Source organism: Rhinolophus ferrumequinum, chromosome X, assembly GCF_004115265.2.
Source record: "Rhinolophus ferrumequinum isolate MPI-CBG mRhiFer1 chromosome X, mRhiFer1_v1.p, whole genome shotgun sequence".
NCBI lineage: Eukaryota > Metazoa > Chordata > Mammalia > Chiroptera > Rhinolophidae > Rhinolophus > Rhinolophus ferrumequinum.
This window is the reverse complement of record NC_046284.1, coordinates 53,243,400-53,373,925: the sequence shown is the minus strand read 5'-3', so window position 1 is coordinate 53,373,925 and position 130,526 is coordinate 53,243,400. Positions and strand designations below refer to the sequence as shown.

The 130,526-nt window shown below is 38.8% G+C and overlaps 2 protein-coding genes and 1 non-coding gene across 3 annotated transcripts; 2 read left to right on the top strand and 1 right to left on the bottom strand.

Moving 5' to 3' along the window:
* Window positions 1-20,907: 20,907 nt before the first annotated feature.
* TMEM35A (transmembrane protein 35A) lies at window positions 20,908-32,419 on the top strand. The gene is made up of 2 exons (XM_033108296.1): window positions 20,908-21,160; window positions 31,441-32,419. The coding sequence occupies exons 1-2, from the start codon at window positions 21,041-21,043 to the stop codon at window positions 31,843-31,845; spliced, it is 525 nt and encodes a 174-aa protein (XP_032964187.1). The 5' UTR covers window positions 20,908-21,040; the 3' UTR covers window positions 31,846-32,419.
* Window positions 32,420-34,590: 2,171 nt separating this feature from the next.
* Window positions 34,591-98,136, top strand: CENPI (centromere protein I). Its single transcript, XM_033091042.1, has 21 exons — window positions 34,591-34,677; window positions 36,443-36,678; window positions 37,287-37,424; window positions 40,737-40,855; window positions 41,137-41,244; window positions 46,736-46,784; window positions 47,043-47,089; window positions 50,973-51,062; window positions 51,419-51,547; window positions 51,757-51,924; window positions 52,074-52,194; window positions 53,352-53,443; window positions 54,959-55,076; window positions 55,165-55,229; window positions 63,230-63,324; window positions 66,355-66,490; window positions 67,973-68,097; window positions 69,760-69,808; window positions 69,937-70,155; window positions 94,313-94,354; window positions 95,040-98,136. Exons 2-21 carry the CDS (start codon window positions 36,456-36,458, stop codon window positions 95,139-95,141), a joined length of 2,235 nt encoding a protein of 744 aa, XP_032946933.1. The 5' UTR covers window positions 34,591-34,677; window positions 36,443-36,455; the 3' UTR covers window positions 95,142-98,136.
* On the bottom strand, window positions 78,186-78,290 carry LOC117030661 (U6 spliceosomal RNA). The gene has a single exon (XR_004424436.1). It is a non-coding gene; the product is annotated as a U6 spliceosomal RNA (small nuclear RNA).
* Window positions 98,137-130,526: the final 32,390 nt, after the last annotated feature.

The window sequence follows — 130,526 nt, the reverse complement described above, 5'->3', positions numbered from 1 at the left end:
CTTGTGTTCTTATGTGGGGAGCAGGAGCAGAGATCCCACAGGCTGCCTCGCATGACAAATGGCGCAGTGAGCAGGGTCTCCCGCGGGACAGGTCTCTAGTCCCGCTCCCCACATAAGAACGCAGGATATGGTGAGGCCAAAAAGGAACATCCATGGAGCCATAGGTAGGGGAGTCATACCACAATATTCTCACTAGTGGCTGGGTTGGAGACACAGGAAGCAGGAGCCACACTATCCGCAAGCTGCTGTCCACTTCTTTCTGCCAACCAATCTCGCTTGTTTGCTGCAATCCACTGTGCTAAGTACAATCCGCTCTTGCTAGTTCAGCCACCATCCGCTTGCTAGCCTCCATTTTCTGCTAGCGTAGCCACAGGAGTTATATTAGTGGCCAATGGCTCAATGGTTACAGCTGACGGCCAACTAGCCACAGCTGATGGTCATCCAATCACAGTTGATGGCCATTTACTCCCCTTAGGTAGTAAACTTTCCATGTGAGGCCGAGAGCCTGGAAACTGCACTCCTGGCTCTGTCACCCCAAACCCCTATATAATAATAGAGTATTCAACGTTTATTGAATCCTTGCTCTGTGCCTTGCACTGTGCTCAGTGCTCTATGTGCACTATCCCATGCAAGTACTTATTCTACAGATAAGAAAATTGGTAGCTGTATTTTACAGATGAGTTAACTACTTAGAGTTAGAGAGGGATCAATAACTTGCCTATGGTCAAACAGTAAGTGGTAGAATCAGAACTTTAATTTAATTGTCTGATGCCTGCATCTCCACTTTCAATCTTTTAAATTTTAACCAGCATTTTCAAATTTTTGTGTGCATCAAAATTCCCTGGAGGGTTTGTTAAAACAGATCTCTGGTCCCATCTCCAGAGTTTATGATTCAGTGGGTCTGGAGCAGGGTCTGATATTTTGCACTTCTAACAAGTTCCCAGGTGATGCTGACATTGTTGAGGAGAGGACCTGTACTCTTTGCTCCATGGCCTCTGGTCAAAGGCAAAAGAGCCTACAGCTTTAATGGAGCACAGAGGGCTTGCATTCTCCTCATCACTCAGTGGTCAGGGGTCCTGGGATGTGCAGGTTCCAGTCACTGCCTCTGCCACTACAGGAAGTCAAACGACTGGCTAGAGACTCCACCCTCGGAGAGAAAACAGATCACAAGCTGTGCTCATAGAATATAATATGTCTGTGGGGACAGAGTCCCAGAGAGTAATTTCTAGGCTCTCGACCTCACGTGGAAAGGTGCTGGCTCAGATGGTGGTTGGCCATCAGCTGTGACCAGTGAGCCAATTAGACACTGATATCACTGCCATGGCTGCATTGGTTGGTTGGTTGGTTGGTTGGTTAGTTGGCAGGCAGAGAAGCTGCTGACAGATTGAGCATCATGTGGATCCTACTTCATGTGTCTCATCCGGCCGCCAGCAAGACTGGGGTGCAGGAAGACCCCTTGTTGGGGTACTGGCTGATGTTTGCTTTTGCATCTCCAACCCAGCCACCAGAAAGAATATAGTGGTATGACTCCCCTATCTATGGCTCCATTGGTGTTCCTTTTTGGCCTCACCATATCCTGCGTTCTTCTGCGGGGAGCGGGACCAGAGTCCTTGCATGACACATGGCGCAGCGAGCAGGATATGATGCCGGGCAAAGCTCTCTGAAGGATAGTGGAGCAGTTTGTGCGTGTGAAAGCTCAGTTTTGGGAGGCCCGTGAGGAGCTGTGCCGGGAAAAGGAGGCGCTGTCTGTCTGGGAGACTCGAGTCTCTGGATGGCACACCACCCCGTTGGCCGTGACGGGCGTCGCTTTCCTTTTGGTAGTTTGCTGCTGCCGTAGGCTCTGAGGGTTGCGGACAACTTACACCGAGGCCTCCACCCAATTGGACACTTGTCACGGCAAGCAGGATTCTGGCCAGGTAGGAATGGCGTCTGACTTTGGGCAGGGGAACAGGTGGCCCCAACACAGTGTATGGTAACTGGTAGCCACTGTTTTCAGGAGTTGGACCCCCGAGGAGGGGTGGGAGGACATGGATGGCTCTCCGGCCAGTGTGAAGAGGGCCCTGCAGGTTCTAGTTGAGTGGTTGCCAGAGGAGGTGAAGGGTACAGCCAGTCGTGTGGGCTGGATGTTCTTCACTGCATTGCATCATAACATGGAGGACGCACTTAATGAAATAGCTCAGGTACCAGGCCAGTAGCCCTGGCAGGAGGTGCTGGAAGCTCGGGTCCGCCTGTTAAAGGAGGAGCCCCACAGTGGAGACTCTGAGGCAGAGGCAGACAATGCGAGTGGAGACAATGTAGCCTTCAACCCCCAAGCCCAGCCCATCACGAAGCAAAAAAAGCATGAGCAACCTTTGGGCCCCGGGGGCATTTCTGCCAGGAACCCAGCTGTAACTGAGTTCACAACCTATATCCCTTACACTCCCACTGAGTTGCAGGACCTCGGGAGGTGATGTTGACAGTGCCCTGGAGAGCCAATCTCGGCTTGGATACTGCGTTTATGGGATGAGGGGCAGACAGCATTCTCTGCTCCCCAGGCGAGATGGAAAAGCTAGCCTTCATGATGGGGCATCTGTCCCTGTGACAACGGTTACAGAATTGCCATAGGTTCGCCCAAGACCAGGGCAACCACACTCTAATGGAGTGGCTCACTGCTGCGGTGCACACAGTATGGGGACAGGCTGGCGAGCTGCCAGACACTGTGTTAAATGGCAGTCGTATACTGAATTTACTCAAATTATCCGTGAAATGGGTATGAGACATGCTATGTTCAACCCTAATATGCGGAGGCCAGATGATGAGCGTTTTCCAGCCAGCATGAGAGATCTGGTTTTGGATACTGCCCCTACAAGTGCTTTTGGATCCTTGGTTGCCATTCTTACACCTTACGTGGGACGCAGATCCATGAAGTTACCACCGCTATAGCCACCCTGGGGGATGTTGAAAGCCGTTGGCAAGGGAAGTTAAAACAGGAGATACGAGAAATTAAAACTTAGAAGCCCAAATCAAAAGTAAGGGGGCGAGGTCGCGGGCCTCAGAAAGTAACACGTACGCAGATGTGGCATGATCTCATGGCAGCAGGGGTTGATCAGGAAAAAATAGACCAACAACCCAAAGCACTCTTGTTGCAAGTTTGGAAACATTTGCATCCAAAACAGCAATTCCAGCAAAGCCCAAAGTGGAAGTCCGGGAAAGTGCGACCTGTGTCCCTCCAGGACTTCATGCGGCCGCTTGAGGTTGACTCCTTTCAGCTTGATTGGAGGATGCAAGGTACCTGGTCAGAGGGGATGAGCAGGGACCGGAGGCCCCACGTGGAACTGTCCATACATTGGTCCCCTTCTAATGTGCAGAGGGTTTTGGCCCTAGTTGACACTGGCACAGACTGCAGTCTTGTTTATGGGAACCCAGAACTGTTCCCCGGACCAGCAATCTGCATTGATGGCTACGGGGGAAAGACTGTGACAGTAAAAGCTGTTTCCTTCCCCCTGGGTATAGGAAGGCTTCCCCCCACCCCCTGTACCTACAAGGTGTATGTCTCCCCCATTCCGGAATATATTCTAGGAGTGGACGTGCTACATGGCCTCAGTTTACAGATGTAGGTTCCGTCTCCAGATTCGGGTGGTGAAAGCGGTAACACGTGGGCATGCTCACCACCCTCCTCAGGTGTTGCCACAGCCCTGGTGCATGGTAACAGTGCGACAGTACCGCCTGCCAGGAAGACAGGAGGAGATTGGTCATAGAATATTGGAATTGGAGAAGGCACATATTGTGAGGCTGACGCACAGTCCCTTCAACTCCCCAGTATGGCCTGTCAAGAAGCCAGATGGGACCTGGCGAATGACTGTGGACTATAGGGAGTTAAATAAGGTGAGGCCACCTTTGAACGCTGCAGTGCCTTCAATACACGATTTGATGGATCCTCTGACTGTCCACCTGGGAACTTATCACTATGTAGTGGACTTGGCCAATGCTTTTTTCTCCATTGACATTGCACCTGAGTGTCAAGAGCAGTTTGCTTTTACTTGGGACGGGCGGCCATGGACTTTTCAAGTCCTTCCACAAGGATACTTGCACAGCCCCACTATCTGCCATGGGCTCGTGGCCCAGGATTTGGCACAGTGGGACCACCCGTCCTCTGTGGCCTTGTTTCATGATGTTGATGATATTTTATTAACATCTGATTCTCTTTCAGATTTAGAGCAAGCAGCTCCCTCTCTTCTCCGCCACGTGAAGTCACGTGGCTGGGCGGTGAATGAGGAAAAGGTCCAAGGCCCTGGCTTATCTGTCAAGTTTTTGGATATTGTGTGGTCAGGTAAGACAAAGGTCATACCTGAGGCAATTATTGATAAAATACAAGCATATTCCCGGCTGACCAAGGTCTCTCAATTGCAGATGTATTTGGGTCTGCTGGGGTATTGGCGGGCATTTGTACCCTATTTTGGACAAATGGCAAGGTACTTATATAACATGATAAAAAAAAAAGGGGGCCTCATGGGATTGGACAGAGGCTACAGAGCAAGGCTTTGTTGCCACAAAATGGGCAGTGCAGCAGGCACAGGCTCTAGAAGTGGCAGACCCTGGTTGTCTGTTTGAACTTGATGCTCACATAACCCAAGAGGGGTACAGTTGGGGTCTCTGGAAACGGCAAGAGCGTCTCCAGTTGCCAGTGGGATTTTGGTCTCAATTGTGGAAAGGAGTGGAAGTCCGCTGCTCTCTAATAGAGAAACAGCTGGCTGCTGTGTACGCAGCCCTAGTGGCCACAGAAGCCATCACAGGAACAGCACGGGTGTTGGTTCGAACAACCTATCCTGTCCAGGGGTGGGTCTGTACATAGACCCAGAGACCCAAAATGGGGGTGGCACAGACCACCACTCTTGCCAAGTGGGGTACCTACTTGGAGCAAAGCAGCACCCTTAGTTGAAGCCCTTTGAGTACAGAGCTACTACAGGTCCTGGGGCCTGTGGAGCTTGTAGCCCAGGCTGAGCCAAGTGGTCTGCCTAGTGGGAAGACTTGGAGCCCTTGCCCTACAAAGAAAGACAGTCCCCAGTACCTGAGGATGCCTGGTATACTGATGGTTCTAGCCAGGGAGCTGCAGCCGTTTGGATTGCTATTGGTTGCAGCCCAAAACAGACACCATTTGGTTTGATACTGGGACAGGCCAGAAGAGCCAGTGGGCTGAGCTACAGGCTGAGTGGATGATAATCAGCCATGAGCCCGGGCCCCTAGTTATTTGTACTGATAGCTGGGTGGTGTTCCACGGCCTAATGCTGTGGCTCCCTACATGGAAACACCAGAATTGGTTGGTAGGACACCGTCCACTGTGGGGTCAAGCCATTTGGCAGGACCTCTGGGACCTAGGGCAGAGAAAGGAGGTGACCCTAAGGCATGTCACAGGTCACTCCCTCTTAGTGTCCCCAGGTAATGATGAAGCAGATGCCCTAGCACGGGTCCGATGGTTAGAACGGACCCCTGCCACTGAAGTGGCCCATTGGCTGCATAGGAAATTGCAGCACGCTGGAAGCCGAACCATGTGGCAGGTGAGCAGACGCTGGGGTCTGCCTTTGAAATGGCAGGAGATAGCAGATGCCTGTTATGACTGTGCCATCTGTGCCCAGGACAACCCCTAAAGTCAGAGGCTCCCCTGGGAGACACAGCAGATTACACGAGGGGGGTGCCCCTCACTCGCTGGCAAGTGGATTACATTGGACCCCTGCCTAAGGCCCGCAATGTGATGTATGCGTTCACAGCAGTGGACACTGCTATGGGGTTGATGTTTGCTTGGCCGTGTCCAGCTGTGGATCAACAGCATACAATGGTCACTCTTACACGGCTATGTGCCCTCTATGGGTGCCCCCAAGTCATTGAAAGTGACAGGGGTACTCATTTTACGGGGCAAAAAGTGCAGCGCTGGGCTGCCAGGATGGACGTGCAGTGGTTGTTTCATACCCCGTACAATCCACAAGCAGCTGGCATGATTGGACGCTACCACCGCCTTTTGAAGCAAGGCCTCTGGGTGTCAAAACACCCTCTCAAGATGCACAAGTGGGCCTCACGTCTGTGGGACGTCTTGAGAATCCTGAATGAGAGACCACCTAAGGGAGGGCCTGCACCAGTAGAAATTCTACTACATCGAACGGCCGCTCCCATTCAGTTGCAGGTTACCGCAAATGAGACTCTGCTAAAGCCAGGCTATGGCAGGAATTGAAACATTTTGCTTCCAGGACCCACATGCTTGAAAGCAGGGGAACGGCAGCAATGGACTTGGCCCTGGCTGGTCAAAAGCCCCCACTGTTGGTGGTTGGGCCTGATAGCCCCATGGAGGGCTGGTTTGACCCATGATTTGCAAGTGACTCCAGGGGTGGTGGCTGAGTGGCCACCGCAAGTGACTGTAGTATACGGAGGTTCCAATACCGGGATGATTTTGCGGGGAACCTATGTGCTCTCGCTATGGCCTATTATGGGGTCTCCTGTTCTGTTACTTGTTGAAACTATGCAAGGGACTCCAAGCACTACCATAAAGGTCTGGTACCACAAACCGGGAAAGGTGCCAGTGGCAGCGACCCTCCTTTCCCAGGACAAAAAGCTAGCATGTGTCCTCTCAAATGGAAGGGATTTGCCATTGTTGGTTCCTATGACTACTACTTCTTTCTTTCTGTAGGTGCCTATGGGCTAATACAGCACAGGGCCCCTCACAGAAGACATTTGTTGTGTAGATTGTGAGGCGAGACCCTGTAGGGGTGGAGTGTGGAGACAGAGTCCCAGAGAGCATTTTTCCAGGCTCTCGACCTCACATGGAAAGGTGCTGTCTCGGGTGGTGGTTGGCCATCAGCTCTAACCAGGTAGCCAAGTAGCCACTGATACAACTGCCGTAGCTGTGCTAGTTTGTTGGTTGGTTGGTTGGTTGGCAGGGAGAGAAGCGGACAGCGGATTGCGCATCGTGTGGAACCTATTTCATGTGTCTTGCCCGGCTGCTAGCGAGACTCGGGTGCAGGAAGACCCCTTGTTGGGGTACTGGCCAATGTTTGCTTTTGTATCTCTAACCCAGCTTCCAGCGAAAATATAGTGGTATGACTTCCCTATCTATGGCTCCGTTGGTGTTCCTTTTTGGCCTCACCATATCCTGCGTTCTTATGCGGGGAGCAGGACCAGAGTACCTGCATGACAATGTCTCAAAAGAGCTGGACATATCTGGGTTAGGCTTAGTGTCTTCCTCCTGACAGCTACAAAAAGTTGATGCATGTACAATACGACTTTGGTTTTCTTTTGGAAGCAACTGAAAAAGTTTAAGGTGAAGCACAGTACTTGCTCTTAGGTAGGTAGATAAGAGTGTAACTACCTAATCAGTTGGGATTATGATATAACTGACACATGCAGTCCATGTTGGATCTCGATTAGCACTACTTGTGAAGCTGAGAAAGCCACTACTGTGCAAACTCTCCTCAGAGCTTATTTCTCACACCTACCTTATAAAGAACATATGTTGCCTACAGTAGACAGAGACGTTAAGCTGAACATAACGCTCACCCTACCATAATCTTGTTTCTCTTTTCACCTTTCACTCATTTCCCACCATGTGTCTTGTATTTCCCTGAGATCAGCGGTGGTAGCTGCGTTTTAATGCAACAAAGCAGAGTGCAGTGTTCATTAGTGTGGTTGAACATTAGAATCACTTGGAAAGCTTTTGAAAAATACCCATTCTGGGGATCCCACCCCAGGCCTATTAAATCAGAATATCTACAGATGGGCCCTGCTTATATGCATGAAAACAAATTTCCAAGTGATTCTAATGCCAGCCAATGTAAAAAACAAATAATGATCCAAAATGATCGGCTCTGCTATTGTAGAGACTCCATTTCTAGCTCTGCCACTTATGAGAAGATGGTCTACCCACTCTGAGCCTCAATTTCCCCATGTGTAAAAATTGTCATATTAATACCGTGTTTCCCTGAAAATAAGACCTAGCCGAATTATCAGCTCTACTGCATCTTTTGGAGCAAAAATTAATATAAAACCCGGTCTTATTTTACTATTATATAAGACCAGGTCTTATTTAACATAATATAAGACCAGGTCTTATGTTACTTTTGCTCCAAAATACGCATTAGAGCTGACGGTCTGGCTAGGTCTTATTTTCAGGGAAACACAGTAGAATCCATTGGACTTATTTCACAAGGCTGTCTTGAGGATTGAATGGGCTGGCGTATATAATGCACTGTAATTATATAATGCCTAGCACAGAGTGCTCACTCATTAGATGGTAGCTAGTGATAAAATTAAGACACCCCACTTCAGCATACTGAGCAAGTCATAAGGCTGTGACCCTATGGGAGGTGTGGATGCTGTAACCACTCTGCTGTGGATGTCATGGTCACTATGACAGGGTAAATGACTCTGTAGAACATCTACCTTGCAAACCTCTTCCATAACAAATGGGGAAAATGGTGCTTCTTTGGATAAGACACCAAGTAAAATCAAACCAGAAACAAAGTAACACTAATACTCTAAGATAGCAGCCCACAAAGTACCCTGAGGAAACAATGGACCACTTGGGGTTCTCAGAGAACCCCAAGAACCACCAAAAGAACCACTTTGAGAACCACCAAAAGAATGCACGATGGTCTGCACTGTAACTGGTGGCCTCATTAGCAGTAACCCCAGAATTTCTAGAGAATTCAGGGGTCACAATACAAAAAACTTAATATCTGTTACCTAATGTCTTACCAGATTTGCACATTGATAATAACTCCTCACTCTCTGAAGGCATGTGAGTTTGTGACCCCTGGTACCGTTACCACCCAGAGATTTCTACGGTTGAAGCAAAACCCTACAAATATCCAAGTGGTAGGACATATGTGACAAAAGATATCAAGAACAGAATTTCTCATGTCCTAAGAGACAACAAATAGGGCCACCTCTTTGTAGGGACAGGGTATTAGATCTCAGTTCAGTTTCAAGTTCAAGTTAAAAAAAAATCCAGCATTCTATTTCACCTCCAGAGCCAAATAAAGACCAAGAATATCCACCTCAAACCAATAGCCAACATTATGATAAATAAAAGTTAGTAAAATGTAGTAGTTCATAAAATGGGCTTTTGGTTTCAGACCTAACTGAGTTTCAAATCCCAGCTCAGGAACAAATAGACATGTGATTTTGAGCAAGTTACTTAATCAATGCCTAATAATGACAGTTCCTACATTTTTGGGTTGCTGTAAGGAATGAATGAGATGATGTATGGAAAGCATTTATAATGACACATGGTAAGCCCTCAGTAAATTATAGCTCTTTACTAACTAAAATCATTTTCACCAGCTTCAAGACAAAGCTAGGCTGCTGCCATTTAAAAGTGCTTAATAGTGTTCTGAGTAACCAGTATCTTTCTTACACTTGGGCAAGAGGGGCTTCTGCTCTGGGACCCATGATTTAGGCGATCCCTCGAATTACAAATACCAAAAATAAATTTATTAAAGAAAACGTGCACTTATGTTGCTTAGGATCCAATGTCCAACACTTAACCCTAAACCTCTGCTCTGGTGATTAACATCATTCAAACATAAGGGGAATATTTCATACTTCTTTCCCTATGTAATTGAAACAAAAAGCAAATGCATCCAAATGCCATGAAGGTTTGTGAGTTATGCTGCTGCTGATGTCAGACACTGTTTTGGTGTGCAGGGAGAATCTGAGCAGCGGAAGTGCTTAGTAAGAGAAAAGACAAATTAATTTGTCAAGTCCTTCCTCTCTCAATAACCATAGATTCTTCCATAACAACGATTGTTTTCCAGTAGTAACAAGCGTTGGCTTTCTTGCTTCTCTTCATGTTCCAATTCATGATTCTTTGACATGTAGTAAGAGGGCATCCATTTGTACTCTTGCCCCAGGCCAGGCAAATGTTAGAAGCTCGCCCATAGCTAACACAGTAAGATGTGAAAAAGAAATGTGGTATGACTATTGGAAGGGAGACAAAATTGTCATTATTTGCAGCTGATTCACTTGTCTATCTAGAGAACACCCAAGGGAATCAATTGAAACACTCATAGATTTAACAAGAGAGTTCAGAATAGAATTCAGCAAAGTGGCTGAATACCAACCAATAATTTTCCTGTAAGCCAGTAACAACCAGTTAGAAGATATAATGGGAAGAAAATCCATTCATGATGGAAAGAAAAAAATGAAATCCCTAGGAATAACTTTTTAAAAAATGAATAGGCTATACACAAAGAAAACAAGGATATTTATATACTCTCAACAACCAGGATTTGAATAAATGGAAATGTATGCCTTGTTTTTGGATGTGAAAGCTATATTTTGTAACATATCAACTTTTAAAAGTTAATTATATGTTTCATTCAATCCAATCAAAATCCAAAGTTATTTTACCTTGATAAAGTGATTCCAAAGTTCATCTAAAAGAATAAATAAGGTAGAATGGGAAAAGTATTTTTTGGATAAAGAATAATAATGATGGGAGACTTGGCTTTTAAGATACTAAAATGTATACATAAATTATGTTTAAAAGATCACACCATTGTCACAAGAACTAACAAACAAATCCATGGGACAGAATAGAAAGCCTTGAGACTGACTTAGTAAAAAGATAAGAATCTGGACTGACGTCATAAAAATGGTGGTGTGAGGTGTGCCTCTCGAAATCTCCCCTGGAATTTACAACAAATTGAACAACTATAACTCCACAAAGGACTCCCTACACAGCAGACATGCAAGACTAAGAGGCACACTACTGAAATCATCTAAAGATGGGCAATTTGTACAAGAAGGGGAGGAGGGAAGGAAGAAGTGTGGCCAAGTTTCCGTGCGGACACAGGACTCAGACCTAGCTCAGTGCTCCAAGCTTGCTGTATTCCAGAACTACTGCAGCTGAGGGAGAGGGAAGAACTCAGACTGCTAGGGCTCCACTTATGGCCCACAGGGCTGAGGGGACAGAATATAACACAGCTGAAACCAATGCTCATGGCAGAGACCTCGGAGCCAAGACTGAGGGAAGAAGTCTGAACACTGTGGTTTAAGCCCTCACTGCCAAGCACAGAACGGAAGCCTTAGGCACTGAGACTAGCTGCCCCCTCCCTACCCTCCCAGAGCTCGCCTCGCCCCCAAATACCCAGGGCTAGAAGCAGAATAGTAGCAGTGTCAGATCAAAAGAACATAATATTTGCTGTTCTGAGAACTGTGGTCTGCAGACACAGATTTGCAGCCCAACTAATTCTGGCAAAGGGTAGGGAGCTGTGGAAACAGGACCCGCTGTGGTGATGGTCGCCGCCATTGCTATAGGCCACCTCTCAAAACCCACCCCGCCCATGTCCCCACCTATCTGGGTGGATCCCTGCAGGTGGAAACAGAACTGCTGAAACAAACGACTCTGAATCTGGGGCAGGAAGAGCTTTGGAATTTCAAAAGCTCTCCACATCACCACACGGACATGGAGCCCTACGACTAAGGTGAACTGTTCATAGAGGAGAAGCCCGCCTTCCAGGGAATCCCCCTATTGTGTGAGAAGCTGGAATAGTGCAGAGAAAACATAACACTACAGTGTGAGAGTGAAAAAAAGCCTGCAGTCAGAGAGAAAATAAAACATTCTACCAACACCTACTGGAAGACAAAAGAAAGACCTTTTCCTATCAACCTGTTGCAGAAACCACTCTGTAGGTGTCTAAGAAGAGAAATAATAAATCATTAAGTGCCATGAATAACCAAGGCAATAAGACAGCTGAGAAAGAAACTGAAAAGTCTCCAGAAAAGGAACTTAAAGATATGAAAATATATGACTTAAATAACAGAATTCAAGATTGCAGTTCTGAAAATACTCAATGAGATTCAAGAAAACACTGACAAGTAGTTTAATAAACTCAGAAACACAATCAAAAAACATGGACATTTTACCAAAGAGATTGAAATTTTGAAAAAGAATCAAATAGAATTTCTGGAGATTAAGAACTCAATAGAAGAAATGAAGAATGAAATAGCCAGCTTAGGTAGTAGAGTTGAGCATATGGAGTAAAGAATCAGCGACATTGAAGATAGAAACCTGGAAATGACACGGATGGAAGAAGAAAGAGACTTGAGACTTAAAAGAAATGAAAGAACTCTACAAGAACTTTCTGACTCCATCAGAAAGAGCAATATAAGAATAATGGTGTGGGGACAGAGCCCCAAAAAGCAGTTTCCAGGCTCTCGGTCTCACATGGAAAGGTGCTGGCTCAGGTACTAAATGGCCATCAACTGTGATCAAATGGCCATCAGTTGTGGCTAGTTGGCCGTCAGCTGTAACCAGTGAGCCATTGGCCACTAATATAACTCCTGTGGCTATGCTAGCAGAAAATGGGGGCTAGCAAGAAGATGGTGGCTGAGCCTGCAAGCGGCGCAGTGAGGGTTGAGAATTGTGTGGCTCCTGTTTCCTGTTTCTCCAACCCAGCCGCCAGTGAGAGTATAGTGGTGTGACTCCCCTACCTATGGCTCCGTGGGTGTTCCTTTTTGGCCTCACCATATCCTGCGTTCTTGTGCGGGGAGCAGGAGCTGAGACACCCCAGGCCGCCCCGCATGACACATGGTGAAGTCGGCAGGATCCCCTGCACTACAAATGGGCACACTAGAAGGACAAGAAAGAGAGAAGGGAACAGAGAGTATATTCAAACAAATAGTTGGTGAGAACTTCCCCAACTTGTGGAAAGAACTGGATCCTCGAATCCAAGAAGCAAATAGAACACTTAATTACCTCAACCCCAAAAGGCTTTCTCCAAGGCACACTGTATTGAAGTTGTCAAAAATCAACGACAAAGAAAGAATCCTCAAGGCAGCCAGGGAAAAGAAGACGGTAACCAGCAAAGGAAAGCCCATTAGATTATCATCGGATTTTTCAGCAGAAACTGTACAAGCCAGGAGGGAGTGGAACCAAGTATTCCAACTATTGAAAGAGAGAAACTATGAGCCAAGAATAATATATCCAACAAAGATATACTTCATATGTGAAGGAGGAGCAAAGACCTTTCAGACATACAGAAACTGGAGGAATTTTCTAATACACGACCTGCACTACAAGAAATAGTAAAGGAGGCTATTCGACCACCATCAACAGGGACAATTTGTGGCAACCAAAACATAAAAAGGGGGAGAGTAAAGGCCTGCACTGGAATATGGGAATGGAGAAAGTAAGCATGCTGAAGAAAATGGAATACTATAAATGTCAAACTTTCTTTTACAAAAGCTTAATGGTAACCACTCAAAAAAAAAAAAATCCAGAACTGAAACATATACTGTAATAAAAGAAGAAACAGAGGGAAAAATCATGGAATACCACCACACAGCAATAATAGACAACAAAAACGCAAAGAAAAAATGGAGACACAGTCTTACCAGAAAACCAAAGATAGAATTACAGAAAATCATCACATATCAATAATCACCCTAAATGCAAATGGACTGAACTCACCAATAAAAAGGCACAGAGTAGCAGAATGGATCAAAAAACTAAACCCAACATATACTGTCTCCAACAGACTCATCTCAGCTACAAGGACAAACATACACTCAAAGTGAAAGGGTTGAAATTGACACTCCAAGCAAATGGTATCCAGAGAACATCAGGTGTAGCCATAATGATGTCAGATGAAACAGACTTCAGGGTGAAAAAGGTAATAAGAGACAAAGATGGACTTTTCATAATGGTAAAGGGGACTATACAACAAGAAGACATAAAAGTCAAAAATATTTATGCCCCCATCAGGGAGCACCGAAATACACCAAGCAACTACTAAGAGAACTAAAGGAAGAAATTGACCAAAACACAGTTATACTAGGGGAGCTAAATACATCATTGAGAGCTTTGGATAGATCATCCAAACAGAAAATAAATAATGAAATAGCAGCCCTAAATGCTACATTAGATGAAATGGACATAATTGACATTTATAGAGCACTTCGTCCTAAAACATCAGACTATACATTCTTTTCTAGTGTACATGGAACATTCTCAAGGATAGACCATATATTGGGACATAAAAGTAGCCTCAGCGAATTTAAGAAGATTGAAATCATACCAAGCATATTCTCTGATCACAAGGCTTTGAAATTGGATATCAACTGTAAAAAGAAAGAAGGAAAAACCACAAATACACGGAGATTAAAAAACATACTTTTAAAGAAAGACCAGGTCAAAGAATAAATAAGAGGAGAGAAGAAAAGATGCATAGAAACAAATGAGAATGAAAATAGATCCTACCAAAATTTTGGGGATGCAGCGAAAGCAGTTTTAAGAGGGAAATTTATATCATTACAGGCCTATCTCAAGAAACAAGAAAAATCCCAAATAAATAACCTCACGTTACAACTTAAAGAACTAGAAAAACAAGACCAAATGAAACCCAGCAGGAGAAAGGAAATACTGAAAATCAGAGCTGAACTAAATGAAATAGAGAACAAAAAGACAATAGAAAAAATTAACGTGACAAAGAGTTGGTTCTTTGAAAAGATTAACAAAATTGACAAACCTTTGCCTAGACTCACTAAGATAAAAACAGAAAAGCCACTAATAAACAAAATCAGAAATGAAAGAGGGGAATTTATCACGGATGCCACAGAACCACAAAGGATCATCCAAGAATACTATGAAGGACTATATGACACCAAATTCAATAACCTAGAAGAAATGGACAAGTTCTTAGAAACATATAGGCTTCCTAGGCTGAACCATGAAGAACTGGAAAATCTAAACCGACCGATCACCAGTAACAAAATTGAGTCAGTCATCCAAAACCTTCCCACAAGCAAAAGTCGGGGACCAGATGGCTTCACTAGTGAATCCTACCAAACCTTCAAAGAGGATCTAATACCAGTCCTGCTCAATCTCTTCTGAAAAATTGGAGAAGAGGCAGTACTCCCTAACTCATTTTATGAGGCCAACATTACCCTGATACCAAAATCTGGTGATGATAACACAAAAAAAGAAAACTACAGACCAATATCTCTGATGAATACAGATGCAAAAATCCTAAACAAAATTCTAGCAAATCGAATGCAGCAATGCATAAATAGATTATTCATCACGACCAAGTGGATTTTATCCCAGGGGCACAAGAGTGGTTCAACATACGCAAATCCATCAATTTGATACATCACATAAACAAAATAAAGAAGAAAAATCATATGATTATATCAATTGATGCAGAAAAAGCATTTGACAAGATACAACATCCATGTATGATTAAAACACTTAATAAAATAGGTATAGAAGGAAAATACTTAATATAATAAAGCCCATATATGACAAAGCATTAGCTAGTCTCATAATTAATGGTGCAAACATGAAGCCCTTTGCTCTACATTCAGGAACATGACAGGGCTATCCCCTATCACCTCTGATTTTCAACATAGTGTTGGAAGTCCTCACTTGAGCAATCAGACAAGAGAAAGAAATAAAAGGCATCTAAATTGGGAATTAAGTAGTTAAATTGTCACTCTTTGCAGATGACATGATGCTATACATAGAAAACCCTAAAGACTACACCAGAAAGCTATTAGAAACAATAAATGAATACAGCTAAGTTGCTGACTACAAAATCAACGTATAAAAGTCCATTGCATTCCTATATACTAACAATGAAATCTCAGAAAAAGAAATTAAAAAAAACTTCATTTTGCAATTGCAACAAAAAGAATAAAATACCTAGGAATAAACTTAATCAAGGATGGGAAAGACCTATATGCTGAAAACTATAAGCCATTTTTAGAAGAAATGGAAGAAGACACACGGAAATGGAAAGACATTCCGTGCTCATGGATTGGAAGAATCAACATAGTTAAACTGGCCATATTACGCAAAGCAATATACAGATTTAATGCAATCCCCATCAAAATCCCAGTGGCATTTTTGAAAGAAATAGAACAAAAAAATCATCAGATGTGTTTGGAACCACAAAAGACCCCGAATAGCCAAAGCAATCTTAAGAAAAAAGAACAATGCTGGAGGTATGACACTCCCTGACTTTAGCTTGTACTACAGGGCAACAATAATAAAAAAGCATGGTATTGGCAGGAAAACAGGCACATAGACCAGTAGAATAGAATTGAGAACCCAGAAATAAAACCACATAAATATGGACAGATAATTTTTGACACAGAAGCATAAAACATACAATGGAGGAAAGACAGCCTCTTCAATAAATGCTACTGGGAGAATTGGAAAGCCACGTGCAAAAGAATGAAACTGGACTCCTATCTGTCACCATGTACCAAAATTAATTCAAAATGGATCAAAGACTTAAGCATAAGAGCTGAAACAATAAACCGCATAGAAGTAAACATAGGTACTAAACTTATGGATCTTGGGTTTCAAAGAGCATTTTATGAATTTTACTCCAAAGGCAATGGAAATAAAAGCTAAAATAAATGAATGAGACTATATCAAACTTAAAAGCTTCTGTACAGCAAAAGAAACCATCGACAAAATAAAGAGTCAACCAACGGAATGGGAGAAGATTTTTTCCAAATAGTGCCTCCGATGAGGGGCTAATATCCAAAATATACAAGGAACTCATACAATTCAATAACATAAAAACAAACAACCCGATTGAAAAATGGACAGATGACCTGAAGAGACATTTCTTCAAAGAGGACATACAAATGGCAAATAGATATATGAAAAAATGTTCAATATCACTAGTCATCAGAGAAATGCAAATAAAAACCACTATGAGTTATCACTTCAACCCAGTCAGAATGGCTATCATCAACAAGACAAATAGTAACAAGTGTTGGAGAGGCTGTGGAGAAAAAGGAACCCTTATACACTGTTGGTGGGAATGCAGACTGGTGCAGCCGCTGTGGAAGGCAGTGTGGAGGTTCCTCAAAAAATTACGAATAGAATTACCATATGACCCAGCAATCCCTCTCCTGAGTATCTACCCAAAAAATCTGAAAACATTTATCCACAAAGACAAGTGTGCTCCAGTGTTCATTGCAGGTTTATTTTCGATGGCCAAGACATGAAAACAACCAAAATGTCCTTCGATAGATGATTGGATGAAGATGTTGTGGTGTATATACACAATGTAATAGTATTCGGCAGTGAGAAAAGATGAAATAGGTCCATTTGTGACAACATGGATGGATCTTGAGAATATAATGCTAAGCGAAATAAGTCAGACAGAAAAAGCAGAGAACCATATGATTTCACTGATATGTGGTACATAAACCAAAAACAACAAAAGAACAAGAGAAACAAATGAGAAACAAAAACTCATAGACACAGACAATAGTTTAGTGGTTACCAGAGGGTAAGGGGTTGGGGGGTGGGAGATGAGGGTAAGGGGGATCAAATATATGGTGATGGAAGGAGAACTGACTCTGGGTGGTGAACACACAATGGGATTTATAGATGATGTAATACAGAATTGTACACCTGAAATCTATGTAACTTTACTAACAATTGTCACCCCAATAAACTTTAATTTAAAAAAAGGTAAGAACCTGATATACAATAAAGGAAGCATCACAAACCAATGAGGACTCTGAATTAGCCGTCAGTATAAAATGTAAAAAACAAAACAAAACATAAAACAGTTTTAAGAAAATATAGGCAAATGTTTCATCCTGAGGTTGGGAAGAAATACCTAAGCATAAAAGCAATGGAAAATATTATAAAAGTATGGCTAGATTTGACTCCAATTTTATTAGCAAACCCAAACTGGAAAAAATACTGAAAATATGATTGATATCTGTATGATATAAAGATATCTTATGAATCAATCAAAAAACACCAATACTCAAAATAAAGGAAAAGAACATAAGCAGAAGATATACATATAACCTATAAATAGATGAAAAATGTTCTAACACATCAATATTTCATGAAATAAATTTTTTTTAATGAATGAAATTGGTGAAGATGAAAAACACACTGAAATTCTCGATGCAGATTTGATGTGGTGATGCGCACACACTGCCATAGTGCTGATGGGAGGGTACATTCCTTCTGGAAAGCACCTTAGTAGTATGTATCAAAAGTCTTTTAAAATGTTTTAAATTAATGAAAGTAGCAGCAGAAGCATACTGAGTCACAACACAGGTTTAGGTTGACTACCCCCAAAGGTGGCAGGCCTGCTCTGGACTCAGGGAACTGATTCACTCCTTGCTCTGTTTCCTCATCCATAAAATGAAGACAATCAATAGTACTAATCTCACAGTACATGCAAGTCACTGAACACAGTGTCTGGCATCCTTTAAATGATAAGTAAATGTTAGATATATGAAAAGTTCATAATTCAACTTCTGGGAATTTATCCTAAGGAAAAATTTAGGAATTCAAACAAAGTTTTATGTACAAGAAAGTGCAACACATCTTTATTTGTGGAAGTGAAAATCATGGAAACATCAGTATCTAGCAATAGGAGAATAGTTAAATGAAGTTTAGTACATTTAAATGGTGCTGAAGTATTATGCAATCATTATTATTTTTTTAAATTTGAACTGCAATCTAAATTTTTGTTAAACTCACTAGGTGTTTTTTTAATTTTATTAAATTTACTGGGGGTGACATCGGTTAATAAAATGATATAGATTTCAAGTGTACAATTCCATAATACATCATCTGTATATTGCATCGTGTGTTCACCACCCAAAGTCAGGTCTCCTTCCGTCACCATATTTTAGACCCCCCTTTATTCTTTTCTAATGCAATCATTTTTAAAAGATTGTATTTTTGAAGACAGTCCAATGATACAGAAAAATGCTAACCAGAGAAAAAACAACAGGGTATAAAACTGACTATAGTAGGATCAAATTTTGAAAAATGAATTCATATCTATTTTGCACATAGAGAGGTATTTAAGAAAAAGGTCAATTAAAATATTGATCAAAATATTAACAATGTTTATCTCTGCATGTTGGGATCATGAGTTATTTTTTTTCCTATATTACTTGTTATTCAGAATTTTATACATTTTATAATGAATACTATTATTTCCATTATCATGCAATTTGAAGGGAAAAGTAGTATGTATGTACATATATTTTTTTATCAGTTGCTTAACTATGTGAATGGGCTTCCCTAAGTACTCATTTGACTGCCATACTCAATGTAGGACATTTAGAAAACAAATTATAAAGACAAACATTTCATTTTGGTTTATTCTTTCTAGTATTTCTTTCATGTATAAAGAAATTCTCTCCTCTCTAACAAACCCTATTCTCTACTCTACAGCAAGCCCATTGGGAGCAGGGTCTTTGACTCATGTATCTGTATAGTTCCACGGTGCCTAATTCCTTTGTATTCACTTTGTAGGCGCTCAGTAATTATAATCAGAAAAGAGTCTGAAATTTTTCTACCATAAGATGTAAATGACTGCTAAATCTTAAAGTGTTACCATTCCTGGGGATATTTGCATTTAAATTCATCAATTTTTTTCAACGAAGATTTATTAGGATCTGGTGCACAAAAGGCACTATTCTAAATACTATGGGGGGGATATATAGAAGTTGTTCCTACCTTTTACATGCTTATAATCTAAACTAACTGAAGTGGAAGGCAGAAGAAGCAAGAAGAGAAGTGTATTCATTGAGGTATCATTACATGTTAGACACTTGCTAGGCAGTTTGCTTATGTGGAATTCTTACAACAACCCTTTGAGGCAGAATTTTGATCTACATTTTATAAGTGTGGAAATGGAGGCTCAGGTAAGTTAAGTGACTTATCCAAGTTCACAGAGGTAGTGGTAGAGCTGGGATTTAAACCCTGGATCTTCTGGATCTAACTTCGAACTATCCTCTCTCCCTTACTGATATGAACACTGCCTCTCAAAAAGGTGTGTGTTTGTGTGTGTGTGTGTGTGTGTGTGTGATTACAGTATCAGGTAAGTGCCCTACTAATGATGCAAAATATCATACAGAGAGGCAGTAGAACAAAGGTTAAGAACCTGGGCTCTGGAAATGACTGCCTAGGTTTGAATTCTGGCTCTCCATTTACAAGTGCATACTCTTGGGCAAGTTGCTTACTTACCTTCCCTGTCCCTCAGTGTTCCATCCATAAAATGGGAGCTCATATCTAGCTTACGGTGTTGCTGTAAAGATTAAATGAGTTAATACAAATAAAGGGCAGTGTCTAGCACTTTGTAAACAGTCAATAAATATTGGTTATTATTACAGGAAATCAGAGGAGGAAGAAATCAAATCCAGCTGGGGATGGATCAGAGAAGGCTTTGTGGAGGAGGTGACATTGAAGAGAAAGTTGAATGTTAGTGAAGAGTGATGGGGTAGGGAAAAAGAATGTAGGGGAGGTGGGAAAGCTCAGGTTGTATGGGGCCATGAGTAGATTGGAGATGAGGGGTGGCACGTGGCAGTGGGAGCTATTGGAATATACGCCTCCATAGAGGGGCAGAGATCAAAATGTGGATGGTCTTGAATGCCAAGTTTAAAACTTTGGAGTTAACAACTGGGCAATGGGAGCCATGAACGGTTTTAGAGGAAGAGAAAGCCTTCATTGGCAGCAATCAAACCTGACAACTTTGCAGTCTTATCCTTGAGTGTCATCAACTGCAGACAACAGCAACTCTGAGGACTAACGATTTGATCGAGGGAAAGGAAAGGGGAGAAAAAGAAAGAGGTTGACAAAAGGCAGTGATAACTAGAGGACTACAGAGATGAAAAGTGTTCCCGGTGTAAAGTGGTAGAAAGGCGGACTTCCCTGATCCTCATTCGAGAGACAGTTCAGGGACTGAGCTCGAAGCATACCCTACCTTTCCCCCATTTAAGACTACTTGAGGTTTCCACCTCAGTTTAGGGCTTCATTGAACCTCAAGACTGTGCTTTCGGCCAGTGAGGAGCAAACGAAGGGCATTAGGACCCAGCGATTGTTGTAGTGAGAGAGGTTGAATCTGGATCTCTCAATTTTTCTCTCGAGCTCCCTCCTCTCCCTTTGTCATTCTAGCTGCCTGCCGCCTCCGCAGCGTCCCTCTCGAACTCTCTGTGCTAACTGCCTGCGCTTTAGACTGACAGGGTGCGCAAAGCAATAGGATTAGTTGGGACCTGCCTTGGTGACCCCATGGCATCCCCCAGAACCATAACTGTCGTGGCCCTCTCAGTGGCCCTGGGACTCTTCTTTGTTTTCATGGGGACTATCAAGTTGACCCCCAGGCTCAGCAAGGATGCCTACAATGAGATGGTAAGTGAAGCGAACGGGTGATGAGGAGCGCACCCGCAGGGGATCGCGAATACCTTTCCCCTTCTTTCCTTCCCAATCCGCGGTCCCATCCCCATAACCCCCACCCCCACCACGGACCCTCCTGTCTCCCCAACAACTTTGCAGCTTGGAAGGAGCAGCTGGACAAGAGCAATTTCATTTGTGGGCTATACCGGGAGCAACTGTTCTGGATCTAGCCACTGAATGCTAGTTGGGGGAGGGGTTGCCCAGCGAGTACCCCCTCACACACCCCCAAGTAATCCAGGAGGTTGAGACCTGAGTAACACCTGTCACTGGCAAGAACCTTTCCCTTCTAGCACACCCAAAGTCCGAGCAACCAGTCTGCAAGTCTGATTCCTTCCCTTGAAGCTAAGAGTTAGGCAAGCTGGAGTGAGTTTATTTTCAGGAAGAACAAAGGGGAAGGAGGGAAAGGGCTGAGGGAGAATGTGCCAGTAAAAGAAGCAATTTTTAGGGGCGGGAAAGGTATTCCTCATCCCAGGCGGAGAGCTGATGGTATTCCCCTAGCAGCCTGGGCGCGTGTCTGTATCCTTGAGACAAAGCAGTCTTGGCCCAAATAAAGGTCGCCGAAAGCTTGCTTCTTCCCCTTTTCTCAAGGGAAAGCTGGATGTTTGGGTTTATTTTGTTTTGTTTGTGGGCTAATCTGCACAATCTGCCAAGTCTGCTTTATCTCTCCTGCAAAATAGTCTATAATCCCCACCTTTCCTCCTGTGGATGCTCAGGGCCAGGCCCTCTGCAGGTTTTCCCCTCTGCAGAGTTAGAATCACGGAAGGTGACTGGCCAAAACATCTCCTCTGCAACCTGGGGGCTGGGCTGCTCTCCCCAGTTGGGCGTGAAGAGGACTCGTTCCTCTGCCGTGGAGTATCAGGAGACGGCAGGGGACGTTTCCTTTTGGTCTCTTGCCTCTCGCCTTCACTTTGCCTCTTCATTTCCCCACCCCAGCTGAAGGGAACCTGCTTCTCACTGTCCTTGCCAGACTTCCAGTAATAAGAGGGAGCCCATTACTGGGCTGTCAAGGTCAAGAAGGAAAGGAGCTTAGGGGAGGAACAGGAAGGGAGAGAGAAAAGAGGCAAGAGGGATGCCCCATTAAGGCTGAGGCAAAGAGGAATGGCCCCACAGATTAACAGGAATACATAGCAATCCTGGAGCCCACTGAGAGCCTTCCAGGGCCCCTCAACTTGAGCTGCAAATGGATGGAGAATGGAAAATTGTAGATGCTCAGAAAATGTTTCCAGGCAGCTTTGGCTTCTGCCTCAGGGTTTGATCTGGTGCTTTCTATGTCTCCCTCACCACAGAATCACCCTAGGGTGGGGGAGGGTGGCTGGAACTCAAGGGCCAAGTCTAGCCCCAGTAGCAAATCCTAATGTGTTTCGCCTTCTCCATTCCCCTCCTCCCAGCATGTTTGACCAAATGGAATTGAAATCAGGTCAAAATGAGTATCCAAGGCAGCCTGCCTTGGGGAGGGGTGGGGAGAGGAGGGGAGGTGGGGTAGCAGGAGCCACCAAAGGCAGAGGGACTGGGTGGAGGGGAAATGCCAGTATATTTTTGTCTTGGCAGTAGTAGTTTAGTGTTAGATTATAAACAAATGAATATGATTTTGCTTTATTTTTCATATACACATATACTTATATGTTTGTATGTGTGCACCTTAGGTATCTTTAAGGTTCCCTTTCCTTGGGAACATCTTCTTCAGTATACTCCCTGTCCCCCAGACCCTGTTCAGCTGCTTTAGAGCCCACCCCCACGCCCCGCAGCTGCACCCTAAGTACAGTGTTAGGCTCTGCAGGCAGTCCAACTAAGATGGAGTCACCAGGAAGCTTTCTACCAGCTTGTCAGGAGCTCACGAGGAGGACCAGCCACAAATGGGTTCACAGTAGGTTTCTTCCTAGGGAGTGGAGCTATTTCAGTCTAATGAAAGGCAGAAGAAACAACTATGAAGATTTCATATCGTACAAAGGAACATATTTAAATAATATCATACAAACATATTTAAATAATATCATACAAAGGAACCTATTTAAATGAGTATAATCTAATACATTAGTACAGAACCATTGTGTGTGTGTGTGTGTGTGTGTGTGTGTGTGTGTTTGTGTGTGTGTGTGTGTGTCTGTGCACATAATTCTTTAATTCTATGCTTCTGTGCTCAGGGAAATCTGGAGGGGATAAAAGAACTATATCTAGCCAGGAGGGAGATTTCACAGTAGTATGAAGCTTAAAGAGGATTTTCAGATTCCCCTTTTCCAGAGTCCCCTCCTGCATTGTGCACTGGGCTCCAGGCTGCAGATGGCTGTCTGGGGTAGGACCCACTGCATAGTGCCTACGCTGGTCCAGCTTTATCCTTGAACCCACAGGAAATGGAGAAAATTCACTTCTAGTGCAAAGGAAGTGCTCAATTTATATTTTCTGAATGGATGGGTGAATGAATGAGTCATTGTAGCACTGTCTTGGCTGGTCACCACCTTTCAAATTTCTCTGATTGGCTCTTAATTATGCAGTTCAGGAGCTGTTTCTTGCTTCTTAGAAGGGAGTACAGCCCCTCAGGACCTCAACACTAGATCAGCTGAGATGAGTATCTGGGATTTTCTGTTTTCCTTAGGAATGATTCCTCTGCATTGATGGAGTTAGTCATGTATTGACTGCAGTGGCTTTTCTCATAAGATCTCAAGGTGATGGTGTTACATACTATTGTTTTAAGATTATTCTTTAAAATATTTCTTGAGGTACATTCATTTTATTATTTATTCTTATTTTACTGATGGATAAACTGATCCAAGGTCATAGAATAAGCTGTTGTTGGAGCAGAGATTAGAAACCAAGTCGGTGACTCAGTACTCTCAGTACAGGAGTCTTTAATGGTTACAACTTTTTTGGATATCAGAACTTACAACTGATTCTTGAAAATATATAGCACATTCTCTCTTCTTTTTTTGTGTCAGTTCAACTGCCCCAGTCCATATCTTGGGTGTTCATTTTACTCTGAAACCGATTTTTCAAACTTAGATTTTTTTTCTTTTCTGCCAACTATTTTTTTCTTGTTCTAAAACCATTAGTGCTATGCCTAGGTGTTATCCTCGCCATGAAGAATCATTGCTACGAACCAAACAGACAAATGACTATGAACTTCTTTCCTGTCTCTACTGGTAAAGCCAGGAAAAGTTAGTGGAAAGAGTACAGGCTTTGAGTCATATAGGTTTGGGTTCAAATCCTGACAATCTTAGTTCTCAGTTTTTTCATCTGTAAAATGAGGATAATAATACGTACCTCAGAAGGTTGTTGTAAATATTAACTGAGATTACATGTGGAAGCATCTGGTACAGTGTTTGCATATAATAGGTGTTCAAAAAAATGTGCTGGATGAGGTGATAATGATAATTGATTCTATTTTATGCAGTGGATTCCTGGCTAATTTGAATGGCTATTTTAAGGGATTGAAATCAGGCATTTAGAAGAGCAAGATGTCAGTTTCATGTGCCCTGGTGAACAAACTTTATGCAATCAGCTAATATTGAAAACTCCACACTTGCTGCTGGGTAATGCACAAGTGGATCCCATGCAGAATTTCCAGGTGCCTCTCTCGAATAGCCCATTTGGTGTGTGTTGCCCCATACCTCCTCTAGATTTGGCAAGTGTCGTTGTAGAGTACTCTAAATCCCACGTGAATTCAACATGACTGACCACTCTCTTGACTAAATAAATGCCTTTATTAATTCACTTGAAATTGGGAGACAGCACTTATAAATGGTACTAAGGGAAATATGAATGGTATTCAGCTCTTTATAGCAGTGGTTCCATCCTGTAAGCACAAGGGGCCACATATGGAATGGTAATAAAACACCAAAAATCTTATCACAATGAAGCCAAGTGATTTGGGCCTTCAGGAAGACAAGGCAAGTCTCTGCTTCCTTACATCCCCTCATAGGAAAGTTTTGTTGATTCGATTGATTTGCTTATCTATAGTTAAATACTCTCCTGTTTGTGTAACCCTGGGGAAACATTCCAGATATGGTTGAGCAGTTTATTTAATGTCCACAGGTAATCTTTTATGCTTCCAATCACTGCCATTAATTGCTTTCCAACTAGGTAATAAGATAGTAATTCACTGATGCTTAGACTGCTCTCTGAGGTAGTACAGTATGTTTATTCCCTCAGAGTGGAAGCTGAATCTGAGATGTGAAGTGGCTTTGCCTAATTCACACAGCTAGCCATCCCAAGCTAAACTACATTGGAGCTTATGCCAGGGAACTTGCAGCCTCTCAGTGGCCAAAAACTGCTTGTTTCAGAGTGACCTTTGACTGGCAATAGAAGTCAGTTCTTCTGCCCTGAAATGAAATCAGGGAGGAATCCACTTTTGTTAGTAGGACCAGGTTTCCCAGCTTCTGCTTTAGGTGAGCATTGTATGACAGTGGGAAGTAGAATTGCTTAAAAGGTGTTTATCATTCATATGCATATTTGACAATTAATTATACATGTGATGGCTTTTTATTACATTTAAGAAATGATCTGTGATTCACATATGGCATTTTCTCCTACAGAGATTCAGGGGAATCTTATTTGAGTCAGTAAATTTTGCAGCACTTATGGCTTTATGGTATAAGACAGCAACCAGGCTGAGATTTTTGTCAGTGCCCTCCTCTGCTTTCATATAGGTTTTTTTTTCCCTGCAAATTTTATCTAAGTATTACATATACCAAAATGTGCACATAAGTGCAAGGAGTTTTCAGCATACTCCTGTGTAACCAGCACCCATATCAACAAACAGTACATAACCAGTACCTCAGAAACACCCGCTCATGGCCCCTTCCAGTCACTACCTCCTACAGGGTAATTAGTATCTTGACTTCCAACAATGTAAGTAAGTTTTACCTGCTTTTGTACATTATATAAATGGAATCATGCAGTATATCAGCCAAATTACTTTTTTCTTTTACCTAATTTGCATAGGTGAACTAAGGTGGAACAAACCACTTGCCCTCTGTTCCCATTTTGTCCTGATAGCTGCCTTGGATCTGTTATTAATTATAATCAAAGATGAATATTATTCGACAGTTTTGAGCTGTTCAAGTTTAATGTCATTAATATGAGATCATGGACCCTGGGGTGTTGTGAGGAATAAATGACAAAAAAAAAAAGGTATGACTAAAAGAGGCTCCATATGCTTTTGACTCATGTCTGAATCATATCTCCTCATACCACAAGAATGGACCTGCTTGATTCATCCCTATTATCATTAAAATAATCACTGTGGCTTGCAAACGTATGGATTTCTAATTGTGTATTTCATTAATGATAAAATGTGTGTGTGTGTTGATGCTATGGTGCTCTGACTAAATGCTATGATTCTTTGACTAAATCTCCAAAATGCTCATTTAATTTACAAAAGGGGAAACCGAGGTAATAAAACACTTAGTAATTCTCTCTAAGCAATTTAGGGACAAAACTAAAATTGGAGTTTAGCTTATCTAAAGAATCCCAGACCAAGGATATTGCTGGATGATTGCCTTTGATTAAAGGGATTTGAAACATTCTCTTTCCTGCTTCCCTCCCCTAAATGGAAGCTATGGTTATGGGTCTGGGTCATTAAAATGGAAAGGAAACAGGCCTAAAAAAGTGAATTGCAAGAGCCTTTTGGGAGAGTGATTCAGTCAACTCTCTTTATTCTTACTATCAGAACAATTAGTCTTTAGAGATCTCCTTACTATACACTCAAGATATGTGGCACGCTTATCGTTAAAACTGAGGTGGCCGGGACCAAACATTGATGAGACTGGCAATAGTAGGATTCTTTTGATGTCTCCATCCTATTCCACAGGAGAAGGAATAAAGCACCTCCTGTGATGTCAAGACCCCATCTAAGCCCAGTCCTCTCTCTAACAAAGTAAACATTCCTTATCTGGAGTCCTGGAGAACAGATGCTATCTGTACCTACTCAGCTTTGAACTAAAGATTTGATGACATGGCTTATCCACATTCAGTTTCTCTTGAAAAAAGGAGGAAAGAAAGAGGCAACAGCTGCATTAAAAATATCCACAGCTGCAGTTTAAGGGGTTAGATAAACAACTGAAAAAGTAATATGGAGTTACACCAAATGGAGAGAGAAAAGATCACTGAATTCATAGGAACTTGATTTAAAGACCTGGAATTTGGCCCTAGGCTACATATTCCACTATAGTATACCAGATCATACTCTATTCTTGAATGATGGGTGGTTAGCCCTAGTCAAAAAAGGAGCACTTTCCAGAAGCCACTCAGCCAGCATCTGGAAGACTTGGTTCTAAAATGACTATAAGATAACTCTTCTTCCATCCTGTGTTCATCATGTCAGAAGCTTACACTTAGGATTTAGGAATTGCCTCTTGGGAAGCTTTGTGTTACTAATTGGAAATAGACCTTACTTAAAAGTGTTAAGTAAGCCTCTTGGGTCTTAACGCCCCCCTGCTACCATAACCAGAATGCAGAGTGGGAGAGAGTGGGCAAGTGGCATCTAGGTTAATAGTGAGAGGAAATGGGCAGGCTTCTCCCCACTACCAGGTGACCTAACCCTCAGCTCTGCTCTGCTACATGTGGGTCTGGCTGAATTCAGCTCCGGGTTTTACTCTGCCCACTGGTCAACTTCTCTCCAAATTCCTCTCTGAAAATCCCTGATTTAACCCAAGATGGGAAGAGGGAGGAAGAACAACTAACATTTTGTATTTCTTTAAGTGCTCAGGAACAGGGTAAGGACTAGAGTGAGGTAAAATTTTAAATAAAGACAGTATCTGACAGGGATGAGATTAGGAAGAGGTGAGTGAGGCAGGGTTGTGAAAGTGCAGAGTCAGATCCTGCCTTTATTTAAAATTTTGACATTTTGTTCATCATGGATTTCATTTACCTTGATCAATGAGTATATTTTCCCTCTTAAATTTTGTACTCAAGGTAAATAGCCTCACTCACGTCACCTTAGTCTCATCCCTGCTCAGGAAAATGAAGTTAAGGGAGGTCAAATAATTTGCCCATGGACACTCAACTAGAAGGTGGCAGAGATGGGATTTGAACCCAAGTCTGTTTGAATCCAAACCCATGCATTTTTCAGTAAACCATCAGTCTTCTAACAGTCCTTACAGAGGATTATCTGTGCCACGCATGGTAATTAATCCATGAAATAAGGGTGCATTCAGTTGTCCAGAAGTGAACATTTGTTTCAAACCTAGAGAGTGTGAACACTACTCTAAGCGCCAGATGCTTCTGAGAGGTCAAGTTGGCTTTCTGCCCAATTCTTGTGATACTTGTCTTGCATCTTGTGCTTTTGACTGTTTTCTTCCTTTTTTTTCTTTTTTAATTAAAAAAATATTAAAGTATAGTTGGCATACAATATTATATTAGTTTCATGTGTACAACATCGTGATTCTACATTTATATACCTTACAATGTGATCACCACGGTAAGTCTAGTAACCGCCTGTCACTCTACAGTCATTAATGATATTATTGACTATATTCCCTGTTCTATGAGCTATATCCCTGTGGCTTATTTATTTTATAACTGGAAGTTTGTACCTCTTATTCCCCTTCACCTTTTTCATCCATACCCCATCCCCCGCCCCTCTGGCAACCATCAATTTGTTCTCTGTATCTATGAGTCTATTTCTGTGCCATGTATAAGTCAGATCACATGGTATTTGTCTTTCTCTGTCTGACTTATTTCACTTAGCATAATACTCTCTAGGTCCATCCATGTTGTTGCAAATGACAAGATTTCATTCTGTGTTTGTTTGTTTTTTTTTGCTGAGTAATATTCGTGTGTGTGTGTGTGTGTGTGTGTGTGAATCACATCTTCATCTATTCATCTATCGATGGAAACATAAGTTGCTTCCATATCTTGGCTATTGTAAATGAACATAGGGATGTGTATATCTTTTCAAATTAGTGTTTTTTGTTTCATTGGTGAGGATGTGGGGAAAAGGGAAAGGGAACCCTTGTTTACTGTTGGTGGGAATGTAAATTTGTTCAGCCACTATGGAAAACAGTATGGAGGTTCCTCAAAAAATTAAAAATAGAACTACCTTATGACCCAGCAATTCCACTTCTGGGTATTCTTTTCTTAAAACTCCTCTTGGCCCCTATGACCCTGTCTCTCTTAGTTTTCCTCCTACTTTTCTGACCACACTTTCTTCTCTCTCCTTTGTGGACTCGCTTCCTCTCCCCATTTCTTAAATGTCTGTTACACAATTTTTTCCACTGTATACATTCTACCTGGGCATACTGATGACTATCCATTCTGTATCTTTACCCCAGACCTCTCTTACTGTTTACCTACCAGACATCTCCACTTAGATATCTTAGAGACACTTCATCTCAGAAAACCCCAAATTGAGTTCCTCACTCCTTCCTGCCCTCTGCCATCCCAACCTGTTCCTCTATGTGCATTCCCAAACTTTTATCCAGGCATCCAAGCCAGACATCAAAGAATCTTTCTTGACTTCTTTTCCTCAGTGTCCACACCCAGTAAAACATCAAATTCTGTTGATTTTGCATTCAAAGTATCTTCTACTCTGTCCCCTTCCCTCTATCCTTACTGTCATTACTCTAGTCTAGGTCTCTTGCCTGGTCTCCTTGCTTCTAGGCATACCTCTCCCAATCCATCCTCCATATTATTTCCAGAAGGAGCTTCCTTAAAAGCAAATTATGTTGCTGCCCCTGGATAAAGTCCAGGATAAAGTCCAGCTCCACAACACAACATATATAATTTTCCATGATCTGATTCATATCTATCTCCCCAATCTCATGTGTTCCCTCCCTCTCCTCTTTCCCCCAACCTATGCTGAACTGGGGCAGTGTTCACAACACACGTCTATTTTGTTTTTCAGGGCATTTGCTCATCCAGCTTCCTCTGTCTGCAATGCCCTTCCCTTATTGATCTTGCGAACACCTGCTCTTCTTTTAAGAGTCTGCTCTAGCTTTTCTCAGTCTCCATCTAGGGAGACTTGACCACTCCCTCTGGTGTGCCTCCACTCTACCCACTACATAATTTTGGTCAGCATTCATAATACTTTATTGCACTTATGTATTTGCATAACTTTTCTTCCTCTTAGAAACTCAAGGTTCAGGAAGGCAGGGCCTTTGAATAATTGATATCTGTATCCAGAGTACCTAGTATAGTGCCTAGCATAAGGAGACACTTAATAAATATTGAATGAATTAATGGATACTTAATGAAAACAAAGTAGTGGGCCAACCCAATACGACGCTTGATAAAATCTCATCAATTTACTCCAAAATGAGGATCAGGCCACTCTGAATAGTGATAAACATGATTCTCTAATACTCTAAGGTCAACATAATTCTATTACTTTGTAATATATCCAGTGACTCCCTCCTCTGTCCTATGATGTCTTCCTTTGGGCTACAATTGGACATTGTACAGACCTCTATTATATACCACTAACCATGCTGCTTTATAATGCTGTTTATGTATCTGTTTCCCCCCACTAGACCAAGAGCTTCTTGACCCTGTCTTATTCATCTGTATATCTCCATCGAATAATCCATAGTAGGTGTTCAATAAATATTTGTTGAATTAAAATTAATGAACTCGAACCAGGCTAATCAAAGTAGTGTCTTGTAATGGCTTTGGGATTTATCTCAATGACCATGAGAATGATTTTTGTCTTACTATATTTTAAAGATATATAAGGGGCTAACACTTGCATACATTTTTAATTTTCTATTTACTTAGCACACACTTTAAAAAAAAGAGATTCCATAAATATAAACTCCAGCTCAGCTGAAGTTTCTGAAGAATCATGAATTCCAAATTAGGGAGGTCCAAATTAGTGAGGCTTTACCATACTGTGCCTTGCCTCGTTTCATTTTTGTTGGCATTCATATGCATCTGGGTTTGGACAAGGCAGGCACTAGAAAATGAGGATGTGGGTAATCTGTACCAGTTCTTATGGGCCCGGTGAATTTTCTTTTAAATTTTTAATGTTGTTTGTGATTCGTAATCAGAAAAAAATTAAACTATAAAGCCAAATTCTCCTACCTTTGGTGCTGAGTAATAAGGTTTAAATCACAGGGCTCTTAGCAGATTGCTTGCTTTTTTTCTTAATTACAAGGCTTTTATTTAGGGGGCACAGTAAAAAATGGGACACCCTTGGCTGTTGTGGAAAGGGAATCGTGGGGAAGGAGGACTTTGCTTGTGTATTATTCATTCTAATGTTAAAATCATAGTTAACGCAGTGATTTCCTTATCGTATTCCACTCTAGAAACGTGCTTACAAGACGTATGTCCGAGCCCTTCCTCTGCTGAAGAAAATGGGGATCAATTCCATTCTCCTTCGCAAAAGCATTGGGACTCTTGAGGTGGCCTGTGGCATTGTCATGACCCTTGTGCCTGGACGTCCCAAAGATGTGGCCAACTTCTTCCTGCTCTTGCTGGTGTTGGTTGTGCTCTTCTTCCACCAGCTAGTCGGTGATCCTCTCAAACGCTATGCCCATGCCCTGGTGTTTGGAATCCTGCTCACCTGCCGCCTGCTGATTGCGCGCAAGCCCGAAGACCGATCTTCTGAGAAGAAGCCCTCTCCCCCAGGAAAGGTGGGAAATGCAGGGAAAGGCGAGGAGCAGCCCTCCTTGTATGAGAAAGCCCCTCAGGGCAAAATGAAGTTGTCATAGGAAAACAGAAGTGCAAAAAGTGGACCTTCCTGGCAGTTGCCTCCATGACACCCAAAAAGATGTCAGTGTGTGTTTTTCATTTGATTTATTTACCTTGGGGGAGAGGGAAAAATATAATCTGCAAGTTAATGGCCCTATTGGCTTGTGTACACCTATACTCTAAAATGACCTCCCCACATAGACATATGTGCGCCACCTTTAATCACTTCGGGGCAACTCTCACATCTTGCTGCATGTACATGTATATGGCTAACTATTGAAGTGTTTTTTTGAGATGGACTCCAGCAAGCATGTGACTGTGAAATTATATGTGTGGGAAAATGTATTTACTGTGTGTGTGTGCACGCACATGCCAAGGAGAAGGCTCTGATCTTGAACTAATCCTTCATAGGTATCCTTCCCTTTATAGACCAATTTTAATGAAGACAGAATAAAATAAACCTCCTATAAAGATAATCCTACTTTTGGTATAAAACAAGTGATGTATTCCCATAGGATGGGGGAATCCCTCAATAAATTAAGCTGAAAACTTAAACCTACCACTTTAGGAAAAAGTTCTTTCAATTTGAGACAGCGAGTTACGCTCCTTTACCGACAGTTTGAAACTGAAGCAGTAAACTTGTTGCCCAGACATCTTTTTCGGATTTTCTTAAACCAAAACTGCCTCACTTCCACTATTCTCAGCAGCTAACCAGGATTTGGCAGCTTCTCCACTGCTGTGGTTGAGGGAGCAGGGATTAGTCCTGTTAGAAGTCTGTGAATCTCAAACTCTAGCTGTTCTCTTAAATCATTTGAAATTTGACAGAGGAGCTATACCCAGTGTTTCCCTGCAAACTAGATTCACTATTCCAATTGAATCATCACTGAACTTCGCTAGTGCAAGCAGAGATCCAGGTTACCCCCAAAAGTTGTCTCCTCTACACTTCTTTATCATTCTAGGGTGTGGAGTTTAGCTGTGGGAAGGACATTTGATGAATTAGTTGGATTGAGCAGTATGAAAATTTGCTTTCTTCATTACATATTGCTGTTTCTCCTTGCTAGATGTGCTTTGATGGTTTTAATATTATTGTGCCAGGGATCGGGAAAGGGGTGGGGGGTGTTGTGTATGGGGGAGTACAAATTATTGTATTTTCTTCAATGTCATTGTTCTTGTTAATTGATACCTCTCTGTTTTATTTCTCTCGTTCTTTCAAAATAAAAAAAAATTTTTTTGAAATTTGGAGGAAACTGGACAAATAATGAAAATCTGGAAAGCAAGGGTCATATCAAGGGATTCAGGCTTTCTTTTTTTCTTTTTTAGTCTTGATGAGGGAGGAGAAGAAAGAGAAGGAGGAGTATAATCACTTAATATTAGTATATGAGGTTATCAACTTTCCAATATCATTTAAGTTCCCCCAGAGTTCTGTGATGTCAGCACATAAGATGGAAAGCCATAGAATTAGGATCCCAATACAATTTCCAGGTTTGGGGAATTCTGCTTCATTAGGTGATGCCAAGGGAAGATGGAAGAATTATTTCAGAGAAAATTGCAGGTGTATTAAATAAAGGTGAACTACTGTCTCTCAGTATATGTGTCCACAAGGTAGTTCCAGTGCCACAAACTTCTCACATTAGGCAAGTTATTTCACCACTCAAGGCCCCAGTTTCATCATCTACAAAAAAAGAAAGGGATTGGAGGCTTAAAATTCCTTCCAATTTACATTTGAATCTATGAGATGACTAAAAGTATAAAAAGGACTTTTGAGAAATGTTCAGTTTTACTAGATAAGGAAGAGCAGCTATCATAGAAAATACTGAACACTCAATTCTCATGCATGATTAAATAAGAGTTCCTGAAAGTGCTCTGAACCCATAGAAATATATAATGTGGTGAATAGTCATTTCTGCTGTAGTCTTTCCCAAATACATCAACTTAATCTTTGATTCTTCTTCTCTCCTTAAGACAGCAAAATTTCTAACTACAGTTTTGCCTACATCTTGCAGGTATGTCTTGGCCTCAAAAAAAAAAAATCAGCTAGAGCGGTTAAATTTATACATCTTTCCTCTCGGATTTCTCTATTAGATTAAACTAGGAACTAAGCTCAGATATCACACTAAGCCTTTGTAGCTGTTTTAGCCAATTTCTTTAAGGTCCATCCATTCCTCAAAGTTAGGAATCTTTATGTATCGACTGGCTCGTTTCTTGCAAGGTGCCACATCTGGCTCAGGACACACGTTTCTAGCAAACTCTGGAAGATATCGGTGCCCATCCTTGGTAATAAGAGGGCAGATCCAGCCTTTCCTCCCACCTCCTAGTTTCACATGGGGAAAATGACAGCTTTAGAGGTCACAGACCCTTTAACCTAAGTCTCATGCCCAGCATGGAAGACACAGTCTGTATTGTGAAGTTTGCAGTTTTATATTTTCCTCCAAAGTTCCGACATTTGGGGTCAATCTGGGCAAAATGATCACTATAATTAACCTTGCTAAATTCAGGAATCCAGACACTGCTCTGTTCTACGCAAAATGACCAACGTGAACATTATTAGGGCAAGTGGGAACGCCAGCCAATCACCTGGCTCCGGCAGCAACGGCCCACTTGCCGCGCGTCCCCGGGTCCTGGCGGGTGGGGCCAACGGCAAATTGGAACTGGGTTTGCGTCAGCTTCGGGGCGCGCGCCGCCTCGCGCCGTTGAGCTGTAACCCAACCAATCAGGTTACAGCAGAGCGCGCCGCTCCGCCTGGCCGCTGCCTGAGTCTCCGCGGAAGCGCATGCGCAGGGCGGGGCACGCTCGTTTGAATCCTGGAGGAGATGCCTGGGCTCCGGAGACTTGGAGACAGAGAAGGGTATTAGGTGAGGTACTTTTAAATACCGCGCGAAATAGGGGCCCCGAGAGTGAAGGGCATCTCCTGACTTCTGAGCAGGACTATCCTGCAAGATGTGGCTGGGGTCGGGTTTTCCCCTAGCCCAGGAATCTGCCCAGGGGGTCAGTTGTCGTGGCCAAGGTCGTTCCTTGCTGGGGCAGGCTGTAAAAGGTGGGGGGAGGTTCTTGGGAAGGTATGGGACCGGTCAATCGGATGGGGTCAGAAGCTGCTCGCCCGTCCTTCTTTCGTAGGAGCCTAGGAAACAATTCGTGACCTGGAACCTCCCATTGGGTTAGACATACATACTGATTTCTTGCCCTGGCCCCATCTATTCTAGGCAGGTGGGATTGAGTGTCATTCCGACCATTCCTTTAGTTTTTCCCATTTGAAGCCAAAAATTTAGAAGTCCTTCTGTGTTCCTCTTTTAACTTTTCTCTACATCCAATATTTGACATGCTCTTGCCCAGTCTATCTCCAAAACTTATCATGAATACAATCATTTTCTACCTCTTCCACCGCTGTACCTTAGGCCTAGTTCAGACTGCAGTTATATCTTTTTGGACTTCTGCAGAACCCTTTTAGTCTGTTTCCACTCCTTGACCCCTAACATTCTATTCTCCACACTGCAGCTAAAATGGTGTTAAAACAAATCAAATGGTATCACTTCTCTCTCCAACACCACTCTCTTCCCCCATAGTTGCCATGATACTTGAAATTCAAACTCTTTACTGTAGCCTTCAGTTCCCAATGTGCTCCTCTCTGGCTGCCTTTCTGACTTGATCTCCCATTACCCTCTACCTTTTTCATGTCACTAACTCTCCCTCTCCCCACTGGTGTTGCTGCTGTTTCTCTAATACACAAAGCTCTTGCTTTAAGGCCTTGGCAAGTCTTGCTCTTCCCCCTTCATGAAATACTCTTCCACCAGATATTCACAAAGCTGGTTCTTTCTTGGCATGTAAATGTCAGTTTAAAGGTCAATCAGAGAAGCTTTCTCTGAACACTTATTCCAAAGTAGCTCCTCATGCCTACCCTGTTTCTATGACATCACTGTGTGTTATGTTCACTATTATGTACTTATTTATTGACTCTCACCCTCCTCCCTACCCCCATAAGTTTCATGAGAGCCAAGACTTTGACTGTTTATTATCTTATCCCTGGTAACTAGAACTCTACTTGGCATATAGATGATGTTCAGTAATTATTTATTGAATAAGTGAATTAATAGGGAATGTTTCCATTCTGAGAATCCTTAGTTTGCCCACCAGTTTGACTTTTGAACACTGCAGTTTTAACTTAGCACTGACAAAGGAGGGAGCATAAAAGATGAAAGCAAAATCAAGGAGGGGTGGAGAAAAATAGGGGTGATTTGAGAAAGTAAGATTGAGTTCATGAGATGGCTTAGTTTTGGACTCGTTTATGTGATATAGTCATCTTAAGAGAACTGTACTCTTATTGTTTTTATTTTTTGTTTTTGTTTTTCTCTACTAGAAGGCCAATTCAGTTCGTGACTGTTACCTTGGAGAGTTGTTTTTCTCTATTCCTATTTAGGTCCAGGGCTTTCTGAGAATGTTAACCTGTAGGTTTCGTTGCCTATATTGTTGACAGTTTTTCGTTTTGTTTTTTATTGAGTACTTGTTTTATGCTAGGTACTGTATCCTAATTGTTGGGAATACAGGCAGATATGGTCGCTGTCTTTGTGGAACAAAAAGGCAGTTTGGGTGATTAATGGTAACTTGACACTTGTTTCTGTATAGAACATGTGCAGTAATGTCGCCTCAAAAGAGAGTTAAGAACTCTCAGACACCAAAGAGAACTTCACAAGGTAGTAATAGTTATCAGACTAATCTCTTGGCCTGGAAACTAAAAGAGGACCTAAGCAACTCAAAGAGCATCTCAAAACATGAACAAAACAATTCAGTGGAAGATTACGAACATGCCGATGATGAAGCAGAAGATGCTCTGCAAGTAGCATTGAGATTCTTTGAGAAAGGTAAGATTGTTTTCCTTACGAAAATCCTATTTCTGTCAAAATATTTTAGACTTTTTTCTTAAGGAATTTTAAAGGAAAGCATATTTTTGCTCACTCATGCTTTTGTTTATTTAATAGACTAATTCTAGGTACTGGGGCTACAACAGCAAAGCACGTTCCTGGCAGAGCAGTTTCCAAACTGCTGCACGTTGGGATTAACTGAGGATCTTTAGGAAACATTGATGCCTGACATCCACTCTTAGACAATCTGATTTTATTGGTATGGGATGCAACCTGGGCATCGGGATTTTTTTTAAAGGCTGCCAAGGTGATCCCCATGTGCAGCAAAGTTTGGGAACCGCTTCCCTAGTCATAATGCAGCTTATTGTCTTAAAGTTCAGTACTTTAGTTAGTTTAGAGAGCAGAGATGCCAGGGCAGGGTTCAGTTTTCCTCACTGAAGGTGCTATTGCTATTAAATATTTTAGAGTTTTAAAAGCTTTGAAGAGTTTTTAGGAAGACATTTTATACATGAAGCTATTTGTTTAAAGTATCTCGAGTTGTAATTATTGAGGCTGAGGACTGAACAAATTTTAGAGGTCCCACTGTTTAATATGGTTCCTTTTTCCAGGTCCCTTTAAAACTTCACGAAGTAAAGATAAAACCTTGGAAAAACACTTGAAAACTGTGGAAAATGTGGCTTGGAAGAACGGGTTAGCTCCAGAAGAAATTGACGTTTTATTAAATGTGGCACTCAGTGGCAAATTTGGTATGTCAAGGGGATACATTTGTCATCAGTATGCTGTTGGTTTTGACTTCCAGACTTTGAATTAGATTGTTTGTTAGACTCAGTTGCAGTAATTTATTTTTACTTCTCTATTTACAAAGAGAATTTAATATCTCTTTGTAAAACCAAAACGGGCCTTTCTTACATTCAAACTACCTTATGAGCCAAGTTTCTGTGTGTATATTCTGAAAATGGCTAGTTATCACATATATAGAGGGTGCCAAAAAAGGTATACACATTTTAAGAAAGGAAAACTATTAAAATTGTAGTACTCAATATATACTGATAACAAAAGATGAATACCAGTCACGTTTGACTTCTATAATTACAAGAGGTGCTCAAAGTGGTTACCATCAACATCCAGACACTTCTGTTTATGGTGAAATACTGCTTGAGCAACGTTGAACCAAAGTGTCCACTTGTATACTTTTTTTGGCACCCCTGTATTTATGAATAAAATGTGTAGACTCTTGTCGCAAAATACACTGGAGCTATTTCTGTGAAAAAGCATAGATAATAATTTAAACCATGTTGCTGGAAGGCACCTTAAGACATCACTTGGTGTACTTCATTGCCTTTAGGTTCACTTATCTCTGACAAGCCCCTGTTGATGCTGTCTCCATTCCAGCATCTGTGACTTGAACAGTCAAGATGCTTTTTCTTTTGTACAAATGGTTCCTTTCCTGTTCCAAGTTCATTTGGAATGGGAGTGGAGGTGGGGTTCTTAGAAAGAAATAACATCTGGTCAGTATTCTTTTTATTTGAGAAGAATGTTTTAACCTATTCTCATCCAAATTCAGACTTGGCAGTTATTTTAGACCCTGTACATCTTCATTTTAAAGGTGAGGAAACTGAGGTCCAGAGTAGTTAAAGAGACTTGCCTAAATGTCAGAGCTAGAACTGGGGAACTCGATCTCGTAACTCTTCTTTTAGTGTTTATACTGCACCATACTGCTACTGGGTGTTCTACTTTTTTTCTTTTTTAAGACAACTACCCAAACTGAATGCTTTATATACTATTTCCTGGCCCTTGCATATTGGGTTCCTTGTGTATACCCTAGTCATGTTTTCAAGGGTGTGTATGTGTGTGTTTTAAATCAACAACACATTACTAGCTGAACTCAATATATGGTTCCCAGGTATATTCTCGCTTTTACCTGATTAGTTCTCTTTGTTTTCCTAGAAAATTAAATTCGACCTAATGAAATTGGCTCTTCTTATAAGTGTTTTCAGATTGATTGTTCAGTTCTAATATCTTTCCAGGAATCCATGTTTAACTGATCAGTGTCTATCGAGAACAATTCTCTCTCTCTCCCTTCTACCCTTAAAACATGTATAGAATGTACAGGTGTTTTCTATTCTGGAATTTCTCTTTTTTGCTATCTCAGAAATTAATAGTTAGAAGGTTTTCATGATATTTTTCAGGTCTCGTGGCAAATGAATGCCTCTTTTAAAATGCATGCCTCAGACTTGGAAACATGTATATAACAATTTAAAAGGAAACAATCTCTGGCTCTTTAGTCTAACTTTTCATTTTTCTGTTAAGCTGGAATTTGGTGATTTCAAATGTGGCCTCCTTAATTGCTTTTTTCCCCCTTTAGTTATTTCTATGATATCCTCCCTCACTACTAGGTCTTTGCACGTGTCTCTTTTGCTGAGTTGAAATGCATATTCAGGGGCAGGTGTGCCAGGAATGTCATCATAATCAGATGCAAAGGGACTTGAGACTCTTTAGAATTTAATTAAAAAGTCACTGGGAGGTAAGAATACAGTTTGTATTGAATTCCCCCTTTGAATTTGGAACATGTGTAAAGTGTTAGTGGTCAGACTATTTTAAACTTTAGAAGGGTTAGGGGATGGGAGTGTGGGAGAAAAGAGAAAGAAAAACAAGAAACCACAAGAGTGGAAAGCCAGTTTTTATTCTTGTGATTCATTATCTGCCATCACTGCTTCCTTTCTTCTCCACAGAATGATGGGTAGAAATTGATGAGACGTATTGTTGCAGTTATGTTGGATAACTAAATCTAGAGATCTAGTGGAGAGCATGATAACTGTAGTTAATAGTACTGTATTGAATACTGGAAATTTGCTGAGAATAGATTTGACGTAGATTTGAGTAGATCACCACACACACACAAATGGTAGCTGTGTGAGGAGATATGTTAATTAGCCCGACTGTAGTAGTCATTTTACTATGTATATGTATATAATATCATCATGTTGTACATCTTAAATATATACAATTTTTATTTAAAAAAATAAAGAGAGGTCTTCATCCTCAGGGAAATAAAAAAGACACATTTATAAGACGTTTCTGAGAATGCTACTTGTGGGAGAAATTGAGAACAGTGTTATGATAGTGAATGGATGTGCTTGCGTTACTGTAATGCATGTCAAACAGTGGCTAAAGACACATATATCCAAGATGTTTCTGAGAATTCTGCTTGCATGAGAAATTGAGAACAGTGTGTTTTTTTCAGTGAATGCTTGTGATCATCACACTATAGTGCAAATAAAGCAATATCTAAATAAAAAAAGAAAATAATGAGGTACATATTTAATTTTTGAAACTTAATAAGCAGTAGTTGATATAGGGTGTATACAAAGCTATTTGCAACATCACTTCTCTTAACAGGTGGGAGTAAACCATGGAAGCCAAAGAATATGATGTAAAAATTGGACCAGTATAGAATATTACTGCCAGCTAATTCCAAGAATAGTTGTTCCATTCTGCTGTTCTCCCCACTTTTGGGGGGAATGGAGAATACAAATATGTTTATTTATTCTCAAGTGTAGCTGCTCGTGCAAATGTCTATCAGTAGCTTTAAGTACATCAGAATCTACTGTGCTATTAAAAATAATAAGGTAATCCTTGAACATTTTCTGTGAGTAAGACTTTTTTTTTGAGGTGTAATTCACATGCCATAAAATTAACCCTTTTGAAGTATACAATTCAGATTAAAAAAAGAAAAAATAACATTTGCAGAGTTGTGCAACCATCACCACTATCTAGTTCCCAAGCATTTCATCAACCCCAAAAGAGACCCTGTACTCATCGTCCCTTTTTAAATACAAATATTATAGCCAAAGACATTGCTTTATAATTTATATTAGAAGTTAAAGGTACATAATTTGTTTTGAACTGTGTTTTGTAATGATAAGAGATGTCAAGCATTACTCTTTTTTTATTGTCTTCAATATAAACTGAGAGTTTTAGGACCAAGAGTAAATAATAGTAAGGAAACTATCAAGATACTAAAATGTAGTTTAATTTAGAGTTTGTCTGCTTTCCAGGAAGTGCTGTAAACTCACGGATATTGAAGTGCATGATTCCAGCAACTCTAATATCAGAAGATTCTGTGGTTAAGGCAGTCTCCTGGCTTTGTGTTGGCAAGTGTTACAGTAACACCAAGGTAATCTTTTTAAACGCTTTGATAAGTCCTTCAGAACCACTTAAGTGTTGACAAGGAAGAGCCACTTATGGAATAGTGGCGCTGGCCTTTTGTGCAAAGCCTGTAGTTTTGGAACAATGTAGCCTGATGCAGAGACTCTGTTCAAACAGAAATTTGTATTGAGAAATAAAATCTGTTATCCTGCTTTGTGTTAAAGGCTTCTAAAACAGCCCTGAGGGGGGAATTAAGTTCTTCTGTGCCAGGTATATTTCCCTAAAGATCAGCATTTTATCTCTCAATAGGTACTTTTTTATCGTTGGCTGGTTGCAATGTTTGACTTCATTGATCACAAGGAGAAAATTAACTTGCTGTATGGCTTCTTTTTTGCTTCATTGCAAGATGATGGACTGGTAGGTAAAAATGGGATGGCATCATGCGTGGATCAAATGGTGTGTGCTTGGATATCGACGCACCATGTGCTTCAAAGTGCCACACAATGTGTTTTTCCTTCCTTACTATAAAAGATATCAAACATATAGAAAAGTATAAAGAATAACTTGAACACCCTTGCACCTGTCTCTCAGATTAACAAATACAAAGTTTTTACTACATTTGCTTTATATCTTCTTTCGAGGAGATAAAATGTTTCAGGTAGTATTAACTCCACCTTGGAGTTTCTTTCCTGATCTAGAGCAGTGATTGCCATCTCTTCCCTTTTAAACCACTTCCACAGGGTCCTTTGGGTCACTTATTCTACATTTTCTTGATTAACACCGCAAAATCCTCATCAGAATTAATGAGAAGAAGAGCATTGCTTTTCATGAGATCCCAATGGGACTGCTTTTGATTCAATAGCATAGTTATTCCCATTGAAAACATTAATAACTAAGAAACCAATAACTGTTCACCTGGAAGACTTTAAAGGACCATCAGTACTTCGCAGACCATGTGAACCATTCATCTAATGGAATTCCTCTTGCCTTTTGGGAAAGGGAATTCATCCATTGATTTCATTTTTTAAAATTGACATTTCCACTGTGTTTGTTGCATTGTACTAGGCACTGTAGAAGATTCGAAGTTTAGCAGAGAGTTTCCATGTTCTAGGCATTTGTAATCCAGTTGGGGGGTTAGGGAAAACAGTTAAAATTGTTAAAGAGAGTATATGATAATGTAAGATAATAATTGCTGTGATATTTCCAGGAAGGAAGAGAAAACTAGAGTGATTAGAAGAAGTATCATAAAGTATGTGGGCATTGAGCTGGCCTTGAAGGTTGATTAGGATTTGATGAAAGGAAATGATGTTTGACATGACACGACTATTTCAAGCAAAGTTGTGCGATGTGTAAATTATGTTTCAGGAGACCTTAACTAGACTGACTTATAGTGGTGTCAGGTGGTGGTGGGTGGTAAGGGGGAGAAGGTAAAGCCGGAAGAATACAGCTGAGGAGCACACGTAGATGAGGTTCAGGATGCCGGGTGACATTCTAGAAGGATAGGAATTTGTAGCATTGGAGTTGAAGATTTCAGGAGGGATGTTTCACTTTACTGAACTAGAGTGAAGGAATGAAGGTTATTGGAATTGAAATTTCCTGTATCCTTATGGACTGTTTGTTGCTGCCCATCGATCAATTACTGAGTGAGATATATTGAAAATCTTCAACTATGAGGGCAAAATTGTCAGTTTTTCCTTAAAGTTCTGTCAATTTTCGCTATGTATATTTTGAGTCTATTATTAGGTATATGCACAATGACAGTTTTCATATTGTCCTGGTGAATCAAACCTTTTATCATGGAGTAACCGTTTGTTGTTAGAAATGCTTTTTGTTTTAGTATATTTTGCCTGATATTTGACGTTGCTTCTCTGCTTTATTTTGGCTAGCAGTTGCTTGGTATATTTTCATCTTCTGGTTTTTAAAAAAATTTTTTTTGCCGTCCTTCCTGTCTTATATTGCCTCTTTTAAATAGCGTATAACTAGATTTTGTTTTTACATCCTGTTTGATGATTTTATTTTTTTTTTGCTTTACTGGAGGATTAGTTTATTTACCTTTGTAGTGATTATTATTATAACAGAAATAAATTCAAATAACTTATTTCGAGCTTTTGAAATGATCTCTTTTTGATTTTTTTCCCTCTCTGATTTTTCCCCTCTGCTTGTTTGGAAGTTAACATATTCTGTGCGTGTGTTCTTTCAGGTGCTGTTTTACCTATTTTAACATGCGTATATAATGTAAAATGTAAAACAATCTCACTCTACTATTTTTCTTTTTTGGAAAATACAGTAATTTTTCATAAAATATGTTATTTATGTTAGCATCTGATAGGTTTATTTTTAATGAATTAATAAACATCCAAAATTTTATCAATTTTCCTTTCTAATGTGGTTTTTCTTAAAGTCAAAAGGTAACCAGTATCTGTACCTTCATCTTAAATGATATCAGGACCTTAGAATGTTTTAACTCTGGTCACATCACTCCCAGTTATATGCTATTGTTTGGTTTTAGTTCTAGCTCCTTCTTCTCCCTCCTCTTCCACATACACGTGAAAGAGACATTATTATTGTTTTCACAGTTGATGTTTGTTTAGATTTGCCCACATATTTACTGATATCTTTGCTCGTCATTTGTTTTTGCATCTCAGACCTCCAATCTGAGATCATTTTCCTTTGTCTAAAAGGATATCCTTTAGCATATTCTTTCAATGAGAATCTTTTGATGCTAAACTCTCTGTCTTTGTCTGGAAATGTCTTTACTATGCTCTTGTTCTTGAAAATTGGTTGTGCTATGTGTAGAACTCTAGGGTGACAGTTAATTCTCTCAGGACATTGATGATATTATTCCACGGACTCCTTTCCATTGTCATTGAATCAGTCTAACTGTAATCTGTCATTTCTTTTTTCTCTGTTTTAAAAAACAGCTTTATTGAGATGTAATTCACATACAATACAATCCACCCTCTTAAAGTACACAATTCACTGTTTTTTACTATGTTCACAGATACGTGCAACCATGAACATAGACAATTTTGGAACGTTTTCATCATCTCAAAAGCCCTGTGTGCTTTAGCTCTCACCCCCCCCCCCCCATCTTCTTCTTTAGAGGTTCCTAAATAGCTCCTAATCTATTTTTTGTCTTTACCTCTTTTGGACATTTCATATGAATGGAATCATATACGATGTGATCTTTTATGACCAGCTTCTTTCACTTAGCATATTTTCAAGTTTCATCCATGTAGCATGTATCAGTACTTCATTTTTTAACCTGTTTTGTCTATAACATAAAATTTACCATTTTAAATATTCTTAAGTGTACAATTCATTGGCATTAATTATATTCACAATGCTGTATAATCATCACTACTATCTATTTCCCACACTTTTTTATTACCCTGAACAGAAACTCTACCTATTAAGCAATAACCCCTCATTCATCCTCCCCCCAGCCTCTGGTAACTTCTAATCTACTTCCTGTCTATGAATTTGCCTATTCTAAGAACCTCTTATTAGTGGAATCATAGAATATTTGTCCTTTTGTGTCTGATTTCTTTCACTTAGTATAATGTCTTTAAGTTTCATCTGTGTTTTAGCATGTATCAGAACTTCATTTTTATGGCTGAATAATACTGTATGTATATACCACATTTTGTTTATCCATTCATCTGTTGATGGATTCTTGGGTTGTTTCCACCTTTTGGCTAACATGAATAATGCTGCAATGAACATTGGTGTACAAGTATATGTTCAAGTTCCTGCTTTCAGTTCTTTTTGATATATATCTAGGAGTGGAATTGCTGTATCATATGGTCATTCTATGTTTAGCATTTTGATGAACCACCAAACTGTTTTCCACAGTGACTGTACCATTTTAGCTTCCCACCAGTAGTGTATGAGGGTTCCAATTTCATCACATCCTCACTGACACTTGTTATTTATCTGACTTTTTTATTATAGCCATCCTCGTGGGTATAAAGTGGTGTTTCATTGGAGTTTTGATTTATATTTCTCTAATGATTAGTGATGTTGAACACTTTTTCTTGTGCTTATTGGCTATTTGTATGTCTTCTTTGGAGAAGTGTCTATTCAGATCCTTTGCCCATTTTTCAATTGGGTTATTTGTCTTTTTATTATCGGGTCATAAGTGTTCTTTCTGTATTCTAGGTTCAAGTCCTTTATCGGATATATGAGTTGTCTGGGAGGTACAACTAAGCTGGAACCACTTTAAATTCTTCACTTGAGGTTTTCTTGGTCATAGCACTAGTGTAAATTCAAACTGCAGACCTATATAGTGCCAGCTTGTGGTTATAAATTCTTGGGAGAGGCTTGTCCTGTGGTATACAAGAGGGGATGAATGATGATTGGTGTGTGATTGACTCTCCCTTATCTTTGACATCTCTTTTAACCTGATATTCGTTTTGTTCATCAATTGAGCAAATTGCAATAAAATGAATTCTGTGTTTATGCGTACTTTGTAAAGCATGGGAAATAATAAAGCATTCTTTCCCTTTTCTTGTAATAAGTCATTAGACTCAGTTCTTCCAGGCAGGGACTGAGCCTTTTATGACCGAAGTATTTAGTAACACTATTCATGGCACACAAACTGCATAAGAGCAGGCCTTTTTGTCTGTTTTATTCACCACTCAATAAATATTTTTTTTGTGAGTGAATAAATTAATAGGAACTACTCAAAAATGTTTGTCAAATCAGTTGCAATATACTTGAGTAGTTTTCATAATGCTGACTAGAGAGTTAATTGCTCAGCTTGACAGGAGGAAAGGGGCCTACTATTTTTCTTTTACTTTTTTTCTGTCTTTTAAAAAATATTTATTGATGTATAATATACATACAGAAAATTTCCTATATCATAAGTGATCAGCTCAATTAATTTTTATAAGCCTAAAAATTTGTGCAGATATCACCCAGATCAATAAAAAGCCTAACTTTTAAACGCATACTTCAGAAAAGTCATTTCCATATAATTTGGTGGGAGCCTCACTCTGTAGTGACTCAGATACATACAGTGGTTAACTGTTTGCTAGAAGGACAATTGACTACCAAAATACAAATTTGTTTAACGAGAGTCTGCTTTTGTTACCTTCTCTTGTTGCATTACATAATTTATTTTTCAATTTCCTAACACCTAGAGCAGGTGTCGACAATTTTTTCCTTAAAGGGCTAGGTAGTAAATTTTTAGGTTTGAGGGTCATACTGTCTCTGTCACAACTACTCATTGTGCTGGTGTAGTGAAAGCAGCTATTGACAATACATAGATGAATGAATGTGGCTGTGTGCCAGTGAAACTTGATTTACAACGACAGGTGAACCGGAGTTTGCTGACCCCTGATCTAGAATAAATCCTCAACAAGTGGAGACTCAAAATGAAATGGTATACGGGAACCAATCATTCAGTAATTTAAGTAACATTTTGAGTGTGTGCTGTTTACCAAACTGAGGTCTAAATGGTTAATTAAATTATGGTATGTCCACTCACTGGAATATTAAGATCATTGAAAACGATCATTTTGAAAATGATCATTTTGAGAAAATGCTTTTAAGTGGGAATTCAGGATAAAAGTTTTAAGTTTGTATCTTAATAAATAATGGACTATACTAGAAGGGATACATTAATTTTTGTTAGATAGGATGTTTTTCTGTTTTTCAAACTGCAGTGTTTTTATATTCTAAAAATAATTTTTAAAACAGCATAATGGGACTCCAGTTAAAACTATTTTTTATCACTACTGTGTAGTATGAAAAAGAGAAGCTTTGTACAACTATTTTGTCCAATGATATCCTGAAGCCTTTTTACTTAATCGTTATAAGATTGACATTTGAGGAAAATGTGTTGCTGCTCTGTTCAAGATATATTGTCATTTTTCTCTTTTTTTTAATCTTTTTATTTTAACAGTGCCCTTATGTCTGCCATTTCTTATATTTGCTTACCAAAAAAGAGAATGGTGAGTATTTTCATTCCAGTTACATTACATTCACTCTGTGGAATTAGCATGCATATTTGTCTTTATAAAGTTAACTATTAGCATTATTAGTTCTATGACAGGATTTTACGAGAATTGCTTTTTAGTATTTTTATCTAAAAGCATCAGCTTAACGTGTTAACTGAACAGGGTGTTTGTATTCTTGATGTGTTACAAGAAGCTATATGGGGCACATACATAGTACTTCTTTTTTTGTTTTGTTTTTTTTACCTTTGCTAGTTAAACCATTTCGTGTGAGAAAGCTCCTTGATCTTCAGGCCAAAATGGTGAGTACCAAAAAGACTCAAAACTGGTCATTGTACTCTCTGATAGGTCCTAAGCTAGGCTTTGGGGATGTAAAATTGAATGAGTCATTATCTTCAAGGAACTTTTTGAAGTTCTGGGGAGCTCAGTCAACAAAATAAAAAATCAAAATCAGACTGGGGTCAGGGGGAGTGGTTACACTTGAGAGAAATTTAAGGGATGAATAGGATTTAACGAGGCCAAGCAAGAAGAGCAGGGCACTCTTGACAGAGGGAACAGAGTGAGCAAAGGCAGGTAGATGTCAAACAGCAGAAACTTTCAGGAACTGGGTTGGTATGGCTGGAAAATAAGTGTCAGGGAGTAGTCAAAAATGACTACTTTATTTTCTTAAAGTGAGCAGTTTATTTTTTTGTTGTTGATGTGATCTAGGAAAGCATTCGTTTTGGATACTTAAACTTCAGTATAGTCCCTGACAATCAGCTCTTGTCCTTACAGCTCTCTTGTATTGTTATTTCCACCATACCTGCCAGGTAACAGAAGTCTATGAAGCTTCGGGTATAAAACAATAGGAAGTTGTCGTGCGACCTACCCAAAGGCACTCAAATTTAATGAAAGACACATATGCACATTCATGCTTCTCCAGTATGAGGCTTCCTGTTAGTACAGTTCAATGATTGTTCTTGTTTTGGTTTCTATGGGTACAATATCTTCTCTTAGCTCTCCGAGGATATTAATGATAATGTTTTTGTCCAAATTGAATTTCATTTCACATTAATAGAAATTGTGAAGAAGATAAACATTTTTCCATGTTAACAGCAAAACATTTCAACAGAATAAGAAAATTCTTACCATAAATAAGCTCTTGACTCATTTGTATTAACTGAAACAACAGGGTATTGTTCACGTTTAAGAAAATGATTTAGTACATGATTGTCTAAAAATTTTAAACCCAGATGTTAAATGTATGGCTTCATTATTAGCATTCTATATAGTACATTACTAAATTCAGTTATCAATGCCCATTTATAAAGATGTATTCATAAAATTGTTTTGATTAGCTGGATTTTGGTGAGTTTGGACAAGTCCAACACTATCAAACCAAGAAGACATAGCAATGCTCACATGTAAGTGAACATATACAATGGTAACAGCACACGTGAACACATATATTGGATATGTGAATTTCTGGTACCTGCAAAGGCATATGTCCCCTCCATACCCATCCATGCCTCATAACTCCCGATCCATGGAGGAAACAAAACACAGAAGTTGTCTTTCTCATGGCAAGCATGAATGGTGGGAAGTGGAGCAGGCACATTATTTTATAATCACCAGGCCCTGTTGAGAGCAACATTTGCAACAGGAAGGGGCAGTTAGGTCTCACCTTAAGGGTTGATGAGGATGGTTTCTGGGTTTCTCCCCTTGCCAGCATGAGCCTGTGTGCTTCAGGCTGTGGTTTGGTTTTTCTGTTCCCAGTTTTGTCTCTGTTTCCTCACAGTGCATTTCTTTAGTTTGGTCTTTCATGGTAGAGGCTTTTCTCTAAAGCTTTGTGGTAAACGTTGTTCGTCTATATTTAGTAGTGAAGCATTAAAATGGTGATTGGAAACTTGTGTACATGAGCAGGACTTGTTTATTGTAGGAACTTCATGTTTTCATTGGGGAGCCCCCCAGATGAGTGTGTCACTTTTCCCGAAGAGAGGAATTCTGTCTCCTGCCTCGGGGTTGTATTAGTCAGGCTTCTCCAGAGAAACAGAACCAATAGCGTGTGTGTATACAGAGGGTGCCAAAAAATGTATACACATTTTCAGAAAGGAAAACTGTATTAAAATTGTAATAATATATACTGATAACAAAAGATGAATACAAGTCACGTTTGACTTCTGCAATTACAAGAGGTGCTCAAAGTGTTTACCATCAGCGTCCAGACACTTCTGATTACGGCAAACGACTGCTTGAGCAATGGTGGCCAGACTGTCCACTTGTATACATTTTTTGGCACCCCCGTATATAGGAAGAGATTTATTGTAAGGAATGGGCTCACATGATTATGGAGGCCAGCAAGTCTAAAATCTGCAGGGTGGGCCAGCAGGCTGGAGACCTAGGAGATCTGATTTTCCAGTTTGAGTGCGAAGGAATTCTGCTGTAGAACCAGGAAGGGCCGGTGTTGCAGATGAAGTCTGAGGGCAGTCTGCTGAAGAATTTTCTCTTCATTGGGGGAGGCTGGTCTTTTTGTCTGTATAGACCTTCAACTTGAATGAGTACAGTCCCACCCACATTATGGAAGGCAATCTGCTTTACTCAAAGCCCACTTATTTAAATGTAAATCATTCAAAACACCTTCACAGAAAAACCCAAAGTACTATTTATTACTCTGAATATTTGGGCACCCCGTGGCTCAGCCAAGTTGACACATACAGTAAACCATCATAGGGGTAGGAACCTGGCTATTAGCACTCTGGAAGCTTAGTAGAAAGGGGTGCAGAGAGGTCCTGGTATCCTCACTCAGCTGTGCCTGCTGTCTGAGTCCAGCTTCATCTGCAGAGTCAAACGCTGATATTTGCCTATAAGTGTAGTGAAGGAATTTGGGGTTCTAACTGCTTCTTACATAGGTTTCTCAAGCAATCCTGTTTTCTGCCCCTCTTGCACTTCCATTTTTCAGAGGTATCCAGTCCTACAAATTCTTGAACTTTTCTGGGAGTTCTCAAGCATGAATCTGCTCCTTTTGAGGCTTTTTCTGTTGCTGCCTTAGGTTTCGTTTTCTCTGTTCTGCTAAGTTGGTTACTATTTGTTCATCTTCATTCTAGGTTCCAAAATCTTGTGGAGAGTTCTTATTTGCTGTTGTCTCCTCTCTTGTTCTTTTTGAACTCGTGCTTTATGCCTTTTTCATTTCTTTACTTTATAGTGAGACTTTGGGAAGACCCAGAGTTAAACACATACATTCAGTATGCCATGTTTAACTAAAAGTGTCCTTTTTAAAAGAGTGTTAACTTTTTTTAACAACAAAGATAGGTTAGTTATGCAGACAATAAGTTCTAAAGATCTCTCCACTCCCAAATACCTGCCCTATCAAAAAACATCTCAACTCAAAGCAAGCACTCTGATAGTAATTGATATAAGTACAGAGATCAGAAGATATTTTGGCATAGAAAAACTGGGTCCTTTTGTTTTTGTTATAATACATTTAATTTCAAGAAGCTGCTATAAAATAGGGATTCTCTATTACTAAGCCCCATTTTCTGCCTTCCTTATTTTGTACAGTATTTGATTCAACAAAATTGTAATATAATGAAATAATTTGGTTACTTCCTTGGGATAGTGGTATGTTTTCTCTGCATAACCAGATGTATCAAACACGGTATACAGCACTAATGACTTCTGTCATTGTAAAATTAATGTTTTTCTTAAGACTTGTTTCAGTTATAGCAAGCAGTTTGATTAGCGCTTACCTATTGTTAGATTTTCTAGTTGATTTTTCAGGGATTATAATAATATATCAGTGTTTTCCTTGCTCTGTTTTCTTAGCTTCCCTTTTTGTTTTCCCACCTTTTTGTCTAAATCAAGAGTGAGTAAACTTTGAGTCCTGAGGATGCTACCAGTGAGAGTAAGCCATGCTAGCACATATGACTGGTGAGCCTAAGGCATGGGCGGCGAAGAGAGGAAATATAAGGAAGAGGTGAAATAGGGGAAAAGGTCATGAAGGAGAAGACAACAAGTTGGCAAGGGTTGTTTTATAATAGTTGATTTAAATGTCTGGTTACTCATTCCTTGACTTTCTATAGCATCTTTCTATAACTGTATCACGTTGTAAAATTGGGGTCTGAATATATGTTTAATCTGTTTATTTTATTGTTCCTTTATTTTATTATTGACCATAGAATTGAACATTGAAAACTCATTTTATTTCAGGGAAGGCAGCCTCATCTCCAGGCTTTGTTGTCGCTGTATAAGTTCTTTGTTCCTACTTTGATTTCTGTATCTTTGCCTGTAAAGAAGAAGGTAAGGGATTAAGGACCAGAGTCATACTGAGATTGAAATACATTACTTTTGATTAAGTTAATTTACAGAGTCAGACTAAATGTTTATAGCATACCGTTTTAAGACCTAGTATTCTGGCATTGTTTCTAGGAATTTTTTTTTGGGGGGGGGATTGGCACTTTGTTTTGATTCTGCTTGATGTGTTTAATAGATCTGTTTGATGTGTTTAATAGATCAGTAAAAAAAAAATCTTTAAATTGATTTGCATGCCAGCAAAACAGTTCATAATATACTCTCAATTAATAAAGAATTTTAGATTTTATGTTGCTTCAACTTATGAGTACCTACTCTCATGTACTTTACATTCAAATTTGTAGATCTATTTTAAGAATTCAGAGAATCTGTGGAAGACAGCTCTAATTGCTGTGCGGCAAAGGAATCAGGGACCTTTTCCAGAAACTCTGAAGCTCATGTTAGGTCCAGCTAATGTCCGTCCTGGAAAAAGAGTAAGTATCTTTAAGTGACTTGGGAGGCCTTCTTTTATTAAACCCAAACAATAACTATTCAGATACTTAAATACATTTTTATCACCCAGGATTCTATACAAACTACATTGAGAGGCCATTCATTGAACCACTTGAACAACTAACTGCTTTTTATGACTTGTAGTCTGTTTAGTCTATTGATAGATTGTTTTATTGTCTTTCTTCTTTAGAAATGGAATGCTCACTCACTTATACCAGTGCTAAATTCCAGTAGCCACCGTAAAGAATATGGAGAAAAAGGAATGAGTCTTTCTGATTATCTCGGTAGCAATAGATCATTTCCAGTAGAACAGCTTAGAAGCTTCCCTCAACTCTTACAGAATATTCATTGCTTAGAGGTATGTGACTGGACCATGTGCTGATTTGCACTTTCCATTTGTTCTTCATGGCCTTTCTTTTTGTTATATATTTCTTATCTGATGAGTTACTTGTTGCTCTGACCTACTTTTTATATATTTACAGTTGACCAATTGTTCTGTCTTTGCAGCTGCCTTCTCAGATGGGCGCAGTGCTGAACAATTCTCTGCTGCTTCATTATATTAACTGTGTCAAAGATGAATCAATCTTACTGAGGCTCTATCATTGGTTGAGTCAGATATTACAAGAAGGTAAAAATGGATACTTAAAAGTTGGATGAGTGAGGAAGGAAGAATATAGTTTACAGATGGGTTTCTTTCATAAGGGTGCCAAACTAGACAGGAGGAGCCTTCATATGCTGTAATTATTTCTCAGATAATCATATATTCAGAACCTGAATGCTTCCATTGTTGTGATTTTAAGGGCAGTAAGAAAGGAGGGGTGTTGTTAAGGAGATACTGCCAGATGGCACCAAAATCCACTTTGATGACCATCACAATCCAAGGCCTCTTCATCTTTGTATGTCCAGAAACTTGGCGTTAAGCCCCGGAATCTATAGATTGATGCTAACCAAACTCAGAGGAGACTATCGTATAAGCCAGAATGTCACCTTACTATTTTACAATAGAAGTAATTCTGGTAACCAAAATGTTTGTGTCTGCCAACTCGAATATCTCCTCTCGTAGACCATTCAGTATATATGGGAGTCAAATTAATCATTAGAAGATTTCCTGATTATAGAATTGAAGGAAAGGGCAGCGAGGGAGTTTTCAATCTAGGGCGTAGTAAATTCTGATCATTTCATTCCTCCAAGGAAGTCGATTTCTCTAGAGATAGTATTTTGTTCACCACATTGTTTCTTTCCTAAATAAGCAACTCCTGACTCTTCAAGTGCTTAAATGTTGGTTTTAGTCGGTTCCAGGTTAACCCTCCTTTTTCTACTCGGAGTCTTTCTTTGGGTAGGATATGATCCAGTTTATTCTATTTCCACTTATTAAAGTCCTGTCACTCTTAGATTACCTCCAGCTCACCCTAATTGAAGTTCGGGGCATTTGCAAACTTTAAATTCATACATTCATTGTCTCCTAGATTACTACATGACGTAAAGCTAATCACATTCATTGTAGATTACTACATGACGTAAAGCTAATCACATTCATTGTACGTGAATTTTAGCAGTTATTTTTTCACTATAAACTTTCCCCCTGCATTACCAAGTTCTTGAGGAACTTCTCACTATCACCTCCATGTACCTGTTTCAATCTACAGTGCCAGTTGGCTAGGGTGTATGAGACTGATGGCTTGTTTACATTTGTCATTTATTTGTCACTATAGTTACGGTAATCATGTTTTATCTCGTTTTTATTGTTGTGCAACTGGATAATTATGTTTAATGTTTCTGCTCCAGAATGTATTTGGTACAAGGTCAATAATTATCAACAAGGAAAAGAATTTACCAACTTCCTGGACACTATCATCAGGGCACAGTGCTTCTTACAAGTAAGGTTCCACTTACTCAAATTTATTTCAACATCCACTGAAAACCTTTTCTTTAGTGCTCCACAGCTTTGATAAACAATATTTGCTCAATTCAAAACTCATTATAAATGGGGCTGAGTTGATGTTTGTCTTTGTATTGTTGGATTTGAAGAAAGAATTTTTTAAATTATGCAAATAAGAGAGAATGGCCTATAAATTTAGAGAACAAACTGAAGATGTAATTGAATGTATTCAATTAATTGAATTACCCACTGAGACAAATCTCATAGAGTCACTACTTGTGTTCTTAAAGTCAACAGACATTTTTTTGAATGTTGAATATGTTCTGGCCAATTAATTATTTGGCATGGATAACCCTGAGTTGTACTTTAAGCTACATCTCAGGTATCAGCACCATCAAGAAACCTTTACTCAACAGCCCAGTATGGGTTAGATGTTTGTTCTCTGTGCTCCCTTAGCTCTCTGTGGTTACCTGTATCATGGAACTTTCAGCATGTTCTTTACACATTATGAGCTCCCGGTGAGTGGGAACCGTGTCTAAATTTTGTTTGTGTACGTATGTTCAGCTTGGCACCTGGTACAAAAGAGATGCTCAAAAATGTTTGTTGAGTAAATAAATGTTAAGGATTTGGTGTGAAACCGTTGAATTGGAAGTTGGGTGTGGATGATACTGGTGAGGGTAAAGAGATGAATTTAGGTTGACTTTTTAGGTTTCCTGCTTGGGAGGATGATAATGGCATTCAGTGAGAAAGGGACTGACTATAGGAGGGGCAGACTTTGAAGGAAAGATAAATTTGATTTAAAAGATGCCTGTTGGGCTCCTAAGAGGTCATATTCAATAGACAGATAAGGAGTCTGGAGTTCAGTAATGAGAACTGGGCTAGTGATACAGATTTAGAACTGCTCATGATATAGGTGGTGGTTTTAGCTATGCGATGGATGAGATTGCACAGAAAATTCATGTTATGAAAAGGTCTGGAGTAGAGTCCTTGTGTGCACCACTATTTAAGGCCCGCGGTGACACAGGAAAAAAGGAAAGCGCTGGATCCTTACTTTGGTGGAAACGTAAATAGCCTAGACACTCAGGCCTCTCCACATGGAGCTGTCCAGAGTTTGGATTTGGTTTGTGACCTCTAATGAAATTCCAGCCTTATTATGCACAACATTGTATACATTTATTGACTGTTCAAGTGACTGCATGTACCCCAAAATCATACAATTTTATTTATATTTAAAAATATTCAGTAACTTGACTTTCTACCTTCTTTCCGGTCGATGATGTTTGAAAACATAGTGTTTGAAAACTATGTTGATAAAGATGGTAATATATCCAAATATTAATCATCTGATCCTTTTTATGAGGAAGTCTGGCACCTAACCCAAGACTTTTTATTATATTAATGACAAAATTAGTCTAAGAGTAAAACAACTATAGCACCGAATAAACTGGTTGTTTAGAGAGCAGTTAAGACTGAAGAGCTCCAGATAAGGTTTTACTATTGACTTGTGTTACAGGAGGGATTTTGTTCCTGTGAAACATTCCTGTATAAGAGCCTTCCTCTCTGGGATGGCTTCTGTTGTCGGTCACAGTTCCTTCAACTTGTGAGCTGGGTTCCTTTTAGTAGCTTCTCTGGTATGTATCATGAAAATTTGGTGTGATATGTAATTCAATGTACTATTAATTAAAAGGATTTTGAATACTCTTTTTTTTTAATTCCTAGAGATGAAACCAGTTATTTTTGACCATCTAGCACAGCTCTTCTTCACATCAACCATTTATTTCAAGGTAAAAAAAAAAAACTATCTTGCTTTGATTCAGTAGGAAATATTATTCTATGGCCAGTGGTACATAATTCCAAACCCACATTACAGCAGTGGTTTTCTAACAGGATTCTCTTGGACCTGGACTTGAGGTGCTGCATCACTGAAATCAAAGTTAATGCATAGGGTTTTCTGTTTCTAAGGTTTTTGTTGCATACAGTTTTCCTAAATTGTTTCCACTTGTAGCAAATGATAAAGTGAATGAATAGGTAACACATGAATATTGTTAGGTTGGTGCAAAACTAATTGCGGTTTTTGCAATTATTTTTAACCTTTTAAACTGCAGTTACTTTTGCACCAACCTAATAATAAAAGCAAACTGAGAAATTCTTAAGCATACTTGGTTTGACTGCTATGGGTGATATTTTTGTAGATACACTTGTTCATCTCACCAGTATTTATTGAGCACCCACTGTGTGCTAGACGCCCTTTTGACACTGGGGATACATACAGTAATGACCAAAGCAAACAAAACTGCCTGTGACACTCATACTATATATTTGTAATACAGTCATTTTCTGCTAATATAATTGTTCCAACCTTATAAATTATGTTTCTATTTTGGGGCATTCTCCAAAAAGACCACTGTGGCTTCTAGGAGTTTCACCTGACTGAGTTTGAGAGCCACTTTCTTTTTTTTTTTCTTAAATTTATTGGGGTGACAATTATTAGTAAAATGACATAGATTTCAGGTGTACAATTCTGTATTACATCATCTATAAATCCCATTGTGTATTCACCACCCAGAGTCAGTTCTCCTTCCATCACCATCTTGAGAGTATAATGCTAAGCGAAATAAGTCAGACAGAAAAAGCAGAGAACCATATGATTTCACTGATATGTGGTATATAAACCAAAAACAACAAAAGAACAAGACAAACAAATGAGAAACAAAAACTCATAGACACAGACAATAGTCTAGTGGTTACCAGAGGGTAAGGGGGGTGGGAGGTGGGAGATGAGGGTAAGGGGGATCAAATATATGGAGAGCCACTTTCTTATAGAATGGTTATTCCTATTCCAAAAGAGTGACAATATAAATGATGTTTCTTTTATAATATTTTTCACCTTAAATCATCTACTGTTGGCCACATTTACAGGAAAAATGTTTTTCTGGTGTTTGTCATAATCAAAGGGCATTTTATTAATTACCTATCACATTAACTTGGATTTGAGGTTTATTTATATTATTGGTCTAGTAACTTATTTCTAGACCAATATGATTCGTATCATTCATATGACAACACACACCACTTCTTTCAGCTAATACATTTTCAGTAACTTCATTTTACAGTTTTTTGTGATTCTCTTCTGATCTTCTAATTCAGGTATTCTTTATTTCTTTTCTTTTTCCACCAATCTACAGAGCTATTTATCTGCAAATATTAGATTGAACCATATAAAATTGCTATTTTTGTAGATCAGGGATGTTTGACAACTGGCAGTTTCATATGGCCCAGCCTAATAAGTAAATATATATTTATATACACATTCATATATTCATATTTGAGAGTGGGGGTTGTGAGGAGAGGAAAAGATGGAGGAAGAGAAACAGACAGTGAACCAAGGACAGAACTCAGGGGAATGAATACTCACTATTTAGTTTTCAAATGAAAAGGAGAGTCTATAAAAGAACCTTTTCAAGAAGTATGAAAATGTAGTGTTATTAACCAATGTTACCCCAATACATTTAATTTTTTCAAAGTGTGAAAAGAACCAGGAGAACAATAGTGCCAAGGAAACAGAGAATGCAGGATATCAAGGAGTGAGGGAATAATATCACCATATATCGCAGGAAGGTCCAGAATGATAAGGACCAAAACAGTTTTTGGAATTGATAATACAGAGGTTTTAGTTTTAGCTACCTTTGTGAACAGTTTCAGTGGAGTGTGGGGGTAGAAGCCAGATTGTGGAAGTTGAGTCAATGGGAAATGAAGACAAGACAGTGAGTATGGACTATGTTTCGAAAAGTTTGGCTAAAAAAGAAGAGATAGAGAGATAGCTACAGTGGGACTTTGAATCAAGGGAAAGTTCTGGGGTTTTTTTGGTTTGGGGTTTTTTTCATGTCCAGAATGAGAGAAACCTGAGTATGTTTATAGATAGAATAGAAGGAGCCAGCTGAGAAGAGGGAGAGGTTGAAAATGGAAGAAGGATGGGGGATAATTGATGGTGGAGAAGGAAACATGAAGGCACTGGTTTAAGACTAGGTAGATGGATTTGCTTGAATGGATGTTGAGGGATTGGGCAGGTGCCACTTATTCTCTAAGACTGGGGACAGGAACATATAGATAGGTGGCTATGTATATTTATACAGTTGGAAGAAAGAGCAAGTAATTGAAATACTCTGTGCCTAAAAATGTTATATTCCTAAAAATAGGAAGTGTTTTGTAGAGGATAGAATTGCATAGGGGATTTGGGGAGTATTACGTATCTAGGGCAGCCACTGAGAAAAACAGGAGACAGAGAGCTGATTAAAGATAAGTAAAAGGATTGTTGGCTTCATTAATGGCCCATATGAAGTTGGAGATCATAAATTTGGAATGGTGCCTATCTGTTTAGTTTTGTTTTTCTTTAGCTCAGATGTAGGAGCCGAGAGAGTTACGAGATTGAATCATACAGGGTTTTGCAGGTTGAATGGAGTGCGAAGGAGTTGTGAATGATTAACAGTGTGGTCTAGTCTAGATAGGGAGGTGAGGCCAGGAGAAGGCTGAAAAGACTGCAAATTGGCATTAAAAATGAAGGAATCAAGGGATTGAATATCTCTAAAGTTGGAAGAACAAGAATAACTAGTTGGAGTTGGGTGTCTGAGAAAGCTGGAAGAATAGGAAGTCATAACAAAGAAGAAAGAAAAATAGATTTTGATGGTGGTTCAGTTCAGGTTATGACAAAGTTTAGTGTGGCTGTGGGAGTGCATAACTAAGGTAGAGTGAAGGTGAAGGTTATTTGATTTGGGGTCAAGGAACTGTGAGGCTGAAATATTGGGTAGATCATCTTCATGGACACTGGCATAACTCAGGTGCTGATGGCAGGACATGAGGCACAGAGTGCTAAGGTTCTTGGTGAATGTACATGAGTGTCAAGGAAGTAGACAGCAGAGATGGAAAAGTAAGTAAAAAGTAGTGTAATTGAATAGTGTCAACATCAAAGGAGAAAGGGTTTTTACATAAGGAAGGAGGAGGAATAGTTTGGGAATAGTGTTGAAGATAGATAGCTTTTGTGTTATGTTCAAAAAACCAAAAGATTGTCAAATTCATGAATAAAACTGAGTGCAATCTGAAACGGGAGTCTTTGATCTTAGCCTAGCAAATTCAGCTGATATTACTCCTAATGAGCTTCTGTAGCTCACAAAATATTTGTAAATATTCTTTTAAAAAAGGCAGTGTTTCTGTGGCACTTGATTAAATAGAAAGTTCATTGATTTCTTTATAATACCTTTTTAAAGCCGACTCCCTTCCTAAAGGGAGATTCATCTCTGATTTTATATTTTCTGTCTCAAAGAAGTGGCTTATATTCTGTTCCCATCTGAGCAGTGGGGAGCCAGGACAGTGTCCAGGTATTGAAGTGGGATGTGGAAATGTATTCACAGGAAATAGTGCCCTAGCTGAGTGGCAAGGCAGACGCCTGATATGTTGAGAGTGAGAAGACAGAAAAAGCAGACTTTGAAGAATATGAAGGTGTTGCTTTAGATTACCATGGAATAGAGGTTCTGGAAACTGCAGTTGAAAGATTTGGGAAGGATGGGATCAATGAAAGGGGGAAAGAAGCACAGAGAAGCATAGGGTACAAGAAAATACTTGACTAAAGCAGCTTTCTTTTTTACACCTGAATGTGAGGTGTCAATTTCTTGTCTAGATAAGAAACATAAATGCCCAAACCTGTAGAGAACTTTCATAAGAGTTTGAGCCAAACTGATGACCTGCTGGGAAGTAAGATGTCAAATGCTCTGGAGAATGACAGTTTTGCAGTTTATTTTATACATGTGGGATTAAGGAAAGTTACATGAATGTGGGAGAAAGCGAGGTCCAGCATAGTTAAGATTATATGATCCCTTGAGGGGTCTGGAAAAGAGGATTACTCTGGCATTTCAAAGGTGTGTTAACCCTGATGCATGAGAACAATGGTCAGGGCCGGCTTAAAAATCTTTACTTAGGATTGCTTTGGCTATTCAGGGTCTTTTGTGGTTCCATACAAATCTGATGATTTTTTGTTCTATTTCTTTAAAAACTGCCATTGGGATTTTGATGGGGATTGCATTAAATCTGTATATTGCTTTGGGTAATATGGCCATTGTAACTATGTTGCTTCTTCTAACCCATGAGCATGGAATGTCTTTCCATTTCTTTGTTTATTCAATTTCTTTTGAAAATTTCTTACAGTTTTCAGTATCCTTGGTTAAGTTTATTCCTAGGTACTTTATTCTTTTGGTTGAAAACTAAGAAAAAAAAAAACGATGCTGGAGGTATCACACTCCCTGACTTCAGCTTGTACTAGGCCAGCAATAATCAAAACACTATGGTGTTGGCAGAAAAACAGACACATAGACCAATGGAATAGAATTGAGAACCCAGAAATAAAATGACATAAATATGGACAGATAATTTTTAGCAAAAAACCCAAAAAACATACAATGGAGAAAAGACAGCCTCTTCAATAAATGGTGTTGGGAGAATTGGAAAGCCACCTGCAAAAGAATGAAACTGGACTGCTGTCTGTCACCATGTACCAAAATTAATTCAAAATGGATAAAAGACCTAAACATAAGACCTGAAACAATAAACTTCATAGAAGAAAACATAAGTACTAAACTTATGGACTTTGGGTTCAAAGAGCATTTCATGAATTTGACTCCAAAGACAAGGGAAGTAAAAGCTAAAATAAATCAATGGGACTATATCAAACTAAAAAGGTTCTGCTCAGCAAAAGAAACCATCGACAAAATAAAGAGGCAGCCAACCGAATGGGAGATTTTCGCCAACAATGCCTCCGATAAGGGGCTAATATCTAAAATATAGAAGGAGCTCATACAACTCAACACCAAAAAAACAAACAATCCAATTAAAACATGGGCAGAGGACTTATTTCACTTAGCATAATGTCTCTAGGTCCATCCATATTGTTGGAAATGGTAAGATTTCATTCTTCTTTATGGCTGCTTAATACTCCATTGTATAAATGTACCACAATTTCTTAATCCAGTCATCTACCTATGGGCATTTCGGTTGTTTCCATGTCTTGGCTATTGTGTATAGTGCTGCAGTAAACATCGGGGTGCATAAATTCTTTTGAATTAAGAGTTTTGGATTTCTCCGGATAGATACCTAGGAGTGGAATTGCTGGGTTGTAAGGTAGTTCCATTTTCAGTTTTTTGAGATACCTCCATACTGTTTTCCATATTGGCTGCACCAATCTGCAATCCCACCAACGGTGCACGAGGGTTCCCTTTCCTCTACATCCTCTCCAGCACTTGTTTGTTGATTTATTGATGATAGCCATTTTGACTGGGGTTAGGTGGTATCTCATTGTAGTTTTTATTTGCATTTCTCTAATGATTAGTGACAGAGAAAGACAAATACCATATGATCTCATTTATATGTGGAATCTAAAGAAAAGAGTAAATGAATGAACTAATCAGAAACAGTCTCAGAGACATAGAGGAAAAACTGAGGGTTGCTAGATGGGAGTGGGGGTGGGGATAAGGGGGAAGGTGAGGGGATTAGAAAGCACAGTTGGTAACCACAAGATTGCCACGGGGATACAAAAGTCTTTTTGGGGAATGTAGTCAATAATGTTGTAAAGATTTTGTAGGGTACCCGATGGACACTTGTCTCATTAGGGAGACCACTTCAGGGATGATGTAGATGCCTGATCACTGCACTGTACACCTGAAGCTGAACAATAATGAATGTCAACTACAATTTTATATATATATGTATGTACATATATTATTATATATATATTATATATAATATATATTATGTATATATAATTTTATATATATATATATAACTATATATATAGTTACAAGAAGTGGAGTACAGCATTAGGAATAGAGACAGTGGAAATGTAATGGCTGTATGTGGTGTCAGAGGGATAGTGGATGGGGGGAGGGGAGTTATCACTGTGTGAGGGATATAAATGATAAATGTCTATTACATTGTTTTGTACACCTGAAATTAATTTAAAATAAATAAATAAATAAATAAATAATGGGCAGAGGACCTGAAGAGACATTTCTCCAAAAAGAACAAAAATGACCAATAGACCTGAAAAAATGCTCAACATCACTAATCATCAGAGAAATGCAAATAAAAATCACAATGAGATATCACTTCACCCCAGTCAGAATGGCTATCATCAACAAGACAAACAGTAACAAGTGTTGGAGAGGCTGTGGAGAAAAAGGAACCCTTATACACTGTTGGTGGAAATGTAGATTGGTGCAGCCATTATGGAAGGCAGTGTGGAGGTTCCTCAAAAAATTAAGAATAGAATTATCATATGACCCAGCAATCCCTCTCCTGGGTATCTACTCAAAAATCTAAACGCATTTATCCATAAAGACACATGTGCTCCAATGTTCATTGCAGCTTTGTTTACAGTGGCCAAGACATGGAAACAACCAAAATGTCCTTCGATAGATGAATGGATAAAGAAGTTGTGGTATATATACACAATGGAATACTAATCAGCAGTAAGAAAAGATGAAATAGGACCATTTGTGACAACATGGATGGATCTTGAGAATATAATGCTAAGCGAAATAAGTCAGACAGAAAAAGCAGAGAACCATATGATTTCACTGATATGTGGTATATAAAACAAAAACAACAAAAGAACAAGACAAACAAATGAGAAACAAAAACTCATAGACACAGACAATAGTTTAGTGGTTACCAGAGGACAAGGGGGGAGGGAGTAATAGATGAGGGTAAAGGGGATCTAATATATGGTGATGGAAGAACTGACTCTGGGTGGTGAACACACAATGAGATTTCTAGATGATGTATTACAGAATTGCACACCTGAAATCTATTAACTTTACTAACAATTGTCATGCCAATAAACTTTAATTAAACAATAACATCAACAGCATCAAAAAACCTTTTACTAAAGAAGTTAGTTATATGCCTGGGGCTTGACTACCCACCATGACCTGCCTAGTTAGGGATTTATAATCAGAACACCCTGTGAGGTGATTTTTGTTTACTGAACTTGTATATACCCTCCTTTTCATCCACATTCTAAAAAATATTAATTGAACTGTTTCTATGAAATAGCAGCGAGCACCCTATCACTGAAGATGTTCAGATAGCATCTGGGCCATTATTTATTAAGGATGTTTAAGAAAGCTTTCCTGTAGTAGGTTTTGGGATGGCATGAATTGTTTTCAAATTTATAGATGTTATGATTTATCCTCATAAATGCCCCAGGCGCCCTTCTGTCAAGACTATTTTTGCATGTGAGTGAGTCCCTGGAAAATCAAGGCAAGGCCTGAGAAAGGAAAGACTAGAATTGTTTGTTACCCAGTCACAGAAGACAAGATAAATTTTATGACCATCAACAAGAGAGTAAATTGTAGGCATAGACCTAACAAGGTGAAAAGGGTGTGAAACTCTTATCTGTAGCAACTTCAAAGGAGCTCTGAGAAGAGACAATAGGGGGTGGGTGATGTTATATTTGATGATGTAATATGTTATAAATGAATATAATTTAGAGAAACAGAAGTCTGTTCCTGGGCTGGTAAGCTGGGGTCAGTCCTGTAGAGAAAATGGCCAAATAAACTTGTACTTGCATTCATCTGTCTCCTGGAGACTGATCAGGTTGGAGCAGCAGCTATTGGATTCTGAACTGGATGAGCTCATCTCCTCGGTCCCTTCCACTTGTAAGCCTCTGGTTTAGTTTGTTAGTTCTCAATGCGGTGATATGTCTGAATGATTTTATGAATTTTTTGTTTTGCCCCCTCAGTGTAGTGTTCTTGAGAGCCTGAAAGAGCTACTGCAAAATTGGCTGTTGTGGCTTTCTATGGACGTCCACAAGAAAACTGTGCCGGACAGTCCTCTGTGAGTTATCTTACCGCCCTCCACAAGATGTGATCTGTATAAAATATGTTTGCATATGGTATTTAATAGTGTGGCATGAGACCTAGTTGTTTTATGTAAATGCTTAGTCATATTTTTCTGATTTTTTTTGGTACCTTTCACTCTCCTTCCCCAAAATCATGTGGAGAAGGTTAATTCTTGAAGTGCTAGTATGTTAGGTTGGTGCAAAAGTAATTGCGATTTAAAAGGTTAAAAACAATTGCAAAAAACGCAATTACTTTTGCACCAACCTAATATCAGAAAGCATTGCCTAAGCATCTAGAACGTGACTTGAAAAGGTTAATATAGCAATATAGCAAAACATTGGAGAGTTGACATTAGAACTTTGACTTCCATTCAGTTAGCTCACTTTATAAAATGTATTCTTATATGTAAAGTCAATTTTGATGATGGCTAGGAAAGTCTAATTTTGCTGTACAGTTTTGTTTTTCTGTTTCTCTGCAGTATTTTGGAGATAGATAGATATAGATAGGTACTTTATATACACACACACGCACACGTACGTATATATGTGTGTGTGTGTGTGTGTGTGTATACATATATATATAAATTTATTTTCACTTTGTAATTAAAAAAAGAGCCCTGAGTTTCCATTATGTTGATTATTGTTAAATGTGTGCTTTACCCTCAAAGTGAAAGTAAAAGGCTGAATTTCAAGGAACTGCCTAATTAGGTTGTTTTCAATCTACATAAAATCTTTGGCTTCTCCTGTAATTTATTATCAGCCACATGATTTTTTTTAACATTAATTTTTTAAAACACTGTATTGTAGAAAATTGCAAACGTAATCAAAAGTGGAAAAAATAGTATGATGTTACCCCGGTGTACGCATCATCCTGCTTCAACAATTATCAACTCATGGTTAGCTTTTTTTTCATCTATGACACCTCTCACTTTCTTCTTCCCCTATATTAGGTTTTTTTAAAGCAAAACTTAGGCATCATTTCAGCTGTTCAAAAATGATGCCAGTATAACACCTAAAATAATAGTTCTTAATATCTTCAAATACCTAATCAATGTTCAAATTCCCTATATCAGTCACATTCTTTATAAGATAAGGGTCCATTAGCCTCAGTTGCAGATAGCTGGTGATTAGCTTGGTTAAAAGATTGGCCGAGACTTACTTTCTACATGTACTTTTCCTTATGATCTCCTACTTGGATAAGAGAATGGAGAATAGAAGCTTCTTGGGAGTAGCTTGAAAAACTGTTTTTAATTCTTCATATTCATTGCTGTAATCCTTCCATATATCATGTATATATGATCACTTTTAGTAGGAATAGAGCATTTGTGGGTAGTGAAAGCATCTTGTAATGCTGTGCTTTTCAATGTGTGGTCCCTGGACCAGCAGCATCGCCATCACTTGGGAACTTGTTAGAGCTGCAAATTCTCGGGCTCTACCCTAGACCTACTGAAGTAAACTCCTGAGGTAGGGCCCTGTAATCTGTAATTTTGGTGCAAGCTAAAGTTTGAGAACCACTGTCATAAAGAAATTCCATTTAAATGCTTAACTTCTTCGAACACCTCAATTCTATTAAGAATAGTATGTTTGCATGTATAATCTTCAGCCAGCTTCCAAGGTAAGTCTTAGGTATCCCGATACAGGTGCTTTACAATTTCCATATTTTCTTTCTAAAACTCCTGGGATTCCCCCCCCTTTTTTTAATTAGTGTCATATGTTTTAGGAGGGCATTTAAAAAGGAGATCTTTTTAAAATTCTTGAAACAAATAAAGGAACATAAAATGTAGATAACTTTGTTTATCATAATACTACTTGTCATTATACACTATAGCTCTTATAAGTTCTCAGCAATTCCTTCTATTCTGGGGATATAGGTGTAATGTCATGTCTCCATCACATGACCACTTGCCATATGACTGTCAAAGAAAGAGTAAATTATAGTCATAAATCACAGGGAGCAAAAGGTGGGAAACCATTTTCAGCAGTGGTTCTCCAGGGGGCATTTTTGGTTGGCATGGTAACTGGGAAGAGGGTGCTGCCATCATTAGTAGGTAGGAGCCAGGGATGTTAAATATGCTGCAATGGGTGGGGCGCAGGAGGCAGTCCTGAGTAGCAAATTGTTTCATCCAAAATGCCAGCAGCTCTTCAAAGGATGCTGTTCTGAGCAATCTCCATTGTTCAAATTATCTCAGACACATTTACAAAGTGCTGCCAAAAATCATAGAATACAATTTTGCAAATGGCCGGCTGACTATGTGGATGTCCACCTGTTTGAATGGCCTCCTAATGTTTTCCGGCGTGCTCTGGCACTGAACTATCATGGTGGAGGGGAATGACAGAATCATTATCATCTATTCCCTTTTCCATAACCATTGTTGGCTACATAGATCACAGGGTAAAACTGTGACATCACATTTCTAGGTTTTTTCCTAATCTGCTCAACAGTGGATTGAAGGACAGGGGTAAGTAGATGGATGAATTGAACCAATTATATCCATGATTTAAAGAGATACAGTTCATTGATTTGGGAAGAATATAAAATACACAAGAATGTTTTTTACTAAAAGAATGAAAGATGCCAAAAATTTTACTAATTTAGGATTGAACTGGATTCCAGTTAAATGAAAGAAAATATTTTTAACAGCATTTTAGCTCAGGAATGTAGGCAAAACCAGAGTTTGATTTGTGTACTTAGAAGCTAATTTGCTGACTGCGGTGGTCCCTGGACATTGGGTATTATCTAATATTATCTAAAGTCTGTCTGGAGCTTAATCCTTTATTTCTCTTGTATTTATGAGTAGAGTATTACAGAAGATGTTCTATGAATTGATCTTAATGGTTCCCTAGAGGGCTGTATAGTCTTATGATTGATTAATCACTGGTTTTAAAAAAAAGTGAATTGTACATTGGAGCACTGATCATTTACTGAAACCCCTAACAACTTTTTGCTGTATATTATCCAGCTTTACCTTGGAAATTGGGATGACTTTTGCTAATGTGAATCTGATTGTGCTGGTTTCTTATTGCAGAGAGACGACATTCAGTGGATCCATGAACTCTCTGTCTAAACTTATTCACTATGTAGGGTGGCTGTCCACTAATGCAATGCGCTTGGAAAGCAACAGTACTTTCCTGCTACACTTTGTTTTGGATTTCTATGAGAAGGTAGTACACGTCTCATTTACCCTATTTAGATTGTTGTGATGGCTTTCTGCTGTACTTGTCTGTTATTTAAATTTTACTTGCAATCATTAAGTTGGGCTATGACCTTATTAGCATAGTTAGAATGACCTACATATTTTGAAGGTAATGATTCTATTTTCACCTGAATAACTGACTTTCATAAAACAAATTGGAAAAACAAATGCTTTTTTGGGAAAAGTCCAGGTACCACTTTAATAGACATTCTCGTGTATGATGCTGGCCCTGGGCAGAAGTCTGTCTCTAGCATCACTTTTTGCTCATCCTTAAACCCTGGCAAAAACTGAAAGTACCTTCAGCTCTCCGCTCCACCTTTCAATTGCCTTGTTTCTCCCAGTACCTATGATTCTGGTCCTGTTCTATTGTTTTATAGTATTTTACCTGGACAGAACTAGGAAGTAGCCACTAATCTCAGTTTTTCTGGCCTCCTCCCTTCCCTAATACCTAGATGTCTTGTGTTGCATTTGCTTAGAAGCATGCTCCTTTGTTTTCCAGGTTGACAGCTAGTTAATATGATAAATCATTATTTATGGGACTTAAGGAGAAGGAGATGTCCCCTTCCCCTTTCTCTCCAACTCTAAAATCTCTCCCCCTAAAAAAAGAAAGATTTGAATAATCTTCTAAAAATAATCCTCTGTGATAAGTTTGATGTTTGGTGAGATACGAGGTTAGACAATTAAGTTCTGAAACTCATCCTAGAAAAAGTACTACATACCTCATTGCTGAATATCACTATGGTCACCTTCTAAGTACTCCCCTTGGGAAGCTATGCACCAATGCCAGTACCTAGTCACCCTTCCTAGTCACCCTGCCTAGTCACCCTAGTCACCCTGACCAATTCTGGAACTCTTTTTCTGGAATGGCCATCAGAGCTGTCATCGTATTACCCTTGATGTCCTGAATGTCATCAAAATGTCTTCCTTTCAATATTTCCTTTATCTTCCGGTAAAGAAAGAAGTCATTGGGGGCCAGATCAGGTGAGTAGGGAGGGTGTTCCAATACAGTTATTTGTTTACGGGCTAAAAACTCCCTCACAGACAATGTCGTGTGAGCTGGTGCAGTGTTGTGATGCAAGAGTTATGAATTGTTGGCAAAAAGTTCAGGTCGTCTAACTTTTCCATGCAGCCTTTTCAGCACTTCCAAATAGTAAACTTGGTTAACTGTTTGTCCAGCTGGTACAAATTCATAATGAATAATCCCTCTGATATCAAAAAGGTTAGCAACATTGTTACAATAAGTTCATGAACTTAATTGTCAGACCTCGTACTTTTGTTTTGGTGAGGTACATTTTTAAGCAGGCTTGTGGCTACCTATTCAATGTATGAGTCGGGCACTCTCCAACCTGGTGTTATATCGCTTGTTCTCTACTGATGATTCCTTGAGTGAACTTGGTTGAAGGGTTCTGGGGAATAATCTATATACTGATGTTATCATTCTTCCCAAAAGGTGTGTGACATATATATAAACTATAACCTTCCATTAGTGGTGTTGTTTCCTCCTGGAATCTTCTATCTCGCCCTCCTCAGTCTGGATTCCAGTATCCTGAACCAGCTCTGTTACATTATGCACAGGTACAAAGCCTTTTTACTGGTTTATGAATTAGTACATCATAATTTTATCTTCATTTTTCAAGTGTGAATTTATAAACACACTATAATACATTTGTTGTATATGATACAGTAAAATATTAAACAATAAAATGACTGGCTATTTTCTGCCAGGGCCTATGGAAATAGGAAACATTCCATTCTTTTGGAAATGACCTTCCAATATGAGGCTATTTTAACTGTGGTTTGTTTTTGTTTGTTTGTTTGTTTGTTTGTTGTTTTTTTTAACATGACTATGGGGGATAGAGATTTTAAAAATTCATAGTTAAGAATCTTTTGTGCAGTGGTACTGCTGCAGTCAGCATTGTTAATTCTCATTGCTGTGTCTTAAAAACAATTAGTCATTTACTGACAACTGGTTTAGGTCTCTGTAGCGTCTCTAGCGAAAATAACATTTTCTGGGGGGTGAGGGCGTGTTGCCAGTTACATGAAACTGTATTATTTCTGGTTCCTTCTACTTCTTTCACTTATGGACTGAAATGACTCTTTAGTTCATAGGTATAGACTCCTTTAGCATAGCTTGCAGGATTATGCCAAGGTTAAATTAATCTGGGGAACGTAATTTAGTGGTTACCAGAGGGTAAGGGGGGTGAGGGGTGGGAGATGAGGGTCAGGGGGATCAAATATATGGTGATGGAAGGAGAAGTGACTCTGGGTGGTGAACAAACAATGTAATTTATAGATGATGTGATACAGAATTGTACACCTGAAATCTATGTAATTTTACTAACAATTGTCACCCCAATAAATTAAAAAATTAAAAAAAAAAGTTTAAAAAAAATGAATTTGGGGAGTAAAATTAAAAAAAAAAAAGAACTAGCCTTCTAATCTTGACCTTCAGATCACATTGACAGACTCCAAGCTAATCTCTGTAAAAATGTCCCCTTTTAAATCTTCAAATAAATCAATATGAAATGAAAGGTATCTTTTAATAAAAAAAAATTAATTACATAATAGTTCTCAGGCAAGAAAAAGAGATTGCATTTTTAAATTTCCTCTTTATCCTTTCTACTGCACCTTTTTTCCACATTAAGAAAGCATGGTCCGTATTAGTGACTGCTTTTTTATTTTAATTTTATTGGGGAGCAGTGTGTTTCTCCAGGGCTCCAAGTCGTTGGAGGGCGCAGCTCAGCTCCAAGTCCAGTGGAGCCCACCATCCCATGCGGGAATTGAACTGGCAACCTTGTTGTTGGGAGCTTGTGCTCTAACCAACTGAGCCATCTGGCCGCCCCGGATTGTCTTCAATCTAGTTGTGGAGGGCACAGCTCACTGGCCCATATGGGAATCGAACTGGCAACCCCGTGACTGACTGCTTTTGAGCCTCTATTAATTCCTTGACAGTGAAACATTAAAAGCATTTCTTTTATTGTTTTCTCTTTTGTATTAAAGTATAACTTAAATACAGTTACATGCATATCTTAAATGTACAACTCAATATTTGAGCCACTAATGATTTTTATTCCTTGAGGAGAATGTATCAAAACAGGTTAAAAACCTTAATAGGATGGATATTTATGCATGTGCATATCTCCATGTATTTACATTTAAAATACACACTTTTATTTACGTTGTACATTTCAAAGGCATTTAATGTTAAACGCTCATTGTGTTTGTTCTCCCTTTTAGATACCGTAAAAATTTAACAGCTGCAAAGAAAAATGAGTTGGTATTAAAGGTATGAATGATAAACCTCTGTGTTAAGTCACCATTGTTTAAAAATTGAGTATAGATATTTATGATCTGTTGGGAATATGAAGGAAAAGAAGAATAGGTAATAATGACATTTTTTTTCTTTCCCAATAGTCAAAATCAGAGTTCATATTCAGCAGCAAGACCTATGAAGAATATAATCACTATTTGACAGCCATGGTTGGTTGCCTGTGGACATCCAAACCCTTCCAGAAAGGATCATATATTGACCCCGAAGTCTTTAAAAAAATTGGAATAGAGAAATATAAAAACAGTTTAAATTTGGTTCAACACCCTGCTCTATTGAGTTATGCTGTTTCCTTTTTGCTACAGGTAAGGATATTTAGATTTTATATGGGAATACTATGATGGCAGAAATAGGAAGTACCATAAATTTAGTGTGTCTAAATTCCAAAACGTGTTTAGTCATTCCCTTTTGAATACCAGCTAAATTTTGGGCATCGTGGCAGGCTATGGGGAATCAAAGTTAGCTTAAGTAAGTCTCCAAGAGCTTGAATTTGTGGCAGAGACAGACTGGTAAACATTACTGCATTATGGTGTGACAAAGTGACAAAAGATATAGTTGTGAGAAAGATGGGGGAGTGATGATAAGTTCATTTCTGCTTGAGTAGAGGTGGTGCCAGGTAAGAAAAGTCTGCAGAGAAGTGGAAACTCTCATAAAATCCTTCTAGACAGATGGAAAATGTAGGCTAGATAATATTACAATTAAAGTTGGAGTCTTAGTCAAAGACTGTTGATTATTTACCAGATTGATGTCAAAATACAGGAGGGGTTGGGTGGCGGTCTTCTTAGGACTGTATTATCACCTTGTCATTTCCAGCATTATTAATGACTTGAGGAAGAACTCAGTGTGCGTATCAAATGTGTGGATGACACAACAGGGATTACAAACACACTAATAGCACGGATTTAGAATTCCCTTTAACAGACTGGAACTTCGAGAAATCTAACAAAATGGAGGAGATATTCATTGAATAAATGTTTAATATATGCATGCAGTGAACCAGACACTGTGGTAAACAAGACACATCTGGTTGTTGCCCTCATAGAGCTTACAGTTTTATCGAGGAGGTAGTCATTAAACAGGCATCGTAAAGATCGATGAATAATATATGGAAAGTACAGAGGGTGGTAAAAAATATACAAGGGTGCTAACCCAGTTCAGGCTTTACAGAAGAAGTGATGCTAATTGGAGTTTTGAAGGATGAGCATGAGCTTGCCAAGACAGGAGCAGTATTTGAGGGAAAGTGCAGATAGTGGAGAGAACAGCAAACTTTTTCTGTAGAGGGCCAGATTGTAGATATTTTGGGCTTGCAGGCCATGTGGTCTCTGTTGAGACTACTCAGCCTTTTTCATTGTAGCATGAAAGTGGCCATAGACAATTGGTAAGCAAATGGGCATAGTCGTGTTCCAATAAAAGTTTCTTTACAAAAACAGGCACTGGGCTGTGGGCTATGGTGTGCTGACCCCTATTTAGAGCCTGCCATGTTGGAGGAACTTAAGTAGGGCTTGAGCAGGGATTCTACCCTGACTGAGCAGCAGCAGTTCCCAGAGTGTCTTTCCAAAGTATGCATCCCTGATTACAACCAATTTGTAACAACCAATTTGTACTTCTTAATCCCTTCAGATTTTCATACTGCCCCGCATCCTCCCTTCCATCTGGCAACCATCAAAATGTTCTCTGTATCTATGACTATGCCGCATATGTAAGGGTCTTGGTTTCTCATCCATTCTGACACCCTGTCTTTTGATTGGAGCATTTAATGCATTTACATTGAAAGTAATTGTTGATAGATATGTAGTTATTGCCATTTTATTATTCGTATCTCCCACCGAGATTCTCTTTTAATAACTCTAGGGTGACATCCAGGATCTGTTTTTTAGTATAATTATTCTGATCAACAAGGGTTGAGAGCTGCCAGGCTAGACTATATAGCATGTTAGGAAATAAGGATTTGAAATGTAGTTAAGGACCAGATGGTGAAAAAAGTAATATGTGTCCTGCAAAACCCTATTGATCGTTTTCAATATTTGAATGAAAATTATATTTTTAAGTACATAGAGGAATTTCGGAGGTCATATAGTTCAGTGATTTTCTGATATTCCTTCCTTGCCTTCATAACTTGCCTGATTTATCATATAATATATAAAAACTTGTTTGAAATTAATGGTATTAGTATTACTATTAATAATGAGATGACTGCATAAAATTTGAAATAATTTTGTTCTTTTTGCCCCTGGACTGAATCCTACTACAAGTCTACAGTGCACATACTATATTTTACGTACAGCTGAGTACATTTGTTTCAGTTTTCATGTTTTAGATATTGCATTTTTTCCTTTTGATTCAGTTCAATGCCTAGAATATGTAAAACATTTACATGGTTACAAATTCTAAACTATGGAAATCTCACTTCTGTCCTTGTCTTTTTTTGTATGCATAATGCAATTGTATGTTTTAATCACAGCCATCTTCAGAATTGAAAGACAAAAGAAGAATACGAAAGAAAGCAAATTTAACATCTCTAATGCTTCAATACACCTAGAGGAGACATGAGTATTTGGTATAACATAAGGACCATATCTAAAGCTCTCTTAGAAACAGGAGATTTTTTAAACCAAAGATAATATGAAAACTAGTATTTAAAAAAAAAGATTTTTATTAAAGTATAGCTAACATTCAATATTATATTGGTTTCAGGTGTACATCATAGTTATTCAACATTTATTATATATACGTAAAGAAATGATCACTATGATAACTCCAGCAACCATCTGACACCGTACCACGCTATCACAATATTATTGACTATATTTCCTATGCTGTATATTGCATCCCCATGACTTATTTGTTTTATACCTGGAAATATGAACCTCTTATTTCCCTTTACCTTTTCCCCCCCTTTTTAAATTTTTCAATTACAGTTGACATTCAGTATTATTTTGTATTAATTTCAGATGTACAGCATAGTGGTTAGACATTTGTATAATTTAAGAAGTGATTCCCCCTGACTAGTTTAGCACCCACCTGGCACTATACATAGTTATTACCATATTATTGACTATATTCCCTATGCTTTACTTTACATCCCCATGACTATTTTGTAACTATCAATTTATACTTCTTAGTCTCTTCATCTTTTTCACCCTGTCCCCAAATCCCCTCCAATCTGTCACCCCAATAAATTTAATACCCATCTGACACCATACTTAGTAATTACAATATTATTGACTGTATTCCTTATACTATACCCTACATGCCCATGACTACTTTGTAACAACCAATTTGTACTTCTTAATCCCTTCAGATTTTCATACTGCCCCGCATCCTCCCTTCCATCTGGCAACCATCAAAATGTTCTCTGTATCTATGACTATGCCGCATATGTAAGGGTCTTGGTTTCTCATCCATTCTGACACCCTGTCTTTTGATTGGAGCATTTAATGCATTTACATTGAAAGTAATTGTTGATAGATATGTAGTTATTGCCATTTTATTATTCGTATTATTTATCTTTTTCTTCCCCCCATCTTGAAGAAGTTCCTCCAAGATTCTTTGTAATACTGGTTTGGTAGTAAGGAACTCCTTTAGCTTCTTGTTTGGGAAGTTCTTTATCTGTCCTTCAATTCTAAACGATGGCTTTGCTGGGTAGGGTAATCTTGGTAGTATGTCCTTGCTTTTCATCACTTTAAATATTTTGTGCCAATCCCTTCTGGCCTGCAAAGTTTCTGTAGATAAATCAGGTGACAGTCTTATGGGAGTTCCCTTGTATTATAAGTAACTAAGTGCTTTTCTCTTGCTGCTTTTAAGATTCTCTCTTTGTCTTTAACCTTTGGCTTTTAATTATGATGTGTACTAGTGTGGGCATCTTTGGGTTCATCTTGTTTGGGACTCTGCATTTCCTGGGCTTGTATGTCTATTTCCTTTGCCAGGTGAAGTAAGGTTTTTCGTCATTATTACTTCAAATAGGTTTTCAATTCCTTGCTGTCTTCTCCTTCTGGTAGCCCTCTAATGTGAATGTAGATACGCTTGATGTTGTCCCAGAGGCCCCTTAAACTATCCTCATTTTTTTTTTATTATTTTGCTGTTCCGATTGGGTGTTTTCTGCTACATTCTAAATCACTGATACAATCCTCTGTTTCATCTAATCTGTTGATTTCCTCTAATGTATTCTTCGTTTCCCTTATTGTATTCTTTATTTCTGACTGGTTCTTTTTTATGTTTTCTGTCTTCATTTTTATGTTTCCTGTCTCTTTGTTGAAGTTCTCACTGAGATCATTGAGTATCCTTAAACCCATGTTTTGAACTCTGCGTCTGGTAGATTGCGCTTGCCTTCATTTTGTTCTTTTTCTGTTTCTTTGTTCTGTTCTTTCATTTGGGACATGTTTTTTGTTAGTTTGCTTGTTTTGTTTTGGGGTTTTTTGTCTCTCCACTTTAGCTGTCTCCCTGTGTTTGTTTCTATGTATTAGGTAGAGCTGCTGTGCCTCCCAGTCTTAGTAGAGGGGCCTTATGTAGTAGGTGCCTGTTGCAGTTCAGTGGCACAGTGTCCCTGGTCACCAGAGCCAAATGCTCCGGGTTTGTCACTTGTGTGGGTTGTGTGTGCCCTCCTGTTGTAGTTGAGCCTTAGTTGCTGTTTGCACATTAGTGGGAGGAATTGAACCTTGGACTCGTTGGTTGTGAGCACTGGCCGTGACTACAGTGGAGGAGCTGTGGTGCACAGGCTGACCCTGCAGAGCAGGATTTGCTTCAGCAGGGCTCTGGTGCCTGCCCAGTCTGCCCTTTGGGTGTGTCATCCTTGGACATGGCCGGGTGATGCTCCGTCTTGATCTGAAGCTGACCACTGGACTTGCCAGCCCTGGGGCCTCCTGATTGGGGCCAGGCTGCAAGCCATTATCAGCTGCAGCCTGGCCCTACCCAGGACCACCTGGCATGAGCCACAAAACAATCCAATGATGGCCATCATCTGCACTGGCTTTGGAGGTGCCGTGAGAGGCCAAGCTGTAAACCATGGTTGACTGCTGCTAATGCCAGGCTTGGGGCTGCTCAGCCAGAGGTACAGAACACACCGAAGCCAGATGCTGCTTGTTTGGGTTTTGTGAACATTTAGAGATTTTAGGAAAGTCCACAGCAAGAGACAAGACAGGCTGTTTATATGGAAAAGCCACTGGAAATGGCTTGAGTGGGCCCAAAAGTTGGGTGGGGCAGGGTCTCAGGAAATCACTGGAGCTTGGCGAAGGAGCAGTGTTACTAGGTTGATAGAGACTCAGATATAGCGACGGCCTACATCTGCACTTCAAGAGGTGGTAGGGCTCAACAAAGAAACAATGGATTCTGCCAGCACTTCTGTCTGAGAGAAAGCTGCCCCTCCAGCCCTTGCTCTGAAGCCAGATAACTCAGTTCCTTGCCGTATGTCCCTGGTGCTTTTCTTGGTGCTGCCCCAGTGCTGGAGCTCAGAGTGAGTGAGTCCCTCAGCAAGTAAGTCCATGTGTGGGCCCTTTAAGAGGAACACCTGGGACTTGAGCAGCACTCCATCTCAGCCACAATCTCTGCTGGTTTTCACAGCCAGAAGTTATGGGGACCTCTCCCCCAGCACTAGAACACTGGACTGGGGAACCTGATGTGGGTCTGGGACCACTTGCTTCTCAGGGGGGGATGTCCGCAGCTGAGATATCCCTCCCGATTTTTAATGGTCACACGCGGGCATGGGATCAGCTTGTTCCATATTTCTGCCCCTCCCACCAGTCTCGAGGTGGCTTCTTCTGTATATCCTTAGTTGTAATGTTTCGGTTCAGCAACACTTAGGTGATTCTCAGTGATGGGTGTTCTGTAGTTTAGTTGTAATTTTGATGTGGTTTGACAGGAGGTAAGCACAGCATTTATCTCCTCCACCATCTTGACTGGTAATTGTCCTTGTCTGTTCTTTAGGTAGCCATTTTTATTGCTTCTTGGTTTTTTTTTTTCCATCCAGTGTTAACTTCTTTAAACTAAGTAAACATTTTTTATAATCTGGGTCTGATAATTCCAATATTGAAAGTTTCTGTGTGTCTGTCTGTGTTGCCTCATTTTCCTCTTGTTTCATAATGTTGCTTAATTTCTTTGTATGTCTGGTTATCTTTGACCATGTGTTGGGCCTTGGCGTATTTTTTTTTTTAAGAAAGAATTAGAGATTAGAATATCTTTCTGCAGAGAAAACTTCCATTTGTTTCTGACAGGTACCTAAGGGTGCTCTTTTTCTGGGACTACCCTAATCCAAGTTCTGTGCCCAAGATTCCCTGCAGACGGACAGACTGCAAGTGAACTCTTACCTTGAAGTTGTAGCACTTTGCGTTTCTACTAGTTTAAAGTGAGGGAAGTGTTCCCACTTTTGGCAAACCTGTGCTTTGACTTTAGTCACCTAAGCCCTTCAAAACTGTAGAAGTACAGTTCAGTTTTGCAGCTGATTCCTCTGGATTGGCAAATTTCCTTAGGCCAAGAGTGATTTTGAGTATTAAGTTTGCCCCTCTGGGTTCCATCTTCTACATTTTGGCTTACCTTACCCCAGATTTTGGCATTCCTTACTAGCGTTAGCTCTCTGTTACTCTTTTGCAAAACTTCTTTTTTATTATTTTGTAAATTTCACACATAGAAAAGTGGAGAGAATAGTATAATAAACTCCCACATACCCATCACCTAGTTTGGTCTCTGCTGCCACCCAGTTTTATAACCTCCAACACTCAATTCTGACGCAAATACCAAATATTATACAATTTTACTGTAAATGTTTCATATACTTATAAAAGACAGGGGCACTTTAAAATTTTTTCTGTCATCTTCATTTTTAACAGTTTTAAGATATAATTCAAATACCACGCAATTGACTCATTTAAAGTATACAGTTCAATGACTTTTAATACATTCACAGAGCTGTGCATCCATCATCACAATTTATTTTAGAATATTTGCATTATCCCAAAAAGAAACCCCACATCCCTTAGCCATCACTACCTAGTGTTTTCATCCCCTCACTCCTAGACAAACACTAATCTACTTCATAGCTATGTAGATTTGCTTATTCTGGAAATTCATAAAAGTGGACTCATGCAGTATATGTTTTTTTTGTGACTGGCTTCTTTCACTTAGTATAATGTTTTCAAGGTTCATCTTTGTCATAGTATGTATCAGTACTTCACTTGTTTTTACTGCCAAATATACTTTTGTGTGGATATGCTACATTTTGCTTATCCATTCATCAGTTAATGGACATTTGGGTTATTTCCACTTTCTGGCTATCATGAATGATAATTCCATAAAGACTTGTGTGCACCATTTTTTTGTAGACCTGTTTTGATTTCTCTTGGGTATATATTTAGGAGTGGGAATGCTGGATCATATGGATCTCTATGTTTAACTATTGGAGGAACTTCCAGAGTGTTTTCCAAAGTAGCTGCACCATTTTACATTCTTACCAGCAATGTTGGAGGGTTCCATTTTCTCCATATCTTCCCCCAAACTTGTTATCTGTTTTTTTTTTTTTTATTCTAACCATCCTAGTGGGTGTGAGGTGGTATCTCACTGTGGTTTTGATTTGTATTTTCCTGACGTTCAGCATTTTTTCAACCGCTTATTGACCATTTGTGCATTTTCTTAGGTGAAATGTCTATTCAGACCCTTTATTTTTAATTAGGTTATTTGTGTTATTCATACTGGCTTATAGGAATCATTTCTATATACTAGATTCAAGTCACTTATCAGATAATGTGATTTGCAAAAGTTTTCTCATGTTCTGTGGATTGTCTTTTCCATTTTTTGTTGGTATCTTTTGAAGGACAAAAGTTCATAATTTTGATTAACTCTAATCTACAGATTTTTTTCTTTTATCACTTGTGCTTTTTGTTAATGGTTTTTAATGCCTCCCCATTTCCTCCTCCTCCCAGCCCCTAACAACCACCATTCTCTTCTCTGCTTCTATGAACTTATTTTACTTTCATCATATAAGTCATGTCATGTAGTATCTGTCCTTTTGTGTCTGGCTTATTTCACCTAACATAATTTCCTTTAGGTTCATTCATATTGTTGTAAATGACAAAATTTCCTTCTTTTTTAAGGCTGCATAATATTCCATATATACCACATTTTCTTTGTTCATTCATCTGTTGATGGACATTTAGGTTGTTTACGGGTCTTGGCTGTTGTGAATAATGCTGCAGTGAACATGGGTGTACAGATAGCTCTTCAAGATTCTGATTTCAATTCCTTTGGATTTGAATCTGGTTGTTCTATTTGTTTTTAAATAATTGTATTTTTAATGATTATATTTTAAAACTGTAACATGGGTATTTTTAGAACTTTTTTTTCTTTTTAAAAATATATGGAACATTTCACAAATTTGTGTGTCATCCTTACACAGAGGCCATGCTAATTTTCTCTGTATCATTCCAATTTTAGTATATGTGCTGCCGATGAGCATGACCATGAGAACTTTTGCTACTTTGTTTTTTCTTCTTTTTTAAAATAATTTTTATTTTTCAATTGCCATTGACATATAATGTTAGTTTCAAGTGTATAATGTAGTAATTAGATATTTATATAACTTATGAAGTGATCACCCCAATAAATGTAGTACCCATCTGACAACATGCATAGTTATTACAATATTATTGACTATATTAATTGGACTATACTTTACATCCCATGATTATTTCGTAACTACCAATTTGAATTTCTTAATCCCTTCCCCTTTTTTACCCAGTCCCCCAAACCCCCTCCCATCTGGCAACCATCAAAATGTTCTCTATGAGTTTGTTTGTTTGTTTATTTTGTTCTTTAGATTCCACATATAAGTGAAATTATATGGCATTTGTCTTTCTCTGTCCAACTTACTCCAGTCAGCACAATACTCTCTAGGTCCATCCATGATGCTGATGGCAAGATTTTGCTCTTTTTTATGGCTGAGCAATATTCTATTGTATATATGTACCACCTACTCTTTATCCATTCATCCACTGATAGACACCCAGGCTGCCTCTACATCTCAGCCATTATAAACAATGCTGCAATGAACACATGGATGTACATGTCCCTTCGAAATAGCATTTTGGGTTTCTTCAGATGAGGAACTACTATGCTGTTTTCATAGCAATTATACCAATTTACCTTTCCGTTAACAGTGTACAAAGGTTGCCTTTTCACCACATCCTCATTAACACTTGTTATCTTTTGTTGTTGTTTTTTTCTTTTTATAAAAGTCATCTTAACAGGCGTAATAAGGTGGTAGCACATTGTGGTATTTATTTGCATGTCCCTGATGATTAGTGATGTTTAATAACTTTTCATATTACCGTTGGCCATTTTTATGTCTTCTTTGGAGAAATGTCTCTTTAGTTCCCTGGCCCATTTTTTTTTAAATTTATTGGGGTGACAATTGTTAGTAAAATTACATAGATTTCAGGTGTACAATTCTGTAACACATCATCTATATATCACGTTGTGTGTTCACCACCCAGAGTCAGTTCTCCTTCCATCACCATATATTCGATCCCCCTTATCCTCATCTCCAACCCCCCACCCCTCTTACCACTAAACTATTGTCTGTGTCTATGAGGTTTTGTTTCTCATTTGTTTGCCTTGCTCTTTTGTTGTTTTTGGTTTATATACCACATATCAGTGAAATCATACGGTTCTCGGCTTTTTCTGTCTGACTTATTTCGCTTACCTCATACTCTCAAGATCCATCCATGTTGTCACAAATGTTCCCGTATCATCTTTTCTTACCACCGAATAGTATTCCATTGTGTATATATACCACAACTTCTTTATCCATTCATCTATCGAAGGACATTTTGGTTGTTTCCATGTCTTGGCCACTGTAAACAGAGCTGCAATGAACATTGGAGCACATGTGTCTTTATGTATAAATGTTTTCAGATTTTTTGGGTAGATACCCAGGAGAGGGATAGCTGGGTCATATGGTAATTCTATTGGTAATTTTTTGAGGAACCTCCACACTGCCTTCCATAACGGCTGCACCAGTCAGCATTCCCACCAACAGTGGATGAGGGTTCCTTTCTCTCCACAGCCTCTCCAACACTTGTTACTATTTGTCTTGTTGATGACAGCCATTCTGACTGGGGTGAGGTGATATCTCATTGTGGTTTTTATTTGCATTTCTCTGATGATTAGTGATGTTGAGCATTTTTTCATGTCTATTTGCCATTTGTATGTCCTCTTTGGAGAAATGTCTCTTCCTGTCCTCTGCCCATTTTTCAATTGGGTTGTTTGTTTGTTTTTTGTTGAGTTTCATGAGTTCCTTGTATCTTTTGGATATTAGCCCCTTATCAGAGGCACTGTTTGCAAAAATCTTCTCCCACTCACTTGGTTGCCTCTTTATTTTGTCGATGATTTCTTTTGCTGTACAGAAGCTTTTAAGTTTCATATAGTCCCATTTGTTTATTTTAGCTTTTACTTCCATTGCCTTTGGAGTCAAGTTCATAAAGTGTTCTTTGAACCCGAGGTCCATAAGTTTAGTACCTATGTTTTCTTCTATGCAGTTTATTGTGTCAGGTCTTATGCTTAAGTCTTTGATCCATTTTGAATTAATTTTGGTACATGGTGACAGATAGCAGTCCAGTTTCATTCTTTTGCACGTGGCTGTCCAGTTCTCCCAGCACCATTTATTAAAGAGGCTGTCTTTCCTCCATTGTATGTTTTTAGCTTCTTTGTCAAAAATTATCTGTCCATATTTATGTGGTTTTATTTCTGGGTTCTCAGTTCTATTCCATTGGTCTGTGTGTCTGTTTTTCTGCCAATACCATGCTGTTTTGATTACTGTAGCCCTGTAGTACAAGCTAAAGTCAGGGAGTGTCATACCTCCAGTATTGTTCTTTTTTCTTAAGATTGCCTTGGCTATTTGGGGTCTTTTGTGGTTCCAAACAAATCTGATGATTTTTCGTTCTATTTCTTTAAAAAGCGCCATTGGGATTTTGATGGGGATTGCATTAAATCTATATATTTCTTTGGATAATATGGCCATTTTAACTATGTTGATTCTTCCAATCCATGAGCACGGAATGTCTTTCCATTTCTTTGTGTCTTCTTCAATTTCTTTCAAAAATGTCTTATAGTTTTCAGCATATAGGTCCTTCACATCCTTGGTTAAGTTTATTCCTAGGTATTTTATTCTTTTTGTTGCAATTGCAAAAGGAATTGATTTTTGTATTTTTCTGAGATTTCATTGTTAGTATATAGGAATGCAGTGGACTTTTGTACGTTGATTTTGTAGCCGGCAACTTTACTGTATTCGTTGATTGTTTCTAATAGCTTTTTGGTGGAGTCTTTATATACAGCATCATGTCATCTGCAAAGAGGAACAATTGAACTTCTTCATTCCCAATTTGGATGCCTTTTATTTCTTTGTCTTGCCTTATTGCTCTGGCAAGGACTTCCAACACTACATTAAAAAGCAGAGGTGATAGGGGACAGCCCTGTCGTGTTCCTGAACGTAGAGCAAAGGGCTTCAGTTTTTCACCGTCAGTTATGAGATTAGCTGAGGCTCTGTCATATATGGCCTTTATTATGTTATGGTATTTTCCTCCTATACCTATTTTATTAAGTGTTTTAATCATAAATAGATGTTGTATCTTGTCAAATGTTTTTTCTGCATCAATTGATATAATCATATGATTTTTGTCCTTTATTTTGTTTATGTGATGTATCACATTGACGGATTTGTGTATGTTGAACTACCCTTGTGCCCCGGGGATGAATCCCACTTGGTTGTAATGAATAATCTTTTTAATGCATTGTTGCATTCGATTTGCTAGAATTTTGTTTAGGATTTTTACATCTGTATTCATCATAGTTATTGGTCTTTAGTTTTCTGTTTTTGTGTTGTCCTTACCAGGTTTTGGTATCAGGGTGGTTTTGGCCTCATAAAATGAGTTAGGGAGTACTATCTCTTCTTCAATTTTTTGAAAGAGTTTGAGCAGGATTGGTATTAGATCCTCTTTGAAGGTTTGGTAGAATTCACTAGTGAAGCCATCTGGTCCCGGACTTTTGCTTTGGGGAAGGTTTTGGATGATTGATTCAATTTCCTTACTGGTGATAGGTCTGTTTAGATTTTCCAGTTCTTCATGGTTCAGCCTAGGAAGGCTATATGTTTCTAAGAGCATGTCAATTTCATCTGGGTTATTGAATTTGGTGGCATGTAGTCCTTCACAGTATTCTCGGATGATCCTTTGTATTTTTGTGGCATCCTTTATAACTTCCCCGTTTTCATTTCTGATTTTATTGGTGTCTTCTCTCTTTTTATCTTAGTGAGCCCTGCCAAGGGTTTGTCAATTTTGTTAATCTTTTCAAAGAACCAGCTCTTTCTCACATTAATTTTTTCTATTGTCTTTTTGTTCTCTATTTCATTTAATTCTGCTCTGATTTTTATTATTTCCTTTCTTCTGCTGACCTTAGGTTTCACTTGTTCTTCTAGTTCTTTAAGGTATAATGTGAGGTTATTTATTGGGATTTTTCTTGTTTCTTGAGATAGGCCTGTAATGATATAAATTTCCCTCTTAAAACTGCTTTCGCTGCATCCCAGAAATTTTGATAGGATGTATTTTCATTGTCATTTGTTTCTATGTATCTTTTTTTTTTTTTAAAGATTTTATCGGGGAAGGGGAACAGGACTTTATTGGGGAACAGTGTGTACTTCCAGGACTTTTTTCCAAGTCCAGTTGTTGTCCTTTCAATCTTACTTGTGGAGGGCGCAGCTCAGCTCCAGGTCCAGTTGCCGTTGTAAGTTGCAGGGGGCACAGCCCACCACCCCTTGCAGGAGTCAAACTGGCAATCTTGTGGTTGAGAGGACACGCTCCAACCAACTAAGCCATCCGGGAGCTCAGTTACAGCTCAGCTCAAGGTGCCGTGTTCAATCTTTATTTGCAGGGGGCGGAGCCCACCATCCCTTGCGGGACTGGAGTTGTTGAACTGGCAGCCTTGTGGTTGAGAGCCCACTGGCCCATGTGGGAATCAAACCGGCAGCCTTCGGAGTTAGGAGCATGGAGCTCCAACCGCCTGAGCCACCAGGCCGGCCCTGTTTCTATGTATCTTTTGATCTCTCCTCTAATTTTTTCTTTGACCTATTCTTTCTTTAAAAGTTTGTTATTTAATCTCCATGTATTTGTGGTTTTTCCTGCTTTTCTTTTTGCAGTTGATATCCAATTTCAAAGCCTTGTGATCAGAGAATATGCTTGGTATGATTTCAGTCTTCTTAAATTTGCTGAGGCTGATTTTATGTCCCAATATATGGTCTATCCTTGAGAGTGTTCCATGTACCCTAGAAAAGAATGTATAGTCTGATGTTTTAGGATGAAGTGCTCTATATATGTCAATTATGTCCATTTCATCTAATGTGTCATTTAGGGCTGCTATTTCATTATTTATTTTCTGTTTGGATGATCTATCCTTAGCTGTCAGTGATGTACTTAGGCCCCCTACTATAATTGTGTTTTGGTCAATTTCTCCCTTTAGTTTTGTTAGTAGTTGCTTGGTATATTTCGGTGCTCCCTGATTGAGGGCATAAATATTGATGACTGTTATGTCTTCTTGTTGTACAGTCCCCTTTACCATTATGAAATGTCCATCTTTGTCTCTTGTTACCTTTTTCACTCTGAAGTCTGTTTCATCTGGTGTCATTATGGCTACACCTGATTTTCTCTGGGTACCATTTGCTTGGAGTATCAATTTGCACCCTTTCTCTTTGAGTCTATGCTTGTACTTGTAGCTGAGATGTGTCTCTTCGAGACAGGATGTGGTTGGGTTTAGTTTTTTGATCCAATCTGCTACTGTGTGCCTTTTTATTGGTGAGTTCAGTCCATTTACATTTAAGGTGATTATTGATATGTGAGGATTTCCTGTCATTCTATCTTTAGTTTTCTGGTAAGGCTGTGTCTCCATTGTTTCTTTACCTTTTTTTGTTGTCTATTATTTTTGTATGGTGGTATTCTATGATGTTTCCCTCTGTTTCTTCTTTTATTACAGTGTATATTTCTGTTCTGGATTTTTTTTTGAGTGGTTACACTTAAGTTTATTTAAAAGAAAATGTGCTATTTAGAGTATTCCATTTTCTTCTGCACGTTTACTTTCTCTATTCCCATATTCCGGTTCAGGCCTTTACTCTCCCCCTTTTTATGTTTCGGTTGCCATAAATTCTCCCTGTTGATGGTAGTCAAATAGCCTCCTTTAGCATTTCTTGTAGTGCAGGTCGTGTATTAGAAAATTCCCTCAGCTTTTGTATTTCTGGAAAGGTGTTTATTCCTCCTTCATATCTAAAGGATATCTTTGCTGGATATATTATTCTTGGCTCATAATTTCTCTCTTTCAATAGTTTGAATATTTGGTTCCACTCCCTCCTGGCTTGTAGAGTTTCTGCTGAAAAATCTGATGATAATCTAATGGGCTTTCCTTTGTGGCTTACCATCGTCTTTTCCCTGGCTGCCTTGAGGATTCTTTCTTTGTCGTTGATTTTAGACAGCTTCAATACAATGTGCCTTGGAGAAGGCCTGTTGGGATTGAGGTAATTAGATGTTATATTTGCTGCTTGGATTCGAGGATCCAGTTCTGTTCACAGTTTGGGAAGTTCTCATCAACGATTTGTTTGAATATATTCTCTGTTCCCTTGTCTCTTTCTTCTTCTTCTGGTATGCCCATTATTCTTATATGGCTCTTTCTGATGGAGTCAGAAAGTTCTTGTAGAGTTCTTTCATTTCTTTTAAGTCTCAAGTCTCTTTCTTCTTCCATCTTCATTTCCAGGTTTCTATCTTCCATGTCACTGATTCTTTCCTCCATCTGGTCAACTCTACTACCTAAGCTGGTTATTTCATTCTTAATTTCTTCTCTTGAGTTCTTAATCTCCAGAAATTCTATTTGGTTCCTTTTTAAAATTTCAATCTCTTTCTTAAAATGCTCATGTTTTTCTTTGATTGTGTTTCTGAGTTCATTAAACTGCCTTTCTGTGTTTTCTTGCATCTCGTTGAGTTTTTTCAGAACTACAATCTTGAATTCTCTGTTATTTAAGTCACATATTTCCATATCTTTAAGTTCCTTTTCCAGAGACTTTTCACTTTCTTTCTGAGCTGTCTTGTTGCCTTGGTTATTCATGGCAATTACTGATTTATTATTTGTCTTCCTAGACATCTACAGGAGTGGCTTCAGCAACAGGTTGATAGGAAGAGGTCTTTCTTTCGTTTTCCAGTACTTGTTGGTAGAATGTTTTATTTTCTGTCCAACTGCAGTCTTTTTTTTCTCTCTCACACGGTAGTGCTATGTTTTCTCTGCACTATTCCAGCTTCTCACACAATGGGGGGATTCCCTGGGAGATGGGCTTCTCCTCTGTTGATAGTTCACCTGGGTCACAGGGCACAGTGTCCCTGTGGGTATGCGGAGAGCTTTTGAAGTTCCAAAGCTCTTTCTGCACAAGATTCAGAGCCCGTATGTTTCAGCAGTTCTGTTTATTCCAGCAAGGATCAGCCCAGATAGGTGGGGCCAGGGGCCGGGTGAGTTGTGAGAGGTGGCCCAGAGCAATGGCGGCGACCACCACCACAGCTCCCTCCCCTCTGCCGGAACTAGTTGGGCTGCCAATCTGTGTCTGTGGTCCACAGTTCTCAGAACAGCAAATATTCTGTTCTTTTGATCTGACACTGCTACTGTTCTGCTTCTAGCCCCGGGCAGGTGGCGGCTGCGTGAGCTCTGGGAGGGTAAGGAGGGGGCGGATAGTCTCAGTGCCTAAGGCTTCCGTTCTCTGCTTGGCAGTGAGGGCTTAAACCACTGTTTTCAGCCTTCTTCCCATAGTCTTTGTTCTGAGGTCTCTGCCGTGAGCATTGGGTTCAGCCGGTTATATGCTGCCCCCTGTGGGCCATAAGCGGAGCCCTAGCAGTCCAAGTTCTTCCCTCTCCTGCAGCTGTGGTAGTTCCGGGATGCGGTGAGCTCGGAGCACTGAGCTAGGTCTGCGTCCTGTGTCCGTGCGGTTCAGTCGCTGCACTTCTCCCATCCCTCCTTTCCCACTTGCGCGATTCGCCCACCTTTTGGTGGGTGAATTCAGTAGTGGACCTCTTCGTCTTGCCTGTCTGCTGTGCAGGGAGTCCTTTGTGGAGTTATTGTTGTTCGGTTAGTTGTAAATTCCAGGGGAGCTTTACAGAGGCTCACCTCACGCCACCATTTTGATGATGTTTCCCCCTTGCCCATTTTTAAATTAGGTTATTTGGGTTTTTTTTCTGTTGAGTTGTAGGATTTCCTTATTTATTCTGGATATTAACCATTTATCAGATATATGGTTTGCAAATATGTTGTCCCATTCAGTGTGGCTGTCTTTTCATTTTGTTGATTTTTTTCCTTTGCTGTACAGAAGCTTTGTAGTTTGATGTTATCCCTCTTGTCTATTTTTGCTTTTGTTATCTGTGCTTTTGGTGTCATGTCCAGGAAATGATTGTCAAGGCCAATGTCCAGAAGTCTTTCCCTGTGTATTCTTCTCAGAGTTTTATGGGTTTTAGTTGTTTTTTTTTCTGTTTTTTTTAAGTCTTTATTCCATTCAGCTTAATTTTTGTGAGTGGTTTAATGTCGGGGTTCAGTTTCATTGTTTTGCTTGTGGATAACCACTTTTGCTAGCACCATTTATTGAAGAGACTGTCCTTTTACTATTGTGTATTCTTGGCACCCAACTGTCAAAATCAGTTGACTGTATATGCAGGCATATATTTCTGAGCTCTCGATTCTGTTCCATGGTGTTTTGTATCTGTCTTTATATCAGTACCATACTGTTTTGATTACTGTGGCTTTGTTACATATTTTCAAATCAGGAAGTATGATTCCTCCAGTTTTGTCCTTCTTGCTCAGAATTGCTTTGACTATTTACAAGGTGTTTTGTAGTTACACAGGACTTCTATGATTTTTTTTTCTATTTCTGTTAAGGATGCCATTGGGATTTTGATAAAGATTGCATTGAATCTGTACATCGCTTTGGCTAGTTTGGATATTTTAACAAAATTCTTCCAGTCTATGAACACGGGATATCTTTCCATTTATTTGTGTGTACTTCAGTTTCTTTCATTAGTGTTTTATAATTTTCATTGTAAATGTCTTTCACCTCCTTGGTTAAGTTTATTCCTACATATTTCATCCTTTTTTAAAACTATTGTAAATGGTATTGTTTTCTTAATTTCTTTTTGGATAATTGGTTGTTTATGTCTGACTTCTGCTTTTGATGTCATAGCTAAGAAATCATTTCCTAACCCAAGATCATGAAGATTTACTTGTATGTTTTGTGTAAAAGTTTTAGCTCTTACAGGTTTTTGATCCATTTTTGCATTAATTTTTATGTAAGATGTGATATAGGTATTCTACTTCATTTTTTTTGCATGTGACTATTCAGTTGTCTCAACACCATTTGTTGAAAATACTCTTTTTCCCCCATTAAAATGTCTTGGCATACTTGTTGAAATCTATTGACTGTAGATGTGTGGATTATTCGGAACTCTTAATTTTGTTCCACTGATCTATGTCTATCCTTATGCCAGTACAACCCTGTCTTGATTGGTATAGCTTTGTAATAAGCTTCGAAATTGGAAAGTGTGAGACTTCCAGCTTTGTTCTTCTTTTTCAAGGTCGTTTTGGTTATTCTTGGTCCCTTGAAATTCCATATGAATTTTAGAATCAGCTTCTCAGTTTTTACATAGAACCAACTGAGATTTGGATTGGTAATGTCTTGGATCTGTAGATAATTTGGATAGCATTGCTGTCTTAACAATGTTATGTCTTCTAATCTATGAACATAGGATGTCTTTGATTTATTTAGGTCCTCTTTAGTTTTCTTCAACAATGTTTTGTAGTTTTCATAGTATGAATTTTATACTTCTTTTATTAAATTTACTTCTAAGTATTTTACTTTTGACGTTATTATAAATGGGGTTATTTTATTAATTTAATTTTCATTTGCTTTATTGCTTCTGTATAGAAATGCAGTTGATTTGTGTTAATTGATCTTATATCCTGAAACCTTGTTGAACTCATTTATTAGTTTTTATAGCTTTTCAGTGGATTCCTTGGGGTTTTCTGTATACAAACTTATGTCTTCTGCCAACAGATAATTTTATTTCCTCCTTTCAAGTCTGGATGCCTTTTATTCTTTTTTTCTTGCCTAATTGCATTCCCTAGAGCCTCAGGTGCAATGAATGTTGAAGAAAAGTGGCAAGAATGAACAAGTTTATTCTTTTCTTCATCATGGAGGAAGCAATTCAGTTTTCCGTCAGTATGATGTTAGGAGTTTCCATGGATGCCCTTTATCAGGTTGAGAAACTTCCCTTCTATTTTTGGTTTGTTGAATGTTTTTATCATGAAAGGGTATTGGATTTTGTGAAATGCCTTTTCTGCTTCTAGAAACATGATCACATGGTGTTCTTTTTTTGCCTTTTATTCTATTGATATAGTATATTACATTAATTGATGTTCAGATGTTTAACCAACCCTATATTCCTGGGATAAATCCCCCTGGGTTGTGGAGAGCAATCCCTTTACATGTTGCCAGATTTGATTTCCAAGTAGTTTGTGGAGAATCAGGGATATTGATTTTTCCTTGTGGTGTCTTTGTCTGGTTTTTGTTTCAGGTTAATTTTAGCCTCATAGAATAAGTTAGGAAGTATTCTCTCTCCTACTCTTTGGAAAAGTTCGTGAAGGATTAATTCTTTAAATATTTGGTAGATTTTACCAGTGTAGCCCTCTGGTCATGGGCGTTTTTTTTTTTTTTAGTGGAAATGTTTTAAATTACTATTCAATCTCTTTTCTTGTTACAGGTATATTCAGATATTTTATTTCTTCCTGAGTCACTCTCAACATTTAGTTGCTTTTTTCTAGAATTTGTCCATTTCATATAATTTAGCTAATTTATTGGTATACTTTACAATACATTTTTTTTTCTGTCGTCATTAGTAATTTCCCTCTTTTCATTTCTGATTTTAGTAATTTAGTAATTTTTTTCTCACTTATTTAGTCTAGCTAAAGGTTTGTCAATGTTGATCTTTTTCAAAGCACCAACTTTTGGTTTCATTGCTTTTTCTCTACTTAATTTTTTTTTAAGATTATAATTGTGGTTAAATACACATAACATAAAATGTACCATCTTAACCATTTTTAAGTGTATAGTTCTATGGCATTAAGTATGTTTACACTGTTTTGCTACCATTACTACCATCTGTCCACTGAACTCTTTTCATCTTATAAAACTGAAACTGTATCTACTAAATAATATCTCCTTATTTCTTCCTCCCCATAGCCCTTTGCAGACTTCATTCTACTTTCAGTCTCTATGAGTTTGAGTACTCTAGGTACCTCATATAAGTGGAATCATCAGTATCTGTCCTTTTGTAAATAGCTTATGTCACTTAGCATAAAGTCTTCAGGGCTCATCCATGTTGTAGCATGTGTCAGGGTATCCTTCTTTTTGAAGGCTGAAAAATATTCCATTGCATGTATATACCACATTTTGTTTATCTGTTCATCCTTTGATGGACACTTGGGTTACTTCCAACTTTTGGCTATTGTAAATAATGCTGCTATGAACATGGTTATAAAAGTATCTGTTCAGGTCTTTGCTTTCAGTTCTGTTGGGTTTATACCCAGAAGTGGAATTGCTGGGTCATACGGTAATTCTATTTTTACTTTTTTAAGGAAACACCGTACTATTTTCCATAGGAATTTCCATATGAATTTTGCATTTATACAAGCAGTGCACAAGGGTTCCAATGTCTCCATGTCCTCACCAACACTTATTATTTTCTGGGTGTTTTTCTTGGGGGGATGGGTAATAGCCATTCTAATGTGTATGAGGTGGTGTCTCATTGTGGTTTTGATTCTCCTTTCCCTAATTAATGATGTAGAGAATCTTTTCATGTGCTCATTGGCTGTCTATATCTTCCTTGGAGAAATGTCTATTCAAGTCTTTTGCCTATTTTTAAAATCAGGTTATTTGGTTTTTTTGTTATTTTTTTGGTTGAGTTGTAGGAGTTCTTTATATAAAAAGTTTGGATATTAACCCCTTATCAGATACATGATTTACAAATATTTTCCCCCATGCCGTAGGTTGCCTTTTCATTCTCTTGATTGTTTCCTTTGATACATAGAAGTTTCAAGTTTGATGTAGTCCCATTAGCTATTTTTTGTCTATTTTTGCTTTTGTTGTGTTTTTAGTGTTATATCCAAGAAATCATTGCAAAGTCTAGTGTCAAAGCTTTCCCCCTGTTTTCTTCTAGAAATTTTATATTTTAAGTCTTACATTTAGGTCTTTAATCCATTTTGAGTTAATTTTTGTATATGGTGTAAAGTAAGGGTCTAACTTTATTCTTTTGCATGTAGATATTCAGTTTTCCTAGCACTTTTTGTTGAAGAGTCTGTTCTTTCCCCCTTTGAGTTGTTTTGACACCTTTGCCAAAGATCATTTGACCATATACATGAAGGTTTATGTCTGAGCGCTCTATTCTATTCCATTGATCTGTATGTTTTCATTCCAGTACCACACTGTTTTAATTACTATAACTTTTTAGTAAGTTTTGAAATCAGAAAGTGTGAGACTCTCTGTTTTTATTCCTTATTTCATTTATTTTTGCTCTAATCTTTATTATTTACTTCCTTCTTGCTTTAGTTTTAATTTGTTCTCCTGTTTCTAGTTTCTTAAGGCAGTGGGTTAGATTATTGAATTGAGATCTTCCTTTATTTTTAATGTAGGTGTTTATAGCCCTGACCCCTCAACCACACTCATTAGGAAAGAGCCGGTCATGGCTCACATGCCCCAGACACTCACTCTTCTTATGGAATTTTAGTAGATTTTCTTCAATAAATATTTTTATATTTGCCATATGCTCTTAGGACAATTTCCAGAGACATTAAATACTAGATTTTTAAAAATTATTTTTGCCAGTTTTGCCCATTTTGCTAGGGAATGGGTCTACAGAACTCCTCATGGCCTCATCCTGGAAGTGGAAGTCCACGTGGGCACTTTTTATGATAAAATAACCACTCTCAGTTTCTTATATCCTTCTAGAGGCATATTGTGTACATCTTTGTAAATGATCTTTTTCAACACTATACGCTATACATACTTTTCTGCTTCTTGATTTTTTGACTTCATATCTTGGCTTTGTTTCATATTTTTACATAAAGGGCTGCCTCATTCTTGTTGAAGTCTGTAGTATTTCATTGTATGGATCTAACATAAGTTAAATATATAATTTATAATTGAGCATTTAATTTGTTTCTAATCTTGTTATTAAATTATACTCTAATGAATGTTCTTGAACTATATGCATCATTTTAAACACATGCAAGTGTGTCTATTGGATAAAATTGTTCCAAGTGGAATTGCTTTCAAAAGGGTATATCTTTTTAATTTTGTTATGTATTGTCAAATTGCTTTGAGTAGAGGTTATACCAGTTTACATTACCGCTAACAATGAATGGGTGCCCATTTCTCCATACCCTGTCAACACAGTTTCATTCAATTCTCATTTGGAAAAGCATGTAATGAATCATAGATAGAGTGGAATTGATTTTCATAAGTCAGTTTTTTTCCCTAGACTGTGTGTGTGTGTGTGTGTGTGTGTGTGTGTGTGTGTGTGTGTGTGTCTTAATTAGAAGACTCAGTCTCTAAAGTTGTAAATAGTATCAACTTGGATATAGGTAAGCGAACTTGTTTTGGAGGATCAGGAATTGATATATTCTTTTAAATAGAAAGTAGTTTTTAAAATGTTTAAGGAAGGTTGGTTCTGGATGGTTAAATTCTAGTGGCATAGAACACATTTGGCAGAAGATGAAACTGCCATTTTTATAATTGATGATGTTTCTATGTGGTTCTGAAAGTAGGCTTTAATGCCAATCTTTTTTTTTAAAAGAGTGCCTTGTGAGCCCTAATTATCACCAACTAACGATTCATTATCTAAGTATCTTACTTTTGAGATGGTAAAAATAACCTCTGATACCTACCATGTTAGTATGATTTAGTTTTGACAGTTTTATTTTACTGAATTATCACACTGTAAATATTTCAAATTAACCAGATTTTTAGAGATAGTTCAGTAAATTTAATTTAGCCAATTGGTTCTCAGTGTCAAGGAGCTCAGCTCATTTAATGAGTTGAAATATTTCGAACATTTGTAGAGCTTACATTTCAGGAAATTCTGAAGCTCTAGGTTTTCTTATCATAAATTACCTTTGAATTAATGACTAGTTGTTTCTTTGTTTACTCATTCAACAAATATTTATTTAGTGTCCACTATGCTTCTGGCATTGGGAATACAGTATTTAAGAAGATAGATACCATCTCTGCCCAAATGGAGTTTAAACACCTGATGAAAATAAACACTATGCAAGTAATGAAATAAGTAAACATAATTTTAAATTTTGAGAAAGGCTACGAAGTACATAAACAGGGTGGGATGAGAACAGCGAGTGACTGGAGAGTTGTCAGGGACGGGTGTTCATGAAGGCGTTTTTGTGGAGCGACATTTGATCTGAGGTTTCTTCTAAAAGATGAGAATAAGCTGGCCTAGGAATATCTGGAAGAAGAGAGTTCCAGGCAGTGGGAGCAGTACAAGGGCTCAAGGGATTCGAGGGAAAAAGGAAGTACAGTTTGACTTAATGGTTAAGGAGCAAGAGGTAGAATGGAATGCCGTGAGGTTGGAGAGATGCAGGGCCATCTACCTTACAAATCTGGTAGTAGTGCCATGGGGAAACAAAAGATTTTTAAGCAGGGTTGTAGTATGTTCTGAGTTGATGTTTCGTAGAGATCACTTTGGCTTTTGCATGGAGGATAGTTATAAGGGAGGCCTGAGTGGAAGCAGGGGCACCAATTAGGAGGCTGTTGGTGGAGTCTAGATAAGAGATACTGATAGTGATTTGTATTGAAGTGGTGGTAGTAGAGATGCATAGAAGTGGACTGATGTGAGATATACTCGTATTACAGAGATAGAACAGACAAGACTTGAAGATAGCTTAATTAGAAGTGGGAATGAGAAAACAAAAGGACTTTTGAGTTTTTTGAGTTGAGCAATTGGGTTGATGGGTGGTTTCGTTTATTAATAAGAGGAATACTGATGAAAGAACAGGAGAGGTTATTTTGGTTGTTTGGGAAGGCAAGTTGAGAATCAAGTTCTGTTTTGACCTACTTCAGTGTGAGATGCCTGTTAAGACATTCAAGAAATATAAGTAGGCTGTTGGAAATGCGGGCTTGGAGCTCAGGAGAGAGGTTGGAACTAGAGAAATAAATACGGAATTCATCAGCATGGACAATATTTCAACAGTTCCAAAAACACACTTTTTTTACTTTTTAACTTCTCAGAGATCAGGATGCGTCTCATCTTCTGATTGATGTCAGCCAGGCAGCAATCATGATGTAGTTGTCATTTGCAGTTTTTGAGAGTGCACAGGCAGATTACCAGAATTAGACCTTGCACAATGGATGTCAGCAGCTTGGGGAAAATTTTTGGAGACAGTATTGGAGCACTGTTTTAAGTCCCAGAAACCAGATGACTTAGAGGAAGAGGGGAGGGAAGGATATATGTTGTGGACTTTTTTTGAAACAGGGACCAAAAGCTGATTAGCTTTATGTAGCTGGCACCCCAGCACCAGTAACTTTTAGTTCTTTTAAGAAATGCTGCATGGTCCACACTCTGGCACAGATGATGCTATTTTGTGAACACGCATAGATATCCAAACTCAAGTAGTAGAAAAGTAATTCAGAAGAGTTGGATTCTAAATGTGAAGTTTTAGAATTACTTTCACCACTAATTTTGTATATATTTACCATTTCATGTTTATAAAAATGATATATGATCATAATCTGCCTACATCTTGCAGTCATTATAAAATTTTTAAAAAATTCTAAGTGTTGAAAAGGCATTGTGTTATATATAATTTAATAGGCAGGTTTTTCTTAGCGATGAATAAAAAATGTTTGTAAGAATTGACAGCTTTTCAATAAAATACAATAGGTGATGATAGTTAAGGCCAGGGAATAAATGGGGTCACTTAGGCCTGAGTTCTCATAAAGAATTACAGTTTTATAGCTACTGTTTACACAGACTGCCTCACCAGACTTCCTCCTTTTCCTTCAAGACTCAATTCTTATTCCTCTGAAAAAGCCTTCTCTCTGATACCTTCCATTGCCACCCCAGTGGCTGAACACAGAATTTTAAAAAGTAAGGCCATAGATTAGCAAAATGGTGCTCACTTTGTCCACTGTGGTTTTACTTTTCTTCTGTTTGTGCTTCTAGGAAGAAATGTGGAAGGTTATGGTGTGTGTTTATTCAAAAGGAATCCAAGACTGATGGTAGGAATAGAATGTAGCAAATGAATCAGACAGTAAAGAGCCATCTTAGTGTTCTGGTAATTTTTGCTAACTGAATATTTCTATCCCCATATGGACACCCTTCCTGATTTTGTGTTTTTTTTTTTTTTTTTTCAAAGGAATGGCCAGAAGAAAGGACAGTAGACGTGAGCTCTATTCAGGTAAACAAACTTATTTTGATCATGTTCAGGGAATTCATACAGCTTCATATCATTAAAAGAATTTATACCTTCACTTTTTCCCAGATCTTAAGTCTGCTGCCTCCACAAAGTCAAAATGAAATGTTTGCCTTCTGAATTTATTCCAGTGACTTTTAGGTGAATTTATTGACACATACCCTCTACAGTCTCCTCTAAAGATAAAACTATGCATGGTTTTGGCTCTTGTTGTGACCATGAGTCTCATTTTAGAATACAGTTGCATGTGTTCATAGTGTGACTATAAAAAGGCCAATTTAACAAAAGCATACACAGTTGTCTCATTATTATAGAAACCCTGATGTGTACATATTTAACATAGGCAGTAATATAATAATGTCTGCTCCTGTGTTATCTGTTTCACAGCGGGTGGGAGTAATGACCCATTTCCATTTCACAATACTTAATCAGTTGAACAGCTAAATTTTTTTGCCAATATACTAAAAAGAATGTTTAGCCCTTAAACTTTGGGTACTTTCTGGTCTGAATGTTACGTAGTGATCAAGTTGCAATTATGAACCTGTCTCCTCTGAGCTAACTCAGTATGTGCATCCAGGATGCGGGGAACCTTTCCTCGGCAAAGAAGAGAAAGTAGAGAATAAACATAGTAAATATTTGATAAGTAATTATCCTCTTTTTTTGCCTACAGGGAAAGAAATGGAACTGGTATTTGGACTATTTATTTTCAGAGGGGTTACAAGGCTTGAAACTTTTCATAAGAAGTAGTATCCATCGTTCTTCTGTCCACTGATCGGAGAGCATAAACCCCATGATCGACATGAAACACATGCAGATAGGAATAAACGGAGCATACTGGACTAAATTCCTTCCATGTAGCTAGAGAGGCCAAGTGGCTCAACTTGAGTTTCCATATTCTTTTCACCAACAGACATCCTCAGGGAGTGCTTGGACTAGCCTTCTGTCCTTGGCTCAGGAGAGCTTTGATGTGGCTAACTTTGTTTTTCAGGATCTAGAGCCTTTAGCCCCCTATTGAAAAATGATTTCATCATCAAGCTCTGCCTTTCACCAAATTATATATCAAGAGATACATCGTTATGTGCTGGGGTTTTTTACATTCTTGTGGAGTATAAACTGCGCTGATGGAAGAGAGCAGATAATACAGTGGCAGTTAAGCCACAGACATATTCATGCAAAATACTCTGCTGCCTCCGTAAAACCTCTGTGGGTGTTGCCGTTTTTCTTACTGTGAACAACTGCACCAACACCCAGTTAACAGGATACATTTCTAACTCTAAAAGCTAGCTTTAGGTAGTTGGTCGAGTCCTTGGCCTTCACTGGTGGCAATTTGATGAGAGAAGGAAGGGGAGAGAGAATTGTGGGATAATCAAGACATTACTGTTTCACGAAACTGCTCTCTTTTGTGTGCGTACCAGTATATGTATATATCCCACTTTTTAAGTCTTCAGGCACAAATAAACTAATTGCAACTTTATTTTCAGGGATAATTCTGAAGCTTTAAAAAAAGTTATAATAGTTAAAATATCTTGCTGAAAACTTACTATAAAATTTTGCATCAGTGCTACTGAGTAACTCTCCCCCTTTTAATAAAATTCATATCATTTGAGAGAAATCAAGCTGAATTTTTGTTTTTAAGGGCACATTCTTGTGGTTCTTTTCTAGGTTTTTGTTTTTTGTTTGTTTGTTTGTTTTGTGTTTTTTTTTTGCTTCAAAGCAAAATAAAACCCTAAACTATATTACTGGATAATTCTCAGAATAGAATCCCATTTATTCATTCATTTTTGGATTCAATACATATTTATTGAGCTTACTATGTGCCAAGTATTCTTCTGTGTGCTGGTTATACAGCTGTGGCCAATACAAAGTACATGCTTTTGTGGAATTTACTATATCCTATTGGAGAAGACAGACAATAAAAATATAAATAAACATGTAATATCAGGTGCTATAAAGAAAAAGCAAGGAATAGAGATAGAATGTTGAGAGAATCGCTATTTTAGATAAGGTGGTTAAAGAAGGCTTGTTTGAGCTGGTGACATTTGCAGAGGCCCTATTGAAATGAGTGGATGAACCATGTGACTATTTGGGGAAAGAGCATTCTGGAAAGACGTCAAGGCAAGTAAAAAAGCTTAAAAATGTTAACTTCCTTGGCCTGTTTGAAGAATAGCAGAGAGGCCAGTAAGGCTACAACATAGTGATTAAGGAAGAAGAACGTTAAGAATTGAAATGGGAGAAAGCCAGAGAATAGTTCATGAAAGTCCTTACAGTTAGGTATGGATATGTCATGGGAAACCATTCAAAGGATTGAATGCAGAGGAGTGACATAATTTGACTTAGCTACATGGAGCTTCAGGGTGAAGGTTAGACTGAAGAGGATTTAGGGTTAAAGAAGAGAGACCGGTTAGGTTATTAGTGTTCCAAGCGAGAGTCTTAGACTAGTGTGATTGAAGAGGGTGGAAGAGATGGTTAGATGCTAGATTCAGGCTCTATTTTAAAGGTAGAGAAGGTAGCATCTGCTGATAACTTGGACATAAGGAGAGGGGAAGAGAGCGGTAAAGGATGACTCCTAGGTTTTTGAGCAACTGGGTGAATTCTGGAATGCAAAGGTGAGGCATCTTGGAGGAGGAACAGATGTGGAATCAGGAGTTCTGTTGTGGCTGTGTTAGGTTGGAGATGCTGAGTAGGCAGTTGGATATCCAAGTTGGATATCCGAGGTACAAGTGGGAACTGGCAAATTAATTTGGGAGTCATTAGGGAATAGTCATGACATTGGATGAGCTCACTTAGTGCAACTAGGAAGGAGAAGGTGACAAAAGACTGAGCCCTGGGGTATGCCAACCTTAAAAAGTAGAGGAGGAACCAGCAAAATACTGAGAAGGACCCTCCAGTGAGCTACAAGAAAAGCCAGGCTTCACTTTGCTGGAAGCCAAGTGAAGGAGGCGTTTCAAAAAGTATTTAATGGTATGGTATGTTGATGGCAAACTTTAGTTGCTTCGAAATAAATGTGATAGCTTCTACAATGGGTAATCTCATATAGAGTTCTCTTTGGTTTTTAAGTTTGTACTCCAAATAACTTTCCATTTTGTTTTTCAGAACGTGATATTTTGATCTTTAAGATCACGTAGAACTTTAACTTGTGAGAAGGGATCTGGTTATTTAATGCCTAACAATCTTCAGATTATTGAAGAAACTTTTCTAAACTTAAGTTTACGTTTCAGAAGAAAAAAAATGTTCCCTTAGGTTTGTCATTTGTTCAGTAATTATTCCCTGGGCACCTTTTTGCCCCAGTTTTCCTTGATCAATGTTTTAACTCACTTAAGATTGTACATATGGCTATAGAAATAGGCCAAACCTCTAGTTATTTGAAAACTCTTTTTGGAAGACTTCGTGGCAAAGTAAAACAAGGTTTATATAAGAATAGCTATTTTGCTTCGGTGGAAAAGATGTCTGGAAAAAAGAATAGAAAACTTGATTTATTATCCCAATTGTACACAAATAATACTTTGTTTACCTAGTATTTGTGCAAAATTGTTGACATTATAAATGTTCACTTAATGTTCAATGCTAAAGTTGTTATTAGATTTCTAACATTTTGTTTTCCATTTTATCGTAATTTCTTCCTTGGCATTGGGGATGATCTGGAAAGAAAAGTAGTTCAGTCTGTGGTACTTCACATAACTTTTATTAACATAGTAGAAATTTTCTGTTTACCTTTTATTTACAAAATGGTTTACTAGAAAGAAAAATCTCTAAAATTGGTATTAATACCGGGGGTGCCAAAAAAATGTATACACATGATTTGTATTCATCTTTTGTTATTGGTATATATTATTACAATTTTAATAGTTTTTTTTTCCTTTCTTAAAATGTGTATACAATTTTTGGCACCCTCTGTATTTTTAAGATTTCAGTTGATATTTTCACTTTATTAAACTTTTAGGTTTTTAAATAGAATCATTTAAAAATTCTATTTCTAATAAATATGGATACTGTGGGCTGAATGTTTGTGTCTCCCCAAATTCATATGTTAAAGCCCTAACCCCCAATGTAATGGTATGTGGAAGTGGAGACTTTGGGAGGTAATTAGATCGTGAAGGTGGAGCCCTTATGAATGGGATTGATGTCTTTATAAAAGAGACAAGAAAAATACGACCTTTCTCTCCACCATGTGAAGAAATAGCAAGAAAGCAGTTGTCTACAAGCTAAGAAGAGGGCTTTCACCGGAACCCACCATGTTGGACTTCCAGCCTCCAGAATTGTGAGAAATAAATTTCTGGTTTTTTTTAAGCCACCCAGTCTATGGCAGTTTTGTTATAGCAACCTGATCTGACTAAGACAATGGGCAATAGTGTTTAACAGAACATACTGTTGACCTGAATTACCAATGTTTTATTTTTGTAATATTCAGAAAAGGATATCTTCCCAAGGAGCATAAAAGTACATGTGAATTAAAGTCTACTTTTAAGTATATACCAGTAAAACCAATTTTTTTCAGCTTTCCAGGAAGAATATTAGTTTATCTAACTAGATTTGGTGCACAGAGCTGAAGGCTGGATGTCAAGGAGTCCTTCCATTGCTTTTAGTTCTAGGCTTGTCGTTAATGAATTGTATGACTTTGGAAGTCACTTAAGCATGTTTCCTCTTCATTCCCTCTGTGGTAAAATTTAGATTTTAATGTCTGTTTTTCAAAGGTTTGGCATATAATATAATAGAAAATCTGAAATTTCATTGAAAAGCCAAAAAGGGTAATATGATATAAAAATGTTTCCTACCTTTGGAGTATATCCAATCAAAGTACAGCTTACAGAAATACAATTGAAGACTGTCTATCCCAGAAGGCAGGAGCTTACCGAGGTAGCATACTTTTTCTAAACTTTATCCTCTGGTGAACAGAGGTTACTGAGCCTTTCTGAAAAAAGTGCTGAAAGCATAAATGTATAAGGACCTATGTAATAGTTCGACATCCTGGGCATTTATGAGTATTCCACCTGAATACAATAGCACAGTTAAATCATGTATGAAATTGAACAATACTGAATTTTTTATATGCTGTGCTTTCCTCTTGTATCTATTTGTAGGCAACTTTTTGTTAGCTGGGGTAGTAACGAGGAAGAATAAAGTATATAATTTTTTTAAGTTAGACATTAATTTTAACTTAAAAATTCGAAATTTATTTTTCTGTTTATAATCAGCTTTGTGGACTAAGTTAAATACATACAGTTGATCACCCGTGTCTGCATAGTCAGTTGAAAACTGATGCAGAGGACTTCTGGATGATAATGTGCAGATCTCAGTGGAACCTCTCCCCAGAGAAACATCTGTCTACTTTATCAGAATTCGCAAAGACAATCATTCAGAGTCTCTGGAGAATGATAAAGTGATTTACAATGAATTGAAAACCATTTATTCAAAATCTGTAGAACTAGTAATTGTAGTAGGATGCAACAACTTCTGAGCTAGAGGCTATACCCCAAACACCCACCCAACTCTGGGTTACAGAAGAGGTGTTCCAGTGGGCTCAGCAGCCAAGTGGCAGCTCCCATCTCTCCTAGACACTGTTGCATAAAACAGAGATTCTGCCTAGGAGGGGGTCAGAGAAAACCTCAAAGACTGGCAATACGCTGGCCCTGCCTGAGGGGCCTAACTTTATTGTGGAGCAATTTATGCCTCCAAGGAATCGTCCAAAATAAAAATCAGCAGAGTCCAAAAGCATGGTATGACACTAATAGAGGCAGAGTAGCCAGAAGTTTAGCAGGGAGATCAGAGAAAGCGCAAAGGAGGCCTGGTGATATGGAAGAATGTGTACATGCCTAATGCCACATGCAGGAGCAACTGGAGAGGAAACTGCTTTGCTATTAGCCCTTGACTAAATGTGCGACAAACCTGTAAAGTCCCTGAAGTGTAAAAGCAGTGTCCAGGCCGCACAGATTAAAACAGCAAAAAATGAAAACCTTATTGATTCAAGGGTTTAAGCACAACTCGGATCAATCAGTGTCTGACTACTAAATTACTGACCCAGGGGTGACCCTCAAAAAGCCAGGTTTAAAGATAATAACAAATCCTAACAGGAACATTAGAGGCGGCACACTGGCTGGGGGAATAGGCTTGACAGATTGTGTCCAGCCAAGTTACTAAACAGCAGCAAATCTTGGAGCAGGAACAATCAGTGTCCAGAGCTGATACAATATATTACCTAAACTGTTCAGATTAATAAAAAGTTATAAGACATGCAAAGAAACAGGAGCATGTGACCCATACATAGGGGGGAAAAGACAGTGGAAATTGACTTTAAGGGGGATCAGATGTTGAACTTGGTGGATAAGGACTTCAAAGCAGCTATTATAAATATGTTCAAAGAGCATTAAAAAGCCATGTTTAATTAAAGGACTATATCATGACAATGTCTCATCAAAAAGAGAGTATCAGTAATAGAGTTCATACATATATACATGCCAGATGGAAATTCTGGACTTGAAAAGTGAAGAAATACGAACGGAGCCTTCGAGAAATGTGTGTTTACACTATTAAGCACACAAACACACTCATGGGTATACCAGAGGAAGAGACAAAGGGACAGAAAAATCTTTGAAGACATAAGGTCTGATAATGCCCCAAATCTGATTTAAAAAAAAAAAAGTCTACACATTTAACATGCTTGAGAAAATACTAGCAGATCAAATTCAGCAATATATAAAAAAATTATACTCCATGACCAACTTGGGTTTATCCCAGTAATGCAAGGTTTTATTAACATCAATGTAATACACCGTATCAAAACATTGTTTAAAGAAAGTAAAACTGCATCTAATAAATGCATTTTTTTACTCATAGATATTTGATACTCATAGATGCGAAGACTGACTATTGTTAAGGTAGCAGTACTCCCCAAATTGATATACAGTTTCAGTGCATCCCTATCAAACCCCAGCTGGCATTTGTAGAAATAATCAAGCTGATCCTAAAACTCAAGTGGAAATGCAAGGGGCCACAAATAACCAAAATAATACTGCAAAAGAACAAAGTTGGAGACCTCACTTCCCTGTTTCAAAGCTTAGTACAAAGCTGCACTGATCAAGACACTGTTTAATGGTGTAAGGATACACATAGATCAATGGAACAGAACCAAGAGTCCAGAAATAAACCCATTCATCTAGGGTCAACTTGTTTTTTAACAAGAACACCAAGACAGTTCAATGGGGGAAAGAACAGTCTTTTCAGAAAGTGGGGCTGGGACATCTGGATATCTCCATGCAAAACAATCTCATTGGGCCCCTATATCACATCATATGTAGATATTAACTCAAAATGGATCACGAACCTAAATGGAATATCTAAAACTTGAAAACTCCTAGACAAAATAGTAAACCTTCGTGACCTTGAGTTAGTGATTTTGTAGCTATGATGCACAAAAGCACAAATGAATGAAAAATTCATGAATTTAACTTAATCAAAATTAAAAACTTTTCTTCAAACGAGACCAAGAAAATGAACAGAAAATGCACAGAATGGGAGAAAATATTTGCAAATCACATATCTGATAAATGTCTTGTATCCAGAGTTTAACAACTCAATCATAAAGTCAAGCCAATTAAATCACAGGCAAAGGATCTAAATAGATATCTTTCCCCAGAAAAGTATGTGAATGGATAATAACATGAAAAGACACTCAACATCGTTAGTCATTAGGTAAATTCAAATCAAAATCACAATGAGATACCACTTTCCACCATTGGGGTGGCTGTGATAAAGACAAGTAAGGATGTGGAGAAATTGAAATATTCATTGCCAACTGTACTATAAATGGTATAGCCAACTGCAATACAATTTGGCAGTTCCTCAAAAATCTAAATTAGAAATACCATATGACTGAGCAGTTGCACTCCTGGATATACACCTAAGAAATGAAAACGTCCTCACAAAAACTTGTACACAAATGTTCATAGCAGCATTATTCATAATAGCCAAAAGTGGAATCAACTGATGAATGAATAAATAAAATGTTATTTCCATATAATGGAACACTAACAAAAAAAATAAAGAAGTGATACATATTGTAATATGGACAAACCTCATAAACAATATGCAAAATGAAATAATGCAGTCATGAAAGAGCACATATTGTATGGTTCCATTTATATGAAAATATCCACAATACGCAATCTATAAATAGACAGAAAGTAGTTAAGTGGTTGTCTAGGGCTCTTGGGGATAGGCTGACAGATAATGGGGAGCACTATAGACTGAAAGTTTGCCCCCCCATTCATATGTTGAAACCTAATCTCCAGTGTGATGACATTTGAAGGTAGGGTCTTTGGGAGGTGATTAGATCATAAGGGTGGAGCCCTACTAAATGGGATGAGAGCCCTTAAAAAAGAGACCCCAGAGAGCTCCCTTGCCCCTTTCACAGGTAAGTTTATAGCAAGAAGATGGCTGTCTGTGGACCAGGAAGCCAGCCCTCAACAGAATGAAGCTGCCAGCACCTTGATCTTGGACTTCCCAGCCTCCAGAACTGTGAGAAATTTCTGTTGTTCATATGTTGCCCAGTCTGTGGTACTCTGTTATAGCAGCCGCAATGGACTAAGACAGCGAGTGACTGCTAATGGGTATGAGGTTTCTTTTTAAGATGATGAAAATGTTCTAAGCTCTAAACATAATAAAAACCACTGAATTTTATTTAATTTTAAATGGATGAGTTTTATGTTATGAAATTGTATCACTAAAGCTGTTAAAAAATCTTTTAAGGACTGCTTCAAGTCCCATTTTGGAAAACGATGAAATATCTTAAAGATCTTGTGTTTGCGTAATGATTATCTTTTGTATAATAACAAATTTAGAAAATTTATAGTCATCAAATCATGATTTGCTTCTTATCTGTTTCATACCGTGTCTTCTTCCAGTCTAGGAAATTATGAATATGTAAGAAGAAGAATTGTATGGGGTAGTTGTGCACCTATCAAGTACTTCTAGGAATTTGGGTGGTAGCATGGCTGAGCAGTCTGAGGCGCTGGATTAAGAATTCTTAAAGGTAAATATCAGGTTTACATATTTATTTGATATATTTTAGGGTCATCGAGGAAAACAAATACATTGGAATAATTTTCTAAAATACAGATAAATAAGTAGAAGAAGTAGGTTTTGAAATTGTATGTGGGTAAAAATCATCATTATTTCTTTTAAAAAAGTTTTTGAGCAGTTTTAGATGGATTTGCATATTTTTCTACTGAGAATGAAATATATAATATAGCTATTATGGCTGTATTCAAGCAAATAAAGCACAACTAGATTTCTGACAAAACATTTAGTTAATTTCCCATATTCTGAATTGAGGGTATAGTATATAACTAGAATGAATATATTAAATAGGATTTGGAAACTTTCACATTTTTAAATGGATAACTGTAAAAAAAGTATTAATCTATTTAATTTCAGATGAGAATTGTAAAAATTAGGCTTATTTCAAAAACTTAACTCAGTTTCTAAGATGTTCTACGTAAAAAAACTTAAGTCATGTTTAGAATTACATGTTATTGCTGAATCTAGAATAACGTATTATCACCGCCTGCTGGACATTTACCCCACTACAAGGAAGTAAGTATTCGATCTCTGCAACAGCCTTTACAAGCGCAGAGAAGGCTACAATAACTAGTGTGATGAGCTGAATGGGAAGCTAGAGTACAATTCTGATTTTTCTGCCCTTCCCGACTTCAAAGAGCCATGTGCCTTGTGTTTGGAAATGACCTGAGATGAAAGAAAGCACTTGAGGATTCTTGGCTCATGACTTAGGTTCTAGGAGTCGGACAATAATTGAGTCTTGCTGGGATCTACACTTCGTGAAAAATCCTGCCTCTGTCTGCCATTGACCTAACAGTAGATATATTGGCTAATAACCAACTACGTTAGCTCCTTTTAGCCTAACTCTCAGATTTTTCCTTGATATTAATGAGCATTAATTTTTTTTCTTAGGATTTTTTCTTATTCGATCACCAATAGTTTTAACTTTGACTTCTTAAATATTTCATATTTTGTATTTTTGTATTATTAGGTTTCTTTAAGCACTTATTTTATTATTAGTTTCAGGTGTCCAAAACAATGTAATAGTTAGACATTTACACCCCTCACAAAGTGATAACCCTCCCCCCAATCTACTGTCCCTCTGACATCACATATAGCTGTTACAGTTCCATTGACTCTATTCCCTATGCTGTACTCCACATTTCTGTCACCGTATACATATAAAATTATAGTTGACATTCAGTATTACCTAGCTTCAGATTCAGGTGTACAGCACAGTGGTCAGGCACCTACGCCGTCCATTAGGTGGTCTCCCTGATAAGATAAGTGTCCATCAGAAACCCTGCAAAATCTTTACAACGTTATTGATTATATTCCCCAAACTGTCTTTCGTACCCCCGTGTCAATCTTGTAGTTACCAATTTGTGCTTTCTAATCCCCTCACCTTCTCCCTCATCCCCACCTCCCTGCCATCTGGCAACCCTCAGTTTTTTTCTCTATATCTCTGAGACTGTTTCTGATTAGTTTCCTCATTTATTTTATTTTTAAGCATTTTTTAAGGCTAGTTTTGGTAAGATTACTGTTTTACATTTTACTACTTATTCTGATAAATTACACATAGCATAATATTTACCATTTTAACCATTTTTAAGTGTACAACTCAGTGACATTAAGTACACTTATAATGTTGTACAATCATCACCAATATCTAGTTCGAGAACTTTTTCACCACGCCAAATGGGAACCCCAGGTCCATTAAGCAGTCACTCCCTGTTCCCCTCTCTCCCCTAATCTCTTTTGTGTCTGCAAATTTGCCTGTTCTGAATATTTCATATTAATGGAATCATACAATATATGGCCTTTTGTGGCTGTCTTCCTTCACTTACCATAATGATTTCAACATTATGCAACATGTATCAGTACTTCGTTCCTTTTTATGGCTGAGTAATACTCCATCGTATGGGTAGACCACATTTTTTTATTTATTCATCAGGTGATGGACATTTGGATTATTTCCACCTTTGGCTATTGTCAGTAATGCTGCTATGAACATTCATATATACAAATGTTCGTTTGAACACCTGAGTTTCAGTTATTTTGGGTATATACCTAGGAATAAAATTGCAGGGTTCTATGCTAATTTTATGTTTAACCTATTGAGGAACTTCCAAACTGTTTTCCAAAGTGTCTGCATCATTTTACATTCCCATCAGCAATATATGAGGGTTCTGTTTTTTTCACATCCTTGCTAACACTTGTTATTTTTCATTTTTTAAAATTATAGCCATGCTAGTGGGTCTGAAGGTGTGTCTCATTGTGGCTTTGATTTTCATTTACCTAATGAATCTGATGTTGAGCGTTTTTTCATGTCTTCTTGGCCATTGTATATCTTTTTTAGAGAAACGCCTATTTGAGTACTTTGCCCATTTTTAAAATTGGATTGTTTGTCTTTTTTTTTTTTTTAAAGATTTTATTGGGGAAGGGGAACAGGACTTTATTGGGGAACAGTGTGTACTTCCAGGCCTGTTTTCCAATTCAAGTTGTTGTCCTTTCAGTCTTAGTTGTGGACGGTGCAGCTCAGCTCCAGGTCCAGTTGCCGTTGCTAGTTGCAGGGGGCACAGCCCACCATCCCTTGCGGGAGTTGAACCGGCAACCTTGTGGTTGAGAGGATGCACTCCAACCAACTGAGCCATCCGGGAGCTCAGCGGCAGCTCAGCTCAAGGTGCTGTGTTCAACCTTAGTTGCAGGGGGCGGAGCCCACCATCCCTTGAGGGAGTCGAGGAATCGAACTGGCAACCTTGTGGTTGAGAGCCCGTGCTCCAACCAACTGAGCCATCCGGGAGGCAGCTCAGCTCAAGGTGCCGTGTTCAATCTTAGTTGCAGGGGGTGGAGCCCACCATCCCTTGTGGGACTTGAGGAATTGAACTGGCAACCTTGTGGTTGAGAGCCCACTGGCCCATGTGGGAATTGAACCGGCAGCCTTCGGAGTTAGGAGCACGGAGCTCTAACCGCCTGAGCCACCGGGCCGTCCCTGGATTGTTTGTCTTTTTGTTGTTGAGTTGTAAGACATCTTTATATATTTTGAATACAACATGCTTACCAAATATATGATTTGCAAGTAGTGGGTTGCCCTTATACTTTCTTGATAGTGCCCATTAACGTACAAAACTTTAAATTTTGATGAAGTTCAAACTGTTTTTTTCATTATTTAGTTGCTTTTTCTTGGTTAGGTGTCATGTTTAAGAAGCTGTTGACTGGAGTGATGTCATAGGAATGGCAGCAGCGGGGCACACTTTTTGAGTTCTCCTCCGGATCTTATCACAAACGGGACATCTATAACCCATCAAAGGACTCTCCGCTCATCACGCAGAACAGCTAAGAGACTCGTGCAAGGATTACTTGAAGGTGGGCAAATTGGGAGAGCAGGGGAAGAGGGAAGGGAGCGGAGTGGAGACGTGCCCCGCATCTGCGGCGGTGGAAACGTGGCCCGCACCTGTGGCTGTGGAAACACGCCCATGTCTGCGGCGGTGGAAACGCGGCTGGCATCCACAGCTGCAGAGACGCAGGGGATCCCAGGACGGAACAGAGGACACAAAAGCCAGGAGGTGGGCTCTTCCCCTGCGTCCCACAGCTGATCTCTCCCGCCGAGGGGGCAGCATATCCAGCATTTGAGGCAATAACCTCAGAGAGACCTCCAGTTGGGCCCTACGCCAGACAAAGGACACAAACTCCATACCTGGGCCCCTCCCCCACGCTCTTCCAATCCTACCCCCACCCTTCCAGAGACTTAAACTGGCCCCTGAACTGAGGAGTAGTGTCAGATTACAGAGGAACCTTAGTGCTCAGGCTCTGAGAAGACCAGCGTTCAGCTCTGACCCAGGGAAGAGGCTGAGAAGCGTGTGATTTTTGCTGGGCTAGGAGAGAAGAGACTCCTCCACCCCCAGCCACCACCTTTTCTGGCCTGCGGGAAGAGTGTGACATGGCTGGGCTGGGAGAGAGAAGACCCCTCCATCCCCAGCCCCCACCCTTTCTGGCCTGCCTAGGGCGGGGAAATTACAACTGTGGAGGCACTCCCAGGGATCAGCAGTAGGCGGCAGACGCAGCTCTGGGGCTTTCAGCAGCTCAGAAATCTCCCGCCCGTCACACACACACACACACACACACACACACACACACACACGGAAAAAGTGCCCTAAGACTCAAAACAGCTGGACACAGGGCTGGTGGTGCTACCCTCAGTGTGCATATGTGCAGGCAAGAGCAGAAACTGCACTGACTTTGTAGAAACTACCATCCAGACCCCTCAGCCCCACTCATCTAAATCTGCAGTTCCAACGTCACTCTGGGCACCAGGTGACCAGCTCTGCCTGCACAATACACAGAGGACTCTTTGGTACAGCAGAGGACAACCTGGAGAGTACTTGATGGGCTTAAGCCAAGACTGGCGCTGCTTTTTGTGTTGTTTTGTCTTTATATCTTTGATATCTTTGCCTGTGTTGAGTGGGGGTTGTCGGGTGTTTTTACCTGTGTAGGTATTTGATTTTTTCCTTTGTTCTTGTTGTTGTGCTTGGTGATTTGCTTTGTTCTGAAATTGCCCTACCAGGGCCCAGCTTAAGAGGCACAAGATTCAACACACCCAGAGGCCAACTCCAGACCAAACCAGAGTACTACCGGGTTTGACCTACAAGTGACACACCCAGAGGGAATTCTCCACAGGCACAAGAGCCCATAGGACAAACCACATTTAAGTGGTCAACTCTCACGCAGCAGAATGCCCTGCGGTGGGCAGAGCCAAGTCTCACAACTAATCAGCCTAGGAGTTAACCCCACCTACTCACAAGCGAAAATCAATTAAAGATCTTCTTGAACAGGACAATATACACAACACAAGAGTCAGCTTTGGAGCACAGGCAGAGGAGAAGTACGAAGTAGTGCAAGTCAAATATAAAGGACACATACTACATAAGATAACCTAGCAAGAACTAAGAACTCTAGGGGATCTACCTAATACATTGAAGCAAACACAGAGAGTCAGCCAGAATGGGGAAACAAAGAAACACGTCCCAAATAAAAGAACAGAAGAAACCTCCAGAAATGGAACCAAATGAAACAGAAGTAACCAACCTATTAGAGATAGAGTTCAGAACACTGATGATAGGAATGTTTAAGGAGCTTAGAGACGACATAAAGAAGAATGTAGAAATCATAATGAACAACCAGTTAGAACTAAAGAACACAATTACTGAAATAAAGAACTCACTTGAAGGAATTAACAGCAGGTTAGATGAAGCAGAGGATCGAATCAGCAACTTAGAAGACGAGTTAGCAGAGATCACCCAAACAGAACAACAGAAAGAAAAAAGAATAAAAAACAATGAGAATGGTTTAAGAGACCTCTGGGATAACATCAAGCACAACAACATGCACATCATAGGAATACCAGAAGGTGAAGAGAGGAAGCAAGGGATTGAGAACATATTTGAAGTAATAAGGTCCGAAAACCTCCCTAACCTGATGAAGGAAACCTACATAAAAGCCCAGGAAGTGCAGAGAGTTCCAACCAGGATAAACCCGAACAGGCCCACACCAAGATACATTATAGTTAAAATGGCAAAGGTTAAAGACAAAGAGAGAATCCTAAAAGCAGCAAGAGAAAGACAAAGGGTTACATACAAGGGAACTCCCGTAAGACTATCAAATGACTTTTCTACAGAAACATTGAAGGCCAGGAGGGAATGGCAGGAGATACTCAAAGTGATGGAAAACAAAGGCCTACAACCTAGATTGCTTTATCCAGCAAGGCTATCATTTAAAGTTGATGGAGAGATAAAGAGCTTCCCAGAAAAGAATAAGCTAAAGCAATTTATTACCACCAAGCCAGCATTGCAAGAAATACTAAAAGGACTTCTGTAAATAGAAGAAAGATGAAAACAATCTAACTACAAATTTAAAAATGGCAATAACTATGTACCTATCAATAACCATTTCAAATGTAAATGGATTAAATGCTCCAATCAAAAGACTAGGGAGGCTGAGTGGATAAGAAAGCTAGACCCATGTATATGCTGTATACAAGAGACTCACTTCAGATCAAAAGACACACACAGGCTGAAAGTGAAGGGTTGGAGTAAGATATTTCATGCAAATGGATATGAGAAAAAAGCTGGACTTGCAATACTTAGATCTGACAAAATGGACTTTAAAATGAAGACCATATTAAAAGACAAAGATTGGCACTATATAATAATAAAGGGATCGATCCGATAAGAGGACATAACCCTAGTAAACATCTAGGCACCCAACATAGGAGCACCTAAATATATGAAACAGATATTGACTGACATAAAGACAGAGATCAACAGTAACACTATCATAGTAGGGGACTTCAACACACCTCTGACAACAAGGGACAGGTCTTCCAGACAGAAAATCAATATGGAAACAACAGTCTTAAATGACACATTGGACCACTTGGATTTAATTGATATTTTCAGAGCGTTTCACCCCAAAGCTGCAGAATACACGTTCTTCTCAAGCACACATGGAACATTTTCCAAGATAGACCAAATGTTAGGCCACAAAACAAGTCTTGATAAATTTAAGAAAATTGAAATCATACCAATTGTCTTCTCTGACCACAGTGCTATGAAATTAGAAATGAACTACAGGAAAAAAACTGGAAGACACACCAATTCATGGAGGCTGAATAACATGTTACTAAATAATGAATGGGTCAACCAGGAGATCAAGGAAGAAATCAAAAGATATCTCAAAACAAACGAAAATGAAAACACGACGACCCGAAATCTATGGGATGCCGCGAAAGCAGTCCTAAGAGGGAAATCCATAGCATTGCAGGCCTACCTAAAGAACCAAGAAACATCACTAATCAACAATTTATCTTCACACTTAAGGGATCTGGAAAAAGAACAGCAAAATAAGCCCAAAGGGAGTACAAGGAAGGAGATAATAAAGATCAGAGCGGAAATAAATGAAATAGAAACCAGAAAAACAATACCAAAGATCAGTGAATCCAAGAGTTGGTTCTTAGAGAAGATAAACAAAATCGACAAACCTTTAGCCAGACTCATTTAAAAAAAGAGAGAGAGGACCCAAATTAATAAAATCAGAAATGAAAGAGGAGAAGTGGCAACAGATACTGCAGAAATACAAAAAAAATTTAAGAAATTACTATGAGCAACTATATGCCAACAAATTTGACAATCTGGAAGAAATGGACAATTTTCTAGAGGCGTACAACCTTCCAAGGCTAACTCAAGAAGAATCAGAAAACCTGAATTGACTGATTACCACCAGGGAAATTGAATCAGTAATCAACAATCTCCCAACAAACAAAAGCCCTGGACCAGATGGCTTTACAGGTGAATTCTACAAAACATTCAAAAAAGAATTATCACCTATTCTCCTCAAGCTCTTCCAAAAAATCCAGAAGGAAGGAAGACTCCCAAACACTTTTTACGAAGCCACTATCACCCTGATCCCAAAATCAGACAAAGACTCCACAAAAAAAAAAAAAAAAAAAGAAAACTACAGGCCTATATCTCTAATGAACATAGATGCAAAAATCCTCAACAAAATATTAGCCAACAGAATTCAGCAATACATTAAAAAGATCATACACCATGATCAAGTGGGATTCATCCCTGGTATGCAAGGGTGGTTCAACATCCGCAAATCAATTAATGTTATACACCACATTAACAAAATGAAAAATAAAAATCACATGATCATATCAATAGATGCAGAACAAGCATTTGATAAAATCCAGCAGCCATTTATGATAAAAACCCTTCAGAAAGTGGGAATCGAGGGATCATATCTCAACATAATAAAGGCCATATATGATAAACCCACAGCTAACATCATACTCAATGGGGAAAAGCTAAAACCATTCCCCTTAAGATCAGGAACAAGGCAAGGTTGTCCACTTTCTCCCCTTCTATTCAACATAATGCTGGAAGTTCTAGCCACAGCAGTCAGACAAAAAGAAACAAAAGGCATCCAAATCGGGAAGGAGGAAGTAAAATTGTCATTATATGCAGATGCCATAATACTATATATAGAGAACCCTAAAGACTCCACCAAGAAACTATTAGAACTGATAGATGAATTTAGTAAAGTAGCAGGATACAAAATTAATATTCAGAAATCAGTTGCATTTCTATATACCAATAGTAAAACATCAGAAGGAGAAATTAAAAAAACAATCCCATTTACAGTTGCTCCAAAGACTATAAAATACCTGGGAATAAATTTAACCAAAGAAGTAAAAGATCTGTAATCCATGCCTATATGGCCATTTAATCTACGACAATGGAAGCAAGAATGTATGATGGGGTAAAGACAGTCTATTCAATAAATGGTGCTGGGAAACCTGGACAGACATATGCAAAAAAATGAAGCTGGACCACCTCCTTACACCATATACAAAAATAAATTCAAAATGGCTTAAAGACTTAAATGTAAGATCTGAAACCATAAAATTTCTAGAAGAAAATATAGAAAGAAACTTCACAGACATTACCTGGAGTAAGATTTTTACTGATATATCCCCTTGCGCGAGGTAAGCAAGAGAAAAACATGTTGGATTACATCAAACTAAAAAGTTTTTTCACAGCAAAGGAAACCATCAATAACACAAAAAAGGGATCCTACTGAATGGGAAAAGATGTTTGCCAGTGATATATCTGATAAGGGGTCAATATCCCAAATTTATAAAAAACTCACTCAACTCCAAAAAAACAAACAACCCAATTAAAAATGGGCAGAGGACATGAAGAGACATTTTTCTAAAAAGGACATACAGATGGCAAACAGACATATAAAGAAATACTCAACCTCACTAACCATCAGAGAAATGCAAATAAAAACCACAATGAGATACCACCTCACCCCAGTCAAAATGGCTATCATCAATAAATCAATAAACAGTAAGTGCTGGCGCGGATGTGGAGGAAAGGGAACGCTTGTGCATTGTTGGTGGGATTGCAGATTGGTGCAGCCACTATGGAAAACAGTATGGAGGTATCTCAAAAATCTGAAAATGGAGCTACGTTATGATCTAGCAATTCCACTCCTAGGTATCTATCCGGAGAAATCCAAAACTCTAATTCAAAAACTTTATGCACTCCTATGTTTATTGCAGCACTATAAACAATAGCCAAGACATGGGAACAACCGAAATGCCCATCAGTATATGACTGGATTAAGAAACTGTGGTACATTTATACAATGGAGTGTTATGCAGCCATAAAGAAGAAAGAAATCTTACCATTTGCAACAACATGGATGGACCCAGAGAACATTATGTTAAGTGAAATAAGTCACACAGAGAAAGACAAATACCTTATGATCTCACTTATATGTGGAATCTAAAGAAAAGAATAAGTGAATGAAATAATCAGAAAGAGTTTTGGACACATAGAGGAAAAACTGAGGGTTGCTAGATGGGAGGGGTGGTGGGGATAAGGGGGAAGGTGAGGGGATTAGAAAACAGTCAGTAACCACAAGATTGCCACGGGATTTTGAAAATTAATTTGGGGAATGTAATCAATAATGTTGTAAAGATTTTGTAGGGTATCCGATAGACACTTGTCGCATTAGGGAGACCACCTCAGGGATGATGTAGATGCCTGATCACTGCACTGTACACCTGAAGCTGAACAATAATGAATGCCAACTATAATTTTATATATATGTATATGTATGTGTGTGTGTATATATATATATATACACACACACATACATATATATATATGTATGTATATACTTACAAGAAGTGGAGTATAGCATTAGGAATAGAGACAGTGGAAATGTAATGGCTGTGTGCGATGTCAGAGGGATAGTGGATGGGGGGAGGGGGGTTCACACAGTGTGAGGGATATAAATGATAAACGTCTAAGTATTACTTTGTTTTGTGCACCTGAAACTAATAATAAAAAAGAATCTGTTGACTAATCGAAGGTCATGAAGATTTACATTAACATTTTCTTCTAAGAGTTTTATAATCTTAGCTGTTTTATTTAGATCTTTTATCTACTTTGAGATAATTATTTTATACAATGTGAGTTTGAAGTTCAAATTCCTTCCTTTACATGGAGATATATACATTTGTCACAACACCATTTATTAAAAAGGCTATTATTTCCCCCAATGAATAAAACTCTTACTTCCCCCATTGGTATCCTTGTTAGAAATCAACTGACTATAGAAGTATGGGTTTGTTTGTAGACCTTCAGTTCTGTCCTGATGATCTATCTATATATCTGTTCTTATGTCAGTACTACGCTGTCTTGATTAGTGTAGCTTTGTAGTAAGCTTTCAAACTGAGAAGTGTGAATACTCCAACGTTGTCCGTTTTCAATATTGTTTTTACTATTCTGGGTCCCTGCATTTCCATATGAAGCCTAGGATTAGCTTCTCGATTTCTACACAGAAAGGCAATTGGAATTTTGATGGGGAACACATTGAAACTGTAGATTAGTTTGGGGCGTAGTGCCACCTCAACGATTTTTCAGTCTTCCAGTCCAGGACCACCAGATGTCTTTCCATCTATTTAGGTCTGCTTTACTTAATTTCAACAATGTTTTATGGTTTTTAGTGTACAAATCTTCAACTTATTTTGTTAAATTAATTTCTAAATATTCTATTCTTTTTATAAATGCTATTGTAAATGGCATTGTTTTCTTTATTTTTACATTCTTCATTACTAGTGTATAAAATATAATTGTTTTTATTTTTATTTTATTTTTTTACTGAAACTTTGTACCCTTTGACTACTACCTCCCCATCCCTCCTCCCTCCAGCCCCTGACATTACCATTCTACTCATCCTTTTATGAATTTGACTTTTAATTCATAAAATTCATAAATTTCTCATATAAGTGGTATCATGTAGTACTTGTCCTTCTGTGTCTGGATTATTTCATTTAAAACAATGTCCTCCAGGTTCACCCATGTTGTCGCGAATGGCAGAATTTCCTTCTTTTTTAGGTTGAATAATATTCCATTGTATGTACCTGTATATACCACATTTTCTGTGTTCATTCTTCCATCCATGGACATTCAGGTTGCTTCCCTGTGTTGGCTGTTTTGAATAATGCTGCATTGAGCATGTGAGTGCAGATAGCTCTCCAAGATCCTGTTTGCAATTTCTTTGGATATGTACCCAGAAGTGGGATTGCTAGATCATACAGTAATTACATTTTTAAGTTTTTGAAGACCCTGCATACTGTTGTCTGTAGTGTTTATACCAATTTACATTCCTGCCAATAGTTCACAAGCGTTCTCTTTTCTCCACATCCTTGACAACACTTGTTATCATTTCAGATTTTTCAGAAAAATAATAGCCATCCTAATAGGCGTGAGGTGATATCTCCTTGTGGTTTTGATTTGCATTTCCCTGATGATTAGCACCTTTTCATATACCTGTTGGCCATTTGTATGTCTTCTTTGGAGAAATGTCTGTTCAGTTTCTTTGCCCTATTTTTAAAAATTAGGTTATTTGTTTTTTTTGCTATGGAGCTATAACAATTTCAAAATACAACTGACTTTAGTATTTTGATCTTGTATCTTGCATCCTTTCCATAGTCGTTTAATACCTCAAATAGTTTATTAGATGATTTATTTGGTTATCTACATACAAGATCATGTCATCTGCAAATAGAGATATTTTTACTTCTTTTCCAGTCTGGATACCTTTTATTTTACTTTCTTTTCATGGCTAGTAGAATCTCCAATACAATGGTGAATGGAAGTGGGGTGAGAGGATATTCTTTTCTTGTTTCTAAATTCAGGGGTGGAGGTTTTAGCCTTTTAGAATTAAGTATGATGTTAGCTGTGGTCATGTGTTAGATGTTCTTTATGAAGTTTAGGAAATTCTCTTCTATTCATTTGCTGAGCTCTTTTATTATAAAAGGGTGTTGAATTTTGTCAGATAGATTTTCTGCATCTATTGAAATGATCATATGGTTTGGTATTTGTTCTTTATTCTACTAATACTGTGAATTACATTGGTTGATATTTCTATGTTGACTCAACATGAGACAAATCCCATTTGGTCCTGGTATGCAATACTTTTTATCTGTGGCTGGATTTGATTTGCTAGTATTTTGTTGAGGATTTACTATGTCTATATTCGTAAGTGATCTTGGTCTGTAGTTTTCTCGTGATTCCTTTGTCTTTTTTAAAATTTTATTTTATTGGGGAATATTGGGGAACAGTGTGTTTCTCCAGGGCCCATCAGCTACAAGTCATTGTCCTTCAATCTAGTTGTGGAGGGCACAGCTCAGCTCTAAGTCCAGTCACTGTTTTCAATCTTTAGTTGCAGGGGGTGCAGCCCACCATCCCATGCAGAAATCGAACCAACAACCTTGTTGTTAAGAGCTCGCACTCTAACCAACTGATCCATCCGGCCGCCCTTCCGGCAGCTCTGTGGCAGCTCATTGTCTTCAATCTAGTTGGGGAGGGCGCAGCTCACTGGCCAATGTGGGAATTGAACCGGCAACCCTGTTGTTCAGAGCTCACGCTCTAACCAACTGAGCCATCCGGACACCCCTCTTTGTCTTGTTTTGATATTGGATGATACTGGCCTCATAGAATGAGTTAAAATGTGTTCCTGCCCTCTTTTATATTTTGGAAGAGTTTGTGAATGATTGGCATTAATTTTCTAAATATTTGGTAGAATTCACCAGTGAAGCCATCTGGTCCTGGGCTTTTCTGTTTTGTGAGGCTTTTGATAACTGATTAAATCTTCTTACTCATTATTTGTCTGTTCAAACTTTTCTATTTCTTCATGATTCAGTCTTAGTAGGTTGTATGTTTCTAGGAATTTACCCATTTTTTCTAAGCTATCCAATTTGTTGGCATATAATTGTTCATAGTAGTCTCTATGATCCTGTGTGCTTCTGTGGTATCAGTTGTAATGTCTCTTCTTTCATTTCTGATTTTATTTATTTGAGTCTTCTCTCTTTTTTCTTAGTGTAGCTAAAGGTTTGTCAATTTTATCTTTTCAAAACACCAGCTCTTGGTTCCGTTGATCTCTTCTATGATTTTTCTGGTTTCTATTTCATTTGTTTCCACTGATCTTTATTTCCTTTCTTGTGCTAACTTTGGGCCTACTTCTTCCTTTTCTAATTCCTGGGGGTGTAAGGTTAAGTTGTTTATTTGATATTTTTTTCCTTAATGTAGACATTTATCACTTTCCTCTAAGAACTGCTTTTGCTACATCCTATAAGTTTTGGTATGTTGTGTTTCCATTTTTATTTGTTTCAAGATAACCTTTTTTTCTTTTTTTTTTAATTTTCAGGTGCACAAGGCAAAGTAATACTTAGACGTTTATCATTTATATCCCTCACACTGTGGACCCCCTTCCCCCCATCCACTATCTCTCCAACATCGCACCGAGCCATCCCATTTCCACTGTCTCCACTCCCAATTCTGTACTCCGCCTCTTGTAAGCGTATACATACACATATATACATATATATATATATATGTGTATGTATACACTTAGATAATCTTTTGATTTTTCATTTCTTCTTTGACCCATTGATTGTTCAGAGTATGTTGTTTAATTTCCACATATTTGTGAATTTTCCAGTTTTCCTTCTGTAATTGGTTTCTAGTTTCATACCACTGTTGTTGGAAAAGATACTTGGTATGACTTCAGTCTTCTTAAATTTGTCCAGACTTGTTTTGTGACCTATCATGTGATCTATCCTGGAGAATGTTCTTTTTGCACTTGAGAAGAATGTATATGCTGCTGTTGCTGTTGTTGAATAGAGTATTCTATATATGTCTTTTAAGTCCACTGGTCTTTAGTATAGTTCAAATGCAAAGTTTTCCCTTAGTGTATGGTGCTGGTGACAGTATTCAAAACTAAATGGGGTTGTAGCCCAGTCTTCAGGGGTACTGAGCTGTTTCTGGGTCTATAGCTGGGGCCACAGTAGGCAAGTCAGCAGCCTGGGTACAGGTCTGTCTTCTTAAAACGACTGTCTGCATTCTTAGACTGTGCCAGGATTTTAAAATCTCTTACTGTGAACCCACAGCTCCCACAAAGGCACTTTGGTGTATAGATGGATGCCAAATTGATGTTGAGAAAGGAATATGAGCAAAGGATGTCTAATGTGGCCATCTTGCTGATGACACTCTTCCCATTGGTCTATTTGACTATCATTGCATAGATACCATGCTGTCCTAATTACTGTAGCATTATAATACAAGTCTTCATATCTGATAGTTTAAGCCCTCCAGCTTTATTTTTGTTTAAGATTACTTCTACAACCTTTGCATTTCCATATAAATTTTAGAATCTTGTTGATTTCCGCAACAAAACTTGTTGGCATTTCTATTGAGATTGTGTTGAAGCTATTTATCAATTTGGGTAAAATGAGCATAATAAAAATGATGAGGTTTCTAATTCATGAACATAGTATAACAGTCTATTTAGTTTTTCTTTAATTTCAGCAATATTTTGTAGCTTTCTGTTTTCAAATTTTAAATAACATTCTTTTCTTTTCTATCTTTTTATTTTTTCTAACCTCAAAAAAATATACATACCCAACCTCATCTATTTTGTTTTTCTGTTAGATGTGAATTTTTTTTAAAAAAAAGTACTGTGTTCTTTCTCTATCTTGATTTCCCCCTACACATAAGTACAATGAGGCACCGTACTATGGCTAATAGTCAATTGAGAGAGGTATGATTGAAATCTTTGTACTCATATTATTGTAAATGACTGAAGTTCTCCACCAAAATCTTAAGATAGAATTTGAAGGCTCGGAGAGAAGTTTCTCATCCTACCATTTACTATTAACATCAGATCCTACACCTCTTTCTTCAGTATGCTTAGATTAGGGAATGAATTTTTGCAGAACCCATTTTGTTTATCAGTTATCTTTGAAATTACCACTTAAGCAACAACCCCTTTAGTGTTTTGGCCAGCCTATAAAAGGAAAACCTCTGGTAGTGTATTTAAGGAACTGGTAGACTAGAAGAAGGCTTTTCTTAGCAGAATTTGACCTGATGGTCTAAAGTCTGATGGTATACTCTTTATGTTTATTTATTCACAAAATTAACTCCCTCTCAGCGGTTAATTCTTATGTCTTTAATTCTATTCAAGAATCCCATCAGGAAATTTTTAGGAGCCTCATTTCTGAAACAAAATTATTCAGACTAAACCCTGGTTTGGTACTTCAGGCAGCTTCCTCTGAGAGTTCTATGAAACCTTGTTTTTTTAAAAGCTCATTTTCTTAGTTTAATGCACATTGCAGTTTATGAAGTGCTTATATTTACCTTAGCTTGTTTGAACTTTATAACTCTGTAAGGCAGATAGCATTTGTACACAAAGAGGTCCCAAGAAATTTCTGCCATCTTTTTCCTCTAACTTTATATATTTGAGGTCACTTTTTTGTTAGAAAAATTTCCAACATTACCTAGTACAGGAATTGATTTTTAAGATTAGTGTAGGGGCGGCCAGTTAGCTCAGTTGGTTAGAGCGTGGTGCTGATAACAGCAAGGTTGCCGGTTTGATTCCCGCATGGGCCACTGTGAGCTGTGCCCTCAAGAAAAAAAATAGATTAGTGTAAAACTCAAATGGCATCCTAATTTTCCAGTTCAGAGGCCTTCCTTCACATTATGTAGTGCCCATGATTCGGATGGTCAGTATCTACTATAGTGCCTATCCTATCTTTTTTATTGATTTGCCTCTGCTTGCTCCAGCTGAAAACTCTCTCAACAGAAAGCTTGCAGGGAATGCTAAGATGAGGATTATCTCTATAACTATTTTATTGCATTTGAAAACCCTGGGCTCAGGCAACTAGCCATGTAGATCATTTAGTTTACCCATATTTAGATAGGTATGCCTATGGCTTGCCTATCTGACCAGATTAGCTCCGAGAAGTTTATGCGGTAATAAGGACAAGAATATAATGACAAGATGGCTGAAATACACTTATTTATACCATCTACCTATTGGTTCTAATTCTGCCCTCCCTCTGAAAGTACAGAGAATAATAAGTTCAATTCCTCTTGTACCTGGTAGCTCTCTAAACATTTTAAGACAGCTGTGGCTCCTTTTCTTCTATGCCCAAGCTTTCCCTTTTTCCAGAATAGCATAAACAACTAGACCTTTACTGTCTTAGTCATCCTTCACAGTGTGCCCTCTAGTTCATTGATATTTTACCTAATGTCACCTACTTTATTAATATAGCCTCAGATCAGACCTTGTTTGGTAGCCATGTTTGTTCATACAGTAGAATATTATATAGCAATAAAATGTATGAATTACAGTTCCTTGCATCAGAATGGATGAATTTTATGAATATAATGTTGAGTGAAAGAAACCAGACACAGAAGAATACATATTGTTTGATTACATGTGTATAACAATTCAAAAAATAGAAAAACTAAATGATTCATGCTCAGGGATACATGTTTACGTCATAAAGCTATAAAGCAAGATGAGGACATGATTCTCATAGAAGTCAAGTTAGTGGTTACCTTTGTGGAAGAGTGAGGACTTAGTGATTGACAAGAGGATTCTGGGATACTGGTAACATTCTGTTTCATGATCTGGGTACTGGTTACGTCACTGACTCTTGGTAAATCATTGAGCCATATGTTGCTGTGTGCTATTTTTTCTGTGTGTGTTATTCTTTACAATACAAAAGGGTTTTTTTTTAAGTACAATGTTTTGCTGCTGTAAGTCCTCTGATGCTGTTTCTGTATTTATCACTTTTTTGAAATCATCGGCAGGGATCAGATTGTCTCATCTGTAAGTTCTTTGTGGTCTTAGGGTCCAGCCAGGTAAATAGAATTTAAATTACTCTTGATGTTTCAAACAGGGAATTTAATAAAAAAAGAATTAGTTACAAAGGTTTTGAAAAGAATGGTAGAGCAAAAGGGAAAGGGCGGAGTGTGAGGCGGGGACAAGAGAAAAAGAAACAATACCCAGAGAGGAGTGAAGCTCTCAAGCTTGTACCTACTATTGTACTGCTAGAGACATTACGATCAATCCTAGATCTGACAAGGTGGTATCACCTTAACCAGAGCTAGAAACTTTACTATTGCTGCTACTACAGCTTCTGCCAACAACTGCCACTCATCAGAGCCAAAAGCAGGATGCATCTCTTTTCCTCCTGCCTTCTGATCTGCCAGCGCCTCCTATTGGCAAACCCTAAGAGCAAGCTAAGCTGGCAAGAGAGCCTGGGAAATGTACAGAGCAAAGTATAGAATGGTGGGAGTGGGGATGAGGGGCAATGGGTAAATTACTGGCACAGGTTCCTAGAATTTATTTGTTACAGATTGTTGAGATGTTGTCTGAAGAAATGGGAATGAGATGTCAGTGGTCTGCTGCTGTTAAATAACTTTCTAATGTAAGTAGAAGAGGGATTGGCTCCTGGAGACCATGTTTAGGGATGAAGATGTCTATGGATTCTATAGCTACCAGTAGAAGAGTTCTAGGGTAAATTTTCAGAGTTGAAAGAAAAAGTACCTGGCCATTACTTAGGATGAATTTCTAAATACTTCATCACAAGCCTGCAATTACTGAAATCCTATAATCAGTACTATTCCTAATTTTTTTTTAAAAAATTAAATGAATACATTCAGTCTTTTAAAGAGAAACTCAGAACTGTAGAAGATGTAGATTAAGGCTGAATCATCTGGATTAGTTTCTCTGAATGTCCCAGGAGCAAAAACGTGTTAGACTCGATGATGCTATGACTAGGAAAGAAAGTTCAGTCCTACAACATGAGCAGGTTGTACCTATGAGAATTCTTTTTTAGATACAGGGTGGAATGAGGAAAGTGTTCTGATGATCTCTTGTTGTGTAACAAACCACCCTAAGGTTAAAACTATTTTTGTTTCTCACACTTGCATGCTGACTAGTCTCAGTTGGGCAATTCTTGGAGTCATCGAAAGGCTTGATTGGGCTGGATGTTCAGGATGGCTTATTCACATCACTGGTAGCAGATGCTGGCTGTGGGCTAGAAACTCAGCTGGGGCTGTCAACTGGAGCAACTACACGTGCCCTCTCCACATGCCTTGGATTTATCACAGCATAATGGCTGGGTTCTTAGAGGGAGTGGTCCACATGGCCCAGATAGAAGCTATAAGGCTTCTCCTGCCCTTTCCTCAGCATTCATATAGTCACTTCTGTTGGTCAAAAGTTAAGTCACAAGACCAGTCAAGATTTCAAGGGAAAGGGAGAGACATGGAATGGATCACATAGGCGTGAATGTAGGGAGGCATGGGCTCATTGGGGGACCACCACAGGAAGAAAAGATTATAATGTGTACATTTTGGCTTGTGCAGAAGAGTCAAAGCAACAAAGAAAGAAGATGAAATAGTGCCATTGAGGAATTACTGGGGAATATAATATCCAGCATGGGAAAGAGAGTAAAGGGAATTAAATATCATGTGCCTACTATGAGTAGGCATTGTGATTACAAAGATGAATAAAATATGGTCTGCCCCTCCAGGAGTTAAGATCTTTTGGGGGAATATTTTGAAAATATCTCTTGCCTATTGGTTTGTCTTATGTGTGTGCATGGTTGTGGGGGCGGGGTAGTTGCATGTTGTGTGTGTGGGGGGGGTAGTTGTATGTTAACACAAAAACAGTGGTTTTATTTTATCTTTTGTTCAAGAGGGAGAATTATGGGCAGGATTTTTGTCATAAATTGCCTTTTGCGCTAAGCTAAGGAATTCAGACTCATCTTAATGGTATGAGGAACCACAGTAGGTATTAAATAGTGGAGTAACATGATCAGGTTTGGGTTTTCAGAAAGCGTGCACTTCAGCATGAGTATATTGGAAAGGACTGTACCGGAAGCAAGGCCAACTAAGAGGCTATTGCTACTATTGAGGGAAGACAAAAGCCTGAATCAAGGCAGTAGCAATAAGAATAGAGAGACAAATTAGAAAGATTGAAGTTGAGTCAATATCAGACTTTTTGACTGATGATATAAGAGTATGTTATCAGCCTAGCATTCTCAGGTTTCTAATCTAAGCTACTAGGTAAATAAACATGGTACAATTCACTAAGTTTGGTTTAATCAGAGTCCTTTAGTGGCAAACAGAAAAATAATAGATATATGAGCCATAGATAGATAGATAGATAGATAGATAGATAGATAGATAGATAGATAGATAGATAGACAGATAGACAGACAGACAGACAGACACACATAGACAGATACACTCTAACTGACTTAAACAACAAGAACAAAAAAAACAACCTAAAATTCATTGGAAGGATATAGGAGAGTTCACAACTGAAGGAAGAGCTGAGCTACCAGATTTTGGAAAGGATCACAGCAACTCCTATGGGTTTCTGTACAGCAGGAAATTGTGGATGTCTCTTTAGGGTACTGCCACTACGTATCCGAGCCCTAGCCAACTTCCATCTCCATATGCACTTGAGATTCAGATTCCTAAGACAGAGAGTCCGACCTTGCTTGGATCACGTGCCCCTGCTGTTGCAGGGAGGTGGAGATACTGTGATTCATAATTCCACAAGAACCAATTAAATGGGATAGGGCCAATTTCTCCAAAGAATAATGTGTGCTTTTTCCAGAAACAGGGACAATAGGATGTTAGGCAGACAGATATGTCTACTCAGGGGAGCCGGATGTGGTGGGGAAGGGGGGTTGTGTGGTTGTATGGAAAGGAGATCTGGGGAAGAGGTACTCAATTTTAAGCATGTTGAGTTTGAGATGCCTTTGAAACACCCCAAAAGTTAGCAGTTATATTTAAAATGTAGATAAAAATAGTTGCTGTCTTGTGTTGTTGTGGAAGTTAAATGAGTTAATGCATGTAAAATATTTCAAATGGATGCTGACCCATAGAAAGCTCAAATGTTATTAATAGTTTCTATTATTATTACATGGTTACCTTTCCAAAAAACATTTATCGAATATTTATTATGTGCTATCTACTGCACTGGATGTATATATAGGGTTCCCAAGAGAGTAAAATAAGAAAATGCACACAGAGCATGTAGCATAGTACCCCCATGTGGAAGTAAGCAGAAACCAAGAGGTAGAGAAAAGATCTCTTGAGCAGAGGATGCACCCTGCTGGTTGGTAGGGGTAAGGAAGGGGAGAAGATAATTTTTTTAAAAGTCAGACACGAGTTTAAATGTGTGATTCCACTTATAAGATGACCTTAAGCAAATTACTTAGCCTCTGCCAACCTCAATTTTCTCATTGGCAAAAATGGGATAATATGAACTACCTCCCAGACTTGTGGTAAAAGGTAAATACTATTATGGGCATATTGTATAGCACCTTAGGTACTCAATACATATTTGTTAAATTAATGCATACTTTTGTAATTCTCTCATTGCATTCCTAATGTCCTAAGTAAATCAATAATTGAGAAAGCAGAATATGATGATCGTCAGGAAAAGATATTTCTGAGGCTTGGTTAGTGATAGATACCGTTGTAAACCCTGGCAAGAAACCCCTCACTAATCCCACAAAGTGTCCATCAGAGAAAAGTCTACCACCAAAGATCTATCATGTGGAGCCTCTTTTTACTCCTATTTCTTCCTGATTTCCAAATAGATCTTATCTCTGAAAAATAGTAATTCCAATATAAATGTTAGGATCAGTCTTCGTTCATTTATCAACTATTTAATGATCCTGTACTATGTGTATTAGTTTGCTCGGGCTACCATAACAAAATACTATAGATTGGGTGGCTTCAACAACAGACACTTATTTTCTCACAGTGCCAGAGGCTGAAAAGTCCAAAACTAAAATGCTGTCCAATTCAACTTCTGGTGAGAGTTCTCTTCCTGGTTTGCATACAGCCACCTTCTCACCGTGTCCTGAGGTAGCCTTTCCTGGGTGCGTGCACATGGGGTGGAGAAAGAGAGAGAGAGAGAGAGAGAGAGAGAGAGAGAGAGAGAGAGAGAGAGAGAGAATGAGAGAATGCGCTTTGGTGTCTCTTCATTTTCTTGCAAGGACACCGACCCCATTGGATCAGGGCCCCACCCTTATGACTTTATCTAACCCTAACCACCTCCGCAAAGGACCTTGCTCAGAATACAGTCACATTGGGGGTTAGGGCTTCAGCATATGAATTTGAGGTAGACACAAACCTTCAGTCCATAACACTATGTATGAGCATTGCGTTAGACTAGAGTTAGAAAGATAAAAAGAAAAGATCCCTGCCATGGTTTGTCTCCACAGCACACATATGGTACAGCAGATACATCATTGGAATCCCACAGGCTTGAGTTTGAGTCCCAGCTGTGTGCCCTTGTGCAAGTTACTTAGGCAGTTTATATCTCATTTCTCTTATCTGTAAAATGAAAACGACAATACCTAATCCGTTCATTCATTTAATAGATGTGTGTTGAGCAACTGCTATATGCCAGGTATTCTGTTAGACCCAAAGGGTTGTTGTGAAGCTAAAAGAACATAAAAATACATAATGTGCTTAGCACACTGTAAGTATTCCATTAATGTGAGTTATTGTTACAAGGCAGAGCCTCACTGATAATTGCATTCCAGGGCTAGCACTTCCAACTTAACATGTCGAACTCCAAAGTCATAATTCCCTCCTGGTATGCCTCTTACCTCTCAATCCCCATCTACCCCAGACAGACAAGTAAACAAAGTCTATTTTTCCTCCTGCATTCCCTCTCCATTAACATCTAAGGAGTCATCCAAATTAGACACTTCCATCATCTTTAATTTTGCCCTCTCTTTCCCCACATCTCTTTGGTCACCTTGTAGGTAGGTATGCTGGCTCACGCCGGCTCACACTGGCTCAGGAGAGCTGATTAAGCACATCTCTTCCCAACTCTACAACCCATGACGTCCAGTTTGTAGCTTGAAATCAACCATGGGGAAGTATTTACATCGTGGGAGTCAACAAATACTATACATCGGGCCTTTGTTTTTTCTTTTCAGGAGAGCCAGTTTATCAGCACACCACTGCTTCTCAGTGTTGTTCAAATCTATCACCTTTCACTACCCGCTACCACTGCCCTACATATGGCTGTCATTTCTTATCTAGCCTTTTGCGAGAGCCTCCTAAATGGTCTCCTTATCTCTGCCTATCAAGCCTCCGTATGCCCACCAAAGCTCTCTTTATAAACATGGATTGGATTGTGTTTCATCTGCTTGGAACACCCCATTGCCTAGAGGAGTCAGTCCCCACCCCTTAGCATGACATGCTTCACAATCTGCCCCTCCCTACCTGTTCCAGTCTCTTGGGCATCACGCTCTGCTCTCATACCTTCCACTGTAGCCCCACTCAGCTTTCTTGAACCGGCCTTGCACTTACATACTGCGCTTGCTCATGCTGCTCTCAGCCTGCGATGCGCTTCTTTGCCTGGTGACCAGTTTAAATATCAGCCCCCCTTGGAAAGTCTCACAGACGCTCTCCCCTTGAGGTCACAATTAATTTCTCAGTTGCTGTGCAGTCAGGCTGAGCTTTCCCGAAAGGAAACAGTGATGAAAGTGGTAATATTTATTCTGTAACTGAAAATTTGTACCTCTTATTCCCACAGCACGGGAAATATATTTGTTAATATCGTAATAATTTTGCATGGTGACAAGTGGTTACTAGACTTATGGGGTGATCACATCGTAGGGTGTATAAATGTTGAATCACTGTGTTATACACCTGAAACTAATACAATATTGTATGCCAATGGTAGTTCAATAAACATGTTTTAAAAAGTAGTAGTAATAGCAGTAATAGCAAGCTTTCAGTAAGCAGAGATTTTTCTGGATGGCTTGGCCCTTGGTAGGTATGAACAGCAGCAACAACAAAAGGCTGAACAGCATGGGCACCAAACCTGGCTCATCTCTGGGAGTCAGGAGTAGAACCAAAGATCCACATGGCTGGAAAAGGCCGTCCTTTGCTTTCCGCACAACTACAGCTAATCCACCCCAGACCAGCAAAGGAGAACTTTGTGAGAATGTCTTGTAGAAGAGAAACATAATCGCAGAAAATGACTTGCCTTGCCTGTTCCTCCCCCTCGCCTCGCTCCTTCTTACCCTAAGTGGGAGGTGCGAGGAACTCAGACACCGGAATCTGGAGAGTGTACTGATGTGTGGGTGGGTTGGTGGCTCGTCAGTATTCAGGGTTCATTCTGCTCAGTCTGCCTTTGCCCCGGTTCCCTCACAATTAGGTTGTTCACAAATGGTTGCTCACCAGCCCACTGTTTCTGAGGTTCAGCCCATCAGGGGTGGAAAACAAAAAATAGGGCCTCCAAATGGCCAAGGCACTGGAAAGAAAACAGCTGGCAGAGCAGTGCCCAATGATGTGAACTCACTGTGTATATGCCCTTGAGGCTCTCCGGCCCTTCCCTGGGAGGACCAGAGGTATATCACTGGATTGGTTATTGTTTAAAGACTATGGAACTCCAGTTCAATTAGAGACAGGTGGAGCGGTGCAGCAGAGAACACAAACAGAATTTTATACAGTTCTAGCTGCAATCCTATAACAGACAGGGGTCCCCACACATGGTTTTATGTCACTTTGTGAATCGAGTTCAAGAGGCCCTAACTCTAAGTGCTATATGTAAAGTAAAAGCAATTAGTGCATCTGTTACCATTGTACTCTCTAATCTGGAATTAAATTATAGCAGAAAACGAAGAATATTTTTCCTGCTTCGGTTTAACCACAGTTTGGAAGCAGGAAGCTCATTTATTGCTTCTTTTCTGTCCCTTGCAATGCTTAGCACTGCTGTTGCACAGAGTACACGCTTTATAAACATGAAAGCCAGGGAAGGGGTTAAAGATTCCTGCTGGACAGCCATTAGCATGGTCAAAACAGTATTTTCGTCTTCACTCCCCACCTTCCCTAGTTGCTTTTGAGCCTCGTCCCAGCAAAAGACCCTCTACCCCCTCAGGGTAGTCCAAAATCAGTCCTCTGCTCAGTTAGCTTCATCAGTTGGGTTTTCTCTCTGCCACATTTTGCCACAACTTACAGGACGAATTCCAGGAAAATTGCTGCTGGGAGAAAGTTGAAATAATGTGGCAGACCCCAGGCTTTGCACCTAGGAATCATTGTCCTAAGTCTGCACTGTGCCATTAGTCGTGTGATGGAAAACAGGACGGGTAGGGGCTTGGCTGTGTTAGCAGGAATCATTTGCCCTAGAACAGAATGTATTGCTAGGCAATAATTTCCTCCTTGCTATTGATATTCTTCTGAAACTTCAGCAGTGCACCAAGTAGTTCTCTGGCATCCAGGTATCATTCCTACTTTACCTCCACCAGTCAGGACACCTTTCCTACCACTCTTCTCAGCAGGTGCTTCTTCCCCAGAGTGGTTCCAACAATGGGCCCATGAAACTGGCTGAAGGGCTGTAGCATTTTACTGCTATCTGTTGATTCCCTGACAGGTTTGCTCTGATTCTGCAAGAATAGCAGTAATAGCTAACATTGATTGAACACTTCCAATGTGCCAGGCACTTCACATATGGATCTCATTTCCTCCTCACACCGACCCTATGGTATGAGTCATTTTATTATTTTCATTTTACCAAGAGGGAAACTAAAGTCAGTAAGAAAGCATGATAGTCAGGGTTTGAGCCTAGGCAGTCGGCCTTCAGAACCCGTGTTGGTAACCACTATGCTATTACGACTCTGAAGTATTAAAATTAGTAAGTGCTCAATAAATATTTGAATAAATAAATAATTAGAGGGCTCTAAATTTCCAAAGGGCTTCCCTCAAGGCCTCCCTCAGGCAGAGTCATGTGTTTTTGCAACATCCTGGCCCATTTGCTCTAAGCAGGGTTCAGACAGATGGTTGAGGGCAATTAGGTTGTGCTTGACATTTTCAAGCACAATTGAGTCCCACTTCAGGAAAGTAGAGAGCAGTTCAAAAGTGAAATTGCCTTCTCTGGTCTGTTGAATAGGAGTTAGCTGTGCTCAGGCAGCCTGCTTCCTCTTAGCTACTCTCAGGAGAAAGGCTTGGGGTCTGGGGAGTAGGAACCCCAAACCCACAACCTAAATAGCTGCAGTTTCCTCATGAAAAGAGGCGGGGTAAGACAGGGAGAACACAGAATTTCAGTGTGTTAACATGATTTCTTTTTAATTATTGGGTCACTTAATCTCAACATCTCCATTAAGAAATGGGAGCACTCTCTCTGGCTTGCTTTCTATTTCCAAAGCAAAATACTGAATCCAAGTGCTTCTAAGACTGCAAAGGCTCTCTGAAGGCTTAGCTGATTGTTAGTATTACCTCCAGAAGATGGGGTGTACTAATGCGAAGAGGTGTAATGGGAACAATTTGGTAAAATAGTAGATTGGAGAGAAGGCAGTGAGGAACTGCTGGAGTAGGATTTGCTTGTTGTTGATAAGAAAGTGGCAATGGGAGATTATTATTTATAATGCACTTTAGAATTACAGAGCACTTTACAGCCATTCTTCAGTGCAGTCCTACACATTGACATAAGGCTAAAAGTAATGAGGCCAAGTCTAAAAGAGTCAGCCAGTGGGTAGTAAGCATGAATAGTAATTGAAATGAGAAAATGACAAATACACCTCTCAAGCCCAGAACAGTGTATCTCTAAGAGCCTTGTTCCCTGCTCTTACAGCTCTTTCCAAGAAGACTCTGGCTTCATGCTGTGGCTGGGTAAGCTGGTGACATTTGGGGCTGCTTAGCACTGTCCTTGGGAGAACTGCATCTGGTTTACCCTAACACCCTTCTGTACTTCTCTTGCCTTATTTAGCACTTCTCTCATTCTACTTTGTTTTGTAGTTGTTTGAGTAGGTGTCTGCCCCCCTCTGCTAGACAGGCAGTGTGGCTTAGTCATCTTTGTATCTTGGTTTGGTGATGGAAATGTTGTTTTTACACAGTAGGCCCTCCCTTCCATGCCATCCAGCTCCAGGAACCAAATCCATTCAAGCAGATCTCAGTCCTGGATGGCCTAATAATAGGCAGATCGAGCCTATGCTTAGGAAATCAGCTAATTAGAGGCATTAAAGACTTTTTTTCGAAAGGAACAAGACAAACAGAAACAAACTCTCATAGACACAGACAATAGTTTAGTGGTTACCAGAGTTAGATAAAGGGGGAGAGGGTGGTAGGTGAGGGTAAATGGGGTCTAATATATAGTGATGGAAAGAGAACTGACTCTGGGTGGTAAACGTACAATGTGATACATAGATGATGTACTACAGAATTGTACACTTGAAACCTATGTAACTTTGCTAACCATTGTCACCCCATAAACTTTAATTAAAAAAATAAAAAATAATTGAAGACATTCTTTTTAAACAGATATTTTATATTTCAAAAAGGGATTGACACAATGTGATACCACTTCATACCCTCTAGGATGGCTATAATCTAAAAGACAGGCAGTAACAATTATTGGTGTGGTGGGAATGTAAAATGGTACAGACACTTTGATAAACAGTCTGGTGGTTCCTCAAAAAGTTGCACATAGAGTTACCATATAAGCCAGAAATTCCATTCCCAGGTGCGTACTTAAAAGAATTGAGAACACGTGTCCATACAAACACTTGTACACAAGTGCTCACAGCAGCAATACTTACAATAGCCAAAACATGGAAACAATCTAGACGTCTATCGGCTGATGAATGGATACATAAAATATGGCATATACACACAATGTGATGTCATTTGACAATAAAAAGGAATAGAGTATGATACATGCTACAACATGGAAGAACCTTGACAATATGCTAAGTGAAAGAAGCCAGTCACAAAAGACCACATATTGTATGATTCCATTTATGTAAATGTCCAGAGTAGAAAAATCTACAGAGATGGAAAGTAGATTTGTGGTTACCTAGGGCTGGGAGGGGCCTGGGGGGAAGTAGGGAGGGACTAATGTAGGTTTTTTTGTGGGAGAGGGTAATGAAAATTCTAAAATTGATTGTGGTGATGGTTTCACAACTCTGAATATACTAAAAGCCATTGAATTGTATACTTTTAATGAGTGAATTGTATGGCGATAAAAAAGAATTGCAGTAGTAATTACGGGAAAGATCAGATTTTGTTGAACCATCTTAATGCTTATTTTGCAGGTTAGTATTATTTTTATCTTGAATTATATATGGGTGTGTGGGGTTTGTAACATTACCTCTTCAGTGCTTGGGGTTTCTAATTGTCTCAGTCTGGCTCTGTGA

Bases quoted from the DNA above. Each gene is read 5' to 3' on its own strand.
- TMEM35A (XM_033108296.1), top strand. From the start codon at position 21,041: ATGGCATCCCCCAGAACCATAACTGTCGTGGCCCTCTCAGTGGCCCTG. The intron at 21,161-31,440 runs GTAAGTGAAGCG...ATTCCACTCTAG, and splicing joins AGGATGCCTACAATGAGATG to AAACGTGCTTACAAGACGTA.
- CENPI (XM_033091042.1), top strand. From the start codon at position 36,456: ATGTCGCCTCAAAAGAGAGTTAAGAACTCTCAGACACCAAAGAGAACT. The intron at 51,925-52,073 runs GTATGTGACTGG...CTGTCTTTGCAG, and splicing joins AGAATATTCATTGCTTAGAG to CTGCCTTCTCAGATGGGCGC. The intron at 52,195-53,351 runs GTAAAAATGGAT...TTTCTGCTCCAG, and splicing joins GAGTCAGATATTACAAGAAG to AATGTATTTGGTACAAGGTC.